At 41.3% G+C, this 144179-nt stretch overlaps 3 protein-coding genes across 3 annotated transcripts; 2 read left to right on the top strand and 1 right to left on the bottom strand.

The window, feature by feature from the left end:
• Nucleotides 1-31009: 31009 nt before the first annotated feature.
• Nucleotides 31010-38891, top strand: TMEM33 (transmembrane protein 33; the record flags this gene model as incomplete). The annotated part of the gene is made up of 7 exons (XM_081999131.1): nt 31010-31066; nt 32195-32289; nt 32728-32915; nt 33874-33941; nt 34717-34850; nt 36797-36880; nt 38266-38891. 7 exons carry the CDS (start codon nt 31010-31012, stop codon nt 38393-38395), a joined length of 756 nt encoding a protein of 251 aa, XP_081855257.1. The 3' UTR covers nt 38396-38891.
• A 12013-nt stretch (nt 38892-50904) lies between these two features.
• On the top strand, nt 50905-86080 carry SLC30A9 (solute carrier family 30 member 9; the record flags this gene model as incomplete). Its single annotated transcript, XM_081999574.1, has 18 exons — nt 50905-51037; nt 52942-53118; nt 56611-56673; nt 58939-59038; nt 60398-60490; nt 60870-60952; nt 62341-62399; nt 63139-63206; nt 68614-68716; nt 72110-72165; nt 73496-73631; nt 74045-74084; nt 74525-74596; nt 75056-75163; nt 76442-76607; nt 82082-82211; nt 84416-84529; nt 86036-86080. The coding sequence occupies exons 1-18, from the start codon at nt 50941-50943 to the stop codon at nt 86078-86080; spliced, it is 1710 nt and encodes a 569-aa protein (XP_081855700.1). The 5' UTR covers nt 50905-50940.
• Nucleotides 86081-102815: 16735 nt separating this feature from the next.
• Nucleotides 102816-132257, bottom strand: BEND4 (BEN domain containing 4; the record flags this gene model as incomplete). Its single annotated transcript, XM_081999235.1, has 5 exons — nt 131784-132257; nt 123457-124023; nt 110526-110617; nt 106244-106484; nt 102816-103033 (listed from the first exon to the last, which is right to left on the bottom strand). Exons 1-5 carry the CDS (start codon nt 132148-132150, stop codon nt 102816-102818), a joined length of 1485 nt encoding a protein of 494 aa, XP_081855361.1. The 5' UTR covers nt 132151-132257.
• Between the last annotated feature and the right edge of the window lie 11922 nt (nt 132258-144179).

Raw genomic sequence — 144179 nt, 5'->3', positions numbered from 1 at the left:
AAGGGGGACTGAAGAGAGTTTGTATAGGTCTAGAATGCCTGTACACTCCTTCTCGCTATCTCAGATAGCCCGGATGGCGGGGGTGGGGGGCAAAGAATCAATTAAAAGGAATTTCACTGCTCTGTCCGCTCCCTCCGCACATCGGCCTGGCCGGGCGGCCCTTCCCGACCGCGGCCGGAGGAGCCCTTTCACAGCCCTCCCGGGCCTGCGGCTCCACGCTGGGGCACCCAGCAGTCCCGCCGGACCCACAGAACAGCCCCGAGGTGTGAAGGTCTGTCCCCGCCCCCCCTGTGCCCGTCTGCAGGCGAGAGGGGAGGACAGACCCCTGCCCAAGCCCCGCGGGTGGACGAGCCGGAGTTGCCATTGGGTCCCGCCCCCGTCTTTTTTAAAATAAACGTGTTATTTTACCCACTGGGAGACAAAGACAAACCAGCTCCGGCAAAACGGTGCTGGCTGATATTTATTGTTATGTTTTTCTTCTGACAACGTCAATAGCCAAAACGTTGGTTCCTTGCCACCCACACAACCCCCAACACCCCCCTCCCCCCCACGGGTGGCGGTGCGCTGCTGGCTGGGGCTGCGGCGGGGATGGGCGCTCCGTCGGGGCCGCGCTTCAGTCCCCGCCCGGCGCCGGGCCCCGGAGCTCGACTCCAAAATGCTGACATTTGCATTTAAAACAACAAAGAGGGGCGGCTGCATTATCGCCGATCTCTTCTGATATTAATAGTCATAAAATCTGGAATGATTACTGAAAGGGAAAGTGTTAAATGCCAGGAGCCTGGGTAGGGTTGGGTCTAAAGAAAAAAAAAAAAAGGAAGAAAAGAAAGAAACAAACAAAAAAACCCAAACAAAAAAAAGGCAACGCACTGAATCCAAGTCTGTATTTTAACTTTTTTAATAACGATTTTTCCTGTGCTGTAAGCTTGCACCGAATCCTGGAGGAATTGCTAAATCAGATTAAGGTTATATTTTGCAACAGACTGGATGGAGCAATAAAGGAGAAAGCGCGGAAATGGGACTTCACCCATCAATTAGATCTCTATTAGCAGCCAATGCAGGCTTCACCACAGGAAATGTCACGTCCCGGCAGAAGCAGAGCCTTTCGCTTTCCCCTGAAATTAAACAATTCTTCATGCTCGCAGACCCCGGGCGAGCCGAGCCTTTGTTCGCCCGGGCGCGGAGGCTGCGCGTCCCGCCAGCACCTGCTCGCTGCCTGCGCCGGGAGCCGCGGCCGGGCCACCGCCTGCACAGGTTGCCCCAACACCTGCGCTGCTCGCCCGCCTGCCCAGCGCCCAGGAAACCGCCGCCTTAAAAGGCTCTATTAATATTAAAGGGGTTATTCCAGTCATAAACGGGCCATTACCAACACAATGGGTAATATTTTGAATAGCATGTCGGCTCATCTGCCTCCATAGATCATATCTGCCAAAGCCGGGCCCCTCGCCCCCCGTCCCCCGCTCCTTGGGGTTTGTGGGGCCAAAAGTGGCTCTTCGCATCGAGACTCGGCGGTGGCACCGTGACGGGGTTTAGGGCCGTGTTAGGCTAAAGCAAGCCGGAGCGGGCCGCTCTCCGGGATGGAGAACGAGGCTCCGTGTCCCCGATGTGGAGCCGAGTGCCGGGGGGGGCCGGCTCTGCCTGGCAGGGCGCGGCTGGTGCCACCCCCCCTCACTCCGCTCCGGCACCGCAACCAGACGTGCCAGCGGCTCCGGGGAGCATCCTGCGGGGAGGCGGGCAGGGAAGGGCACGGGGCCTTTCCCGCACACGTCCCCCCTGCCACTCCTTCCCGCTCGGAGAAAAGAAAGAAGAAAAGAGAAGAAGAAAAGCCCTTGAATTTGCCCATAAGCGAGGAAGGTGCAACAGGAAAGGAATGGCCAAGCAGGGGGAAGTTGCAGGAGGGATAAAGGGAGCTCTGTTGCCCCGGTCCTTGTTGTTCTTGCTGCTGCTCCATTCAGCCACCGAATTCAAATGGATATTTTACAGCTCAGCCCAGCTGAACAGGGGCTCAATGCCTGAAAGCTGCCGAGCTGCCTCCGCGGACATGCTCTGGGCCCGATATTATAATTTTCATAATGCTCTTTTATGTAGCTCCAGCCTCCTCCGGTGAGGAGCCCGCAGAGCGGCTGAAAGGGGCTTTGAGAGACTGGGGAGCGGGGCTGCAGCGAGCTACCAGCCCCCCGCCGGCCTGAGCGGCACGGCCTGCCCCGGCCCAGGGCACCTCCCCCGGCTCCGCCACGCTTCCTCGGTCGCCCGGCTGCCGTCCGCCGGCCCGGTCCGGCCCGGCCCCGCCCGGCCCCAAGGTTGCTCTGGCCTGATGTGTCTGGGCCGGCGCGCCTCGTCCGTCCCCGCTAACCAGCCCAGGGGCACCGGGACAAAGCTCTGTTCCCAGCCCGGGCCGCTTAGAGCTTAGAGACGTCCTGCCCCGACGGAGAGTCCGGCTGCTCCGGCCCCACGCGGGAAAAAGGCAAGGAAAGGAGGATTCTCCCTCCGAGACAGGCCGTGGGGCTCCAGTGAGCCCGAAAACCACGCTTGCACCCGGCCGGAGCTAAACAGTAAGGAACCAGGAGGGTTATGTCTATCGCTAAAAGTAGGGTCGACTGAAAAATCCGTAGCTGTGTATTTATCATCCGCTGCCGAAGAGGATGCCCGGCCGAATCGTTAAACCGGCTGGTGCCAGCGGCTGGGAATGACATTCAAAAGGTTATTGATTTCCCTTGAGGGCAAAGCGACACAGCTCGCCATCGCCCGCACGCCTCCGCCCCGCTCAGCAGGTGCGTGAGCCGCGCTCTTCGTGTGAAAACATCCCAGGTGCCCCCTTCGAGATGCTCTGCCGGCCCCTTCCCTCTTGGGAGGCACCGTAGTTGAAGAGAGAGTCACCGACAAAGGGCCTAAGTAGGTGTTTCACAGGTCGATTTTAGCTTCAAGTGTGTCCTTAAAGATTTGCCTGATGGAAGGAAGGGAAATTTTGAAAAGGAAAAAAATGAAGAAACAAAATCTAAAATATTAAAAAGCAAGCAACAACAAAACGGAGAGAGCAGGGGCCGCGGAGGGGGCGGCACAGGGCCGCGGGGAAGCCCCGGCGCCGCCCGCCTCTGCGCGCCCGCGGCCGGGAGCGGGCCGGGCAGCGGCACCGCGGTCCCGCGGGGCTTCGCTGAGGCAAGCCAGGAGGCAAGGAAGAAATCCTTTTACCTGGTTATAGCGTGACTTTGGATGATTAGCGCGGAGCGGAAGGCTCTCTGAGAATCAAATTAGTATTTTTATCCCCCTACTTATAACTGCAACCCAAATGTGAGCGGCTTGCTCCCAAAATCTTTGTGTAACTACTGCCGCTTGTCTCTAGCCAAGCTCCTGCTGCGGAGTTACAACCACACAGAGGCACTTTTTTAAGGAGCTCAAGTCCGAAGACGTGTTTTCTCTCTGCTGAGGTGTCCCAAAGATGCGAGGGGCTGCCGGGGGAGGGCGGGGAGGGGCAGCCCCCCCTTTGCTGTCGTGCCGGTACGGTTCCCACCCACCCCCGTCGCCGCACAAGGCTCGGCTGAGCCCCGGTGCCCGGAGCCGGGCGGCACGGCGGGCTCCGCTCCCCCTCGCCGGGCAAGAGCCCCCGCTCAGCTTCGCGGCCGCTCCGGGCACGACGGTGGAGCATCGTCCCCCCCTGCCTCCCTGCCTCCCTCCGGGCCTGAAGAAGAGGTGGAAGGAGAGCGGACAACAAACACGTCTTCGCTTAAGAAAAAGAAAACAAAACAAACAAATAAACAAAAAGACTTGTCTCGCTCAGGTGGAATTTCACGCAAGATCCGCCTCGGGGAGGGGAACTTGTGTTCGCAGACCCTAAATTTGCACGGCGTGGATTGCTCTGCTTCACACCCACGGGGCCCGTGGGAAACCACGAGTGGCCACGAGCTGCTTTAACCCTTTCCCTCCGCCTTTCCACGTGGTCCTTTGCAAAGAGGCCGAAAGGTGGTCGGGCAGCTGGGCCACCTCCTCCCCCCGGTTTTCCCCCAAAAAGGGCCAGCGAGGGGCCGGGGACCCCGCCTGCGCTCTGCAGAAGGGTCCGGGTGCCCCACGAGGGTGGCTGTGCCCGCCGCAACGTGGATGCTGGCGTTTCTGGGTTGTTTCGGTTTGTAACATGCTCTCATGTTACAAATGCAATTAATAGTAAAAGCAGTCTTTATCTGAGGGGTAGGAGGCAGCTGCACACCGCAGGTCATTATCCATTAGCGGGGAGTGTTCAGCACTTAGCAGGGCTGTCGTGTTCAAGGGAGCGGGGAGGAAAAGCAAAAGCTAATGCCTTATCCCCGGTCCTCCTCCCTCCGCCACCTTCCTGCTCCCCCTGCCCGGCGCTGGGGCCGGTTTGCGGCAGCCTGCCCGGGGGACAGGGAGGGCTGGGCGCCGGCAGAGCGTGGGGACCCCGTGGGCCGCCCCGCCGTGGGAGCAATCCCCGGGAAACTGGGAGAGTTCAAGCCTCCGACTATATATCCTTCTCGCCGGGCAGCCGTGGGAAAGCGGCTCCGTGCCTCAGTTTCCCCACCCTGCAGCCCCAGGACAATGCCCTTAGCGATGCTCTGTGCTGGTGATGCTAAATGTGTTTGCACTCCTCAGCGGGCCACCCTTACGAAATGAGCTGCCCTTCCCAATCCCGCCCGGGTGCGTGCAGCATCGGACCGGCTGGCCCGAGCACAGACTGTCCCCTGCGAGGTATTCCTTCCTTCCTCCGGCCGGGAGCTGTGGGACTGATTCCGGGAACGGCCAGAAACCCGGGAGGCAGAAACTCTTCCCTTGGCCCCACGGCAGGGCTCTGCCAGCTTGGGGCAGGTTGGCAGGATCCACCGAGCTCTCCGCCCGAGACTTTTAGGGCTGTTCTCTCCCTCCACCTTAGATGACAGACCATTCTCCAAGTTCAAGAATACACTGGGCAAATCCAACAGGTCTGGCTAAAACCTCTCTCGGGCCGCTCGCTCATCGCGGCACGGAGCAAAAATACTTCCTCGGCGGAAGACTGAGTTGGAGCGAACCACCTACCATCTGCTTAAACCTCGGTATAAGAAGAAATAACCTATTGATTTCGTCGCGAAAAGAAAGAGAGGGAGAGGAGGGGGAAGAAAAAAAAAAACCCACAAAAACCCACACAACCCAAAACAACCCTTTTCTGTACTCTGGAAGAAGAAGAAGAGAAAAAAAAAGCACCTCTTCGAAGCTCAGTGGGGAAAAAGGTCAAGTTACTATTGACAAGTATGTAAAGACATCTTCTAACCATGGGAAAACATGTATAAATTGTTTCGACTCACTGCATTCAAACCCAATGGAAGTGAATTACAAAACTGCACTTCTTGCATTGTTGGACTGAAAGGATATCTATTTATCATCTTATAAGACAGCTCGAACGATCTTTATCTGCTTTGCCCACTTTCTGACCCAAATTCAGGGTTTTTATGGAAAATTGCAGTCAGTTTGATTGATGAAATCCAAAGATGTCTAAAATGGCACCAAAGATCTCCAACTGTGCAGACTCCAACCGAGGGCTTCAATGTTGGCATTGTTCCTACGAAAAAAGTTGAGAAAATGAGCAAAAGTTAGGGAATTTCTGTTTAAAAACTTCAAATTTCAATGAGGATCCCGAACCTATTATCCCTATTCATGGGGCAAACTGTGTGAACATAAAAGTATTTCCCACACATTGCAAAACAACAACCACAAAAAAAAACCCCTTAGTTTTAAGCCGCGCCATAAACCTTCTTTGTAAAACGCTGAATAACCCTGTGCAGAAAATAAACCCAGCCGTTCCCGTTTAGAAATCAGATAAGTTTAAATGGTATAAACGGGAAGCTCAAGAGAAGAAGCGTTTAAAGGGGGGGACACACACCAAACATATTTCATCTGTGCATCCGAAATGAAAGACAGCCTTAATTTAAAATTCGGAGACGCAACGGAGGATGATTTTTGAACCCGGTGTGTGTTTTCAGAGGGTTGAATCCAGGGCGCAGGGGAGGCAGCTCGACGGGAGAAGCTCTTTCCCAGCCCTCCTCGCAAGAGGAGGGTAAACCGGTGCCTGCCAGGATTTCAGCTGGCATCACACACGAGCTGCGGGCCGGGGGCTCCGCAGGCAGACGAGCTCTCGCTGCCCCCCTGGACCAGCCCGCACCCACCCGGGACGTGGCTGCGGCACAGAGCCCCGGCGCTGCTCTGCCGCGGGTCTGTTTGTTACCGGCTCCCCCCACCCGTCTCGTTTAGGGGCCACGCATTATTGTGGAATACTGTCACCTGCCTAATTGTGCTAAATGGCCACCTCCTATTATTAATAATAGCTGGAAGGTGGCTCCTAGACACGTTACCACGGCTGGGAAGCTGATGAATGAAACCCCTACTAGGGAAAATCTTGGTAGCTGTCTTCTGCCGCATTACCCACGGGGGCCGACTATAAATCTTCCTTCATTTTAACCACGTTTACCCTCATACTCCTCCAGGCTAGGGATGCTGTGTTAAGATTGCACTGATGTGCCAATGCTTTGGACCAGCTGCTCCTAAATACAGACAAGTCCTTGTCAATTAAGCCATTGAGGAGCAGGGCCTGGGAGCTCTGGGGCATTTTAGCAGGCAGCAGTGTGCAGCCCCAACAATTAGCATCCATTTTGAAGGGACCTCCAGGGCACAACTGCACAGGCAGGGAAGAATCAAAACACCAGGCAACTTCAATTCTGAAAACCGGTCACATAATGATACTGAACAGACCGGCCTAGGAGGAGTGAGCCAATCTTTCTCGGGAAGGAGGTTTACCCGCTCCCCCAGGCAAGCTGTAGGGCCGAGGCACGCCGCGAACCGCCGAGTCAGAGGAGATAAATGAACACATTCATTGGCCTTGTGTGAGCCGAAGTTTCCTTTTTGGCGGTTCTTCTTTGTAACTCGGTGTCACCTCAAGCAGCTGGTGGCATGCAATGCTCCCATGATCCTGGCCTTTGGCCCAGGCGGAGCTGGACAAGGCAGCCCGCTCCAAGGAGAAGAGCTGCGATGCCTCAGGTCAGAGAGGCCACGCTACCAGTGGGACAGGCAGAGCACTCGGAGTTCAGCGAAACAAAACCCCGAGGGGACGAGGGAGCCTGGGGGATCATTAGCGAAGGTGTTTGCTCAAGTCATTAGGTAGCTAAGGGGAAAAAAGGCTTGTTCCACAAGGCACCTCCCCAGAATCGCAGGGCTGGAAATGCGGAGGATATCACAGCACAAGACTATGTGACCCTACCAAGTTCAACAGCAGAACAAACAGCACATGCCGTTAGGGACGGCAGTCAACCGGGAGGAAACAAAGAGGGGAGGGCACCGGCAAAAATGTTCCTGTATTAAATATGGAAAAGTATGGGGACAAGGGCAGGGGTCAATGAAAGTCAACAAGAGTGCAGGCTTAATGATAGAAAGAATTTAATATCAAAAATACATAAATCTGCGTGTGAGGCAGCCCCAGAATAGGCAGAAAGGAAGGCAGCCTTGGAGTCAACATTCACTTGGTAATGGAGCCGGGATGGATAGCGCCAGGTTGTTAACATTTAACACAAAAGTTAGCGCGGAATAAAGGACGGAGGACCGGCTCCTTTAATTGTGGGTCCGCCGGGAGATTTCCATATGTCACACTAAATGGATAACACCAGCCCAGCTCCGCGAGGCTTCTGCCGGGGACTCCCTTCCCCCCAGCCCGTTACTTTCGTTCCCAGTTATTTTATTTTCCCTCCGTCCCTCTCCGCACGCCCCGGCGGAGCTCCCGACCCCAGCCCTGCGCACCGGCGGGGAGGCAGTGCGGGATCGGACCGGAGGGCAGAAGGGGGCGGGAGCCGAGGCTTTCAGGGAGCCCATGACTCCCCCGGCTGTCGCGGCTCGCGGCTGGCTGTCGCGACCTGAAATTTAACTCCTACTAGGTTTGGTTTTGTTTGGGTTTTTTCTTTATAATGTTATGGAAGAGCCCTGAAGGAAAACGGTGTCTCTCCTGGTTCAGCATCTGCGCGGGGAAGCGGCCGGATCCTGCTGCCGCCCCACTGCGACCACCGAGCCGGGGCCGGCTCGGAGGAGCGCACGGACCGGGGGACGGCGTGAGCGGGTCTTCACGGACCAAAAAGAAAAAAAAAAAAAAAAAAAAAAAGAACCGCGCCCCTGATCAATACGGCAGTGTTTCCGCGCTGGTTCAGGAGGTCAGGCGGGCGTAGACACAGCATGGAGAGTTATTTATGTCAAGTCGGGTTATTGTAAACGAAATCCAGCAAATTGCACATAAGCTCCTCGGGGCCGCCAGTGGGCTCGTGGGCAGAGGTCAGTGTCAGTCAGTCTGTCCATCCCTCTGGAGACAGTAATTGTCCGGGGGCTGACACGGCGTCGAGGGCGATAGGCGGCTCCATCCATCTCCGTCCAGTTACCCCGGCGCCGGGGCCGGGCCGCCCGTTGCTCCGCGGGTGCGTGGCACCGAGCCACGGCCGGGCCCACGCCACGGCGGGAATCCCACGGCTCCCACGGGCCGTGGCCGTGTCGTGCCGGGCGGAGCTCCCCCCGCGCACCCCGCGCCTCGCCAGCCTCCAGCACCCAGCTCCATCGCTCCCCCATAATTCCTTTATTAATAGGGGAAATTCTTTCTTTCTGACAATTTAATAGTCCAAAGTAATCATCTGCGTGACATTGCCCATCCGTCTTCTCAAAAGAGAAAACAAAGGGGATGTTTTTTTCTCTGGGCCTCTCCAGATCCTTTTCTATTTTGAGAGGGGCTCCCCACAATGGGGTCCTTATGAACCATAATGGTTATGTTTATGAAGCCAGCGATACCAGTGTATGAAGACAATTTTATGCCTAATTAGAAAATGATGTAAGCGAGGGGGGAGACAAAGAGGGCTTGTTTGCCGTGGCTGGGTCCCCGGCCGTCACTCCTGGGCGAATATATCGCCTCTTCTGTGCCTTACGTCCACTATTTTTATAACATCTCGTCCATTAGCTCCTCAAACTGTTTATGGTATCGTGGACAGTTAGTAAAACAGCTCAATTTAGCGGTGGATTAAAGCAATTTTGAAACATGTTCCGAAGGGAATCGCACGGGAGGCGAAGAGCGGCCCTCCCCGCTCCTATCCAAGGGGACTTCACCTCTGGGAAGACTCCAATAACTGCAACCCCAGCCCCACTCGATTAAGGGATAATTTTTAATATATATGCAATAAATGTTCACTTTGTTAGATTGAATGACAGACAATAATATCGGCAAATCTTCATATCCATCCATTACCGGCAAATGAGCCGCACAAAGAACATATTTGCTTTTGATTAATTTATTTGCAGACTCTGTTTGATAAAGCAATAACAATTTGGTTAAACTTGACACTCGGTCTTCGGGGGGTTATCAGACCAATTCCCTCTCGTTCGCGGGTGATAATAAAGCTGTTTAAACGGGATTAATTATTAATTGGTTGCAATTAATTTCCTCTCCTCTCCGCGTCGACAAACAATGAGGATCACTCACTCCCAAACAAAAGACTGCCGTAGGAGCATCCTCGCCCCATCCGTATCTGTCTGTCTGTCTGTCCGTCCGTCCCTCCCCATCCCTCCTGCTTCCTCTACACGGCACCTCAGATTTCCTCTCCGAAGCCTTACATCCATCCTGTGGCAGGCAGATCTATCTTCCCCTCGGGGGGTGGGGAGAGGGTCGCCGGGACCCACCCTGCGTGCCTGCGCTCCCCGGCCCACGGGCGACCAGCCCCGCGGCCGCGGTGATGGCCGTCCCTCCCCGGGCACGGGGCGGGGGGGGGCGGGCAGCCCCGGCCCTTCCGCGGGGCTGGTCTGGGCCGAAGCTGACCGAGCAGGATCCCGGGACGGCGGCCAGGGGAGCGGGTCGCTGGAGGACAAAAACTCCTCGATTCAGCCGCAGTGATGAATTGCCGCTCTCCCCCTCTCCCTGCCTCTGATGAATGGGCCCAGAGGATGGATAGTCCGAGAGTGTGTTATATCTTCATCAAACTGTGAAACCCCTCCCTTTACTAATAATCTGTCACAACTTTACAGAACACACACTGAGACCAAAGGGAAGCCCCTGCCCTGCAGCCTGCCCCTTCCCTCCCCTGTCAGGACGGGCTTTTATCCGGGCAGGGAGGCTCTCAGCGCGGAAAGCCTTCCTCAGCCGCTGCCCGGCCTCTTCTTCCCCCTTGGCCGCCCCAGGAGCCCCCGCCCGAAGGGCCCGGTCGCCCCGGCCAGAGACTCCCTGGCCGCTGAGCCCGGTCCCTCCCCGCCGGTCGCGGGAGGCGAGGCGGGCTGTTCCAAGGCAGTCGGCGTAGGGCGAGCCGAAAAGCACCCCAGGAAATCCGCGGCTTCCTCGGCAAGACTTTTAGTGGCGGAAAGGCACCCCTTTTCCCTGGGCAAATAAGTTAAGGCGGGAGCCAGCATCCTCCTCCAGCAGCAGATCTGGCTTTTTCCACCGGTGTTTCACTACGGCACAGCAAACCTCCGGTGTTCACTAGGGCACAGACAAACCTCCCTTTTCTGTGGGGTATTTACATTTCGAGCAAATGCATCTTCCAGCAGCCATGTCCGCCCATTACTCTATACAGTTAAAAACAACCATCAAAACCAGTTGCTTAACAGTCGGGAGACCAGCGGGAGATGCTGTGGGTGACAGGCGGCGAATATCCACCGGCACCCGCGTGCCCCGGCCCCGCAGCCCCGAGCCCCCCGCCCGCAGCCCCGGGGCGCTGCCTGCCGCTCTCGCCGGCCCTCTACCTCGGGAAAGGGTCGTTCCGGATTATTCTACTGTTAGCAGTAGACATTGCTCTGTCCGGGAATAGTTTAAGGCGTAAAACCGAGGCAGTGAAAGACATTAGTCTAATGGGGTTTTTCGTGTAGAAGCTGTTGATATTATGTTGTCATTCATCTCATTTAAAGTCCGAAGAAACGCATTCATGAGATTGTTTCTTTATTTTTTTCCCCCTCCTTTCCCCCCCTTTCTTGCTGTTTTAAAAACATCGCTTTCTTTGGCTGTTTGCTTTAGGGGCTTTTCATCTGCGTGTTTCAGATAAGAAAAGAAATCAGATTCTTTTATTTTTCGATTGGATCCGAATTCCTTTTGATGTCCCCATTTAGTGCCTTTGACTTCTCCTGTGAATGGCAGTCTTTTGTTGCCGTCCCACATGTCCTTTAAGAAATTCTCCCTTAAACGCCTGGTACCCGCTGATGGATCCGTTTTCAAATGGACCAGAAGGAAAATGCAAGGAGCGGGAGGCCCGTTTCCTTAGTAATTGCTCGCGTTTGGGTGAAAATGCAGATATTTTTGTCTGATGTGGGAGTATTGGGAGCAAGAACATCAGCAGGGGTTTAAAACAAAGATCGTCAGCTGCGATCTCGCTGCACCAGGCGAGCAGCTCGCTCGATTGCCTTTGGTGTCGAAGTTGGGGTATCCTCCGAAGTGGGGGGCAGCGACGTGCAAAACCTGCCGATGGCCATAGCGGCGGCGGCGGGGCGCGGGTAGGGTCCCAGCGCTGGCCGGTGGCCCGCGCCCCGCCGCAGCCACCCCCGGGCCACCGGCGGGCCACCGCCGGCCCTGCCCCAGCTTCCTTCCCGGTCACCGGCTCGGGCGCAGTTATTGCAGCGGCATCGCTAGGGAACGGAGCTATGTGTGACACATCTGCATATTTGTGCGTATATATTCATATACATATGAATAGTGGGTGCATGGATGGTTGCCTGTGTGTATACTCAAACATTGCTGTCGCTAAAGAAAGATTCGCGGCTCCCAAATCACACCTCGGAAGAAGCTACTGTAAAATAAATTCGCCCTCCGAGAGCGCAAACGGCCCTTGTGCTCCGAGGCTCGGCAAGCGGCGAGGACCCCGCACCCAGCCGAAGATGCGGCTCGCAAATCAAAAGCTAAAACTCACAGGCGTTCCCGAAACACGCATTTTTTTTCAATCTTAAATAAGGAACGTTCTCCCCATCCTGCCTCTCCGACCTTTAAATGTCTTAGAAACAATCGGTAAGCGTTTAGAAATCGTTTTCAAGAAACGACTTCAAGGTCCGCGGAGCGGCATCAGCCCCGTGTCCCGCAGAGATCCGCTCGCTAAGCCGGAGCCCGTTTTCTCCTCCAAGTACAGCATTTTTTCTTGTCATTCGCGAGGGCTACATCGTTGCAAAACCGTTGCCTGACCGTTTTCCTTTTTTTCCCTTTCCTTGTATAAACTCTCTTCTCTTACACCGTCATGTCTCGGGACACCGAAGGATAATTAAATGCTAACAGAAATAGCAAAAGGACGGAGACATGACTGAGAGCCATTTACTTCCACCCAGCGGAGCGCGGGATGTCGGGGTGTGATGGGAGGAGGCTGGGGTGAGCCTTTGCAGGGGCCCCGGTGAGACGGCACAGGTTGAAGGGACGGAAGGGCTAGGTCTCCCGGCAGGTAGGGAAATCTCAGCCCCCCGCTTCTCCTTTTTTTTGGCAAGACACTGCAGTGGCCGACCTGAAAGCATCCCTTTCTTCGTGGGGAGCACGCCAGGACAGATAACTTCTCCCCCCGCAAGCAGCAAGAGCTAACCAGGGTCCTCCAAGTCATCTATTCTCCAAGGGGGAAAAAAAAAAAAAAAAAAAGAAAAGAAAAAAACGCTCGCACTGCGGCAGGGGGGAGAAAAAAAAATCAAGCAAGATTTTCTTTAGAATACAAATGTGGGAGAAAAGGTTGCGTATATTTGGAAACAAATTTGTAGACAGACATAATATTTCGATTCTGCAAAGACAATGGCAATAAGAGCGGAGCGAAAGGTGCCTTACTTACGTTTTAGGCGAGCGCCTTCCCTTCCGCACTGACCTGCCTCCTGTGCTGTAGATTATTTTATACATTTCTCCCAGATACACTTATAAACAAGTGGAAATTTTGCATCCTACCCGCACCATTTTATACATGATGAGCCATCAGTAATAGGATTATTAAACAAAAACCGTCTGAGGCGCTGGCGTTAACCTTTTTTAAAATGGCTAATTAGGTTTTGCACAGAAAAATTAGATTTAACATTGCTTACATTGCCTACATTTTCAGTTGATGCTACAACAATTTGGGGGGCAGGACGGGTAAAACAATTCGAAGGCATAATAAAAAATTAACTGTTTTAACATATATTATAGGTCCCCTACACTCGGATAAGGCAAAGAATATTTTCATGATCAAATATTACATACATAAAACTAATTATCTCTCGCTGCTGCCGCCATCAATTACGCGGGAGCAGAGGGGGCGCGGAGCGCCCCCTGGTGGCTGGCCGCGGGAGCGCGCTGGGCGCAGCCTCCCCCGCCGGCTCCTGCGCGCCCCTGCCCCGCTCACTGCTGGGGGACGTATCCTTGCGAGCGGCCCCCGCAGCCAGAGCCGCACTCGCAGCAGAAAGCAGGGAAGGTGCCGATTGTTTGATCTGGGCTGTTCTCCGCAGAGACAGTTATGACAGACGGCGGGGAGTACTTATGAATGTAACGCATTCGAGGCAGAGAGATCTATCTCCCTCCCTCCCTTCCTTTCTTTTCTCCTTTCCTTCTCTCCTTCTTCCCTTCCTTCTCCCCTCCCTCCCTCCCTCCCTTCCTTCCTTCCTTCCTTCCTCTTTTCCTCCCTCCCTTCCTTCTTTCCTCTCTCTCTCCCTCCCTCCCTCCTCCCTCCCTTTTTCTCCTCCTCTCTCTCTGGAGAACCCCATCAAATTTCTCTCAGGACCTTTCCCACGGCGCGTGCTTTCGGGTACCCACAGGCCGGACACCGAGGAACGCCACGGCCCCGCCGTGCCCACGGGTTTCTCGCAAGCGCGAGGCCGCACCGGCGGCCTTTGGGACCACCGCTCGCGGGGACGGCTCTGCCCACGGAGGCGGGTGGCTCCCCCGCCCCGCGCCCACCAGTGACCTTCCGGCCACACCTGGGGGGGTTGTCGGGACCTGGATCTCCGCCGAGAGCGGCCCTGGGGCGGCTGCCGGCCCCGGCAGCGCTGCCCGGGCCGCCGGGCTCTCTTTTTTTTTTTTTTTTTTTGAGGGGAGGCGGTTTTAGGAGACCCGAGCGGCGGAGAGCATTCCAAAAGGCTCGGCGGTGCCGGGAGGGGGGGCAGGTCAGCGTCGTCCTTTTCTCCCACCGTGGTCAGGAGCAGCGTTTTCATTCACTCCTGCTTTTGACAGCGCTCCCAGGCAGCCGACATCGGCAGCGTAGCCTCAGAAGAATCTGCAGACGACGTGGGGGAAAGAAGCCCATCTTTAAGGCCTGCTCTATCCCCTCCCCTAGCTATGTACCAGACACAGCTTGCTTTCCAGCGCGGTTTAACGCACACCACCTAAAAGGGCCATCAGAGGAGGAAAAAGCTTCCAGCAGCAAGCAACGGAAAAATGCAGGCAGTTTGTCCGACACGGCGGCATTCATGGCTAACCGGTGTGCCCGCTTCTTGTCCGTACGGTGGACCGCTCGGTTTGTGGGGTCTTTGCAGGGGAAGGCAGTAAAATGGAGACATCTGCCCTATGCAACAGCAGCAGGAAGCAAAGTACATCAGAAGGCACTTGACTGAGGTTTTCTGACACAGGAAACATGAGAGAGTATCAGCCCCTTTTAAAAAAATCTTGTTTTAGCAGCATAGATAACAAGTCAGCCAGTCATAGGTGAAGGCACAATATTTAGAACAAACAGAACATTATTCAATTTAACATTTAAACTGCATCATTAAAAGTGTTCTATTGTCTTATTAAATACTCGCTAGCTAAGCCTACTCTGGAGGCACAAGAGTGTCTGTCCACTTTTACAGCTTGCTGTTCCCCTAGGAAGGCTTTACTGAGCATCATGGAACTTCCCTATGTCACTGTCCAGGCTCTCCATTGTGTCTCTGGTGTTCAGTCTCTCCAGGACCACGTTTCATGCTGCTCCTATGTTCTCCTTTTTTAGCAGGAAAGCCCCTCACTTTTGTTGTTCTGAGGCTACAGGCTGCACTCGGTGACTCCTGCACTCAGAGCAGCGTTCGGTCGAGATCTAGGTTGCATACATAAACGTTACAATACTGTGTGGAGACACCTGAGCAGGCTGTAAAGGAGCACATTTCACTTTGGCTAATTTACTCTCCTCAGAGAGCTTTACAACTTCTAATTGGAATGATCTCTTCTGCAGGTATCATTTCTGGCACTGTACTGAGCTGTGTAGACATACTCTTAGGCAGAAGAGCAATCCTCAAGACCCTTCTCTGATCTGTAAGCACCACGGTTTATAGGAAGGGAGACAGAAACACTATAGCAGCTTCCCACCTATGTCACCCAGAACATGTGCTGCCCTCCACAAAATCTGCTAAAATACCTAAAGTACGCAGATAACCGCATTTTTTCACAGGCATACCATTCTTCTTACCAGCGTTTTAGGACTTCTCCTCTGCTGGTGTGTACCTCCCAGCTAACCACTACTGGCCCTTACAAGCTTAGGTATCTCCCCATCTTATTTTCCCGAGAAGCAGGGTCTGGTGGTCGAGCGCAGAGCATGCCTTCTTCCCGCCTCCACCGTATTGTATAGCAGTCTCTTACCTGCAGGTTCCTTCCCCTAATTTCGTCTCAGGCTGTTTTCACGGTAGTAGCAGTTAAAAGCTGACAATCTAGTCATTGGTCTTCTGTAGCACCCTTCTGTGCAGAGACAGATGGTACTTAATAGACTGTTTATGCCCCAATTTGCAGACTAATATTCACTTAGACACCCAGGAAAGAAACAAACCCTTTTGTACCCAGTCATTATCAATATATCAACAATAAATGGAAAAGGTGGATCGTGCATACTTTTTATTAAAATCCAGGCCTCTCCGTCCTTCCCCACACACAGCATTTATCTCAGCCATGTTCAGTAATGTTGCAGACGGACATTTTGAATGGAAGTACGCAAATAGTTGGAACATAAGACTGAAACATCCTACCTTTCTTTACAAATTTGATGTATTATGTTGTCTGCTGCTGCTAGAACAGACTACAACTATATCGAGCGTAACAACTTTCTCTAAGGACCCCTAAATCTTGGTATATAATGCAGAAGGTTTTTTATTGAAAACAAACAATTGAAATGGCCCATTAGGACAGTTAGCCCAGAACCCTGCCTTGCCAGGTTCACTGCTTACAGTCAGGACCAGCACAATAATGCAATTACGTGGCTGTGTACTGTGCGGCATCTTAGGAAAATATATCTGCTCATACGTCTGTTTTTCTCTGGTAAAAAGAGCTTGTGGACAGCTTGATGGCAGGATATGGCTGGTCTTTGTGTGCGGCGATAGCCAGACTGATGGTTAAGGATTAAAGACTAAACACTGTAATTGCCTGTGGTTTTATTTGGTTTTGAGTAACATTTTGAATAATTTTTATTTCTAAGTGGCCTGTATTTGCCCATACCTATTTAATTGTTTTACAGTGTTTGTTGGCAGGGTTTTGGCCCATACCCAGATATGCCAGGCATAATTTGGGAGGAAAATATATACCTGGGACTGTTCCCAGTAAGTAGTCCTGGCACAGTATACAGGCAGGGGCTGTATATTTTATCCACACACCCAGAGAACAGTGGCCCATTTTATTTACTTATGTTGACAGTCATTTTCTCATATAGTCTTTTATAAACACCTGAAAGAAGGAGTAAGTTCTCCTTATCCTGATTGTCTCGTTTTGAGTGGATCTTGAAAGGTTATTAGGTAAAAGCCTTGGATCAAATAATTCCCTACCATGCAGTCAAACATCCAGGAGAAACTAATTCCATTCTCATGGAATCAGAGTTTAGAGTATGAATAAGATTTCATTTGCTTACAGCTTTTGTAAAAAAAAAATATTGCAGCAGAAACATCTTTAATTAGTACAGTAATTATTCAGATATCAAGAGCAATTTGGATCTTGAGCAGGAAATTTCCCTTATGCTGGGAGATTTCTTTCACAACCAACAGGAGCTGCATAGAATTGATTTCCCGAGTTAAAATGCCCCATCGATAAAACCACTCTGGGGCTAGCGCGTGACATGGACATGGAGAAAAAGGCCCAGCATACAGCGTTTGCATTACCTCTACGGCTTCTTAGTTTCAGTAATGGGCAAGAACCATGTTTGCCCAGGGTAAGTCAGATGGTGCCTCTGTATTAGTGTCTCAGTGGTAACTCGCGGGCTACGTAGTGTATACGGCTAAATCAAAAATGACTAAGCAGTATGACTGAGTCCACACGACCAAACATCTTGTGTCTACACTGCTTTCTGGCTCCTTTACAGATTTGCTTTGGAGACAGTTAATGGGAGCAACCTAAAGCAGAAATGGGGAGCAAAGTAGGAGCTGGCAGTGTGGATGATCTACCAAGACTGCTCAAATTCACTTTCTGAATCTTTTTAATTAAACAGTTTAAATGCCCCCAACATCACCCTGGATTTCTGGTGCAATGAGAAATGATGGTGGGGAATCATCACATGAATCTATATGATCATATTTATACTTCCTATCCAGGTTCAAGGTGCACGTAATATCTTCAACATAACCTTATCTAGGGACTGCTGGATGACTATGTGGAATGGATTGTAGAGAGTGGCCAGGAGTCCCTGGTGTCCCTAAATATGCAGGAAAAGGATCTTTGCAGATAGGTCTTTGAATTAAGATTGTCATCACATTTTGTAAGGACGTGATTCAGCAGCCTCATTAACAGTTATGACACTAAGGCACAGGGGTGCTGTCCTTTATGCTCATCTAATGACGTAAGTCAGTAGCACAAAAGGAGTGAAATCAAGCCTCCTCATCCACGGGTTCTTGCTGTAGTTTAAAATGTGACTAAAACTCTGTTTCATCTAGAAAAATACTTGTCTCTCTTAGTCGCTTTTACTTTTAGACTGTTACACACACTGTATTCTGTGGTGATTCTGTTACCTAGACAAACGTCTACAAGGAACAAGTATGAAACCACTAAACTGATTTTCACTTACGATTTTAAAACAAGATTTCACAGTAGGTCTCCAGAGGTGAGATCTAACCAAAGATTAATCCCAAGTCACCTGACTGTTTGGTATTAGCCTTAGGAATTTTATTCTTCATAAAATAAATCTCTATTTTGATACCAGAAGTTAATGCCTCTACTCAAACTGATCTCAGCTGATAGCATTACTGAAAAAGCTTATAGCAACTGATAGAAATTGAAGCACTCTCTCTATCTGTGTATAACTATATAGATATGGTAGACATCATTTAAAGTATTTCTCAAACTAGATGGCTTGATACTCAATACTCACATAGGAAAGACAAACTATTCACACTGATTTCCAGAGCAGAATGAAATCAGACGACTAGCGAATGAACAAGCTAGGTTCATGAAAACAATCTTTGAATATTATGGGTTGAATATAAAGAATGCACAGAACAGATCAAATCCAAAATGCAATACTGTATTTCTATTCACTGGGTATCAATGTGCCCCTTTTATCGGTCTTTCAGAATCCGAGAAAGTCGTGAGTAGATGGCATGAGTGTTCCATTTTCAAAAGAATAGATAAATAGCATGAAAGTCCCCTTAAGAGTTTAAGAAGAAATCCCCCCCGCACTATTTCTGGTTCCTAGTAAACTTCGCTGTTCTTTGAGAAATACCATTCCTTCAAGATATCATGCAATTCTACATCTGCAAATGCCAGAAATACTCGGATGCCAACACCACTGAAAAAGTCCTTCAATATATTAAATACTTCTCCTAACTACCCTTCTTGTCACAAATATTATTCACTATTCATTTCTAGTGACCTTTTTTGCAGTGTTAGATTGGTTTATACTTTAAACAAGAAGAATCTTAGTGCAAGGGTCTCCAATGAAATTTTATGAGATAATTATACAATAAATGATGAACAGAACTTACCACTACTATTTTGCAATCATCATTGTTCTGCGTGTTACTGCTTTTGTTATCGCCACCTCTAAAGGCCTCAAATGAGGCTATTGAGAGTTTGCTGAATGCTGCATTTACTCAGTTGAAAAGAAATACTGTTTTTTTTTCCATCCTGGGCTTTTGCAGTCCGAGGACCTGCCTAAAGTTAAGTGGGGTCATATCAACCAAGTTAAGTGCACCTGTAAGTTTTTACTGAAAAAATACAAAAGTAGTACCCCGTTTAGTTTTCAAGAACAATGAGTAGACACAATTTAGTTTCTGGATAATCAGAAATCTGGTATATCATGAATGAACTTACTTGAAAGGCATGGTAGGAAGTTACTCTTCCAGTACACATGGAATACAAATTATCAGACCATAATGCTCTAAATCGCCATTAAATCAAACCCTGAGAAAACTGCAGAAACAGGAAATTCACCAAAGTTTTTTCACCCATTTACTATGTAAAAGGTCTTAATAACTCCACAATTCCAAAATAGGTTTCAGAAATAAATTTACTAGTGATTTGCTGTGTTTTTGAGGTTGTGCTCCCCAGTTTGCTCATTCACTGGGGTTTAGTGAGAGGAAGACTTGAACTGCACCTGATATGATGTCCTTATCACAACAGAATCAGTTGCGAGATTTTCCAGCACTGACAGGGACATAATGAAAACAGATCTGTCTTCTGGCCTAGCTACCTCTTGTAGAGCAAGAGATGGCATCTTCAGAAGAGATGGAAACTGTGGCTCATTCTTTTGGCATAATTTAATATATCTGATCATTGACCATGCCTTTCCCTTTAGCTACTATTTGGCCCTCCATTCTCATTTTTATCAGTTTTGCAGTGTTTAGTCTCTTCTCTGGGCTGTCCACTGAACACAGGATACCATCCTGATAAGAAGTTTAATATAAAATACATTTGTCTCCTCATGATGGGCATGTAATTGACCAAGTAAAGAGGACAAAAAGCTGTTTATTCTCCTATGCTAAACTTTTTTTTTCATGTATCAAACGCCTATTCTAAATTATATTCTAATTAGAAGTAAAAATACTTTAGGAATAGAAATGCATTAATCTGATGATTCACTCATAAATTTAAACGTCAATCAGAAGTTAGAGTTAGAAGACAGATCTACATATTCTTATTTATATTCTTAACTCATCCATGTTTGACTTTAGAAATATTACTTTCTGGTTTTATTGCTAAGTGATAAATCCTCTGATAAGCACTATGCAAAGCCAAGACAAATAAATATTTGATTGACACAAGTTTTATTTTATTACATGAGCTGATGTTCACAGGTGAAGATAATTAAATTTTATGCTTTATGCCTGAGGGACCTCTGGTTTAAAACTGATGTAAAATATCCTGATTGTATTTAATTGTTAGAGGTGTACACCACCACCATGGATAGTAAGGTCATTAGATTAGCAAATGTTATCAATATTCATCTTTGTTCCGGAAAAACATTTTTATTTGCTTCTTTTAAGCCAAGGTCTTCCTAAAAGCAGGTGCACTGGAAAATATTCCTGAGGACACGAGTTTGGCATAGGACTGTAGTTAGTTTGGGCAGTCAGACCTATGATGGTTACCATGTTTTGAACCCTGCAGTTCTGACAGCGTTTTCATCTCAGCCATGGACAACTCCATAAAGTTGGTCCCATGTTAATTGGGTGAATAATTAGTGTTCCAAAGTGCCACATCTTTGTTGTGGATTTCAGGAGGGGAAGCTCCATGACCTGCTGTCTGTTTATATTTCAGGCTGATGGCTTAGCTGTACCTTAGGTTCAAAGGCATCCATACGGTACTGAGGAAAAGCTGATCTTGGGATTACAGATGATGAACAAGGTTCTGACTTGCTTGGCTTGGATGGTGCTCAAAATACATCCAAAAGAGGGACAAAGACTGGGACTTGACCTTTGGAAAGATTCAATGAAGTTTGAGAGACTGGTGTTTGGAAATTCAGATGAAAGCCAAGATTTTACCTTTTGTTTGGAGACAGCACTGACAGACCTTTCTCCTGCCTGGTGTCTTGTATTCTAGACACTTCTAAGAGGCTTTTGTTTCCAGGTCCAAAGTGATGGGCAAGTTTTTAGGGAAATTTTAATCATTGGACTATGGAATCCACTATGGCATCTCGTTTCAGTCACAGAACCTCAGAGATGCTTTTTTCTGGCCATCTTGCAAAACTATTTTCCCTCAGAAATTGCAGAGTACAATTTTTTTTACACTATAAAAAAAAAATCACAATTTAATTTCCATCTGTGTGAATAAAAACTCATGATATAGAAACATTTTTGGTCTGAAAAATTAATCATCATTTAGAATGTTAATATATCAGCACTATCAGCATTTTTTTCAGGTAAAAATGAAAATGGTAGCAGATCTTAAAAGATGCACTAACCACTGAAATTTTCTCCATTTTATGGATATATTCACAGAGTCCTCTAAACCAAAACATCAGTCATGTCTGATGCTGTTACATGACACCCAACAAATGGTTATAATTAACTGAAACACTTTAAGGATGATTCAAAGAGACTTTCTCCTTAACATCACAGGAGGAACCATCTGGGTTGTCAAGCTGTATAAACTTACTAAACTCCATTTTAATAGTATTTAGATGTTTTAATTCCACTGTTCTCACTGGAAGGCTGCTACACATTCCGATTGCTTGGTTAGGAGTCTTCTTCTTTCTACTCTAAATACATGAATAGCAATTTATACCCATTTATTTTTGTATCAACTTCAACTTAACTAATTGCATGCCTGTCCTGTTGCTACTTAACTAATACCGAGCAATTCTCTTCTACTGTCCTCTCATAAAATCAGCTATTCCCCTGAAGAATACAACTGTCTATAGCGCTGTTTCAGTTCCTTATTCTTGAACTTATGTTGCCAGAACCGTACAGTGTGTTCCAGATGAGGTTTCATCTGTGGCCACATACAACAGCAATAATATTTCCCCATTCTTATTGCCCACAGGATCACGTTTATCCCTCACGTTGCCTATTGTTTTGGCAGCTCATATTTGTGCTTTGGTAGTCCGGTACCTTCAGCTCCACCTAAGTCAATTCCAGATGATGCTTCTTTCCATTAGCAGTTTTCTCGAGACCACATGGTTATGATTTTGCATTTAGTGCTACTGAATTTGATCTTCCTTCTATTTCTCAAGCCCTTGAAGCCATCCAGATTTTTTCTGCATGATAAAGCAATCTATTTGTCTTGAAGATGCCTTCTGTCTTTGCAACACTGCAGATAACCCTATCTCCATACTAATACCTATGCCATTATGCAATTACGAGCATAATGAACAAGAATGGTCTTGTAATTTATCTTTAAGGAACTACATTAGTAAATACCCATCACTCTTCCCCTTTTAATCTTTGCCATCTTTGCCAGAGCCAGTTCCTTCCTTTCCTGTGGTTCCTCTACTACCCTTCTTCTCCATTTCCACTAGCAGTGCCATGCAGCATCATGCCATTTTTTTAAACTGATGAGATGATAGCTGAAATCTATGACATTTTCCTTTTTATAGTAAAACACCTTTCATAAACTTATATTGACTTTTAGCTGATTTACAATTTAATTATTTTATTTTCTAATTGTTACATTAAGAAATCTCATCCATTATGTATATTTCCAATGTCTTTTCTTGAGTATGTATTTATTTAGATCTGTGTGAGGGTGGTGGCATCAGTAGCAACCTCCCTGTCTTCTCCTCCAGCAGCCTACACTACCTAAAATTGAGATTTTTTCCTCCTGGCCATTTTAAGAGACTGGGAAAGGAATTACAGACATCCTGCTATAGCAGGATGTTCTTGCAAAATACAAAAAGCTTAGATAAATATATCTTGTTTATCCTTCAATTTATTTTAAACCATATCAACTTGCAATTGCTCAGTGCAGGGTTATTTTCAATAGATAGTTATCTTAAAATATTTATATTATTTCCAAAACCAAGATTGATGTATCAGCTCAGCTTGTTGACGCAGCATTGATGAGGAAGTTTGTGAGCTGTAACACTTTGGAATTGCTGCACTGTATGGTTACAAATAACCTATATTCTTTCATCTGTATCTTAGAAATCAACATTTTTCATAATGATGGAATTCCTGAGAACATTTATTCTGTTATTAACCTTCACTATTACTCATCGCTTTAATTTCTGTGAAGTCCTTTTGAAAAGTCTAAGGACTATGAAGAGTCCTTATCCTTCAGTACCCCTTAACAACCGTGCCTGCTATTCCATCCTGTATCTCTTACCCTGACAACGGTGGATGTCACACCCATCACTACTTATTCCAGTTTCTTAATTTTTGCTGCTTAAGACCCTCACTGTTCACAGAATCATACAAATATTGATGGAAGGGGATCCCAGGGGCTAGGTGGTCCAACCTCCCCCTTGAAGTAGGACCATAGCCAACACGGCATTGAGTCACCTGTGGCTTTTTCTAGCTGAGTCTTGAAAATCTCCAAGGATACAGATTATGCTACCTCTGAGCAATATACCACTGCACAGAAATTATTATCTCATTTCTTATTGTTTATCTCTCATTTCTTATTGTTTATCTCCCATTTCCCATGCACATTCCTGTCACTAAGCTCGCTATCTGCTACAGCTTTCTTCTTACACTTCAACCTTCTCCTGACTGATGTTCCTTTATCTATTTTAATACCTCTGTTTCTCTGGGGTTTTTCTACTTGTGCTAAAATTAGGGTGCAAATTACACCTTTCCCTTTTCATCTTCTTTTCCCATTTTTCTTTTTATCCACCCTGCCAGTCTTAATCCTAAAACGCTGCTTAAAAACCTTAGCATGAATGAATCTTATTGCCCCTACATTTTCATGTCTTTCCTACCTTATCCATCATGAACTTACCTGCTGAGGACATCTTATAGCTTCTGCCTCCCCAGTGGGCTATCAGGGGAATTATACTGAGAACTGGCTGGGTACCTTTTCCTTTAAGCATCTTTCCCAGGATATTAATTACCCATCCAGTCATTACAATGTGAATTTTGTCGTGTCAGGCAAACTTCCAGAACTTTTTTCCTGCTCCTGTCAGAATTATTTTAAACTTTACATCTGCACACTGTTTCTTGCTGCAGACAAACAACTCTGAAGGAATCACATGACAAGCTTGTCACACTTTTTAATAGATCAAGGTTTTTAATAAAGGCCCTCTACTTAATGTCATCCATGAAGATTGAAATAAAGGTGCCAGACATTTTATCTTACCCAGAACTATTCGTAGTGGTCTTGGACAAACTGTAATGTAAGATAATCTTATCTATGACAATGAAGAATTTTTTAAACTCTGCCTTTTACTTTTTGATTAGGAAAATGAGATCAAGGACATTTGCTTACTTTTCAGAAGTGTGCAACTCATCAAAATTCCTATCAACAAGATTAATCATATCATCAAAATCGTATCACAAAAAGCCTCATTAAACCTCAGTGAAGAAGCTAACAGTGAATATAGGCAGTTTTCTACAGCCATTCCCTGAATTCCCCATGCGTCTCTTCCCATGCCATTGACAGATACACCATTGAATGGTCATCATATTTCAGAAGCTGCCATCCATGTCAATAATCTTGGTCTCTGTTTAATCCTTCATTTTACTTGTGAGCTTCTCTAGATTGTTTACAATTTCCTTTTTATAATGCCAGATGTCTCCCTTGAACCCTAACCCCCTGTACTTTACCTTCCTAATAAAGTAATTACTAGTGGCTATATATAAGCAACCAAAGATGCCAAAGAAGAAATGTAAGATAGATCTTTTCTGCAAAAGTCATAACACGGAAGGCTGAATTCAATAAGAAGTTATAAGCCTCAAAGAATACTCTTCCATTACCAGTAACCGTGGTCAATATATAAATCGGAAGCATTATGACTGAGTGAGAAACTTATCCTTGACTTATCAGTAGACTATCTGACTAATTGGTATCCTTGAGGATTTTTATATCTCAGTAAGAACATTTTCTGGGATATGGACAGCTTGATTTCATTCAATTTCACGCCACTTCAGCACATGATTAGATCAGATTTAAATGGATGGACTTTACCTATGACTGTTTGGAAGGACAAATCTAATTAATCTGATTGTCTTTCCATGTATTCTTTATCTTTTCTAAGTTCTAAGCTCTTATTGATTATTAGTGGCCACAAAAAAGCAGTTGGATAAAATATGCATATACTTTTTTTGGCAATGATCATAAACCTAGATTAATCTAATTAAATTATATAGAATAAAATAAAAAATAGAGGGATGAATTATATAAACTGGAACTTTTGGAGCATTTGCCTCCTATGTTTGGAACTGGATATGCTGTGAATGAATAAAAATACCCCCTCTAAAAAAAAAGCGCAACAAAATGTCTACAGAGGACATGTCAGTCTACTGTGTTTAAACAATTTAATATCAAATATTGAATGTTAAAAATATTTCCACATATCCCTGTCATGTAAGCATCCACTCAGTTTTCTGTGACTGAATTTCTGAGTCTCACAAAGAGTGCAGAAAGTTACTGATTTCAGAGTTTATCGGTACCGCAAAGTGATTTTGAAAATTCAGCACTTGGAGTATGTGGTAAAAGATGAAGAATAATTTATATAGTATAATAAATGATCCCAGTGCAACCTACCCTGGTTAGGAAGACATACCGGATTGTGTAAAAACAGTCCAAAATCAAAAGCTTCTCTCTGAAGCCTCTAATTTTGATATGGATTTCTATACCTACCTGTAAAACATTTACTTTCTAGGTACTTTTGTACTTAGGAGAACAGATGATACTGACACTGAGAAAAAATGTCTAAAGATGCTTATGGATGAAACCAGGGTCAGCTTTGGGGGTGCAGAGAACAAAAACCGTGCAGCCCCCATGTTTGCTGTAGTTGTGAGAAAAGTTTTGTATGTGAATGGGGTGGGATGGGGTGGGATTCCTCCCCCCCCCCCCCCCCCCGAGTCTGACTGGTACACTTATGTCGAGGGAAGATACTCAGTCTTTGGCTTGCATCAGCTTCAGGTAAAAGCAGAAAACTCCCTGGTGATTCGCTTTGATTCAGCTTATACAGCTTGCAACCCTAATTATTTATCTGCAAACATCTGCTTATGCTGAATGAGTGGCAGAAATGTAACCCTGTTCGTGAATACCTCTGCTGAAAAAGGCTGGACCACAGATTATAGTGTTATTAGTCTTTAGCTATTAGTGCAGCACCGTGTCAAATGTTGCTGTCACCAAATTTTGTGGGTTTTTTTCTCAGTTCATGTAACAGACAGTATTTCAGAAAGTGAGCGTTTCTTTGCATATTTCTATGTATAGATACAGCTAATATCCCTTGCATCATAAACAGAATTCTTCCTGGGAAGCTCATGGCTTTGGGTTTTGTCCCTTGTCCTCTTTTTATTCCATTGTTGTAGCCTGTGATTAGTAGGAGAAAAGGAACCTTTTACCAACTACCCAGTACTGACTTCAGCATTGATCAATACACCTCGGGATACTTCTCTAAGCTTGCAAGAGGATGCTTATCAATCTTTCCTGCTGCAGCATTTCTGATCAGGCAGTACAGGTAGTCAAAAGTTCACATCTGTAATTCACCGTGTGCCTCCACTTGTTGATATGGTCTCTTGCTGCAGAATTCCAAAATCTTCCTAACCTTCCTTGCTTTTTACTAAAAGAACACGTGACCATCTTTCTTTCCATTCCTAAGTTTCCAATACTTTTATACCCTCGGTAGGTTGGACATTGCAAATAAAAGACACTGGTAAGGCTGCTCTCTGATTCAATCACATGCCAAGCCTTATGCCATACCTCCAATCTTTAAAAAGATATATATAAATTTATCATAGTTCTTTGTACCATCTTAAGCTTATACTTGCAGCTTCTGTGTCACATATTTTAATAACACAGGGATATACCAAAGCACTGAAAGTTACAAAAATGCTGACACTGAAAGCAACTGGAAGGAATATCTTTCCATTTTGCACATCTTCAAAAAGGTTGTGGTTTCTCTTTTTCACTGATTTGGCAGGCACTGAGTGATTAAAAGGGTAATCCTTCCAGGAAGGGTGAGTAAATGGAAACTCCAGCTGTGAGGGAAGAGAAAGAAGACCATGTTTGATATTGCTACAGACCATCGAGCAAAAATCACAAAGCAATCTGCTAGAGACAGACAGAAGACTTCTGTTTCTTTTTCTGAAAAATGTAACAGGCATTGACCCGATGTCCTTTATTGTTTCTTGAGATTTGGACAGCCAGCTTGAGATAACCACAAACAAGAACCAGATTGTTCATTACAGCTTTGCATAAAAACTTATTTTAGCTTTGCGTTATACACTACTGATACAAATAATGGAGCTAATTTTGCTACGAGGAACTGCAATCCTATCGACCTTGGAGGAATGTTCTCTCTTTCATTCAAAACAAATGAAAACTGTATACAGATGTTAGCAACAGTACCTTCTTTCAAATCAAGAAGGACAAAACAGATAAATCATTATGTGAACCTCAAGTGCTCCGTGCTGCAAGGTGGTGAACACCACACAAACAATGCTGCACCAGCTTCTGTTGAAGTGATTGAGAATCGAGGCCACAGAAGACCACAAAAGATTGCATGCTTCTAATGGTGATGCTATCAAAAAGACAATAAAATGTCCAAAATTAAAACAACCTGTAATACAAAATGCTGGTTCTGTAAACTATTTTACTATGGCTGTCAAAATTTAGCTAGTAATAATTTTTGTTTATAAAATATTTACATAGTTGTTGTTTGTGTAATATTTCCATAGGACTGTAGTAAGTTTCTCAGCGATTAATTGGAAATACCAGAAAAGCCTCCTCCTTCTTCAGATATTCAAACAGGCTTCAAATGACATATGGAGTGTTGCAAATGATGTCATCTGAAAACGTGTAGCGACTACCAAGCAAAGTGGCAATGAGGACTGGAACTGTGGATTCTATTTCCAGCCCAGCTGTGCTACTGCTCGTGTGCCTACAATTACCAACTTTTTGACCAGAAGTCTTCACTGAGCATCTAACTCATAGTGACGTTGTGAGCATTAGTAAACTTGCAGTGTGTCTGAAGAGTCTCAGCTGGAGCTAAAGAAATGCACAGCATTGCACATTTTCTTTAATGTATTTCTAAAATACGTGAATTATTTTACAGACATGCTAAGGTGTGTTGGTTTTTTTTTCCTGAGACTTCAAAGTTGGTTAGTGGAAGTAGGTGTACACGTTTGGGCCCTAAAGGTCAAAATACATCTCTTTGCATCCGTATTTTTTTCAGCTAAGAGAGAGCTGATCCCAGGTATTATTACTGCAAATAATTCTCTGATAGGTTTATAAATTTACTGGGGGGAAAGAGAAAGCTGTGTTAGTTACGGTTTCGAGTATGTCTATGCTGATTGTGTTGGACTGCCACAGAGAAGAAATGGGACTCTATTGCTAATAAGGTAGGTAACACCTCAGCAATTACAATGATACTCTTCTAAATATCTGAACTATCAATCATCAATGAAAGAAAACTGGTGCCTTGATGGTCCAGAAGAATCCCCTTGCAACTGTTGGAGACCAAACCATTAATAACACAGGAATCAATTTTTGCCCCTCCTCTCTGCTCAATCAGCAATATTACAGCAGAGGAGAACTGGGAAAGAGAGAGGCCAATAGCTGAAATGTGATTTCTTCAGATATAATTTAACGTTTTCTCTCAAGTTAAAGCAAACAGTAGCATGGTCCGAATTTCTCTACAGGAGAGACTATATCGAACAAGAAGTGACAACAGATGCAGAACAAAAGTGAAGGGGAAAGTCAGGAAAAAATGTTACAAACCAAAGCGGACTTCTTGTCTGTAAAGGGACAACTATGATAATCCTTATTAAGCTTTACAAAGTATGGCACTTTTTAAGCCATTAACTGTTGGGAATAAACAGTGGTTTAACATTCTATTTAAATGAAATTAAGGCAAATCTGTGAAAGACAACTTTTGCTAAAAGAAAATACAAAATTTAGTGTTATGTCTGACAGACAGCAAATCAGACTCTAGAAACGAATGTTTTGCATGTGTGTGTATTCAATCCTTCGTAAATTACAAATGCTAAGAAATAAATAAGCACTCCTGATAGAGACATGGATTTATCATTCTAGGTCTGTTTAAGGAATACATAATCTTGAAGACTGGTCAGAAGGTTTTTTCCCTTGTGACATTTCAGTTTGGCAGCGTTAAACATCTGGTGGTCTTCAATGTGTATTTCTACATTTCAGTTGCATTTAAAGAAATCTTGGGGATATATTACTACTTTTGTAATAAAGAAGATAATTTGGTAATGGTTAAACTTAATTTACTGGGGCAATATTCAAAGCCCTAATTTTGGTTTAGCATAAGCATTTGTCAGTCTTTTTATTACACTCAGAGAACACCCAGCAGACACACTGAGAATCCTAATTTTCTAGTGCTGTTTACCTGTAGAGTCTCCTCCACCTGTGGAAAAACAGTCCCAAAATAGCAGATAGTTCTTGTGCCTACTTTGCAGACACTTTAGTGGGACGTGAGTGGCTGGGAAAAGAAGTAGAAAAACAGATTCTGCATCTTCAATTTAAAAAGAGCTAATTAGCCTCAAGCCTTAGTCTATTTGTAATTGTTACATTATTAGAATCCCTACCAGCTGACTCTTCTTTTGCTCCTTCCCCATAACGGTACCTCATTACACATTCTCCTGATGCCTTCCCAAGTCTCTTCCAGTCAATCTTCAAGTTTAATCATATGCCAGAAATAAGGCTGATAGTGTCTGTTGATTCCAACATCCTTGTTCACAAAAATATGTATTTTTTTGTTGCTAAAGAGTAACTGAAAGCAGCTGGGAATGGTTAGAAACTGGAGCAGATGGGTTGCTGTCCTGGAACCAATGCTGCCAGAAGGGGGAACCTGCTGCACATCCTTGAGGGAAACCCAGGCGTACAAACCTCATGAGGCTACAGACGCTAAAACACAAAGGTGACAGTCTTGGGGCCCTCACTTTGTTTTCTTTTATTTTGGTATGACTTCAGCCGGGTTATAGTAGATTTACAGACTTCCAGCCGAGAACAGAAACTTGTTTGCATAGTTATCTGGCACAGAGCATTTAAAAAAAAAAGAATATTAAGACAAGGGTCAGATTAATGAAGGGAGGATTAACCCTTCCCAAGACCTTGCAAATAGCATATGCTACATGTTGCCAAGTGAGCAGGCTTCTGCTTTGTGCTATCCAGCTTGGTCCTCCTGTCACCGTTGCCAATATACCTGTATTCGATCGAAGCTCTTTAAGGTTTAACGATTATTGACCAAAGATTTCATAAACTTATTTCAAAGCTGCTGCCTTTCAATTTAATATTGCTTACAGTATGAATGTTTGGGCACACACAGCTTTGAAAAGGCTTCCTGTTTTTTTTCTTTTCCTTTTCACGTTATACAGAACCAGTAACACTAAACCACATAGACACTGCCTAAGGTACCACGATACTTCGTTCACACATGGCACCATCGTTGCATGACATCACTGTGCTACGAAAGCGTGGCAGAACCGGGGGGTACCCTGTCTGGGACCTCTGACATGACGTTTCCCCCTTTACATTGCTGACGCACAGCACGAAGTCTTGTGTTTCTGCTAAACGGCTCTGGAGAGCCTGTTCGGCCCCCAGCGAGCAAGCACCCCCCGCCCCAGCGCCGCGGCGTGAGCACCGCTGCTGCTCCTGTCACAAGCCAGCCGTACCGCGCACAGGCCCTGGTGGGCCGGCCGGGCGCCGCACCGCACGGGCTGCGGCGGAGGAAGGGGCGATCTTCCTCCCCCACGGCCTCGCCCTGGCAGACGCGTTCCCGCACTCGAGGGGGAGCCACTCCCGGGAGGGGCCGGGGCAGCCCCGCGTCATTTCCCAAACAAGGCCTTGTAATGTCAGAGGAGCGGTCCGAGGAGTCACGTCGCCGAGCCTACATTGCCCGGCAAGCCCCGCGGCCCGCTGGAAGTGACGTCCGGCCGTATCCGGGGAGCGTGCGGCGGTGGCAGCGGCGGTTGCGTGGTGCTTTGCCGGTTGTGGCGCTTGCGGTGGGTAGCGGGCGGCCGGGCCAGGAAGGCCGGGGGCTCACGAGGCGGCGGTGGCCGCGGTCCCGGCCCCAGCTGAGGCGCTTCTCTCCCCGCAGGTGTGGCCATGGCGGACTCCACGCAGAACGGGCCCATGCAAGGCGGAGCCGGCGGCGGAGCCGTGGTAAGGAGCCCCCGGCCGTGGCGAGACGGAGCAGGCCGCGGCGCCTCCCCACTCTTGGCGGGGGCGTGAGGGTCCTGGGCCGGACGCCCGTGGTGCTGCTGGTGAGGGTCCTGCTGGAATGGCAGCATGGCCGGCGGCTCGCCGGAGTACGGGGAGGAGGAAGCTGGGCTTTCACTTTCCTATTGAAAACGTGCTGTTGCTGCGCCGCCGTTCTTGAAAATGTCTCAATCAAAACTATTTCCTTGTGATTATAATTGTACGTCTGTGGCCATATTGTGCAAGTAAGTCGGTAGGTAACGATACGAAGATGTTCGCAGGTTGTTTCGGTTACTATCAGGTGACTTTCATATAGAAAGGGTCTAGGAACACAGAGGAAAAGAACAGTCTTCAAAAGCTGGTTCAAATTCGTAAAAAAAAAAAATTGAGCCCTTTCAGTTTAAAGGAAGCTGCTGTTTTGACTCTTTGGCACCTACTGGCCAAAAGCATGCTGTGTTTGATTAAAGCCTTTCTGGTACGAGGACTGTCAGGAGTGAAGAGGACTGTGGCTAAGGAGAGCTCAACAATAGGAGAGGTGCTAGATTACCATTAAAAACCTTTTTCTTTTCTGAGGCCAAGAATATGTAGGCCAAAACGATGCCACTTTCCTTATGATGTAGCTATGCTAAATTTACCTGACCCCTTCTTTTTTTCCTCTCCACAAGAAGTGTGGAGATTTAGCCCCAGGTGTGTGAATTGTATTCTTAAAAGGAACCTTAAAGCAATAGATGCATAAGTCAGGTCTAAAGACCTTGCCTGATACATTTTTTTGAAGCTGGCTGTCTTGTGAGGTTGGTTTATTTAGAAAAGTTACCTCTGCACAAGATCTTACCACTATATTACCTTGTAATGTACAGAGGAGCCTTTTGATGCTGAGACAGCCAAGTTATTTTTGATCTGGTTAGTAATATTGTATGAGTCAAGTTTCATACAGAACAAAAAGGTGCTCTTTGCTTCAAGCTATAGTTTGATTCTCTTCAAGATTGGAGAAAGACTTGCAATTTAATATAGAAGGGAAGAATGATCATTGTATACAAATATTAAGATACCAACTTCTGTGGGGGTTGGGTTTTTTCTTTTCTTCTAATGTAGCAATTTCTGATGGCTAACAAGCTGGATACAGCAATGTGGATTTCCCGCTTGTTCACAGTTTACTGCTCAGCTTTATTTGTCCTGCCTCTTCTAGGGTATGTATTGTGATATTGTAAAATAGCATTAAAAATCTACAAAGTAACTACACTCCCTTTTTATAGAGTTGATTTTCATGTAAGGGTAAATATCTATCGTTCAGCTTACTTGGATGCTTTTTGTCAGAACAATTTACAGATTTTTAGATTGGTTTAAAACACTTTTCAGTGTGTTTGGAAGATGCGTTGAGTGACTGTAAAGTAGTGGGAAATGCATGTTTTATGTGTAGTTATGAAGTAATATATTGAGTTGTTTTGCCTTTGGCACCTGCAGTAAGTCTGAGTTACCAGTTTTTGAGTTGTATTTTGGTAATAGTGCATATGTACAATAACAGAAATACTTCAGGTATTGTGCAATTGTGATGCAATTCTCAGGGGTGGAAGACTTCTGAGCAGGGGCTTGGTTCATATGGTAACATCTCCTCTGATGATTTGCAGGTTGCATGAAGCAGCAAGCTTTTATCAGCGTGCCTTGCTGGCAAATGCTCTTACTAGTGCCCTCCGACTACACCAAAGGCTACCGCACTTTCAGCTTAGCAGGGCGTTTCTGGCCCAGGCTTTGCTGGAGGACAGCTGCCACTACCTGTTGTATTCTCTTATCTTTGTGAATTCCTACCCTGTTACAAGTATCCTTTATTTGTGTCACCCTGGTAGTGTTTCTAAATATCTTAAAAACTTGATTCTTTTCATCACCTGTGCCATGATTTGAAAAGCTAGTTTAGACTAGAATACGTTTGCTATTCATAGAGCATACTGTATGTTAAATAGGAGAGGCTTATGTTCATTGATCCATATTCAGGTTAATAATCTCTATAACTAGTACATTGCAGTCTCTGGCTACTTACATTTTCTTTTCCAGAGACTTAAGTTCAGTGGATTTTATGACTAGCCTCATCTGGTACTTTGAGAAGTTCCTAACTTTCATTTATTACCAGTACAGGGTTTGTATATGACTCCACACTGTAAGTAGAGCATATATCATGTAGAGAGACATTCATTCAGTAGCAGATTTTTTTTCAGATAAGTTATTAAACAGATAAAGTCTGCAAAAAAGACTTGCTCCTGTGGCATATCAAAGGTAACATGTAAGAACTGACTTTTTTCTTTGTGCCACTCTGTATGTACACTTAATGTCCTACTCTTAAAATGTCTCTGGCAGAGGAATGTCTTTGTTCTTGCTCTCTAAAATCTGAATGGCGTTCTTTGGTGAAGATTGGTACATTTTTTAGCATCTCTTAGTAAATATGACTACATGTATATGGTAGATTTTAAGAAGTAACCTCACGTGTCTTTCATGCAGAAAGAATGCATTTCAGTAGCGATGTGCTGGTGCGTAATGGTGTATGTTGTACTTTTGCATACCTGCTTACATGCACGTTTTGAAGTTACAGAGAAGAGAAGGTGTAAGAAGCAAAGGGAAGACCTATAAATATAGTTAAGACATATACTTGTCTTAATCCAGTATAGGTCATTCCAGCCAACCTGTTGCAAAGAGCCATCAGGCTATGACTTCTGTGTTAGTATAACATCATGGAGAAATGAAGCACTTCTGTAGCCTATGGTTTTCCTTAACACTTGTTTCAGTGAGTATTTTTCCAGTTCTGCTATTCTCTTTGCTTCATGCTGCCACATATACAAAGAAGGTTCTTGATGTAAGTATGATATGATGTATAATATGATTAATACTGTTGGTATTCTTGGGATTTATAAACAGGCTTGAGTTGCAGCTATGGTTTCCTTTAGCTACACTAGAGGAGTTAGAGTAAAATTGTAGTATGGAATCTCAGCACAGAGAATCTGAGAAGTCTTTTTTTGGGGTTGGTTCCCCCCTTCCCCTTCTTTTATAACTCAATGATATGTTGGAGTTGACATTAATTATTTTTCTTCAAATGCTATCCTTTGAAGGAAGCAAATGTTGTGTTAACAGTTAAGTTGAAACTTAAGACATGTCTTTTCAAACTAAACCATAGCCTGTGAAATGTAATGTTATATTCCAGTAGCAAAATAAGGAATTGCAGGGTGAGGCTAGGAAACAAAATACTTGCGAGTTGGACCTGTTGCTCAGTGAACTGTCTTGTGCATCTTAATATAACTCCAACCTTTGGTGTTCCTAACTAGACTATCTTGCTACCATAAGGACTTTGTCCTAGCAGACAGAATGAGGCACATCTCTGTGCAGTTGAACCCAAAATGGGTGGGTGAGGGAATTGCAACACCTCATGTTTTTAATTGAACTCTATGTAATTACGTAGTTCCAAGCTTCTGTTAGTTTTCTTTGAGACACCAGTCTCAATACCTTTAAAGAATCTAGTCTTAAAATGCTGAAATGAGTTGTGAATTATAATTGTTAGTACTTTGATTTCTTTGTGCTAGAGAAAACAGGCGTAACTTGTATGTTTTCTGGTGATCTTCTTTTCTTCTTTAAAGGCACGAAGTTCAAATAGTCTACCCTTTCTGAGAAATCTTCTAGAGAAATTGAATGCTAATCAACAGAATATTCTAAAATTCATTGCTTGCAATGAAATTTTCCTGATGCCAGCTACGGTTTTTATGCTTTTCAGGTAAGAATTACCATAAATATTTTCAGAATTGGTAACTTTCTACACAAGATTACTTTTTGCAGTTGAGTTCTTTGTGGGTCATAGATCTCCACTTGTATGATTCTGGCTGACCCAGGCTTGAACTTGGAGTTAAATTTATTTGATTCTTAGACGTCTCAAGTTGGTGCATCATGAAGCATTCACTCTGATATAACTGAGCATCAAAGAACCCTTCCCTTTCATAGCATGGGTGACACTGTTGGGTCAAATCAAAATTTTTCAGGCCTGTGACTTGTGTTCTCCTACATTGTTCAGTTAAGTTTATTTTTGGTCAGTGTACTAGAATATTAAGATCTTCAGCTTCACTGAAAGTGAACTCTCTTTTTTTACTGTTAGATTCCAGAAATTTAAGTGGCGTGGAATTTCATTGTGCTAGAAGTGTGCAAACAGGAGTAGGTTATGTCCTCTCCTGTGTTACTTCTGACCAGTGACCCTTGTCTCTTTTTTTTTTTTTTTGATGATTCCATTTGGTTTTGCCTGCTGTGCAGCCTGTTGAATTAATTTTAGGGATCTTGAGCATATGCATGTTGGAATCCTACTGAAGTCATGTGGGCTTAATGACCTGCCAGTCATTGAAGTTTGGGTCGTTGCCTTTTAATATTTGGAGGGGGAATAACACCCTTTGTTCTATACAAGTTATAGCATGGTGAGAGCTTTTGTCATGAGTAGCCTCACAGGCAGCAGAAGGGAGGCTTTATCTTTCTGGAAGTTGATAGAATGCATAATTTTCTTTATGTTTTGATATGTCAGCAGAACACTTCAATGCTTCAGTCCTGAAGGATTCCATTTCATTTAAGGCCACTTCTCAACTGACAGATACACTCTGTATCCAGTATCTGAAACATTCAATTGCTTCAAACTTCTCTTTAGGAGAACTTATTTTTCTCTCTGGAGAACTGAATATGTGAAGTGTTGCTACTTGAGAAGTCATCTAGTAGATACTGAAACTTGTAAAAGATCATATACCACATTTTAAAATAGTACAATGGTTAAATGCAGCTGTTGTGATAATTTGTTCTTTAAACTGTTTTAGCATATTAAATTGCTTGTAAATACTGTACAGGTGCAAGATTTAATCTTTTCCCCCTCCTGTAGCTCACTTTCTTTTCCATTTTATATTTTTTTCTTCTGGGTAAAGATATTGCTCATATTTGAATGAGCTCTAGTTACTGAAACTGTCATGTTCATCTTCAAACAGAGCTTTTTAATATTGTCTTATATACAGAAGCTTCAGTCATTAAAATTACACCCATGATATTTCTATGCTTTGCTACGTGTGGTTTGTATGCTGCCCTTTCACTATTTTACAGCACTGTCATGTGAAATAGCAGCCTTGTAAAGTATCAAAACCTAATTTCAGTGTAACTGAAATAGTTGGGTATTGGCTTGGCATTAATATCTCAATACATCTATAATAGTCTCCAGAGTGTTTTGAGAAGTTTTGCAAAAGGTACTGGAAATATGGTCCAGATACTCAAAGTGCCACGATTAAAGCTGAAAAAGCTCACTGTAATGGGACTATTCATGTCAGACAATTTCTGTGCTTAACCCCAATTTCTGTACTTAACCAGGAAGCTCTGTCTTAATACTGAATAGGCATCCACCATCACTTCTGTGATTCTTTGCCCACTGACAGAAAAACTTCATAAATATAAAATCAATACAAGAACAGCACTTCTTTAGCTGCTTCACTGAGCAGTTTTATTCTATAATGTAAGTTTCTGCTTTCATAAGTGTTACATTCTTTTTCTTGTCAGATCTAGATTATCTGAACCAATGTGACCCCAATTAGCTTTTTTTGAGCCTAAGCAGTTTGGCAGTTTGTTTGCTTTTGTTAGGAAAAGTCCTGTTTCGTTTTTTTTTTTTTTTTGGTCAGTATTAAGCATTACTTCTCTATTCTCTTTCAGTGGGCAAGGGAGTCTGCTCCAGCCATTCATTTACTATAGGTTTCTTACATTACGCTACTCCTCTCGGCGAAATCCATACTGTCGGTAAGCACTAAATTGATTTCAGAAGTTAATGTTTAACTGCATAGTGTTTAGGCATTCAGAAATTTTTCATTCTAAAATGAATGCATAACTCATAATGCTAAATCTGCAAATGGTAATTATAGAACATGGAATACACCTGGATGCTAAAAAAAAAAGAACAGCTGGTTCAAGGTTACATTTATTTCATGTAGCTGAAGTTTTATGAAATGTACCACCATCCTTGAGTGGGAGCTTTCAGAATATGCTTGCATAACTACATCTGTTCTTTGGGAGAAGAAAGTCTTTGAATTGTTCTGCAACCATTCACCAGAAGGACACCCTTATTTTTAGATTCCGGGCCTACCTGAGGCTAAGTCTATACATGAACAGGCACTTATGAACTTACGTAATGTTGACAGAGAAGAAAAAAATCTGTGGATAATATTAAACATGTTCATTACCTCCTTTAGTTAAATTCATAAGTCATGTTAATTATAATTGAAATAGGGCCTTATTGATCTTGTTTGAAAATTGTTCAAGCCAATACTATTGCTTTAAACTTTGAAACCATAAATCTATAAGGATTTGTTCGGGTCAGTGCTTTCTCAGAACTCTTCTTATGACGAGCATTGCACGGTGTAAGATTTTGTGAACATACTTTCTGGTCTGATCGCTACCTGATTAGAAAATGGTTTGCTAAAGTAAGAAGTAAGTGGCTTTGGCTGCCATGGTGTGCAAAGACAGATCTGAGAATCATAAACTTAAATCGCCTCCTATTTTGTAAGAAATCAATTGTTCTCTCTTAGGACATGTGTAGTGGTGGGTTTTTTTTTTTTTTTTGTTAACAACAACAAAATCTCTGATGGTACTTTACTACTTTGGTATCTGAAATAATTTCAGTTGTGCAATACTAAAACTAACTTTCAAGAGAACTAGTTTATCCAAGATTTTCTGCTGATATTTATGTAGTTTTAAGGGAAACTGGTGATGTGAGGTCTATTTCTCAGGTCTGTCTTTTAATAGATGCTTCTGGAGCGCAGAGTTCTTGCATTCTGGCAAGAAGCAGTGCAAACACACAATTACCTCCCAACTCCTTACTCTATTTCTGATAAAACATTACTACTTTTTTAATAGGAGGAGGGGTTTCTTGAAGGTGGAATTTTTTTACTGTCTTTATATCTGTCAGCTGGAAGCCGCTGAACTAAAGTTAATTAAAATGTTAATGTTTAAAGGACAAGAATTCTGAACTTCTTGCAAGATAACTGCAACACTGAGTTGATCTAAAGAACTTGCTAACTAGAGTGTGTGAGGGGTGAGAAAAGAAGCAAATGAAAAAGATAGGTTTAGATGATACTTCTGATAAGTGCTGTAGGATTTTAAAACTCTCTTTAAATCTGTTTTTTCAGGACTCTCTTCACCGAGCTGAGGATTGTTGTTGAACACTTAATAATGAAGCCCTCATGCCCTGTTTTTGTAAGAAGACTATGCCTCAGCAGCATTTCCTTTATAAGCAGATTGGCACCAACTGTTGCATAGCCAAATTTCAGGCACTTGTGTTTTCTGAACATTATGAGCAGCTGGCACTTCTGCTGATGATTATAAATTCCTGGTTTTACACTGATCTCACTCCAGGCTGTGTAAAAATGTGTATGTGCTTTTCTTGGAGATAATATGAAATTCAGCATATCAAAAGCAAGTCATGGAAACTTAAAATTACTGTGCTGTATTGCTAATTGGTAAAAAAAAAAAAAGTAGCTGCATCCTATCTAAAACATGCCCAGTCATACAGAATTGTCTTTTTAGGAATCAAGGATTGTTTGAGGTTGATTAAAACTTTAAGAAGTCTGTGCTCAGTAGGTTTATGTTAGTTGGAACTATAGCTACTGTAGGATGCCTCCAGTGGGTAGCAGTTGGTACACATACCTATGCAGTACACTTTGGACAGTATTCTTCCACTTGCTAAATGTACCTGTAGAACCATTTTGTCTAGATCACTATACTCAATGTAAAAATATGGCCCACTTTGAATTTAACAAAAGGGATTAAAATCTATCAAGCTGACTGAAGGAGAGGCGGTTTTTATTGATACTACTTAAAAAGAACTCTTCCAAGTTCCTACCTTGTGACATAGTCTTCTATTACATTGTTGGAAGAAATCTCCAGACTCTGGTCATGGGGCAACTCTGTGCAGTTATCTCATCATAACAAGATGTTTTACCAAGCCAAATTGCTGACCTGTAGGCTTTTCAGACAAAGATGCAATGCTTAAACTTGTAACCACCTCTTAAGTGAACTAATCAATGTAAACGAAGTAACTTTTGCAGAATCATTGCAGATTTGTTCTTGTGTCTACACAAATGTGAGACTGCAGTAATTCAAGCATGTCAGCTTTTTAGAAAATTAATCTGTAGCTAGCTCTATATAAATTGTTCTTCCAGTTTCTGAGACTCATTATGATGGGAAATTTGCATAAAGGTTGCACCTGTTTAGGCAGCTTCTGAAACTAATGGGTGTAGGATTTTTTGGCATAAATCTATCTGACTGGTCTGCAGCCAGCGTCATGACTACAGAAGTGAATATTAAATTGAGTGCTGATTATGCATTCACCCAGCAGTTGACAGGTAGGTCGTGGGAAAAGAATATTATCTGTCTGAACACAACTTCCATAAATGCAAGGCAAAGTATTTGCCTAATCTTCTGTAGTTAATGTTAGTATTCTAATTGCATAAAATTAAATGGGGTTCATTGGCCTTTTGTAAACTTCTGTAGCACTGTACTTAACTTTCTTCCTTGGTCAGAGAAATCTTTTGTGAAACACTTTTGAAAACAGTCTTGAAGCGATATTGAGTTATCTTGTTTGTGATGTGGATATTATTCAGACTTTCCAGTTGTATTAGTTTGTTAGATAAAAGCCATATATTTATAAGCTTACTTCATTTTTTGCTCAATCTCTTGGTACTCATGAACCAATTGGTAACTGAATATTGATATTCTTTGACTACTTGTCTTGCTCTCTGAACATGATTAGCTATTTATAGAACACTTGCACACTGCAGAAGCAAATGCATGCAGTAATGCTCTACAGCTGCTAAAGACTTGCAACGAGATTCTCTAAATGTATATCCTGTAGTTTGAGGATTTTATAGAAACTAAAATTTCTACTGCAATAAAAGGAGTGTTAAATGTAACTTGCTAGGCTCTTCAAGCTTATTTTCTCTCTAACAGAACATACTGATGCTTGAACCTGGAAATTGAGCGGAATGCTGTCCTGTGTGTATGTGTGCATGTTCTTATAGTCTCACTGCTGCTTCTGAATTGGGACATAATGTCTTGTGCTTTTCTAAATTATTTTATAGGGAATTTTTGCGTTCTAAAGTGCAAAAATTTATGACCCTTTTCTTCAAAATTTAACCCAAGAATAAGCACTGCAACGATGGTATCTAATCAGAGCAGAAATCTAGACCTATTTATTACCATTTCAATTCTTCAGCACTATTTTAGACCCTCTTTCATATTACACAGTATATTTTTTGAGCGGTAACATCAGACTCTGTTCAGCTCTTTGCATCACTGTGATTTAAAAATTAATTTGGTCATGCAAGTTGGCCCCACATACTCTGAGTGGAAGCAAATAAATACTTTTGGAATTACTGTAAGCAAAATAACATGTTACTTCTGAGCAAATTTTTGTGGTCTAGGACTGCTGTTACGGGTGCAGTCTACTGTTCCTTTAATTGCATGCTGTTATTAAATTAGAGAGGAGTCTAAATTGGATCTGATGTATTGTAACTGAAGGATGCTAAGTCTTGAGATCCAACTCTGAATGGATGAGGAAGATAAAAAGGCATAAGTGAATGAGATGTGCCATGAAGTAGACTTTATATGTGGGTACTGAATTTCTTGTTAACTCTTTCTATTATGTCTTAAAAATGAATCGAGAGGAGGAAGATGTTTAATAAATGGAATTTGATTAGATTCAGCTACTAGTATGTTCTTGGCTTTGCAAGGAATTTCTTGACATGGCCTGGATTTTACTTGTGGCCTGGTAAGACTTACTTCTCTGATGTGCCAAGCAAACATGGAACAATGGGGTAAGAGTAACTTCCAAGCAAAATAAATAGGGCAGCTGACTGCACTTTGCATCAGCTTTGATTTTTTTACTGCAGCTTTTAGGCTGCCTAAGTGATAACACCAAGTTTCCTCAACGCTGGCAAAAACATTCTGTCCTTGTGCCTGCTTCCTTAACTGCAGTTTGTGACCATTTCTATACTAATAATTAAATTAAACACATGAAATGTTGGTTGTGTCCTGATAGCTTGAGATTTTTCTGGTGAAATGTTCGTGCTGCTGTGCTGTCAACAGCTAGCTGTGATGCAGAGGCTGTAACAGAAGTCTGTGGCGGTAGAGAAATTTTGCAGCTGACCATAAAATGCCTGCCAACCCCAAATGCGAAGCAGAGGAGGTTTTGTTCTACTGAAAGGTTATCTACCTAATGCGGTCATTGGTTTCTGCTGGTGTAAATCACTCTGGTGATCGTTTTTATCATCTTAGCTTTTGTAAGTTAAAGAGCTGTTGCATAGATTCTGTGGGTGGACCTACCGCTTGCTGTGCACAAGCTTGCTCTAGAGGTGACACTCCAGTGTAAGACTTGTCTGTTCTCACCTGTAGATAAATAAAGCATAAGGACCCACTGGGTCTGTTGGAGTAGCTAATGCCAGCTGAGATTTCTTACACACAAAGTAATTCACTAATGCATCCATCCTTGCCTTTATTGTCTTTTATTTAATTTAATACTTTTATTGTAATTTTTCTGCTGTTGGTTTTGCTTTGCTCCCTTTGATGGATGTTCAAGGGGAGCAATATCCATCACTATTTTAAGTTACACATTTTGAGGATTTTTTAAAATATATTATAATCCTGAGCCACTATTTGTTCCAACAGTTTTCGAGCTGCTAACTATGTGTAATAGTACTGTCCAAAGAAATAACATGGCTGGTTGTTTTGTACTTGGACCTTTTTATCATTAGGCACCGATATTGCAACATCTGCTGTACAGATCCCTTGATAATTAAGAAGTACCTATTGTGAGTAAGTTCTTGCCCATTTTACAGACAGGAACTGAGGCACGGAAGGAAAGACCACTTGCCTGAGGCGATGTAAGAGCTCTGGCAGAGCAGGAAATGGGGGTGTGTGTGTGGAAAAAAGAGCTTGACAAGTGTCCAGGGGGAATTGTGATTTGTTTCTATACCACATATGACTTCTTGGTCCTGTTTCCAAAATGATTCTAACTGCTGCTTGAACAATTTTGGAAAGTACTGTATTTCATGGTGCTCAGATTAAGGATAGCAAAGACGATTGAGCTAGAACAGATAGCTTTTCTTTTAAACCAGTGTCAAAAATTGATTCCCATGTACAAGAGCTAGGTATGGTATCCTCATCTTTCTGGTGAGGAAAAGTAACACATCAGAGTAAGATCGCAAGCACTTACATGCTAGGTGTTAGTACGGTATGCTGATCTGTTGTAATTGTCTATAACTTTTAATTGCTGCAGTGCAAATATTTGTGGTTAAACTATATATACACTGAAACTGGTTAGTGTATGTTTGTACTGTACCTTTTTTCTTAAAATCACAGGAAGAGCTGGGCCTTGCTGTTTTAAATCGCCTTTTAAGGCTAGAACTTTAAGCAATCCTTTATTTTAAAGATGAATTATCAGTATGGATAATGTAATTGAATTTAATCTTAAATGTGGATTCAAAAATATCTTTTTCATAAAATGTCAGCATTACTTATTAACTTTTCTGCAGAAGCTAGCTCTGTGATAATAGCGGATATTGTGCAGGTAAGGGAGTTTCATTGCTTAGTTCTGTGCCATCCAGATGGTACAAACTTCTAAAATGAATTGAAAAATTCATCTTTTACTTGTATTCAAGGACTGAGGCACAAAATGCTAATGTAAGGGCTCAGAGGGGAAATATAGTTCTCCTGCATATTTGAGAAAATGTGAAGCCCTTTCAAGAAAATCTAATAAACATAATAATCACAGGCTGCTGACACTAAGGAAAAAGCACCTCATTCGCTCTTTCTTTTATGCAGCGATTTACTGGTCCCTACTGATTTTCAAATTGGATCACTGCAGTAAATTATCCATGCCAGTACCTGTGAAAGAAAGCACTGGGATCCATATTTGTTTAGTGCTGTGCTTAAATCAGCAAGAATGATAAATTTGATGGTATGAAATTGGAAATATCAAGGGCTTTTCTCAGTGAACGAGCAAGTATCTCCATTTGTAATTTATTGTGACCCTTTTTCACTGTATGTGCTTTGTATGTCAAATATTTATTTCAAAGTAAATTAAATTGTTTTCTGTATTGATACAGCTATGGCTTTGTTGACGTTCTTGAAAACAAATTGTATAGGGTTTTTTCTGGATTTAAAATATTACCAGTGTTGTGTTGCAAACCAGCACTTGCTGTTTAAGTTCAAATCTCTGCATTTGAGTTACTGACCAACAGCTTTCCATGCTAAATGTTCTAGGTCTCTGTTGGGTGTTGTCTTTTTTTGTTTTGTTATTTTGTGTGTTTAGAATAGTGCAGGATGCAGTAAGCTCCTGTGGCTTCTCATTTGCTTTTTCTAGAGGAAAAAGGAAGATTAAGCTGTATATCAAAACCAGAAAAAGCTGATCGTGTCTTTAAGTCATTGGAGTTGTTCTGCTTTACACCTGGCATAGGTAATGCCAAATCCTGTGAAAAAAAAATTATCTACATGTTCAGTTTACTGCCATATTTTCAGTGCAGGTGTTAGTAGAGAAAGTTGACTGTACGCCTGTGTTTTGGCAGGAGTCCTGTCCCTTTAATTGTAAAATAGGTTATGTTGTGACTATGATTACACCCCACTAAATAAGTGCCATTGCTGAACTGAAAACGAGTCGTAGCTAGCGCTTGATTACTTGGAATTTAGATCAGTATAATAGTTTGGGTTTTTTTTCAATTAGTAAGCAAAATTGTAAACTGGTGTTAATAAGGTGACCCTATGTCACCCTCTTCTTGAGGGCTAGGCTTGGCTCATTTGTGATGGCATGTTAAATAACTGACTTGTGTGGAACCCCAGTGTCAGCCAGATGGGCTTTATTCTGCCACAGCTGGCGACCACCATAGAGCCGTGGTTTTGTAGAAGCAGTAGTGTGGATTGTATTCTGCGGAGACGCAAAAGGCTTTGCTCTTAAAAGAAAGCAATGGTTAATTTGAGTTCATCTCCCTTTATCCTGGTTTCCGTGTGCCTGACCGTGGTATCTTGCTTGTGCGGCGACTAAAGCGATGCGGCAGCCCAGACTCCTGCCTGGGGTGAGGAAACTGGTTTCCTTGAGAACAAGTGCAGATCATGGTATTTTCATTTGCTGTGTGTGTTCCTATGAATGTTCACTCATACACCTTTGCCGGCGTGCAGACCATGTTGGGTGAAGGTGGTGTATCAGTTGGTTGAGATATTTCACAGGAAAATGAAGCTGAAAATCAGAAATTATAAAGGTGCAGGGCTAGATTATCTTTAAGGGTAAAGCAACATAAACTATAGCTTTCACAAAAGTAGAAAGGGAACAGAAGGAGGAAGAAGAATGGGGAGAAAAATAATGAGAATGCAGAAGAGTTCAGCTCTACATGATAAAAAGAGGTATGGAAATCCTACTGCATGCCCTGTTTCTTTCACAACCCCCAATTCACCATTCATGGTTTTATGCCATCAGTATCCTCTGGGTAGTACTTAAGTTTCCTAGCTGTAAATTATTTTTAATTTGATCTCTATTAAAATACTATTGGAAAAGCATGTTCAGATGCTGCCACATTGTACAAGAGCTGACAGGCTGGTCTTGGTTTACTTAAAATGGAAAACAACTGCAGTGGAATTATGTGTTCTCGTCCATCGTGGTTAAAGCTCCTTTAGTGGAAAATAGAGAAATAAAACACTTACTGTGGTCTATATTGCTACTGGGCTTCTTGGCTTTTTTATTAAGCTTTTCTCTTTCCAGGTTTGCTTCACTACATTTTTATATTGGCAATCTAGGGAAAGGTATCTTATGTGCAACTGCATGGTATTTTGTCCTGATGTATGTTTGCTTCTGTGTGCAAAGACACATATCCAACATGATATTTGTAACTTAACATTTTAACATTTTTTGATTTAGTTTTTTAATCTAGAAAATCTGGCCAAACAGTGTTTTGAGATGACAGATGTTTGCCTATTACAATCCCTTTCAACATACTTTTCTGCTATAGCAACTTCAGTTAGGTTCTGACCAAAGCACATCAAAAATCAGTATGAATTCTTTCAGTGATAAAGTTTAAATCAAAGCCCTTGTTAGCAAGGTTTTTTTTGTAATGGCAGATAGAAATCTGAAGTTGACTTTCTGAATTCTCATGTGTCTGCTGCCATTTTGTCGGTTGTGTAACTGTATAATACAGAGAAATAGTGAAACCTTATAAACTACAGTTATAGCATCAAGCATTAGTTCAGTGTGCGTTTGAGCATCCAGCAGTCCTATTCACATTTTTAGTTGTCAGATTTTTTAACATCGCTGTGGGGCAGAGGTAAGCAAGATGTTTAGTTGCATCAATGTATATGTGCTGTGGATCGATGGTATGTGTATGTACAGCAGCAGACAAATGACTAAATAAAACACGTAATATTTTGAGGGTTTTTTCCCTTTGAATATGTTAATACACTTTGCTCCTTGTGATTATAAAGCCTTTTCCTGCCCTCTGCCAGCCTTCTCTGTTTGCGGAGTGTTACACATTTGCAAGGGAAATAGTTTTTAAAAAAAGATTCTTGCACGGCATAGGTGCTTCTAATATCCTGCCTTCATACACTTCAAAAGTACTAGTCAAGCTTGTTTCATGTTCTTGTAATCAATTTTTTTTGTTTGTTTTTCTTACAAGGAAAAGAATCAAGCTGCTTTTAAGCTGGCCCTTGATTTGTTTGTGTAAGAGATTGTAGGACAGGTGGAAGGAGACTAGACCTGGTGATGCAGGAAGCTTCGTCTAGTCCTGTGTTCCTCTGCATGTCTGTGTATTACTGTAGAGAATAAGAGTATGATGTACCTAGTATTGTTTTAAAGAATTTTAAACTAGCTTTCTGCTTTGGGATGAAGATAAGTGCTGCTAACCCTGAGTTCTTTTTCCTTGCTCAAAGGCTGGAAATTTTATTTGGTTATATGATTTGATCATTTGAAATGAAATGGAATTCTTCGATGTGCTAATTTTATTCCAAACCACTGACCTCTAGTGGCTGGTTTGCAACTACGAAGCAAAACATTTTAGTAATTTAAAGTGCTGCTAGTGTATTGGCTACAGGAGAGTCCTTTTCCCTTTAAATTTCTCAGGAGAATAATGTCTCTTCATGATTTCTTGTACTTTGGCTTTTGCAAGTATCTATCTGCCTTATGCATTAGAAAGAGGATCAAAAGAAAACCAGATTTATGGTTAAGGTTTCTTCAGAGAAGTAACTACTCACAAGCCCAAATGTTTGTTGTGATTGTTGGGAAGCTAGAAGCCCCTATGATCTGTGAGAGCATCCCATAATAAAGATCTTAAAACACTTCTTGTCAAATCCTTGCAGTCATAAAGCACAGTAATTATATTAGCAGAATCCTGATTCCTTTTGCTTAGGGTGTTGCTGCTTTACAGTTGAAGTCTTCCCTACGTGTGTGGATGTGGGATTATTGATCCAGGAATAGTAATATTTTCATCTTTTTCCTGCATAACCATGAAGCACACATTTCTGGATATACGTTGTATCTTTCCCTTTTCCCTAATTTGATTGTAGCTGCATATGTCCCAGTATAACTCCCCTTGATTTTTCTTGAAATAGGCAAGAGACTCCCCATTCCCCAGTGGAAGAGCAGATTCTTTAGAAGTGTAATGCTTCCCTTTAGGAAAACAGAGTATGGGGTAGCTAAAAGGAGTGCCTGCATTGGAATGTTAAATCGGAGCTGTACTGGGTTTTTTAAGCAAATCCCCTGGTTGGTCTCATTTACCATGAAACCAAACTGGAACGTCTGCTCGAGGCTCCCTCCTAATGAGCTCTAGTCTCTGTCAGGGATGCAGGACCTGACGGGTGTGGGGGGCTGCGTTACTGCCAAGTTCTCCTGTGTGTACCAAGTGCGTGTGGCAACGAGGGCTTCCAAGCCAGGGAGACAACACGTGGTGTCCTGAGGTCCCCTAAATAGAGGGCCAAATGGTATGTCTGCCTCCATGTCTGCTGCCAATATCTAGCCCTCAAAGTTCATCCCATCTTTCTCCTAATATTCCTTCCCTTCTTCACCTGTCCTATCTCCCACTGTCTACTCTTGTGAAACCTTTTCTCTCTTCTGGAATCCCCCCCCCCCTTTATTGTGCTCCCACTTCAACCAGTTCTGATGTCAGCTTAGTCTCCCAGAAGGTCTGGCACGCGTCACCTGGGTCCCCGAGGAGGGGACGCGGTTTCCAGCCTGCGTGGCGCGAGGCCGGCAAGCCACTGCCGCAGCAGGAGGTCACTGGCCGCCTGCCTGCTCCCGGGGTCAAGCCGGCTGGTTGAGCACTGCTGCGGGCAGCTCGGGAGGCTGAAGATGACTCTGCGGGCGTTCGGGTGAACGAACTGCATGTGAATCATTGAAAATGCTTACCCACGTGCTGGAAATGAAAGATACCTACTGCTAGTTTATGTTGATCTTCGACCCAGTGACCGTGAAATAACTTTACAGAGCTACATGACTCGGAGTGGTGTTACGCAGATTTCTGTAGGTTCACCGTTTTGTGCTTTGGAAGAGTCATTCCCCTCAGCACCAGCCCCCCCCGAAATATCTTTTTCTGTTAATTTAAATATTTCACCTGATAAAACTTAAAGGCAGTTTGAGATCACTGGACACTTTATGTATTCATACTTTTTTTTTTGAACTATCAGTATGTATTTGCTTGGTGTCGACAATATATGTGTAGGATCACAAAAGTACAAAATTAAAATGGTTTCCCCTTTTAAAAACCTTGCTATGCTGTATGAAAGACACACAAGGCAGGATGTTATAGGAATCCCAAAGGGTAATTTAAAGTGTATTAAGTCATTACCTCAGCTCTTGCTGCTGATCTGGGGACATTGCAAGTCTCATCCACTGTATGAACTTGGAATCTTTAATGAATTTTAGATTAAAAAATATTCAACTTGGCTTTATATTACATCATTTTTCGTATAAGGAACACTAAAATCCTTCACTGTATGTTGGCCTTTACATAGCACAGATTTCTTGCTAGGCAGTAACACCGGAGAATTTCATCATGATGTACTGTTGTAGCTTGAGTAATCCAGTCAGTTACTTACTTCTTTCTTTTAAACAAACAGGAATGAGGAAAAAAGTTTCCAAAGGTCTATATGTCAAGCCAGTCACCTGTCTTTACTTAGAACTGCTTACAGATCAAGAAACTTTTCAAGTGCCTCCATAAAGCAGGTTCTAGATCTTAAAAGGCTGTACCCACAGAGTCCCTGTTCTTCTGGAAGACCTTTATAACGTGGTAAAGCAACTTAACCTTACAAGTTTTTACTGGCAGTGTAATATGCTTTTTACAACAAGGTTCTAGAGTTTTTGCAAAAGGATGCCTGAGGAAATGACCCCAATATGGTAGCCAGCTTCCCTCTTATGAGCAATATATCAAGATCTTCACGTGATGGGTATATGAGCAACCTCTGTCCACTAGCCAGAGGTTCAGATGGCACAGAAGCCCCTGTACAAGCACGGCATATATAAATAATGATTTTTAATCAGGTAAGAGTTTAGCAACTTGAATAAGATTTTAAAAACTTTTCTTTAAACTGGCTTGATTTCATCAACTATAGGGTTAAAAATAGCTACTGAATAACCATTATTCACAATTAAACCTTAGGATCCAATTCCAACTGTATTGAATGAAAATGTTGTCACCTGGTGAGAAACAAGATCTCACCTATTCACTGTGGCTATATATAGCAGTCTTTGCCATAGGAAAAAAGTTGTTTAATACAGTTTGGATGTGCTGAAATACGTAAATTGGTCCCTGTCATTTAGGCTGTTTCTCCATCCAGTGCTAGTGGCTGATAACTAATGGTTGTGATGCTCACAAATAAGGATTTGAGATTTTTGTCTTAGGATGCTGCAGCTACGTGCCATGAGGCATGGTAACTTGTTATCAATTGCTTTATGCACTTGGCTTTCCCATGCTGAACAGGCGGTTATTGAAGTTCTTTTGCTTGTTCTTGGTCTCCTTCCTCAGGTTTCAGTGTTTGTCAATAGAAAGGTTCACGCAGAGCCCTGGGTCATGTAAATCCTGGTTGACTGCCACACTGGTAGTATCTATTAATCTGCCTATGGTATTCTAGCTTTATTATTTTCCTTCCTGTTTCATATTTACAACAACAAAACGAAACAAGGCAAATTCAGTTATTTAGACGGATAAAAGAACATGAAATAGTTTAGTAATTCCGTTTGGTTTTGGATAGGAAATGATAAACCTAAAGGAAAACATTTTTAGAAGTAGTGCAACAGTTAGCATCTCTTCTAGAGTATATCAGAGACTCTTCAGGAATTACAAATGTTTCAAGAATTTCTATATTTTTTCAAAATATCTTTATGTAGGGAAAAGAAAGGCACCTCTGTTAACCTCACGTGTCTTTTTTTTACTGCTAGGCTCTTGCCAAAATAACAAGCAGCCAGCAAAACATACACCAGCTGCATGTTAGACCCCAACTAAAATTGGTGAATTGATCCCACCTCTGCTACTTTACAGCTTGCAGTGAATTTAGGATTTAACTCCATTGCTGTACATCTGGTACATAATGATACAGCATCTGTTGCAGTACTCCTGATTCACCCGGTGTGGCTGTGATCGGACTACTGGGAAGATGGGTGTTAATTATTTTATGCAAGTATTTTACTTCAATCTGCCTCCATCAGGCTTCTAGGAAAACTTGTATTGGCAATGCTAATCACTAGCTGGCTGGTAAAGAAGTTACGTGCCAGCAAACCTTGTTCAAAATCTAATTGGGTATGTTAAAGACAGGCACCGTAATAATTCTCCTCAGTGATCAAATGCTTTGTGGATTATCAAGTACATTAATTATCCAAATTCCCTGCCAAGCTAACTTCTGGTGAGCGCCTGTGTTCCTCCCAGCATGCATATGAAGACAAGGAAGCCAGAGACATTTTGCCAGAGTCACGTAAACTAACATCAAAGCTATCCTGGAAAAACTTCACATTGCCCAAATGCTTTTTTTTTTTTTTTTTTTAAATCAAAGAAGGGTGTCATCTGATGCCAGGGCGACTAAGGACATGCACAGTCCTGAGCCAGGCTGTAGGTGAGGAGAGCAGGAGAAGGTGTCATGGCAGCACTGGAACAGGTACAAGAAGACATCACAACCCTCTGCCTGCAGGATCATCCCCAAGGCATTCTGAAGAAAGAAATAGTTTGTTGTTTTTTGTTTTTTCTTTTTTTAAATTAGATTTTATCAGCCCTGACCCGGGAAGTACGTTTTAGGGGAGACCTAAGGAAGAGCATTTTCACATAACCATCTCGCTGATTTCGCATACGTGTTTTCGTGTTGTTATCTACAGAAGCACACAGTTACGTGTTTTTTCACCTGTGCTGACATATTTGGCATACAGAGTTTCACACACGTATACATTAGCTCTTTGTTGGGCGCAGTAAATGAGCAGTTCCTGCGCAGAAGGCGCTCCCGACGCCTCCTTCACATGCCGCAGGGAAGTCCGGGGGTAACCGGGGCTGTGCCCCTCCCCGTCGCTCCCGGGTCGGACATCGCTCCGCCCCGCGGGTTCTGAGCTGTGGCGCGGCGGCCGCGCCGCGCAGGCGCGACGGGTGAGTCAGCGGCGGCCGCTGGGCGTCGCGCCCGCCCGGCGGCCCCGCGGTCCCTCCGCACATCCGGGTGCCGCGGCGCCGCCCACCGCCGGCCTGCCGGCTGCCGCCGCCGCCGCCCGGGGCCCGCGGGGGCCGCGCCGCAGCCGCGCCGGGTTTCTCCCATGCGAGTCGCGTGCGGCGGGGAGCGGCCGGGCTTCGCCTGCGGTCGCCGCCATGATGCCGGCCCTGGCCGCCCAGCGGCGGGGCTGCCGCGGCCTCTACCGCCTGTACCTGCGGTGCCAGGCGGCGCCGCTCCCCCGCGCCTGCCACGGTGAGTCCCTCAGGGCCGGCGGGCTGCCGGAGCACCCCCGGGGCGGGCCGAGCCGGGCCGGTGGACCCTCGCCTTGCCCGGGCGAGTCTCGTAGGAAGCTGTAATCAAGCTGGGTGCCGGCGCTGGCAGGCGCCCAGTGCCAGGCAGGCTCGGGGCGGGAAGGGCTGCCACTTGTGGCCGTGACACTGCCCGCGGCCGTGGGGCCTCTCCGGGCCGGGAGCCGCCCGAGAGCCCCGGCTGCCTTCCGAGTATCGACTTTAGAAAGAAGGAAAATGTTCAAGTCACAGCTGCCTGGGTAGGCGAGGCGTATCCTGACGAGGGGAATGCCTAATCGCGGGTGTTTTCACACGCCCTTTGTGGGCCCGCTTGCCCTCTCAGTCCCCGTCCTGCGTAAAACTGATACGTCATGCCCGTACTGGAGTTGAAGTTTGCAGTAATTGCATAAAATGAAACGAGGTCTTGCAGGATTTGTATTGGTCTGAGGAGTGAGCCCTGGCTTTTCCTTTAGGCCACAGATCCCATAAAATTTCCATTCTGATCAGTTTTGTCATGTAATCACTTGGGGTTGAATTGCAGCAAATACGCTTTTTCTTTAATGGTTTCTTATGTGTCTTGGATTAGTAGGAAGAACGTCCTCTAAGCATGCTGATTAACTTTCCCTTTTCCAACTGCTCCTGTATCACCAAAGCTTAGGAACAAACACTGCTTATCTTGTGCCATGTGTTTATTGTAGCGTTCCAGGAGTTGTAATCATAAGTTCACTGAGCTGTGCTGAGTTGATTTTTTTGGGCTTTTGTGCCATTGGCACAACTAGTAGTCGGGAAGAACTTATCAGACTTTTTTGGTGAAGGTGTTCTTCTGTAAGGTTCAGACCAGTGCGTGCACACGTGCAGATGCTTTGGTACTGTAGAAGACTAAAATACAAGGAAAGCTGTTGAGACTTATGGAATAAACAGTTTTATAAAATATTATTTTGTGAGAGATGTATTATTCATAGATGATTAGTCATACTTTGTATGACTTGATTTACCAGCACTGCTGATTTTTTTTTTTAAATTTATTTATTCTTTCAATGAGTGCTTCCAAAGCAGCTGATTTGCCTGTTGCATTTCTGGTTGGAGGTGTTATATACCTTTTCTACAGAAGTGTTTGTGCTGCCTAAAAGAAACTGGTTGCTAATACAGGTTGGCCTGTACTGCATACAACTTTCATTTTGGTTAGGCTTTTGAAATTGAAAATTGCCCACCCAGGGTGGTGTTTCAGTAGGGTTTTTACATATTTATTGTGTAATTTGTCAGTTGTAAATGTTGCAAAATTTAAGGTTCTTCTGTATAAAAAGTTTTATATGATGTTGTGTGCTTTTCTGTATAATTTCTTTAGCAAGTTGCTCTTAATGTGTAATGCACACAGTTCAGTTTTTCTTAATTGGTAGACTGTGGTTTGTACAGCATGTACGTGGAGTGAAATGAAGTGGCAATGGTGCCTGATAGTTTTGTAGTGGTCTTTTGTTCTGTAGTGTATTTGTTCTCGTATCAATACTTGTTTTTTAAAGATTTTGAGGCAGTATGACTAGCACAGGAATTAATGTATTAATAAGTCAATCTTATCAAATAGCTTTTTTTTTTTATATACTCTCTGCAGATCATCAAGACATCTTTGGGAAAAGTGTATGGGGAAAAAACCCTAACGTTAGAATGAAGTTTAAAAGTGGATGTCTGAAGGGAGGCAGTGGAAGCGTGCTGTGTACTCCTATTTTGTAATTCCTAAACATGGGTAAAATAAACACAGATCAGTACTTAAAAGCTAACTTTCCATAACTCTGTGCTGGTATAGCTGCACCACTTTCTCTTCTTTTCCTTCCAAAATGATTGCCTGAAACATCTTTTTTTCCCTCCCCCTGTTAGGATGGCAAGCTTCAATGAAAAGTGGGGGTCTGTCTTACATTCTACCATGCAATCGTCTGCCTGTGCAGTTGATGAGTCAAGTGAGAGTTTATACCTCCAATGGTCAGAAAAAAGATCTTGGATCAGAACATACAAGTGGATCAATCCCTGAAGAAACCCTGCATAAAGTTGGAACAGGTAGTACTAAGATAAAAAGAAGAGTATTTATATGAATGTGAAAATTTTATGTATTTAACAATTGATAACTTTTTTTTTTCAATTGTGTGCTATTATGGTTGCAGAATTCTTAGTGTTTGTTGCTTGTGGGCATCTATATATAAATTTCAAATGCATAAGCAGGGAGGAATGCTGAAATTTATTTCTTTGTCATTCCAGTATTTAAAGGATTTAAGTTTACAGTAGTCAAACTTAAAGTGGTAATGATAAAATGCGGATGTCAGAAGGGATTAGGTAATTTAAGGGATAAGAAATGGAATGTATTACTTGTCTTTCACCACTTTGCTTGCTTACCTGAATTCTTTTTGTAGTATTTCTGTTTTTTTGTGTGAAATGAACTAATGTTAAAGACTGAATGAGTGTGAATACCTAGCAGTGTGACTTCTTTAAGTCAGGCTGTGGGTGACTGGTAAAGAAGGTTGAGCTGTTTCATCTGCTAGAGCTTTCTAATCTGACAGTCGTCAGAACTGCAGTATTCACATTAAACACCTGATACAATGGATATAACCTGACCCTCCTTGCTGTTCAATTTGATTGTCAATCTTGTGCTAGTTCGGTGCTTGTGAAATTCAGAACAGTCTTGTCCTTGCTTCATCGTAGCATCCTCTGTTTTTTTTCTGCTTATTAAGTGTAGGCCTGCACAGATACATGTTTGGAAGACGACTGTGCATAAGAGAAAACAAATGCTTTTTAAAATGAAAGCTGTCTTTCTGTGTGCTTTTATCTAAAACTAAGTGGTCTACTAAAGAAAATTTATTTCTCTTCATTTTCAGGTTAGCAGGTATTCGTTCTCTCTTTAACTTGTAAATTCCTGAGGCTTGCAAGAGTCTTTAAAAGGTAGTAACTACAGCCAGCTAAGAGTATTACTTTTCTGATGTTTGGAAGTACAAAAGTGGATTTCAAATGTTGTTCTAAGTGTAACAATTAGATACTATTTCTTAAGTTTGTGATTGGATTTTAGAAGAGGATAATACTTAAGACCGTTTGTGTTTATTGGAAAGTCTTGAGCTGAACATGTTGCTAGAGGGACAGATTTTTCAGAAGACCGTCTGCCTGAATACAGGGAAAGACTGTAGAGCCAGTTGTAGTTGTTGGTATTTTCTGGGTTCTTAATGTGCACTTATGGGTGTTAAAAATCGGACATGTGAAAACAGTCTAGCACTATTGCTTTCATAATTGCCTTCAGTTTATATAATTGTTGACTGTCATCAGAAGAGGCGTCCCCACCTTCTGCCATCCCTATCTGATTATTCCCTCTCTTGTGCTGGCATTAATGACATTTAGGCCTGTTCTGTGAAAAATTAATTGCTTGTTTTGCAGAGCTAGGGTAGAGGTAGGATGGATCAGTCAGCTGATCTTGCTCACTGTCTCTAAAACGGCTGGAGGAGAGATGCTGACCTTTGTGGCAGCACAGCCTTGAGTCACAGTAAGCCTTGAGAGGAGCTGCGCCACGTGAGACTTACCTGTTGTTGAGAGTGGGGGCTGACATATGCAAGTGTGTATGAAACTGCAGCCTAGAGATATTGTGCATAGATAAACAGTTGCTTTGAAGTTTGTTTTGGAATGCATATTGTTATATGCACACTTTATATAGGGGTTGTTTTGTGGACCCTAGTGGATAGAACGTTCTTATGCATTATGGACACGTTACTCTTGTTTATTTAAAGAAATATGATATTTCGATAGAATTCTGTAAAGGTAAATGTACTATTTGCAAAGATTGCCATACTTGTCCCGTTACTTTTCCAGTAACTAAATATTTAGCAACTAATGGATCTCTTTTGGACCTCCATTTCTTTATCAGTAAACTTGCAAAATGCTTTTCCTGTTAATGAGATACTGAAAATATTAATGTATTCATCCTGAAAGTTCTATCATATCAACTTCTGCTTGTGAATTGAAGTACTCCATATTTTTTTTTCCCCTCATCGATGCACTGTGATTTTTCCAGTCTCTAGGCCGAGGTAATAAACTTCAGAAGGGGTACTTGATGTACACAGATGTCTGTGCATAGGTCTCTGTGCATAGATATAAATCTTGATATTTTTGTGCCTTTTTTTTGTTCCCCTCTGAAATCTTACGACTCAATTTTCTGTTAAATAGTGTTGGTGATATTTCTTTCAATGGCATAAATGGTTGCATGCAGTTTGTGAAAATAAGCTACTACTCGGTTTTTGCTAAGCAATCTTAGCTGAAGTTTTTTATCATGAATATTGATAGATTGGCTGGTGTTTAAAGCCAGATGAGAAACGAAAGGAAAGGAGCAGCACAGGGTGTTTTGCTTTTGTTTTAAAGTCAAACAATAACTGATAGGGATGACTGTTCTAGGAATGCTAGTTATTTATGGTCCAGCCTTATTTGTTGTATAATAAGATCAGGTTCATAAATTATAAGTGTTACTTTTCCAAGACAGTATACTTGGATTGTTACTAGCCTTAGTCTGCAGTTGCTGTTGGGGCAATAACTAATTGCCTAATGGAAAGGTAGTTATGTAGTCCAAACTTCTGACCTTTGAGTAATTTGATAGCTTGTTAAGCTAGTAGTATCTCATTAATTAACACAAACCTGCTTGAAAAGTCTTTTTTTCTTATATATCACTTTCAATAAGGTCACTTTTAATTTTGTTAATGACTGTGGATGCATGGCAAACCTCTAATGTTAGAGTGTGTTAGGGCACGAAAGAGTGGGTATGTTAGTTTGACGTGTTAGAATCGTAAGGTTTTTGTTCTGAAAGCTATGTTGATATGTATGAGATAAGGATGCAATATTAGTATTTTCAAGTAGTACTTCTGATTTCTGAGGAGAAATCTCTCTGAAATTATTGGAATTCATTATTTTCCAAATATTAAGATTCACTTAATTGAATTTTAAAACTATATTTTACTGGCTTTTTATTGTGTCGTATCCTCAAATTTCAAAACCAGCTAAAGTGCTTTGTTGTCATTCTAGCTCCAGGCTAGGTTTTAGTTTAAATATTCCGTATGTTAAGGAGCTAGCTTTTTGTGAGTGAAAAAGCTTCAGTCCCTTAAAATTGAATTACAGCTTGAAAGCTCTCTGAGACTCAGGTGATCAGCAGCCATAAACTATATAGAATTCATTACTTTTACTAATCTAAAACTTTGCATAAAACTTGCTCCAAACTATAAGTACGCTGTTAAAATATTTTTTAAAAATTCAGGATACTTTCTGAAGTACGTTGCACGTTGGTGCTCTTCTGCAGGCTGATAGGAATTTACTGATCAATGCTCTATTAAATGTCTTATTTTGTTGTTTATGTTTTTTACTATTTCTTTTATTTTCAGAGTTTTAAATGTTGAAAATCTGGCAGAAATGTAATTGTGAGGGTGGAAAGCAATATTAAAATATATTCTTTCTTTATGTCAACCAAACTCTTGACTAAAAAGGAAAGTAGGTACTTCCATATTTACAGTGAGCTTTATTTTTATTTTACAGGACAAGATATGACCAATGCAGGTCAAAAGCAGTCTTTCCTTAAAGAACCGATCCAAGTAAAAGGTAAAGAAATACTTCCTGTATTGAAACTTCATTGCTGTCTGCCAGTTGTCAAAAAAGATGTGTGTAAGGAAACTGTGGTTTCTCTTCAGTTGTGCAACAAGTTATGTAAATAACATTTTAAAACACACTTTTATGTCAGCTTTGGTACATAGTTGTTGGAAAAGGACTCACAAAAAATCAAATATAGCAGTATTCCTTCTAATCACTCTTCTGTGTCTGTCTTTGTTTCATTTAAGCTGATGAGTTTGGCAGGAAAAGACTAATTTGTTTTCTCACCTGTTATCACAGTCTGTCTTCCTTGCATGTTTTTAGGCATGTCCATTCGCCATCTCAGATTTAATGTGGTTAAGCTGAATACTTCATCTTGCCCTCCTCCTTGTTCTAAGTCTTCCTCGGTTCCTTCTTATTGCTGAGTTAATCTAATCAGTGTTGCTTCTAAATATATTTTGACCACATGAACTACCTAATCTGAATCCTGTAATGTTCCCATTTGTGCCTGTAGTAAATACATGCTTTTACCTTTAGTTACATTGTTTAAAAACATAAGCAGATAAACACCATACCTTTTTTCATGTTTTTAATTTATCGTGATTGATGTCACTCTATCTTCACTCCGATAATTTCTATTATGTTATTGTGAGAACTATGTTATTAAAAACTCCTGTGCTTTTGATTACTCCTAGCCTTCTACGTATGGAAAGAACTTTATCAAAATAGAAATTGCCATTTCTCTTTAAACTCTGTCAAAAAAAAAAGCCAAACTCTCTCTGGAGTGAAAGTGACTCAGCAAGCTATAAACTGTATCAAAATTACTTCTTTCCCCAAATCTAAAGAAACATCAAATCATAATACTTTTTAGTAAAAAGGTGAGATCAGTGTCTCTCGAAGTATGTTTTCTGTACTTTTTTGTCCACATCCTTTATGTCAATTTCTTTGGGTCCGTTGTCATGTCGTGTGTGCATGCAGGGGGAACATACAAGGTATGATAGGAGAAATTAGATAGACTGTGAAATAACTGTAAAAATAGATACATCTTTCAGTGAGAAGAGTTTTGCCTCTGTAGGTTATAGATTAATTTTTGTGTCATCTTCGCTCAGGAGCATTGTGGGATGAATATGATCACTCAAGTACTTAAAAAATTGTTTAAGTTCAAACTGGATGACAGAAACAGATTATTATGGTAAATATTGGTATCTGTAGTGTGAGCGCATTGTTGAGTGTCAAGCAATATATTTTGCCTTTAAGGTTTCAAAACTCGGAAATAAGACAATATAGAGCTCTGGGGAAATTTTTCTCAAAGTCTTTAAATGCAGTATCTTTCTGTAAGTATCCTGTGACTTAAGGAGAAGTTCTCAACTAACTGTAGAAATTATATCAGTCCTGTGATGCACATGAAGTTTGTGTGTGTTCCTAAGTCTTCTCTCCTGCAGAATTTGAGCTTTTTGTTTTCAGTTGTGTTCTTTAATGTTATGTCCTTCAGCAACTGGAATTCTTCCAATAAGCATAACGTTTTTAACGGAAGTGAGCATATAGTGACTTACATTTGAAAATAAGATGAAGTTGTGTATGTATAGACAAGCAGGAAACAATGGCATAAACTTAAAATTCCATTTATCCTTTTTCTGAATATGTATGGTATTCTTTTCCTTGTGCGTGAAAATCTGATGTGATGAGAGTACATCTTCTAGACATACAAAACATAAAAAAAGAATGTATATTTTTAATTATTATAAATGCCCAATGTTAAGTATGCTGATTTTGAAAGTAATAGTTGAGAAAAACAACATATACAGTCTCAGTCCTCTGTATGGTCTGCAAAGGTCAAAAAACTTATCTGCAGAAGGTAGAATTGGTTAAGTATTGTAAAAAAAGGAGATGGAGCTCTGTGTTGCCATTTCAGTTGCTAGAGCGAGGGTTTCTAAATTGCCATAATTGAATGAGATCTTAGTATCCAAACACCATCTTTGATGTTAAAGTTGGAGAAGTAGCTGACAGTGGCAGTTAAGTGAGTGGGATGTTTGAGATCCCTGAACTACAACTTAGCAAGTAGTGTTTTTGGAGGTAAATCATTCTAGTTTTACTCATTTCCACAATGAAGAACATTCCTGTCTCTTCACTGTGAGTTTTCTGTTTCACTGACAAGCATTGTTTTTCAGATCTCTCCTTGGAGGTGTCATGATATGACACTAGATTGAATTATCTTTTGAAGTTTCTGCTATAGTCTCCATGAGTGACTTAACTTGCTTATTTATTTCTGTTTTTAAGTGAAAGCAGTCCTTAAAAAAAGAGAGTATGGACCAAAATACACACAGAATAACTTCATCACTGGAGTCAGAGCAATAAATGAGTTTTGTCTTAAATCCAGGTATGATGGGTTTGAGTTGAAATTTAAATTGTGAATATTTGTTCATACGTGCTTCAAAAGTAGTTGTGATTGTAGAGTGATTTTTGCACAGCAACGTTTTCTAAATGCTTTTGTAGTATACATAATCTTAAGTGGCTGAAGTTAGTTGTTGTTTACTTAGTGTTACAGTGGATTAGGAACTTGCATTAAGTTTGCATGTTTCCCTAGTTGCTTCTTAAAGTAATTTATTTGTAGTTTATATGACCATAAATCTAGTTTGGGGGGAGTCCACCTCTAGAGCCGCTAGTTATAGGGGTGAATGACAAATAATTCTTGTTTCAGCATTTTGGGGTCATGATAGTTTGATGTGAACATCTCTAAAAGATCAGTGGAAACTTATTTTACTTGAGGTCTGTAATTTGGAATAAAATACAATCTCATTCGCTGCAACCTAACTATTGTTACTTGATTCATATTTACTGCCTTTTACTATGTGCCATACCTACCAGCAGGTCTTACTGAGTATCGCTGTAGTTGAGGTGTCTGTCAGATTTCATGCATGTTGTGTGTGACCCATATTAAACCGAAGGGCTTCGCAGCTTTGTTTATAGCTTCTTATGCTGCCACTGTTCCTCCTCAGTTTTTACATGTAGTGTATGTCACTAGACTCGGTCTTTGATGAAAATTCAGTGACAAATTATGCTTAGTCCTCTGCCATATTTTTATCATAACTGGCTGTTTGTGCAGAGAAATAACTAGCTAAAGTTTTGCTGGGTTCACCAAAAGGGCAGGAAAAAAAGAAAAAAGGACTAAATAATTGGCTGGGCTAAAAATGAAATGGTCTGTTGTATTTAAAAAAAAAAAAAAAAAATCCCTGATGCTTCTCAGTGTAGATGCCCTAATGTGTAGCTCAGCACAGGAAATTTATCTGTTCCCTCAAGCAGTTTTGTTATCTCCAAACTTTTGCAGCTTGTACAAAACCTCAAGGCTTTGAGGTTAAATGTCTTAACTTCTCATGTTACGTGACTTCTGATTTCCATTTAGAGATGTTAAGCCATGAACTCTCTTGTTTAGCACTTGTGCACATGATCAAATACATGAATCCAGTGAATGATCTGCAATTTTTTTATTACTTTGTCTTCTATGTGTAGTATTTCATAGTGTGAGGACATGATTTGGACTTTTGAGTGTGGAAAATGCAGTGGTAGCATCCTAGAGATCACTTGCTTCATGTTCCATATCTGTTCCATATGGCTCAAGTAAACAACTTCAGGGTTTTTTTTTTGTACTGCAAATTAGTAATATCAAAACTGTAGAAGATCACGTGGTAAAATTAGACTAATATGAACTTGCAGTAAACTGTTTGTCCACTTTCCTTAGTGATTTAGACCAGCTGAGGAAAATTAAACGACGAAGCCCCCATGATGACACAGAGACTTTCACTGTGTACCTGAGATCGGATGTAGAGGCAAAGTAAGAACGTTTTTATGAAGGAAAATGTTTGGGTCATTTAAAATGGGTTATATGAGAGAGAGAGAGAGAACTTTTAAAAGTCAGATGTGCAATGCGAAATGTTTTCCATTTTCTATCTGAATACACTTTATATCCTCATTATTGTAATAATTACATAGTGTATATAAAATTGGAGGGTATGTTTCGTGTGTCCAAAGATTAAATGCTTGTCCTCAATACCTTCTTGCCCAGCTTTTTATTCTGTAAAGTAGTCTGTGGGGCTTCTTACCAGAAAGAATGATGTGATGTTGTGCTTTTAGGAAAGCCATTTATAATGTAGTCAAACTCAAAAGAAGTTGCATAAATAGAACCATTACTAAGTTACTTTTACTTTGTGTAGGTCTCTTGAAGTTTGGGGTAGTCCAGAGGCTCTTGCTAGAGAAAGGAAACGACGTAAAGAGGCAGAGATCAAGTACAGAGAAAGTGAGTATGGAGTTTTCAAACAATTTCAATTGTAAACAGCAAGGTATGATTGTTAGAAATCCACTAGATGGTGTGTTAGTTCATTGAGAACATAGAAATTCAGAATTAGCAATTACTGATAAGGTTTTGTAGCATAGTGTTAGAGTAACACATTACCATTTATACAGATATAGTCTGTTACTGTCTTACAATTTATCATCTATGTGATACAGCAAGAATATACATTTGATTGAGCTCTATAGTCATAGTTGGTTTTTTTTGGAGGGCTTTCAGTTTTTAGATTATAATCAATAGCTTCAATGGTTTTGGATTTTTTTTTAGTTGAGAATTTTGAAAAGACTTAAAACCAATCCAAATCTTGATACCATACCGTCACTCATTTATTTTTCCTCTGAAATGAATTCAGCTTACCTTTGTGCTTCAGAAGTGGGGGAAACACTCCCAAATCATCGTTTTGCTTAAAATTGTTGTTGTCATCGTTTCTGGTATTATCAATAACAAGTACAGTCAAATCAGTAGTTTGTAATGGATTTTATTCTGTCTAGTCAGTTCAAGTCACAGAAGAGGCAATATTGCTTCAAGGTACTTATTCCAGTTATGCACCTTAAAATTAGAAGTCTTTTCTAAGTTTTTTTAAAAAAGTTGTGCCACTGGAACACCTTTCTAGTAAAAAGGCTAGAGCTGCAGGCTCTTGTTAAGGTAGTTGTAAATGTACTGAGAGTGCAGTCAGTAGCTTCAAAATTTTTAGTGACCAGCAGAATAATTCTTGAACATAATCCAAAAAGTTAGATTAAAAAAAATAGTCATAATAGCATACTGAAATATTGTATACTTGAAGTGGTAACTCCCTTTTTTTACAGTCTGTCCTTGTATTCCACTGGCTGGTTTAATCTATTTAAATTATTGTGTTCAGTGTATTTTGTATGACTTTGTAGGGGAGAATCTAGCACTACAGCTTCTAGATGTTGTAGTATCCCAGTGTGGGTTTTGAAGTTAATGAACATCATTAGTGGATGGAAAAGTACTGATGTGAAGAGACTTACTTTGAAACATCCTTCCCCTTCTCCTTCATGGTTAAAGGGCAGGAGGGGGGTAGTAGAATGCCTGGATTTGGTGCAGTGTATTTTGAGTTCTTCCCTCTGTTGGTAGGTAGAAATGGCAACCATGTATAGGATCGTAACAGATTGATTGGCATCTTGCGTGAATGTATAACAATATATGTTTCTGATTAACAATACCAGGAGACGAGTTTTTCACAAAGATAGACCATGTAGCTCTTACTAGAAGCTGTCTGCTGCATAAAACAAATAGACTTCAATCCCTGACACTACTGGTTACTAGTAAGTATTCATGAAGAATTTATGTATGTATTTACTTTTGTATTGCAGATCTATTTAGAAACCAAAGGCTGTTGAGGGAATACAAGGAGTTCTTTGGAAATACTAAGGTAAGAGATGTTTTAAAGTTTTTTGGCTAGAAAAATGCCACGAGATATAGTATGACACCTTTTGAAGGAAAAAGTTGTGAAATGCTTGCATAAGCTTAACTAACAGTATTATTGGAAGATTTGTCTGCCCTGTAATATACCAGAGCTATCTCTGATTGTAATGTGGTGGTAAATGTTACAATGCCAGTTTAAATGGGTTCCTGCTGTGGCAGTGTAATCCACCAGTAAGGTTTTTTGTTAATTGCTGCCTTATTAACAAAATTGCAGCTGTATTTGTGATTTCATCTATAGACAAACAAGAAAATACATTGTTAATTTAAAGAAATAAAATATGTTTCTTAAGGAAAAAACCCCAAAGCATTATCGTTTTGCTCTATGCCCTACTGGGCCGCCTCCTTTGCTTAAGCAGACCCATTCCCTAGATCTATGTGCTCTGTTACAGTAGAATGATTTCTTAATAGCTCTGCTGCACAGCTGGTTCCTGTCCTTATGGTTGCAGTGGCCCCTAGTGGAGGCTTTCTTGGTTGTTTATCCTTTTTATAGCCATTCATTTGTGGAAATGTGTAAGACCCAACTGCAGTTTGGGTGAGCATTCAGTAGTAAATTAGTAGGCTTCAATGACTTCACATTTGCAATACTGGGCAATGCAAAGTTTTTATATAATAATTTGTATGGCAGGTCCCTCATGAGGTCAAGATTTCCTTATTTTATTTTAATAATCTCTTATTTCTTTATCTAGCCACGCTCCAGTGCAGCCGCTATGTTTTTCAAGGGACCAGGGAAGGTGGTAATGGTAGCTATTTGCATGTAAGTTTTTAAAAAAAAGTTTTATTTATGCAAGTATAAAACTATTTATTTTTATTATCCTGGAAATGAGAACAGTCTGTGTATTCAATCTAAAGGTACCTGTGTTTCTAATGGAAGTTAATAGATTGGTGTATTCATTATTGATGGGAGAGAATTCAGGTAAATACATTCATCAATGTATAGAGATCAGGGATAGAATATATCTCTGATCAGAGAAGACCAAATTTTTTTGATCAGACTAAACACTTTATTAAAGTAAAAACCAAAATTTTGAAGGACATGGAGAGGCAGGCATTTAAAGTTGTCCTTTTTTTCTTGCTTCTTCTTGAGATGAAAATTTTCATATGTTTGGAACAATCTTCCATATAACCAACAGCAAAGAATTTAGTTTTCTGTTTCTGCTGTTATTCAACTCTTTCTCTCTAATTGATAAGGTGATATTTTATGAGGTTTCTGCCTTTCACATGTCTTAGAAGTTTGGATGAAACAAAACTAATCTAATGATCCTGACTTAAAGCAAATGAACACAGAGACTATTGGGCACGAAATAAACAGAAATGTGTTAAGTTTATCAGGAAATGATGGCTAAAATTTACTTGTCAGAAAACCTGTGAATTTTTAAAATAAATTTGATTTTATAAAAGGTAATTATTTGCTAAGACACTATCAGTATAAAGGAACAAAATAGAAACATAGGGAAAATCCTTTTTTGGCACAGGAAAAAACATTTTGAGCAGGTAATAACTTGTTTGGAAGTTTTCCTGTGAAACTCTATGCTTTTTGCTTGGGGAAAGAAGCACAAAGCTCGTTTGACTGAAAATCTCCCTCTTCCTTTATTGACTATTCTACTAGTAACTATTCAGAGCTTTCACAGTTAAAAACATCTAAGAACTGCTCGTATGGATGTTTCTAATGGGGGCAAAAAAAGGTGGGGAGGAGGATTGTATGGTCAGTTCCACCTCCTTCACTTTCTTTTACAGTGATCTACAGAAAACAGACCTTTCCTCCTGCTTTGTAAATAGGGCATTGCTATAAACATTGCACTCTTTTCATGTCATAAATACCTTTTGGATGATTAGGCACCTTTATAGATGAATGCCTTGCAGCCAGGCCAGAAGTTTGTAAAGCCTGTTGTATGGCTCAGTCATTTTTTTGTGGAGCTTTTTTAGAAGTTAAGGGATCTCTTGTGGCCCTCAAATACCTGATGACTTTTCAGAGATTTAAGTCAAGGCTACCATCCGTGCTTCTTTTTTCATGGTCTTGATTCTCTTGACATGAGGATGATTTTTAATGGCTTCTGGTTTTGGGTCAAGAAGGGCTAATCTGTCTTAACTTCTCCCATTGGAATGATTTGGTAGGCTTTTCACAGATTTCAGGCTTCCCCAGTGAGGTTGAAGAGCGGTTCAGTCAAAAGCAGAGTTCTTCTCTATGAATCCATGTGTGAGGGTATAAACCAGCTACACTGGCACACTATGTTGTTAATAGACTTCTGTGTGCAAGGAAGAACTTTAAAGTTCTGTTAAGAGAAATACAGGAAGGCAATGTTTTGGGTTTTTTTTATCAAAAAAGGAATGTTATTAGCAAAACATTCTTCAGAGTCTGTCACTGTTGAAGTGATTTCATTGTTGTGCTAATGCTTTACCTTTTAAACAATACAAAGGTTGCATGGTATATAATATTTTTAAAAAAAATACTAGTGGTCAAGGATATTAGTAATGTTATGGCTTCTTTGGAAGTAGATGTGATGAAATTTGTTTAGTTCTCAAATCTAGAGCCTAAATAGAAGTTTTTTTCCCCTAGATTGATAATGGATCTTAATATTTTCAATTTTTTTTTTTTTTTTAATTTGGACATTTATTTTTTTACTGCACTTTCTTCAAAAGCCTAAATATTTTATGAACGTGGACAGGGATGGTTGTGTAAATCAGTCCAGATCCTTCTAGACCATTATTTTGTGCTGTAAGGTAGAGCATAGAAAGTGGGCAATTGCATGAAGGTACAATTCCCCATATATATTTGTCAATTCCCCATAATTCCTGTTCCACATATACATCTTGGGGTTTTGAGGTGACTACTTTGACACAAATTTGGAATGATAAATATGTAAAAGCAAGTATTAATGCCCTGTAATTTTTCCAAGTTTACAGTTCAGTCAGGATAGATATATTTGGATTTGTTTTAATTGTAACTAAATTGTTAAGTTAGGAACCTTGATTTGACTAATTGATTTTGATCTACCTTTGCATTTGTGATTTTTTTTTTTTCCAAAGAAAGGCTGATTCTGTTCATGTATCAGTACCTCTTAAAGTTACCAATTACATTTCATCTTTACACTAAAATTGACAAGACTTCTGACAGCAAGGAAGATGTATACCTATTTCAACATTTCCCCCCGCGCCCCCAATTTTGTTGGTGAATGTATGCCTCCTATGTGGACTTTGGAACACAGTTATAAACAGTTGTGTTGAAGGAAACTGCTTATTTTCTAGGTGCAGAAGAGAGGCTTATTAGAAAATGCTGTATAGTAGTAGGTTTAATAAGCAATAGAATTGTGCCTAGTGAATCATGGCTGGTTTGGTTTTTTTTTTTTGTTATTTCTTGGCATGATGTCCAAATCATTATAATAAATGTTTTTCAGAGTCTACCTAGCTTTGGTCTAAGTTCTGTTAATATTTCCTACTCTTTCAGGTCCATGCAGATAGAAATGAGGTAGCTAAATCAGTCAGTTCAGGTCATTTCAATACTTTCTGAATTGGTGGTCACTGATGTAAAAGATAAAATACTCTGAATCCGTTTGAAAAAGTTAGCTGCCTTCCCAGAATCTGCTGGATTTGGATTTTTTTTTTCCTCTGCTGTTTAAAATCTTTGTAGTATTTATTCAACAGAATTTAGGCTTTCATAGGGCTTATTTTCAAATGCAGTGGTGAATTTGTTTTTTAAAACAGTGCATAATTTACTTGCAGTTGTTGTTTTCCCCAAAACTGACTTTTTTTTCTAGTGTCTTATATTGATGTGAACATCTAGTCAGACAGGAAACACGAAATAGCCTTGATGGCTCTGTAGACTCACCAGGTTTTTTGTAGTTATTTCCCATGTAGCACTCTTCATCTTTCTCTCCTATGTCTCCAGCTTACTGGACATAATTATCATAGAATCATAGAATGGTTTGGGTTGGAAGGGATCTTAAAGATCATCTAGTTCCAACCCCCATGCCATGGGCAGGGACACCTTCCACTAGACCAGGTTGCTCGAAGCCCCATCCAACCTGGCCTTCAACACTTCCAGGGATGGGGCATCCACAGCTTATCTGGCAACTTGTTCCAGTGCCTCACCACCCTCTTAGTGAGTAATTTCTTCCTTATATCTACTCTGACTCTACCCTCGTTCAGTTTAAAGCCATTACCCCTTGTCCTATCCCTACATGCCCTTGTTAAAAAGTCCCTCTTCATCTTTCTTGTAGATACCTCTCAGGTACTGGAAGGCTGCTATAAGGTCTCGCCAGAGCCTTCTCTTCTCCAGGCTGAACAACCCCAACTCTCTCAGCCTTTCCTCATAGGAGAGGTGTTCCATCCCTCTGATCATCTTCTTGGCCCTACTCTGGACCCTCTCCAACAGGTCCATGTCCTCCTTATGTTGGGGGGCCGCAGAGGTGGATGCAGTACTCCAGGTGGAGGCTCACGAAAGCAGAGTGGAGGGGCAGAATCCCCTCCCTTGACCTGCTGGCCATGCTTCTTTTCATGCGACCCAGGATATGGTTGGCTTTCTGGGCTGGAAGCGCACATTGCCGGGTCATGCCAAGTTTCTCATCAACCATCACCCCCAAGCCCTCCTCCTCAGGGCTCCTCTCAATCCATTCTCCTCCCAGCCTGTATTTGGGCTTGGGATTGATCATTAACCTGTTCATTTTGCTGGGCCTGATATTTGAAAATCTTAGTGTGGTTTCTTTTTAGATTTCTAGGGTGTCAAATCCCCCACAAATTTCAAATTTGTAGGGGTGAAATAAAGTATCAGCTGAGTGCCTCTTGTGTCATCTGAACAGGTGGGGGCCCCACAACTGAATTGTACCTTTAGATAAGCTGTCAACTCCATTAATACAACATTGAGAAGAACAATACAAAAGTCAAGAGACTGTACTCATGAATCCCGCTGTAATTTATTTCATTTTCTTTCTATGCTAAAGATGCACTATGCTGTGAGTTGGAAGAACTTGTAATTAACACAGGGATTTTAAATTATGGTGTAGTGTTACAACAGCCCTCTTTTCTTCTTGGACTGTCTGCTAACTTACGCTTTTTTTTTACTTCCTGCCTATAAATTACAGTGATGCCTCATCTCATGAGGTAATGAGACTAAATTAAAAATTATAAAGCACTTTCAGGTCCTTGGGTGGAAGGAGGTATAGAAAACAGTGCTATCTCTTCCTTGAAGAAGTGGATATACTCTCATAGAGATTCTTTAAGGATGTCCTTGGAAATAGATGTTGTTTAATCAACTGTATAATTTGGTGTATGGCAAGGGACTGGACTTGTGCTTCCTCAACTTAAGTATAATATCTTGGCATGTGGTTGTTCAAAAATGCAACTACAACATCTTGTTAATACTTATTTATAACACTTAATTTCATTTGAATACTTGAAAAAATTAACACTAAGTTAAATATATTAAAACAGAGGAGAACATTATAAGCCTGTAGTCTGATTTTCTTTGTAGTATGAATCTAACAGTTAACCTACTGATTCTGATAGTGAATGTTTGAACTGAGAATGTAGACTCAGATATTAGTGCTGTTAGTTTTCTGGCTCTGTACAACATAACATGATGCTTACTCCAGTGAGCTTGTAACTTAAAAGACTTGAGAAGTCACACTGGACATCTTAATGGAAAAGTTCTGTAGATAATTTTTACAGTGTATTCTAAAGCCAGCCTTGTCTTCTTGTCTGCTGTCTCACGTTTGTATCCTGTTGGGAATTGCCCAAGCTAAAACTGAAGTGGGGAACCTTGCACTCCAGTATTAGGAGGGGATGTATAAGAGACAAAGTGTTGAAGAAAGAGAAAAAGAGGTCATTAAGGCTTGTATTCTCCCACTAATAGACAACTAGTTGTTCTGCGTAGTGAATGTGATGGTAGTTTTCAGGAAGTGTAACTTATTCAGGACTGTTTAGAAGTCAATAATTTTGGAAAAATAAATTGTATAGCTTTACGTATCAAGTTTAGCTGGAAGGGCTTTTTAACAGTAACGATGCAGAAAATGTATATGCCTTATCTGCCTGTACAGGTCTCTAATGAACTGATATTTGGTTTTCACCACTTGTTGGCAGGTGATTATACAGCACTTGTGGTTTTGCTGAAAATATTGAAGACCAAATATTCAGTTGTTCTTTAGCTTATTTCTTCTCTTTGTTTTCAGAAATGGATTGAATTTTTTCTTTAAGCTGCTTGCTTGGGTTTACACGGGTTCTGCAAGTATGTTTTCAGAAGCCATACATTCTTTAGCAGACACATGCAACCAGGTGAGTATTTTTTCCATTCTGCTTAAGTTAGCACTTGTAATAATTTTTCAGGAATAAAGGCAGATACTTACAGTAGTTGTATTAGACTTTAAAGCAATAATTAAATCTACTGGTGTTCCTTAGTTTTGCCTATACTGTCTAAATAGTAAATACCAGAGAAATGAAACCAGTGTTTTATTTAGGAGGACTAGAGTGCATGGCAAAATACTTTATCTGTGAGCAAACTTTGTAAAGTAAAACATTGGCGTTGTACAGAAGCTTAGAAATTCCAAGTTTATTAGCCACAACTCTTATTAAAAATGACTTTCAGATTCTGCTGTGGTGTGTACAGTGCTCTTTCTGTTCAATACCTGTGATGATTTTTGTACTGTTTTGTATGGTATACATGCTTCTTAGAATTAATAGTAATACTTTGTAGGAGGAAAAAAGCTAGTATTTAATCTAATAACCATTTAAATAATTTTGAGGCAAAACAGTCTTTAAGATTTTTTTTTAAATAGTTTCATCTGGGAGAGGGTGTTTTTGTGTTTTATTTCATTATTAAATAATTTCTGGTTTCAGTCATTCAGATTACAAAGCCTGCCCAGAGTGTGACAAGCTCTGTGTGTATGCAGTGGGAGGAGGATGTGCGCTCTTCTGTGTGTGCATAGAAGTATGAATGGGTATTTGCATAGTATAGGTAGGAAGTATGCTTAGAAGAATGCATATTATTTAACTTCCCAGAGACAAAAGCGCATCTCATTTACAAAGTAATGTTATTATTATATACAGTTTTTATCAAACTGTAGGCAGATGAAGGCATATTTTGTCAGAAATTCACATTACTTGAGAAATATTGCTAAGTCCAGAGCTCTTTCTGCTGTTCCCCAATCTGAGTGCAAAGCTGTTGTTACTCTATTGCAAATTTCCTTGCCCAAACTAGTGGTTTCTACCAGTGGTTTCTATAGGTTAATTTAGCTGCTCTTTTATTTTTTTATACTGATGCCAGTAATTTGATGGAGGGTTTATAAGTGAACAGTAAAATAACTGACTTGGTCTAGAAGCCTTAAATGCAGAAGGAATCTAGAGTCACCTGTAATTATAAATAAAATGTATTTGAATGGTGTTAGGACCAGTATTTTTGCTAATATAATACTATTTGTAATACATCTACATGATTTCAAAACACCTGCCCCAATTACTTCTGTTCTTCTTTTCTAAACTATTATTTTTTCATATAATTGATTGTTCCATACTTCAGTTGGAGTTTATTTTACCTATAACTATCAAGATGAAAGTGTACCAAAAAAGGTTAAATGGGTTATAATATTAGTCAAATATACAAACATTAGGAAGTAAGTCCCAGGACAGGCTTAATTTTGTTGGTCACATTATGCATATGCTTTGTGACAAGCCTTATCTTTCCTGAGATTTTCTAACTAGGGTTACATGCTCACTCATCTCCTCCTTGCTCCCTGCCATTCCTGGACAAGAATGTTGTATCGATCATCTTAAAGTATTATTGAGTGTTGTCCAGATAATAAAAAAAATTAAAACTGGGTGTTTTTTAATTTGTATTAATGTAAGAGTGAGACAAGTCAGAATGTAGATTCTTAAGTTTTTTTTAGAAATTGGAAAGAGAGGAGTTGTAGTAAGTAGAACTATACTCAACTACTTCTTGGATCGTAAGTGGGACTTGAAACTAAGGTGATGTACAAAGTATACCTCTTTATTATTTTGATTAAATGTTAACTCGAAATACTTTTCCTGTCAGGTATTGTAATAGAATGACAGACCTTATTGCTTAGTCATCTCTTGGTAGAATAATGATGAGAACGTGAACATCTTGGTTTCTTTTTCTATTCCTAGACTGTCTTAGCAGCCACGCACAGCATAAGTAGCCACTTACCTGGCACGCTTACTTTAATAGGTGGTGTGGCCAACTCGGAGCTGGGCACATAATATTAGTGTGCAGGGACAAAATTAATGTTTTTTCCACTGTTGTCTTTACTATGCTTGAGTCACACATTACGAGACCTGGAAATCTTACCTTCTCCCAGCGTCGAAAGAGTCTTTCTTGTGGCAGTTTTTGATATAGCAAGGCTTTGGAAACAAAAAAAGGCCTTAAAGATGACTGGCTGAAACCTTACTGCATCTCAAGCAAAAGGAGTCCTTGGATGGCTTGTGACCCTCATAAAATGCAAGAGTCTTGTGCTGTCCAGGTTTGAGGAATGTATGGAACCTTAGAGCAGACTTAACATCTTAAAGCATTTTTACACAATTTTGGCTACCTTTTTGCTTTAGTTGTACCTGTATGCTACTCTGTCCAGGAAGACTGAGTTGAGGGCTCATATTTTGTTTTCTATTTTTCTCTAAATGGTTTTACACAACCTTTCAGCTGTTTCAGCTGCACAGTGAAGACAGCGTTGCTACTAACTCAACAGATACTTAAAGAAATTTATGGGGAGGCAGCCTCAATGTGTGTGACTTTCACTTGGCCAAGTGTGTCAATTTATAGGTGAATCAATGGTACCACCAATGATAGTGGTATTATCTACCACTTATACGTGGAAGAGCTAGTCTGGTTTTCAAACATGAAGGTTAAATGTTCTACTGGAAATGTGTGTGTGGGTGTTTTGGTAAAATATTTGAGTATGTGGTTTTGGGGAAAACACAGGAGAAACCTTACTGCCTCAAAGGAGCTTGCTGCTGTGAAGACCAAAGTATCTAAATTTTAATACCTGGTATTATGTTTGAGTAATTCATAGGCCTAAAACAAAGGACATGCTTTGCAAAATTGAGGTCTAGATTTATAACTTACTGCATCAATAGTTTTATACATGCCTAATTAAATATATCCCAAATAGGCTATTTAGATAGCAAGAGGTTTTTATTTCTTCCTTCAAAATGATTTTTTTTTTTTTTTTCCAGTTTGGAGAATACTACTGAAAGAAGCTGCAGTGTAAAATGATTGCTCTAAATGTAGTATGCCATTACCATAGTCTCCATATAATTTCTCTTCAAGAGGGATTTATTTAAATAGCTTTGTTCCCTGAACAACTTCATTCCTTCACATGGAAGCAGAGCAAAAACATTTGTGATTGCATGTAGTGTTCACTTTTGGTTGCAGTTCTAAAATTATAATTAACAGTAATTGTGTATATATACACACACTATATATAATTACCTATATATAGATATATAGGTATAATTAACAATTTTTTGTGGCTGGTAGATTTAGGTGATAGATTTTGAGGATTATATTCTAGCTCTAATAAAATATCAGTAACAAAGCATATGTACAGATCAGCAAATTGCACCTGCCTTTAAATCAATTGAACTTGAAAGATAGAATGTTTCTAAATTTTTAATTTTGTTTTTTTAACAAAGGTTTTTTCCTTTTGTCCTAAATAGGCATTGCTAGCTTTGGGCATCAGTCAGTCTGCAAGGACACCTGACCCTAGTCATCCGTAAGCTTTTTGAGTAAATAATGATTTTGGTAATTATATATAGGAATAAGATCAGTTCTTGTTTGTATGTCACCTTGTTCTATTTAATCTGCTGTTTCGTATCAGTTCTGAAATGCATTGTTTCTAATTTTACAATAGACAAAATAAGAAAAGGGATTTCTTCCAAACTGCAGTTTTAGCTTCAGTGGCTTGATGCATGTTATATTTAATGATTTTTTTGGTATGCTTTTTGATGTGTATTATTTTAATTGGCATTATTTCTTTAAGTTATTCTGGGGTCGTCTACCTCTTCTAATGGATAGATTTACTTTGTTTTTAAACACTGTTCGTGTGAATGACAAGATTTTTTTAAAAAGAAAACATACTGTCCTCTTCCACTTTTCAACAAAGTGCTTTTCTGCAAGGCAGCTACTTGTATCATAAGGAGATGTGTTTGACTTAAAATACTCTTTGTTTTTATCTGAGTAATAGGGATATTATTGATAAGGTCTTACAGCTTCATGAAAGTTAGAAGCCATACTCTCCATTTTCTTGGTGTTGACCTGCTTTACAGTTCACATGTTTGGGCAAGTCATTCATACTGTAAGCACTAGTTCAAAATACATCCAGTTTACAGAATTAGTTAAGCTTTTCTTCATTAAGAGCATCAGGTAATTCGAAAAGTGTTTTAATCTTAAATTTGTCTAAATATTCATTGTATCTCCTTCCCCCTTCTCACGTTTTTCCCTTCTTCCTCAATATTTTTGTACTATTGGTTTTTAAATGTTGCTAAAGGAATGTACTGTTTGTAGTAGCAGTTAATACAAAAAAAAGAAAGAGTAAAGGTGCACTTTTCATATTGCTTTTGCTCTTCCCACTGTTCTTAAAAATTACAAGTGCTGAATGTCTGCAGTTAGCTGAACTACTTAAAGATGTCACAAATTTTATTCCCTTTAAATTAGCATTATGAAATACGTAGACTGGCTGCCTGTAAGGCTAGAGTTTTCATTTAGAAGTAGCATTTCAATAAAATGTAAAAGTGACATGTTTGGGTTTTTACAGTAGTAAAATCCTCAGTCTGCACAACTAATACAGCTACGTAATAGCTTGTTGAAAAATTAATTTGAAAAAATCTGTGATTGATGTCCTTGTATGTACTAGATAACCTTTTCCAGGTGGCTTTTTTCCCCCCCTTGGATTAGGTTGGATTTACCAACATTGTCTTAAGCAGATGCCCAGTCATATGGTGACAATTTAAGTCATGTAAAAATTAATGGAAAAACCCTTGTAGATATGTTTGCCAAACATACGAATCTTATTTTCCTAAATCACTTCCTTTGTTTTCATCTAGGTATGGTTTCACAAACATGCGCTATATTGCCTCCCTGATAAGTGGGGTGGGCATTTTCATGATGGGTGCAGGACTTTCTTGGTATCATGGGATCATAGGTTTACTCCACCCTCATCCTATAGAATCTCTTCTCTGGGTAAGCTAATCTTGTTTGATATTGTATCTAACACTGGTGACTTAATAGAAAATAATGGCACAGTCTGAAATTCACTTCCTGAGTCATTTTGAATCCCAATACAATGAACTCAAACCATCCTTAATGAGAATGTGTTTAAGAAAAAAATCATGTTAAACTATAGCTGATCTTATAGAAAAATGAGCTGTTCTTTAAACTCTGCATCTTTCCTTCACACTTCCCAAAAGATCCTCCTTTCCTATTTTTCAATATATTGCATAATTCAAATATTGTTGGTTGCCTTCTGTTTAGGGACAACTGCGCAGTACAGTGGGTAATGGCGTTCTGGAATGCTGTGTTTGGATAGTTTATGGTGAAGAGATCTGTACAAATATGTGTATAACATAATAATTGAGCCTTTTTTTTCCATACAGGCATACTGCATTTTAGCAGGGTCATTGGTATCTGAAGGAGGTATGCAGTTTCAAGAAATATTTCATAACCTCTAAGAGTACAGTGTCAGTAATTACAGTAATAATTGGTCCTTGCTTACACAGTAAAGTTTTGAGCTCTGCAAATACTTGTCTTGTGAGCAAACAAAAAAAAAAAGCAGGAAAACTTTTTTTTCTTACCTGTCTGTATAATAATAAGTTGAAGAACACTTCCTTTGGAAAGTATACGTAGAATGCCTTTTTGATATTAAACTGTTAGTGAATATAACTGTTTTGATTTGTATGAGACATGCATGTAGACAAAAAAGTAACTTCATGCTTTGTCATTATTCAAAGTATTAATAATCAGAGCTTTGCTGATGATCTGTTACTATGATAGGTAGAAAAGTTCCCTCTTTACAAAATGGAAACAAGTCTTTTTGCCTCTAACCATTTTCAGCAACTACTTTGGTGTTGTTTCAGCTACCCTTCTTGTTGCTATAAATGAAATTCGCAGGAGTGCTCGAGCCAAGGGTCTGTCGTTTTATCAATATGGTATGTGTCGTTATAGCAGTAAGGTATGTGGTTATTTAAAACAGAATCTATTTACCTGTATTTGCATAATGATAGAAACAATTTCGCCTGTTTTCCCTTTCCTCTTGCTTTATTGATCTGTTTTTGAGTAATAAATACATTTTACAAATTAGGTGAAAACCTGTTGATTTAAGTAACACTACTTAGATATGTTTACTAAACTATTTGCATTTTTCAGGATAAATGCCCTGTTACATTTTTCAAACATTTTGGAGAGGCTTTCATAATTGGCACAGGGCTTGTTCTGTGTGTTTATGAATGCTTTCAGAAGTGTGTGCATGTGCAAAAATTCAGTTTACACCTATATACTTAGGGAAATTTTTCTCTTAAATCTCTGGTGTTAGTATAGTTTAAGTACTGTGCATAATTTAGTAAAGCTAAGCTTTCCAAAGCAATGTAATTCTTTTGTTGCATACGCAGTTGTGCAGAGTCGTGATCCTAGTACAAATGTGGTGTTACTGGAGGATGCTGCAGCAGTTCTGAGTGTGGCCGTAGCTGCTACGTGTATGGGTCTGACTTCTTTAACAGGTAAAATTCTGCCTCAAACTGATGCAAGCAGGGTGTGAATTTCCTTCTGTGCATGACATGAACACAAAGCATTTAGTTTATATTGCCTGACTTACATACATCTCTAATATTTTTCTGATACTTTTACTGTGTAAGCTTCTGGAGGTTTATACTGTTCTCTGATTTCTAGTAGTTTGAGTTGAATATATTTAAAATAAAAGTTTGTGGTTTTTATGTGTCTATTATTGGTGAAGTTATGCTTGAAAGAGTACATGCGGATGGGTCTAACTTTCTTTTAAGCTATTTTGTCATACAAACTAAGGTATATTTTACTAAAGGTATATTTATGTAGCCAGTTATGTAAATCACTGTGCCATGGTGGAATTATGTAATTTGAGCTTCCTTATTCAATGGTGTGCAGCTCCATGTGCATGTGGGGAGGACTTAAGGAAGCAGTTCTTTCCTTCTTTTTGATACATAGTGGTATTAGTGTTATCTTCAGATTGTAGCTGCTCCTGAACAGTGTGGGAAATCTAATTCATGCAGGTAGGACAATCTGTATGGCAACTGATTATAAGTCTGTCTTTGCACAGTTACGTTTCCTAAAGAGGAAAGTTTATTTATGTGTCCTTTTTTAAGTATTGGCTTTGACTTTTCAATTGTTTAAGAAAAAAATAAATATTGTAATTTTGTGGCTTCTAATGAGTTAATAGCAAGTTTATTTTTTATGTAGAAGTCAGTTTTTTATTCCATCTCTAGTTTCCCTCATAAAGTTAAAAATACATAAAAAAAAAATAACATAAAGTTAAAAAACATTACTGTTTCTACAAATCTGAATATGAATGAATACAGGTTTAAAACTTATTATATAGGTACTGTATTCCAGAAATGGTTAATACTTGCATGTTATTGAGTTATTGATAAAAGAACACAGACTTCTATGCTACTACCTGTGTTTAGGTGCATATAATTTTATATTAATAAAGGTAAATCTATACACAGAAACCCCAATAGCCAACACAACTTTACTCGTTTATTAGTCCTGCAGGAGATAGGAGTGGCTGAGGATCAGGAGGGACCTGAGACTTCATCTTCAGATAACTTGCTTTCTTCCAGCTTCATCCTGTTCCTCAGTAGGAAAGAATTGCCAGTGCATTGAAAAACAAACAAACCACCCCAAAACAAAAAAAAATCCCACCAAAACCCCCAAACTATGTACTCATTTTATTATGAAATCTCAATTATCTTCTGTGTTTTAGAAATGCTCTGTGAAACTAATTTGACATGTGTCTTGTTTAGGAAACCCATATTATGACAGTGTGGGGTCTCTAGGTGTTGGAACCTTGTTAGGAACTGTGTCAGCATTTCTGATCTACACTAACACCGAAGCCCTGCTGGGACGATCCATTCAACCTGAACAACTGCAGCGCCTCACTGAGTTACTGGAAAGTGATCCTGTAGTAAGGTAAGAATCTTTACAGCTCAAGCTCTACTAAGAAAAACATAAAGCAGGAAAATAACATCTGGAAAAAATAGTTCAAACACTTTAAATGAGAGAGGTTATTTTTAGGGTGGATTCCTCTGTATTGAGATTTTAGAATCTTAATTTACTAACTTCTATGCTAAAAATTTCAGTAAGTGAATACTCACACGTCTCAGATGTTCCACAGCTGAAATAAAATTGCAGATATGTTCTAACAGTTACATTAATTATAGGAGTTGACAAGGACTTAATGAGAAAGCCATCACAAACTTAAAACTATTTTCAAATGCATGAAGTGCAAGCACTTAAATGGTACTGTATTGTTGCTTTTATAGCTTATTAGCACTTAAGCATTTAAATTCTGTTAATGTTAATATTCAGTGTCTGGAATTCTGTAGCTGTTAGCAGTGAAGTGCTGCAGTAGTGTTATGATGTAATAGATTCTGCATGTTAGATATTTCCAGAATGAACTCAGTGCTAATTTCTCTTTCTTTGGAAGTCTGCAATTTGCAGTGAAATAAACTTACAGCTCATTGTAATTCTGAAATCTTGCTTAAATGCTTTTTAAGGAGCTATTTTAGTTTACTTTAACCCTACTACCTGTGATTTAGAAGCAAAACCCTTTTTGTTTTCTTAATCTTTATTCAGGTGTATATTTTGGTCTAAATCAGCTGGAATATTTCAGAGCGCTTTTAATTTGTAGTCATTACTGAGCTCAGGGACGGGGGGGGAAGCCCATTAGTTTATTATAAGTATTCCAGTGTTAACTGAGTGCTGCATCATCTCAGTTGCAAGCAACAGGTCTGAATGCTATACCATTCATTCCAGAAACTAAACAAGATTCCTGTCTTGGAATAGGATTGTGTTAGAATTTCTGCATGTCAGTAACTAAACTCTGTTAAAGTATTTGTGATGGCCCAGATTAGTCTGAATAGTGGAGCCTGTGTCAACAGTGCTGTGTTAGAGTAGGTGAGTTCACATGGTTATTTGTACATGACTTCTGTAGTTCTTCTTTCAAAATGCACAGGTGGCTTTTGCTTGTCCCAGGCTGGAATCATAAAAATTTCTCCCATCCCAAGCACCATTTTATATTCAGTTTTGTAGATGGCTATAATTTCTCAACGGAGCAGACTTATTTCATCTCCTCAATGTAGCTGTTTTTTAAAAGAAAAAGTAACTTAATTTTTAAAAAGCATGAAGGATTAAAAAAGCGAAGACTTAGTGAGAAACTATGTGTTTCTCTTAAGGTTAGAAGCTGAAACATGTTTAGGTACTTCTCATAACACTGTTTGGAGGACATTCTGTATGCACTCTGTCTTGAGTGATCTTTCCTGGATCCATTACATTATCTGCTTTGATTTCTTTTAGCACACACTTTGTCTTTCACCAGGTTCTTCTTGTAACAACTCTAATATCTTGGGTGTGATTAACTTATATCTTCTAATGAGACATCCGATCTTGATCTCAGAATTCTGAGATGTATTTTTTGGGGAAAAGCTACTCTAATTCTTTTACTTCAGCCTTTGGTTAGTTAAGTGTTTTGTTTTCAACTTTTTACTGCAAAATGAGGAAGTCTTTTAGCATTATGTGTTTCTTCAGAAGGCTGCTTGTACATTTTCATCAACATAGCTTGTAGGAGTTTCATCATTTTCTTGAATGTTCACATTCTCCCATTTTCTTAAATGGGGTTGTATAGTAATATGCCCTACTCTTAGGTTTTTTTTTTTTTTTTTTTTTTTTTTCCCTGCTGACACCAAATGTAAAAGAAAAAGCTCCTGAGTACTGGTCTGCTTCTACAACTTGTTCTTTTTATTTCAACCTTTCTGGGTCTTCAACTGTCAGACTGTACCTGAGTTTTCAATGCAATCTTTTTGCAGTTGCTGCTTCCCAGAACAGTCCTCCCTTGTTCCTTCAGGGAGGGTTTGCAATCTTTATTTTCAGATGTCGTCTTTAAATATTAAGGGATACATTAGGGAATCATTTAATTTTAATCAGAAGATTTTAAATCCAAATTGACCAAAGGATCCAGAGGTTCTGATTCCTCTCCGTCACCACCACAACCACTTAACTTGCTATTCCGATGGTAGCTTGACTGAACATCATGTTCCACTGCTAATTATAAAGTATTTGATTTATCAGACAATGCTAACTGCTATACTACTAAAATAAATAATCTGTGGTGTTGATAATTTTTTTTTTTAGCTAAATCTTGAATTTTTTTTACATGATGGTTTGACAACTTACAATCCCCAAAACCTTAATGACTGGAATTGATGCTCTTAATATATTATTTTTTTCCCCACCTTTTTCACTATTTTTCCGTGGGTTGTCAGGTGAAGTTAAATGGATTGCCTCATTTGCCATTCCTTAATTTTGACATGGTGGTGTTAATCTCTTTTTTTTTTTTTTTTTTTATTCTCATCAGTATTGCAGGATGAAAAATAAATTGGCCTTCACAGTTTTCTTAGTTCTCTTTACTCTTGAATATAGGTTATGGAGCCTGCTGAATTAGAAGCATTTTTTTTCTTTAATATCCAGTAGATAAATGCTTTGTTGTACTAATATATTGTGCTTTTTAGTTCGAGAAAACAACGCTTGTTGCTTGTTTCTGCCTATTCCGTATCATTAGTAATTTCATGATTTCCATCTAGTAGCAGCCTTTTTTGCAGGTTATCCTTTGTTTTTGCTGTACTTTAAAAATGTTGGTTTGTATCACAGGCAGTGCCTTTTTTAATGCTTCTCCTATCAGTTTGCTGGACTTCATGTCTTTTTTAGGCTCATGGCTATTTGTTTCCCCTTTCTTTCCATTTTGCTTGGTAATTTCTAGTTGTAGCTCTGATTTCATTTGTGATCCAGAATGGGCTTTCAGTCAGAGTTGTTCTCAGCTGGAAAATGACTAGATTTTATTTTTTGCTACACAAACATTCCATTCTTAACTCTTACTCACACCTTTGGTGCCTAAATCTTTCTTGTGTTCAGCTTAACTGAAATGTAGGAAATTAAGCTTTCAGAACTGTGAAATAAAATATATGTGGGACAGACTGTCCTGATTCTGTTCTTACAGAATGAAATCATGGATCCCTAGGCATAAACTATTCTTAGTGACAATTTCATCTCTAATTTTTACTTCATTGTAACATTTATTGGCTGTTGTGCTGGCAAAGCTGTCATTCTGGTTCAGGGGGTGGAGGAGAAAGTACTACAACTGATGGTTCAAAACCAATACCTTGATGTCCTCTGACAGCTTTTTTTTTTTTCCTTTAATGTGAAACTTGCTCTTTTTTCTTTGCCTAGCTTGAATTGATGGTGTCTACTAGCCATACAGAAGCTTCCGTAAGCAAGCTTTGTAACTCAAGTTTTAGCATTCACATTTGTATTTTTGAATTACTAGTGATTTTTCTCTCCCCTAACTCACTGTCTTATCTTTCCTGGACAGATTTTAAGTGGTAAGGTAGACTTTTTTCCCTTCACATTTACAGAATATGCATCATTTTACTGAATTTTATCAGGTTACTGCTGAGTGAGAATCTCAAATATCTCTTGTTATATTCTTGCTTATATCGTGCCCATCAGAGCTATCTTCAACATTTTTCATTCATTTGGATTCAAATTCTCTTCAATAACCCTCATTGAACCACATCCATTATCTTAAATACCCTCTTGTGTGAGGAGGTAGTTTTGATGCCAGTTAGGTTATTCCAGTTAATACTGTTTTGATTTGGTAGCTTCCCACAGAATAGCTGTGTAAACGTGATTGGAGCTGGAAATTCTTTATTGCTACCAGTAAGCTGATGGTTCTTTTAATCTGCTTAAATGTTTACTAAGAAGTATTTTTTGGTGTCTCTATATTTAGTTCATGTTCTATTTCTTTTTTAATGTGCTTAACACTACCCCTCCTCCACCTTGAGTATTACAAGAAATATTCCATAAACATTTCCTGTGATTGTTTGTCTTAAATATTTTGCCTCCTGTTCTTTGTAGGCTGTTCCCTGTAGCAGGCAGCTTCCAAAGTATATCTGCCTTCCACTTTCTTCCTGTACCCCCTGTGAAGTTAGTTTTAATTTATAAACATTGAGAAGAAACATTTCTAGTTGGGAAAAATAAATTTGCTTAAGACAAAGGGCATGCTAATTTTAAAGATGCTGTGAAATTGCTTAACTTAGTAAAAAGTGTAGTTCTTTCCATCAAGTAATCTTTTTTGCTGAATCTAAATTTTGTGTTAGAATTTAAAAAAATTGTCAAGATTGCATTTTTCTGTTAATAAACCCAAAGTCTTTGAAATATTTTATAGTTGACCTCAGATACTTTTGCTGTTTTGCCTTGGAAATGTCTGAATAAAGAATTTAAACTACTTTTGAGATTTATGTCCCATATTTTAGTCTTCGCTTTTTTTCTGGCCTTGGTGGAAAAATGTGGAAACTTACTCTGGAGTGGCAATTTTAAATTCTGCTTGGCTTTTAAAGATAAACTAAGTTTGTGTTGATCTAATTAAGGAAAAAAAGAGTATTTTATTATTTTATATTTATTCCACTGTTGAAATGCATCACAGTATGTCAAGGTCCTAACTTTGCTTCATATCTTATTAGCCTTGAAAAAGAGGGCTTTTTGTTTATTACCTGTATCATGGAGTTTGTCTAACAAACTGGAGCAAAACTGTACTATAGAAAACCAGAAGTCTTCAAATGTCCAAAATATAAACATATTGCAACATTCAGGTGCTAGCATCTGTTAGAAACCTTTAAATAAATAACGTTTTCAGCATTTACAAACAGCTGTATTGTGACTAGTCATGATCAATAATTCAGTATCATCAAAAATGAGTTCCACACGCAATATCCACAACTTTTTTTATATCAAGTGTATCTTTGAATAGAAGATTCTCCAAAAGGAGAATTTGGTGAATCTCCTTTACCAAAGTAAATTTTCCTAGTTACCTAGGAAAGGACACTTCTATAACTGCAATGTGTGCTTTCAGTAATTGGGAACAGATAGTATTCTTTACCTCAGAATTGAGGGTATTTAAAGATTTTTAAATAGTTGCATGTATATGTACATGCACAAAAAATTCAGTGCAGTAGCAAGTAAGTTGAACTTAAAAGTTTAACTCAGAATAGGGAAGTTCTCACTTCTATGGTGGGAGTTTTTTTAAAAAATATAGTCTAGTTTTAAATCTGTGATGCTTCTTGTAGTCTGTCTTTTATTATAGCAAGCCCCTTATAGATGCAGGTTACTTGTGTTGGTGTAGCAGATACCCATGGAAGTGGTATAACTGGTTAAATATGAATCAGTATTTGATGGAAGTCTGTGGTGACAAAATGAGGAAATGTTAGTCAAAGGCACTGGCCTTTTAAAATTACACGATCATTTTACTGTGATATTGTTAACATCAGAAGTCAAACTAGCTAGTTGTTTGTTTTATGTTATTCTACATTTTCTTTAAAAATTATATGTTTCAGAGCAATTCATGATGTTAAAGCCACAGACATGGGAATGAGCAAAGTGAGATTCAAGGCAGAAGTAGACTTTGATGGACGGGTTGTTACTCGTTCTTACCTGGAAAAACAAGACATTGAACAGCTGCTACAAGTATGTTTAAAATGATTTTGTAACTTCCCAGTATATTTACTTTCCAATTTCAAGTATGTCTAAACCCAAGATTTTTCAAGCAGGTGAGAAATATTCTACTTCAGTTTGAAGGATTGCAGATGTTTTTACTTTGTGTTAGTGTGTTAAATATCTGTACACAGAATTGTATTATGTGCTGCTGAAGTAGAGCCACTTCTGGAAGGAGTAGGGCCTGGGTAGGAGGAGGGCAGTTTTTTAAAACTCAGGTTTTTGTTAGAAAATGCAGATTTGTCCAAAATAATTTTGATGAGAACATAATTCTTCCAATAAATTTTTATTGAATTACAAGGTCTCCAGTTAAAACTGGAAGCCTGTCACCTGAGAATAAGCATCTGTTCTTGGCAGAGTCATTTGCTTTGGGTGCTGAAGATGCAGTGTTACGTTTTACGGATCCTGCCAGTCAGACTAGGCTTGAATATGGATTGCTTGCATCACATGACTTAGCATTTTGACAGTGTTTAACAATTAACCACCCTTAAGTAAGTGTCTGATTTTAGTGTAGTTCAGAGCAGCTTTTGTTAGGCCCTCTCTTCAATATAGAAATGCAAAACATTCGTCTGATTCTACATGGCAAAGCTATGACATATGAAGTAAAGAATAATTTATCTAACTTTACAAGAAGAGTTTTAAGTGGGTAACATGTTTTGCTTGCTTACCCATTTTCACCAGTAACTTCCTTGTATACATTTGCTTGTGTACCTACAACGTTTCTTTCTTTGCTATCCTTTCAAAATGAAAAGTAGATGTCAGATGCATTTTACATATGGCCGTTAAATGTGACTTATCTGAGTTTACATTTGAATTACTGCAATTTTTTAAACCATTAGTCAGTGTCCCTGTTTTTAAAAAGTACTGCCCCTTAATGTGAAAATAAGATGTATGTACATTTTATATATCTAGTGCAATAAGTGATCTGTTCATGTATTGAATTTCAGTTTAATACATTTTTGAGAGGAAGAGTGCTGTCAGCTTTGTACAACTGAGGCAGTGCAGTTTTGCTTGGTTTTATGTTGCCAAGTCTCAGTTGTTTTGCTGTTGCAGCTCTTTAGTTGGCTACTTTTCTTTTCAAAGGCTTTGTTAGCTTTTGTTCTTTACCTGCTATTCCCTTTTGGCGACTGCACACAACCTTCGCTGGTTCTTCCAGCAAGAATTGTTGGAAAGGTTCTTCCTGATTGATTCTAGGTTGGCAACAGTTTGTCATACCAGATTATTGTATTTTTATGTAGTAACCTCGTGTCAGCTAGGTTTTGAAGGATAGCCGCTTTCAGCAGGGCTCTGCCTGCCGCCCAAAGTCAAGGGCAGATGTAGTGCTTGCCTTTTGATCTATAGTTTTTCAAATAACTAGCTCATTCAACTAGCATAGTTATCAGCATTAATCTTTTTAAAATCGTGAAATATTTGTTGAAGTCCTGTCATTCAGATGAATCGCGTTTCTTTTTTCATGTTAGACTTACCCTGATTCTAGTCATAGGTTATTGTGGTTGGGATATCTTTTAAGCTCACTGAATTACATTTTTCCTCTTCAGTTTTAGAGGTGTGGAAAAAGTGGTTTTAGGGGTGGAGAAAGAAATCAATGTTGTGTTGTAGTTGTATACACAAGAATTAGCTATTTAATAATTATTTTGTCTGTTAGCAGTAACCTATTTGTCCTAAACATACTGCAGCTGTCTTGCCTAAACTGTGGTTGAGATCCTGCAGGGCAAATGGCTTCTGGCCAACTCTGTTCTTACTGTGAGAACTCTAAGGAAAGCTCATGACAATGCTTTGGTGCTCCTGATGTCTGGTTTGTTGGAGGGAGGAGCATAGCATCCTGTCTTCCTTAACCTCATTCCTGCAGTCTCATATGCTATGGGTCTCCAAGTCTGAGTTCTTATCAACTATCTTTGAGTTTTTTGATATTATGGAGGAGCCATATTTACAGCAGCATTCATAGTAATCCTTGTGGATTTTCAGATGAGTTGGTAATGTGATGCCCAGAGTAGGCAGTGTAATGGAATAGCAAGAATGTATGAAAATGAGGAAAGAATACACAGGGGTACCCTGCTCTGCCTTGCTGGAAATGGCAAAAGCTGAAAAGTGTTTGGTTTTGTTTTTTTTCCCCACTTGAAATATGTCAGGACTTTTCCTTCTGTCATCTCAACCTCTTAAATTTGATCTGTTCGTAGGAAATTCAACAAGTGAAAACCCTTGAAGAATTAGAAGCCTTCATGCTTAAGCATGGTGAGAATATCATTGACACACTGGGAGCTGAAGTAGACAGACTTGAGAAGGACCTAAAGGTAAAATTTAGCTGCTTATTGGGGAGGGCTTATTCTGTGATACATTTTAAACAATATCACTGCTGCTGCTTTTTGGGATTTTGTTTGTAAACATGAGAGAGGGGAAGAGTTTGATAATCCTAATGCAAATTGTCTTGCTATAGTATCATTAACTAAGTTCTGAGCAGCAGCAAACCCTTACTTTGCCATTGATCCATTTGTTATGTATTTTGTTCAGTTTTGTACCACTGTAGAACAATATTTTTGTGAAATGAGACCTGATTATTTCTTTGTTACTGTATCCTCAGAATTCTATGTTATTTGCAGGCTGATGAATTCTGTTCTGGTTTTAAAGGAGCAAATTTGAATTTTATTATTTTTTATTTAAATCTGGTATTTAGCATTGTATCAAATATATCAGTGTGTAATGAGGGCTTTACTCAACGCTTTTTGCTCTTGTTGGAGCAGTACAGTGTTTGCTTCTTTTATAGGCCTGTCATAATTTTCTTACTACTTTTTTATTATTATGTGATTTAAATATCCTTTGGTCAATGCAACAAAGGATTGTTTCCATTTTTAATTTTAGAATTATCTTGTGGCTGTTAATCTTACCATTTCTGGCATGACTACTGAACTATATACTGACTGCCAGCCAAATACAGTCCTGTCATGACTGCCTTTTTTGGTCAGGAGACACTGCTCAAGAGCATGCCTGTCCTTGCTTACTCTATTTGATACATATTCTAGTTTTAGTTTCTGTCCCTAGAGTGGTGCTTTTTAACAACAAAAATACTATTTTTGAGTTTAATTGCACCAGCAGATCCAGTTCTTCATGGTTTTTGAGGAGCAGGATCATGACTAATTGTTTTATAAACATGAATACTGTTTTTTTGTATAGGCAGGGATTTAGGTGATAGTGTTGCTCTTGAATATGCTTTACTGAATACACTAGTCAGATTCACATACTGGATGACTTTGAAGTTGGTGACTTTCAGTAAACTTCTCATGGGTTATGCAATCCATGTAATGACAATAACATATTTCTACAATATCAGAAAATGCATATTTCTTAATAGAAACAGCATTTTGAATCTTTATAAATAGGTTCAATGTCATAGAATAAATTATTTCAGCAATCTTATCAATTATTCAGGAAAATATATGTTAAACATATATCTCACTTTAAGATAGTTTTATTTGGACAGTTTTATATAAAAAGAAACTGCCTTTTAAAAATCAAAATAGCTGCCTCATATTTCATAAAGCATAAGAACTAATTTATCTGTGGTGTTGAAAAGTATTTGTCAAATAAAAAGATGACAGCCTTCAAAAATTGCTTATAGTATGGGCATTCCTCATTTTAAATGGGTATTCCTCATTTTAAATTAGTCCCTATGTTACCAGAAAAGGGGATTTGTTATCCAGTTGCCAACATCATACCAGAAATACATTATTTGTATCCATGTGCAAAAATGTCTTTGAATATTTTCAATAAAAATGTATTTTTTTTTTTAAATTCTATTTCAGCAACGAAATCCTGATGTTCGTCATGTGGATTTGGAGATACTATAGACTTGGCAGGAGAAATCTTCAGGTTGCTACCATTTTAGAAAGAAGTCATGTAAAGGGCTGAAAAGCTTCTGAAATTGCAGTGACCTCAGCACCATACCTCGCTTACTTTTGCTGTAGGCTTCCTGGACTGTTAACACTGCTTCTGTTTCTGGAAGAGTGCTAGACTCGCAGACAAAAATTTCCATGGCAAAATCTATTTTAAAAAGCTACTTGACTTAAATTCCACAGAAGAATCTGTCAGAGTATATTTACTGCAATTCAGAATTTAAGACTGCAGGTTTAGTTAGGCAAATATAGCTGCCTGAAAATACACAGCACACTTAGTTTTTCCATTTGTGTCCCTTTGCAGTCAGTTTGCACTTCTTTAGTTTCTTTCAAGATATCATTAAAGGTTCTTGGGAGATATTAAGATTAGCTAGGAAGAGTTTGTTCCAGTGGAACCTGCCAACCTTAAACTAATTGTAGGATTTCAACTGTGTGATTGTTTCACAGTTTTTCTTTTCTATAAGAGAAATTCTTCCAAACAGGCACTGGCCTTCTCAAGTACCATGACCTGGAAACCTGATTTTTGCCACTGTTGTGATTACCAACTGCACTTCAGAAAAATAAGGTTTTTCTCCTCAGTGGAGTCAGCTGTATGTTGTTAGCCAGAGTATGTGAAGTTACTGTGAAGAAATTACTGTGTAGAGATTTCAGTGAACTTCCTCTGTTTAAATTTTGGTATTTTTTCCCTACTTTGACACTTGTTCTCTTATTTGTAAATATCTTCAGATGTAATCTGGGAGATTATTTATGGTAGTGCTTATTAAAAGTTACCTGTCATTTTTGGCTTTTTATACTTTTAATAGGCTGTATTGCCAGACATGGTCTTTGCTAGCAGGTATAAGAGATGTATTTGGAAGTTACAATAGTAAAAAATGTATTAGAACTATTTATAACTAGACAAATGAATACATTGTATTTTTAATTTATTTAGCTCTAGACATCTGTTATTTGAATTCTAAACCACTTTGTGTTTTTTTTTAAGAATTTACATTGCTTGTTTGGGAAAGTAAAGTAATTCTATCAGTGGTCCTCAACAATCCTGAGTTAAGTGCTTAAAGTCTATGACTTTGAAATACGCAATTCAAGCATTGTATATAATGAGCCTCAAGGTTTTCTGCATTAGGCACCCAAGTTGTACCAGATTCTTTGAGAGCCAGTCTTTATTAATAAAGACCTGAGTACAATAAGATCATGCAAGTTGAAATATAAGTGAAATAACTGCACATAAATAACTCTGAGGAAAATCCTTTATGCACTTTAACACATTTCGGTAAAATGAGAATTGCTCATGGGTGAGAGGTAGTAATAAGACCCTCCTCATGACTCAGTTGCTGAGTAATGACTGACTTGCTGAAAGAAGAAATGTTGATATGAAACACAAGTCTTCAAAAATAAATTTAAGATTAAATTATAAGCATTGCAGCAGATAATTGTGGAGACCAATATGTCCAGATTTGACTAAAAGCTTTTTAGAATGTTTTTTTTTGATACTAAGTGTCACTTACCAGTGAATTGAGAATTTAAAATAGCATGCCTTTTGACAACTGCAAAGCACTTTGCATGCTGATCATTTTAAGTAGAAAAACATTCCAGAGTTTAGTTAGACTAAATTGTGTAATTGTGGGTGAAGGGATCTCTTTAGTACCCTTGTCCATAGTCCCTATTTACTGGTGGCTTCTTTTATAGCATATTAGCTTGTTATGGCTAGTCCAAAAGAAGGCTTTATCTGATTTTCTCCTACTGTAGAACAGAACTAGTTACTATATTTAAGCCTGATGATTTGAATTGCAGTTTAAAGGTAATTTGGAAGTGTACTGTATAAAGTAAATAAGGCATATTTTAGCACGTTATAAATAATTTACCTTTCTCCTCGCCCTTCCGTGTAAACTTCATCTCACTATGCACTCTGCTGATCTTAGTCTTATTCATGAAGAGCACTGGAATCTGATAATGCATAACCTCTTTCCTTCTTCCTAGAATATTTACATGGATTTTGAATTTGAATAAACACTTTCATAAACCTGTTATTCTAGAAAGATTAAAAACATGGAGAAGCAAAACTGGGAAAGTGCTCTAACTGGGGAGGTTAGTGAAGACAGCCATTGTGATCGAAGTGGTTTGTATGCTGGAGTTACTGATGAGTGAGTAGTGTTAGCATGCACTTCGCAGGGCAGAAATTTCACTGAGAGGTTAGTAAATGTTACCTCAATACTGATGTGTTCCCATATGTTGTTTAAGAAGCAGCATGAGTTATATTCTTATAGGGCATCTGCTTCAAAAGTCTATAAAAATGTTTTCTTATTCATCAGAGATGTAATTCATATGAATTCTGATCTCGATTTCCTTATCTGAGTCAGAAGCATACCCAACCACATGCCTTTGGTATTCCGAGATAAAATTCAGATCCTTGTCTCCCAGTTATGTTATTGATTATAGCATCGCAATATGTTAAATTTAAGACAAAACTGGAATGTTTTTGGATACATAACAGTTGCATAGTTTGAGGACCCAGTTCCGTTTTTAAAAACGACCTGGATGGTGATGTACCACAAAAAAGCAGGCAGACTGGTTATGGCAGTACCTTGTAAGCCTGCATGTCTTGGAGTTGCATGAAAATATCGATTCATTGAGCCTGTCAGGTTGGAAAGGAAAAGTAATTCCAAGCAGTTAAGTTTTTATATAGATTATAATTTGCAGATTGTTTTTAATAGTTTTGATGTTTTTACTGCTTTTTTCTTAACTGTCATTGTGGTCTAATACTTGAGGTGATGTGGGCCCACTACTTAGTTCACTTTTGGTTTAGTGGTTTTGGGGAGAATGTTTAGCTAATACATTTACATGATAGGATCCTCAGAATTAAAGAAAACTTACAAAATGTGGAGGAGTGAATTTTTTTTTTTATCACAAATGCAGTTACGTAATGTTTCTTTTAGACTGATTTTAAGTAAAAGGATTTTAAAGAAGAGAATTGAGGATTTAGCTAACAATTATATTCTAGGATTTTTTCAATTAAGGTGTAGTCTTTTAAAATAATATATTTTTGTAGACTGGCCTTGCAGGTTCTATTTTTTCAAATTGTGTTTGAAGTACTAATGCCCTCTGCTTTGTGAAAGATTGCTTACATGTTGCACAATATCTTATAAATCTGTAAAACTTGCAATCTTTGAAAAAATTGTCTTAGTGTTCCAATATACTGAGTGATCTTAATGTATTTGAAGTCAAAGTTGGCTGGACGCCAATAACATGTGTTTTCCTTTATAACGTATTTTTCGAGAACATAAAATTCTGAGGTGATTATCTTTCCCCCATGAATCAATTTCAAGTCCAAATTGTCTCCTTTATACAGAATTCAGGGTTCGATGTGGCTGCCCTCTACCCCTCCACTTTCTAAAGCGTTTATTAAGCATGTTGTAGTAGTAAATACTTCAGTGGACTGCTGTATTACAAGACTGCTTACTGTGTGTTCTCGTCTAGGAGTAGCACGGACTCGGGGAACAGGGGAACATATTTTTTATAAGGACAAGTTGCATCCTTTATCCTCTGTGACTCATACTGAAGCTGAAGGTTTTTTAGCCTCTGCTTTTCTCTTTCCTTGAATTCCCACACAGATTTTAGTATTATTTTTTTAAATAACTCTTGGAGGAGGAAGCCATTATGAGGTTCTTATGTTTTTAATAGCAGGGCTAGATGCTACTCTTGGTCTCTGGATTTTGTACTGTACTTCCTCTTCATAGATAGTTGACAATAGTGGTTGCTGTTCTGAAAGCTACAAATCATGTTAGCCAAAACTACCAAGAGTGTTCTGATTCTGGCAGGTGCAGTTTTTTCAGCTATATCGGGAGACTCAGGTTTTATTGGGAGAAATTTTTTTTTAATACCTTTGATAAGGGCGAGTAAGGGGAAGAGTTTTAGGTATGTTTTGTCTAAGTAATACACTGACTGCAATTCTGTGTTGTTCTTACTTGTTATCATTTTAGCTGACTTGTCTTTTTTCAGTAACAAAGAAAAAAATTATGCATTGTGGAAGTATCTCTACTAATGATGAGTGCATCGAATACAGGCTTCCCTGCAGAATTTTTAGGCTTTTGTGTATTGAAAGTGTGGCAATTTTTGAAAGTTCTCAGTTCAGTAATCCTTTTTCTAAAGTTGATTTAGATGTGTTTCTTACAAAAGAATCCACAGAAGTGTGTTGTTTAGGATTTGAAAGACAAGTATTTCATTTTATGGTCATGTGTTCATAAGGCATTTTGGCTTGGTGGAATAGAACAATTTATTAATATTGACTCCTGTACAAAACCAAACTTCTGTGGATGCCTAAGAGCTTACATTGCAGAAGTGAATATAAAATGACAATGTGCTTTTTTTTCTTTTAGCTTAAGTATTGTGCTGCTTCTATTCTTATTGTTAGCTCTGAATAGAGAGTACAGCTAACATCTTTTACAGTTTACGTGCTTAATGTAAATGAGAAGTAAAGGTGATACCAAAAGGATATTTTTGTAGAGGGAGTTGCATAGCTTAAATAAGTAATTTTTCCTTTCTTGTTAGTGAGACACAATTAAGATCAAAAGTAGACTATATCTTTATTACCTATAAAAAGAAATAGGAATCCAGGCTTTAAAGCACAATAGTCATATTTTTGTCCTTTGAGGAAAATAAAATGTGCCAGGAGCTCTAAGTGGTTGTATGGACTGTAGAAACTGTAGTCAATCAGGCTTTGCTGAAGCAAAAGAAAAGGAACTGTAACAAAGTGTGTGGTAAAAAGAAAAGAATACAAGGAAGAAAAAAAAGCTAAGGTGTTGATCGCTTGGGAATAAGAGAAGATGGACACAGTCTAGAAAATGTGTCCAGAAATAAGAGATGATGATTGGAGAGGAAAAGAACAGTAAGAAACTATATTTACTAGAATGCATAAAACAATGTAGTTTGGCATTCTTTTAGCAATATCAAGATAGTTGGGTGATTCTTCCCTTCCACCCCGGCAAAAACTAACCATTTTTTTTTTCCTTTAATGAAAACCGGTTCCTCCATTCAACTGTTTCTGAATCTGGTGTTCAGTCTTGAAAGTATAAACCTATTTGCCCTCTGAAAACTTAGTCTATTGCTAAGGCTGATGGTGTAATCTCAGTTTGGAGCTTTGTTGGTGAGGTATGTATTTGGTAAGTGGAGGTTGAGTCATTTTAGTTGTGGAAATGGGAGCTCGAGTGAATGAAAGAGGAAAAATGAATTGATGCTTTCAGCCAGGAAATCACTGAAGCACCCTACTGAAGATGTTATGGAAAAAACCCTGGTGCGGTGTTCTAAGGTCTACAAAACTGTTGCAATGGACTGCAACCATTGGCGAATATGTTAGTCCATATGTTTCAGGTTGCTTTAATGTCTGTGGATAAGTGAGATTTCTAGTTAAATCACACATTCTGAACAGGAGTTAAAACGTTCAAAACGTAATGTGAAAAGGATGTACATTTTCTAAATACCACAGACAGATACTATAACAGATTATAGTAGATAGGCAGAAAATTGTCATTCTGTCCTATATTATGTGAGGCTCTTGAGGACAGTTTCTTTTTTCTGTGTAAATCAAAGCCACCAATTAAAATAAAAGGTCTTGGTTACTTTCTAGAAGTGCTACCCTAACAGTAAGCCTGGTCAAATTTTTGTATTGCCAGCATTCATAGTGCTGTTATGGGGAGAAGGTGTCAGTTACAGCTCCACACTCTAGGATATATTTGTTTGGTTTTTTTGTAAGCTAAATTTAGACTGTATTCAAAGCTTTTGAGGTTGTGATCAGCTGCTTCAAATTTGCAGACAGAAGAAAAAATATGCAATGCTGTATAAATGATGTAATATAAAGGTTTTTTGTATGTTTCGCTTCAAGTTAAAGGCGCCGAAGAACTGTGTGAGAATAAGCGTTTGAAAAATGCCAGAGGCATTTTGAGTGCATTTTGGCTATTGCCAAAAATTATATTAAATCTAAAAGTCAACAGTGAGGATTTTCACTGGTGGTAGAACTTCCAGAGGGCAATCTCAAAGTTGAAACATGTTTTTCCATGTAGCCTTTTAATTGGATGTATTCTCTTCCCCTCCTGCCCCATTCTGATGCTTTTTGGTGTATTGACTTTTTTCATTCTGTGTCTTGGTTACTTCATACTAGTATGGGGAAGTAATTTTGATTTGTGAGGTGTAGGCATTTAAATATTTCTCTGCATATGTCCTTTCTTCTGTAATTTACTTGAATTCGGTACATCCTGTAAAATGTCTGGAAGTTGTAATTATTCAGTAAAATGTTACATAGCCGGTAAAGGTTGTGTTCTGTTAATTCAGGCAATTTTGTATGTGTTGTAAAGGTAAGCCATAACACTGGCTTTAGGCAGTTGATGATTTGCTACGTTTCTGAATTCAAAATGCACATAACAGTATTTTATGGATGCAAAACAAGGATTATACCCCATCTATTTGTACTAGCTCTTCAATTTGCCTTTGTTGACAGCGTACGCTCTGTTAAATAGCTCAGTATGTGAGCAACCTGCCTAGGATATCTAAGCTATATTTATTAATACTCTGTACTTCACTGGCACCTGTGCCTTTCATCCTATTCACCCCCAAAGAGTGCACTTGCTTCCCTGGCACAGAGTAAGCTCTTTCTGCCTGGCTCAGAAGTCCGACTGGCACTGTCTCCAGTTTGGACTACCAGTCCTGATCCAGATCCAAGAATGACGTGAAGGAAGGTAGTAAGAGACATGGCTTGCATGCCTCTGTATAGTCAACGGTATGGAGCATTGCTTGAAGAGGTTGGGTATATTTATGAGACTTACGTAATGACTGTAATTTGACAATCCCAGCAAAGCTGAATGATAGCAGCAGGTAACATTCACTTGAAATTAGCCAGTTTAGAAAGGATTTAACATGCTGTCTGGTTCATTAAAGTGCCTCTTTTTATCACTAATACTGATGAAAACTGGTGATCTTTCCAGTTACGGAAAAAACTACTTTGGGGCTAAAAAAAAAAAATAATCTATATGTGGCTGTAAAGAAGAAACAAAAAATGTAAGAAGCCTGGGCGATAAACTGGAGAAACTTGAAAAACTGGAGTTTTTGTCTGTTTGGTGTCAGCTATGAGAAATAAGGTGGTCAAGCAATGTACTTGAGGGAAGATGAGGAGGTTGTGCTTCCTCTGAGCCTTAATGAGTGGTCAAGTTCAGATTGCTACAAGACTTGGATTCATCAGCACGCACAGACAATGCTTCAGATACTAGTTTTCTGCATTCAAAACTAAATTGGGATAACGTATGGCTTCTGGAAGATGAAATGGTCAGTAACCAGATTTCGGACATGCAGCATGTGTCTTGATTGCTGAAGACATTTCATGTCGTAGGACCTTGTGTCTCAAAAGAGACTCCCTTTCTCAAGGGGTTTTCTTGCAGGAACACACCAGATGTTAATCTGTGGTGCTCAGGTTGTTAAAGGCTGCATGTCACAAACTCATCTCCCACATTAAGCAACATTGTTTTTGGGTGGTGATACCATTACCAACAGGGCACAAAATCTGCCTGAGCAGGTAAGTAACAGCCTTCAGGACCTTGTCTGTTTGAGATCAAGTCCAAGTAATTGGACTCCGTCTTTTGGGCTGGCTGAATAACCAGGCAGATGGTTATATATAAGTCTCGGGCACTTTGAAAGAGGGAGGGAGCTGTGTCTTTTCCCATAATGTGAACTGGAATACTTTGAAATCCTTTGTTTGCCATTTGTGGCATTTGAAGGGCGCTTCCTAAATAGTTGTGTTAAATGGTTGGTAAGGGGTTGAAGTGGGACCTTGCCATCAGCTGTTTGGAGATGCTTGTAACAGTTCTGTTCAAGAACCAATTTTGTCTCTCTTTCCTAATCTTCTATGGGGGTCTTCATTAAAAGATTGTGGAAAGTAAACCTTCCTTTCTACCATTTGAATTAAACTTTTTGAAAACCTTAGGAAAGGGACATACTTTCTGCCTTGCCCAGGCAGCTCGGCCACTAGTAAATTCCCTGTATTGACTCACCCAAGTTCTCTAGTGATATTTTTTTATTTAGACTCCTTAGTTGTTTGGGTGCTGAACTGGGGTAGCTTCTAATAGTTCGGATCTTTTCTAGGCCCTCTTACCTACAAACGAGGTGACTTAAATGTTATTCAGTGCTCTGCTGTAAATTGCTATCCAGTGCTTTAAAGAAAATTATTTTTTTTCACAGAAAAACTGATTGAACAGCAGTTTACCATTGAAATGATACCACGCCACTCTGGATACAACAAAGCATTAAGTTAATGGTAGAATTTTTTTTTTTCCCCCCAAAGCAAGCTGTGGTAATAAAGAAAATCGATCTTGGATTTGATGCACATACGAATACATCATATGTGAACTTAGGTGTCTCTGCATGTTACAATTTTATGTAGGTATCTTTTGGTTGCAAATTTGTACCTCCTCATTGATTGCGTTTCTCATGAAAGAACTGATATCTTGGCAAAAGTAAAAATCTAAATACTGGGAAAGAAGGTTCTAATGAATTTGGACAATTTGGAAACCCTGCTGAAAGGGAGAAGTTTCAGTGAGGCTGTGGCTTTGAGAAGACCCAATTGTGGTGATGTGCCCTATGTTTTCATCTGGCTGCTATCAAGAGACAGCACAGAGGGGTTTAACCTGTGGTTGAACCCTGCGTGGCTGCTCTCATGTTTTCAGCCACTCGGGAAGAAGGCAGGGAGAACTGAGCAATGAAATTGTTAACTTCATTGAGTATGGATACCTGAGCTGTACCACTGTGTGTTGCAGTGCAAGCTGTGGAAGTTACGAGAAATAGAAGAGATGCTTCTTCACAACAGGGAGAAGTTTGAGTCGTGTTATGACAGAGGAGTTGCGTTGAGATTCTCAATTTCCAATGAACAGGAAAGAAACAATTTTCAGGTGACTTGGATAGAGATGGGGATGCATGATTTTTCACTGTTCTCTGCTTGCTTTTGTTCTGCTAGGGATGCACGATTTTCACCTCTTTACACTAAGGGTAAATTAAAGGTATGTCAGTGCTAGTCTGTACCAAAAGCTGATGCCTAGGCAAGACACCCAGGGCCGAGCCCAGATGAATTCCTTGGTGTGAGAATTTTCTTGGCAGCTCTCGATTTCTCCTGACAGCCCATTTTCTAGCCTTGCTCCACCTGGAGAAGGGGTCGAAAGGATGTATCCCCAGCAGAACAAAAGCGAGCAGAGAACAAGGAAAATCATATACCTGCCTCTCGTGTGGTGGTCTTTCAGCCCTAGCCTTAGGCTGAGACCGAGGCATTGCCAAGGCACCCCAGGTCTAGTCCTGGGGCTGAGTTTCTCAGGGAAGTCTTTTTCTAGCCCTTAATTTCCTCAACAGGTATTGGTCTATTAAATGCAAGAGAGAAGGAAAAACTAGGAATGATAGAGAAGGAGCCACATTTGTGGTGGTTTTTCTTGTTTTGGTTTTTAATGTTAAGATTTGGTCCTGCGGTGATAGATGTGAAATAATGTTCACTTTGGTAATTGCTGAATTTGAATGAGGAAATGTTCCTTTTGCAAGTCATGGTTGTGCAAAATTTCCATGATATGCCTACTTAATGACGCCAAATGCTTACATCTACTGCTGGCGCGAAACTCCTAAATAGATACACATTTCTTAATTTTCTCAGCATAAATATGATGGCATCTGTTCGTTCTTCTGCCAGCAAAGCATGCCACGCTGTAGCCTAGAACCTGATTGTCCCCAGCTTTTCTAAACAGTGCAGGTCTGTTGATTCCACTAAGAGCTTAGGTTTTAATCCAAGGAAATAGGTAAATATTCGTACCATCTTGTAGTCCTTTTTATTTGAGGGAATGAGAGGAGCAGATAACAGTATTCAGGAAGATGTCGTCTAATAAAGCTAAAGAAAAGGATATGTTGCTCATGTGCATCTTCCATCAGTTTTGAAGATGGTCAGATGTTGACTGGGAAAACCCATGTAAAGCTCAAAATATGAAGTGTAGGGTGAAGCCTTTGGAAGGTTCGCTATTTACATTAACTGGGAACTGAAATTATGCTTTTCACTTCTGCGTGGAACTCCTGAAATGCATGTTTAGTACCAGCGAGAAGGAGCATGGGATCAGAGTTCCTCTGTCTTAGAGGAGTTACAGTAGGGTGTTGTGCAGCACATGGATACCACCGAAAGGCTGTTGTAAGGTAAAATACTGTATTACATGACAATGTCCTTTGATTTGCTATCTTTTCCTACGCTGTCTTGTAGATGTTCACTTTAGCAGTAAATATGAAGCAATGCTTAAATGAACATGTATGTTGTATAATTTTAAAATGTTTTATACCAAATCTAACTTTTCACATGTGTAAGGACAAAGAAGGAGGCACTTGAGAAATCTTTCCTTTCAAGTTTACACTTTAAAAAGGGAATCCTCAGTAAGGTTTACCCCTCCCTTTTAGCTCCTCTTGGACCTTTGGGCCGACAAAGCAATTTGCCACCCACAGAGAACTTAGCAAAGGACATCACTGCTGCCTTTAGCTAGGCCTCTGTGATCCCTGTGGACTTCGACCTGTTCTCCTCCTTCCCCTTTATGCTTTGCATTGATTTCCTTGGTTCTGACCATCAGTATATAGCTTCAGTCTCCAGGTGGTTCAAAATAAGTGTTTTAGGTGGAGGTGACTAATTCTGAAATCTGTTCCAAAAGCTCCATCTGCTCAGTAGGCAACTGGACACTTCTGGATCATCGGGGCAGATGATTTATGAACCTGCCAAGGCTGTGGGTTTGTTTTTTTTTTCTTGGAGATTAGTCTTTTCCCTGGAACTGTCTTCCTCATGCTGCAGACAGGAAAGGTAGCCTGGGTGTTTCTCTCTTTCCTTTGGTCAAGAGGCTGTGTTAGAACTGCTTGCTGCTGTGCTTCTTGTTTTGGATTATCCTTTAGAATCCTTTGGATTATCCTTTTAGAAAAAAAAAACCCAAATAACCCTATTTCCATCAGTTCAGTAAGTAGTTCAGTTGTTGGCTCTTTCAGGTTCACGTCCTTTCACAAGAAGACTCTTCAGTTTCTCACTCACGTTATGGCAAGGCATTTTTGAAAGATTTAATTAGACCTTTGCTGTACTACTGACCCTGTTCCTAAATGGGAACTAAATTTAATATTAACTTTTCTAATGGGAAACTACTTTGGGTCATTAGCAAACCTGTTTCTTTCCATTTTTCTACAAAGATTGCCTTAGTACTGGCAATTACAGCTGCCAGATGAGTGGGAGAGTTTAAAGTTTGGTCTGTGGGCTGGTTTTACATACTGCACGCACTCAAACTCCTCTGCACACAGGCTTGTTACCTTCTTCAAGGGCTTTTCTATTTTGCTAATTGCTGTAGCCTTGTGTTCTCAAGCACTAATCTTCACAAAACCCCTGTGAAGAGAGGTAGAACTATCGCAGTTCCCCAGTTTTGGGCACAGCAGGCTGAAGGTTGTGAACATGCCACCTCATGCTGTGTTCCTGGGGACTCTGATGTTTCAGCGTGATGGAAGCACGTCCTATTCTGACATTCCTCCTTCCACTGGCTTCAGTCACAGAGGTGCCTCAGCAGAGGGAAGGTGGCAGAGAAAACAGCAATTCCTGCCTAACTGCACTGTCTTGAGCGCTAGATTTTGCGACTGGAGTAGTCTTATTAAAGTAGGATTACAAAGACTTTTGTAACATGAGCCTGCACATGAGCTTGTTCTAAGCAAATGAGGTAAAACTGAATTCCTTCATACGCCTAAGATTCGATGGCTGATTTGGACCTTGAAGGTCATCTTCAGGGACATCTTAGTCCTTGAGCAAAGGCATAACTGCCAGCAGCAGCGGGCCACGCTTCTCCGGACACACCAGCACCGAGGCAGAGGAGCGCAGTCTGGCTATTGCCTTGCCAGTACATTTAACAGGTATTTAGTGGAAGAGTGATAAAATGTGACTTTACTGAACTACAGCCCCCACAGCTGTGCTGCCCGTTCCCCTTGAGTTGTTTCCCAGGCCTGGGTCTCCCCCACCCCAAGGACCTCTTCCTTACCCGCCTCTCTGCCTCTCCAGCCCCAGTCGCTACTTCTCACACTTACCAGTTGCTTATATAGACTCTGCCGTTAGACCCAATCTCTCTGGGGATCTTCCCAAGCTTCAAAAACCCAACTGTTGCTTCTGGTTCCTTACCTACGTGCTCTCCTTCCCTGCCAGCTTTCCCTGCCGCTTTCCTGCCTGTAGTGCCCCATCACCCCCTCGGTGTCCCCATAGCCCATCCCTGTCCACTCCTGCCTCTGGATCCTACCCTCTGACACTTCAAGTCGTTGCCCGAAAGGCTGGGATGTTACAGCTTTCCAAAGAGAAGTTAATTATATAGATTTTTTTTTTTTTTTTCAGAGGGGTTAACAGAAATCTTTTACCTACATTTCTCAGAATCACCTGGAATTATTTTGGTGAGAGTTTCTCTAGTAAGAGTTTTCATGAACGAGGATTTTTCACAAAAAAAGACCGGAGGCTGAAGCCCCTGAGCTAGAAAATACCAGCCCGACCCCAGTTAGTTTTGCAACATCACAAGCACCCCAAAGCGTGTGTTGTAGAATGGAAATCCTTGGCAACCATTTCTAATGGATGGCACCAGCCCGCAGTCAGGCCTGTCTTGCTTCAGGGCTCAGCAGAAGGAGTTTGCCGTGGTGAGTGTTTGTCACTGTAATTCCTCTACAAATTACCTGGAGTCGGGATTTTCTAAAGCGTTTAAGAGAACAGGCGACATTCAGCCATCGCTGAGTTTTGAATTAAAATGGGATTTAAACTCCACTGCTTGAAAATCCAGGTCTTAGGATTGCAGATGGGTACTTTGAACGGTCTTTCCAACCACCCAGCGCATAAATGTATGTGGTTATATTTTGAGGTGAAAAATGATTTATATTGTATCCATAGTTGAATTCTTCATAATCTTTCACTGCGCTTGCTGGTGCTTCATACTGATCAAGGATTTACTGCAAAAGAAGACCCTCTAGCCTTTTATATAAATATAGTCTAAAATTGTGTGTGTGTGTGCGTATATTTTTATAGTGAGAGTCCCAGTGACACAACACCTATAGAGAGAGGGAGAGACAGGTTAACCAGAGACTAACTTTTATTGTGCATTTTTATGCAACAGAACAAATGGAACTGGAGGTATGTAGTAATAAAACCAATATTCAAATTAGAATTGACACCTGAAATAGTAAACTGTAGGTAACAAATGTCTTTATAATTAAAAAATATTGACTGTTTAAAAAATTCTCTAAGATTTTATATTCTTTAAAAGAAATGTGTGTTGCCACATAGAAAACAATTCACACATCCTATAGAAATTGTCACAAAAACCTTACTAGTCTATATTACACTATGCACTTTGTTTGTACAATATCTGGCAAAGGTCTATCCCTAACCTGTACTTACTCTACACAGTACAATCATCATTAGAAAGTATTCATAGAATTAACTACACCATAACAATAAAAATATCAGGATTAATGGTTCTTTAATCACAGTTTCTCCACAAATATTTGTCATAGAAAATATAGCGAAGGCATGTTGGCACAGATGGGCGTGCGGTACTGCTACACAAAGTTCGAGAGAAGGCAGATACATAAATGACAGAAAGATTAAAGAGTGCAGAAGGATAAGACAAGAATCTCTATCCTCCTGGGACTTTCTGGAGTGACATGATAGATAGCGGTTTCCTTCTGTCGCCAGCCTGCTGTCTCCACCCAGCACTGGGAAGGGATGTGCTGACGTGGCGACGCGTGCTCCGCACGGGCTTACGTGCTACCTAGTCTTCCAGGTCCCCTAGCATTATACCTAACCTCTTGTGGGTATATAGACACTTCAGGGTGTATGGATTTATAATGCCTCATGAACAAATTAATGGAAAGAAGCGGTTGTGAAAGGTTTGGGGTTTTGTTTTGTTTTGTTTTAACAAAATGGGTGGGTCAAGTGGCCATGAGCCATAATGGCAACTAAAAATACAGACAACTGATAAAAGTTGTTGTACTCTGTTATTTTAAAACCAAACGTGAACAAAAAAAGATGGTCTGGTGTCTGCTAATGCCTGTCTGTGACTACAATTCATGTCACTGGCCAGTGCACGCAAGCAACTGAGGGCAAAATTTTGTTTGTAAAGAAAGGTCCAAACCTGCAAAGCCATTTCTAGTGCCAAAGTGGCTTTCAGGATGGAACTATACATTTGGTTACTTTGCACAACATGAGAGCAGAGGGTTGTGAGTGGTTCCAGGAGGCTGGCTACACTTTTTACACTAAAAATAAAGCTAGGCTTACTAGTTAGTTCAGCAAATCTTTAGGTTATTAGTTAGAGAGGTCTGTCCAGTCCAGTAATTCTGTTCTGTGACTGTTAAAAATGAAGCGTTCATATTTTTAACCTCATACGATTAAACATCTGAAAGGAAACCATCACTATGTTTACAAAAATACAGCATGATACATATTGCCATGGACAAATTTACAGTATAATGTTGACTCACACGTTCTGACATGTTTTACCAAGTAGTTCTGGCAAGTGTCACCACATTAAACATAGACCAGCAAGACTTACACCATCTGAGCAATGTAACATCTTCTATTATAGTTCTTTTAAAAAAAGTGTAAGTTCAACACTGAAAAGCTACTATAGGATTATCTGTACTGTGACATTTCTATACAGCGAGTTTCTCCTCTGGAGGCCACCCCGTGCCATTGACTGTTCAAAGCAAGTCACCTCCTGGCTCTAGTGAGGGATGCTGCCCCAAACCCCTCGCCCTGGTGAGGTCCAGTGTGACTAAACTGCTCATTCACTTTTAGAAAATAAATGAGTTATTCTGAGTCAAGCGAGTGCTTTTCAATCTCCTTTTAAAAATCACCAAAAATAAAATGAATTGAGAGGTATTGGACATTTAAGGGCCTAAAGCATAACCTGGCTGAGCGCGGTCCCGTCTACAGGGCTGCAGTGTGGAGCCCGTGTCCCGAGATGCCCCGTGCGCCGGCTGCGAGAGACCGGTCACAACCGCAGGCGAAGAGGAGGCAGATGGTGAGAAGAAACTATCGCGTGGGCAAGCTGACCTTTGAGAGACTGCCTCAGTCCTCCAACTGTGGTCATGCCGGACCTAGAGGAGCACTTCATCCCAGAGGGCCCTTCCTGATCTTTGCAGAAGGGGTTGGGTGTCTCCTGCTCTGCCTGGCGCATGGGGAGAAGGTCAGGAAGGAGAGGAGAATGATGAAAGGAGCAATTAGTAGCTTCTCTCGTGGCTTGCAGAAGGCGGTTAGGAAAGCTGGGGAGTATGAGATATGCGTTCAGGAGAGTCAACGCTGATGAGGTAGCACTAAGGATGGTCAAAAGTGGAGTGAACTTTGTTTCCAAAAACCGGTTCCCTGTACCTGCCAGTGGGGAAAGTTTGCCTCAAGGAGAGCTGATTCAGGCTCTGAAGAAGCTCGGGCCTGAGCAACTGGACAAGGGTAAGGAGATGGAAACACCCTGACACGGAAAGGAAAGGGTATTGTTTCTTTGGCATTGCGTATTTCTGGAATGCATCAATTTGGAGGGACAATGGATTCCTAAGCCTTTAAAATTAAACGTTTTCAGTGGACTGATTTTTTTTCTTTTAAGCTGCCATCTGCTCCCAGTGTTGTACGCCATCATGAATTGGCTTCTGCTCTAGCACAGATCTTTTTTACAGCTCTTAGTTAGTCTGGACCCCATGTTTACTTAGAACAGAAGGTTAAATTAGGCTCTTCTTACCCAGCCCTTCCCTGAATGCACCACTGACTGTTAAGACCAGCACACTGCCTCATCTATTTCAAGGAATGGATATAAAACACAAATGAAAACAAAACCGAGAAAAACCAATTTAAAGCCTCTAAAGCTACATAGTACGGCTGCAGAATAGGAACAGACAAAGCAAAACCTGTCTTCCGAAATGGGTATTTGTTTTTAGCAATCTTGTTTTAATGAAAACTGTCATGATCAGCTCTAATCCCCTAGAAATCTAGATAAATATAGTGTCTATCTGATATACAAAGCAATTTTTATCTATTAGAAGTGCCTGTTATTGTTCTGGGTCTTTGAAGGATTCTGCTGTTGACGAGCGCTGCTGTTTTACCCGGGAAGATTAATTTCCTGGCAGAATTGGCTAAAGGAAGTCCCTGAATTTTCCACCTTGTGCAGTATTTTAAGGTAGCATTTAAAATTATGTTATTTTGTGTTAGGAAATGGGAGAGCACTTCTTTTTTTTGTTATAAGTGTGCAGACTTGTTCTTACGTCTCCTACTCAGGGAAAGCAAATAGCACCCAGCTGTTCCGAGTCCAGACCTGGGCTTGTTATCAATAGGCAGATGAGATGGTAGCTGCTGATTCTTTTGACATTTTTGTAGTTTTTAAATGACCTTTCCTCTAGAACTAGATGAAACGAACTGCAATTTCCCTTTGAGGGTGCTATGAAGGATTTGCAAATAATAGGCACTGAGAAGTCCCATAGAGCAGGTCTTTGAAATGGATTTCTTTCTGTTAAGTGGGACATGGTAGGATGGAGAAGCTGAAATGTATGCAGTATGTGTTCAAACATGCTTTGGACTCTTAAATGACAGCAGGGTAAGTATGTTTAACAAATAGTCTCTCCTAAATTAAGTGGTTGCTACTGCTGCATGAGGTTCCCCTCACTGCCATCAATCGCCAGATCCGTCTTGCATACCTCTATTGAAGACTTCATCCTGTGATCCTGGATGGTCAGTCCCTTCGTAATACGAGTTCCCGTTGTGCAGGAAAGTCCCCACGGCACGCCCTTGACGAGCGTGTCCTACTGCGTCGCTGAATACCTTGTTTATTTGCTCTTCGGATGGCATCCACCAGTCCGGGTTGGAAGTACAATGCATCCTAATGAACTCTGCGGGAAAACACGCAAGGATAAAAAACAACTTGTCTTTGCGGCATCTGTTATGGCCCGGGCATCAAAAGCTCATGGGAAATAAGAAAGGGGGCATTACTGCTCTACTTAAGTAAAAGTAAAGCCTTATGGGGGATGCCGTGATAATGCCACTTGGACCTATTTTATTTCTGTACAAGCGTGTTTCTCCACATGCAGCGTATGTGGTTATACCTGAGCTAACTATGTGATTCACAGGACTTGGAGATAAAATCCCTTCTTGTGGAAACAAAAAGAACTAATTCGAAGTGACGGTTGTGATTCAGCGTGTGCAATACATTTGAAAGGTAACATGAACCGGGATGTATTTAATTTGAAATCTGGTGTGCTTTTATACCTGAAGGTGATTACTCTCGTGGACCTTTATGATCTCCCTCTGCTGGCTGCTTCAACATCTGCAGGCTGCAGTGGCCCACAACCTGCTTGAAAATGTCACTACCATTATTTCAGTTCGGTGCTCCTTTCTGTTTGGAGTATCTTTCATTTTAAGTCCCACTCCTCCCATCTTCCTGAACCTGACACCTATTTTTCAGAGACTAAATTGGCCTTAGAAATAGCTAAATGAGATGATAGGGCTAATTTGGGGAGCCTTGCAATAGTTTTCAATGCAGGAGAAAATGAATTGTCCTGCATGTAATTTGGCTATTTAAGTAGCTGCTGCTTCCACATACAGCTATTTGTATGTGATGATTAAATTTTTTATAATTTCTTTTTCAGGTTCTTTGACATGCAATATGCTAAAGTTGCAGAAAGCACCGTACCAATTCTGGAGTTGTAACTGCTAGACACAGCTCAAATAGGTGTATTTGGACTTTGAAATGTCCAAGTAAGATTTTAAATGTGAGGGCACCTTATTAGATATATTGGATATGCTGTACCTCATATGGAAACTGAGCTTCCTATTTATTCTGTAACATTAGTTATTCCCTCATGCGGTATTGTGTGTCCCAGGATATTTATAAATTCTATTTTCTACTGTTGACAAGCCAACAGCACAATAAGTGGCGTAAGGTAACTTCATTACTGTCACCACATCTCAAGACCAGGGAATGCTCTGCTTTTACATGAGTTCCCATGCCTGCAAGGTATCTCATCTGTTGGACAATTAGGACGTGATTTTTGCATAGCTCCTCCAGCAGTGTGTCTGCAAAAGTGATTGCTATCTCGGTTTTAAATTCATTTCCCTGGAAATCCACACAGGCAACGGTAATTCCTACCTAGTTATGCTCACGTGGGGCTCCACAGACTGGTGTTTTTTTCAGAGAAATGGTTACCATGTAAAGGAGTAATGCTATAATTTAAGCATGCCAGGCTGTTTTAAAGCTGGTTCCAGACACCAGTCAGTTGTAGGAATATATTAAAAATGTTTATAGATGTTGAAACTACTCTGAGCGCAGAGAGAGAAGCACCTTGTACTCCCTGCTCTGGTGGGAAGGCGTAATTGGACATGCTGAGAATTAGACACTTGTTACCTTGGCTTGCAAATGGGTAGGAGCCAGTGGCTAACTCTTGGTGCCAGAGGAAGTTCTCATGTTCCCACCCACGCACGAAAGCCCAAAGGGAGAGCTGCCTACTCTGCTTTCTTAACTGGTCCTTAGACACTAAACGTTTTGGCTTCCTGTTCCAGCTTCTGGAAATTAAGGAAATTGGCCTTTCTCTTTCTCCCAAGGAGCGCTCCAAACATTCTGTATGTCCAGGACCCCAGAAAGGAGAGTGGCCATAAGTAAAAGTCCATCGACAGGTGGAGTTACTTTTAGTCTTGGTGGGAGGCAGGGGAAAGAAAGGGGAGGAAAAGGGTATTAACTCTCTGCTTGTGCATAAATTATTAGGTGAAATCAAAAGTCATTTAGTAAATGGCTAATACACTCATATTCAGCCTTCAGTTTCCAGGAGACCTTCTGGGACCCTGAATCTCGCTCCAGACCTCTGTGCAGCACGGTGTGCAATGGACTTGCCCTTCTCTTAAGCTCTCATAGAGTATAAGGTCTGATAGAGTATCACATAACAGGTTAACAGGTTCCTTTGTGGTAAAAAAAGAGCACCTTTGCCTCATTTGGCTGTATGTAAAATCTGAGTTCATTACCTGGTTACATCAGTGTACCCCAGCCTAAAAGTCTGATCTGCTTGGCCTTGTTGAATTCTTCTACCCTAGATGGGAAGAAGCTCCATCTGATGTATATAAATACTTTGGGCTCCCGTTGAATGACTAAAAATGTTTTTATCACTGACCAAAGTTCAGCTTTTTACATTGCATTGATTAGTCAGTTCAACCTAAATTTCAAGCACGTGCTCATAAAATACTATAAATTGAGTTAATTAAAGAAATGATAAGCATATGCATTTACAAAATGCAGACGTTGATACCACAAACACATTTTTAACCAGGCTTTAAAAAGTCCTACTTTGTACGTGTCATTATAAAGCCTAGTAATAGGCCTTTCTAACAATTTCAGGAAACAAAGTATGAACTACCATAATAGATAATTCTTCTCAATCTAGATCCTTTCTCTGTACTGTCCAACATCCTCAATCTCTTGACACGGCGAAGTGCTTGCAAAACTCTCCCTCCTTTTGAGGCTAAACATGGGGGAAAGTTGTTCCCTAACTTTTTCAGTCAATGTTGTGTCAGTGCTCCAGAAAAGAAGTCCTGGACAACACATTTGTGTTCGCTTTGTATCTAATCAACCTGTAGATGTTCTTGGCCCCACAAAATGTTCAAGCTTTGGTTAGCTTTCAACTCCAATGAGGCACTGTGGCCTTATGCTTAATACACATTAGGCTGTAAATATTCCTTTGGTTAACTTTGCTATATAGCAGTGTTAAAGAATGACCTGTTGGTTTATTATAAAAGAGTGTAATCAGGATTGTCTGTTTTTCCTCCTTTGCTTTTTCAAGTGTATCAGTGTCACGGGCCCTTGTATTTGTCTCCTCTCTTAAATAAGCAGCCCTGGTTTTTCCCATCCAAAAAAATAATATATACACATGTATAATACATACATACATATAAATACATGTATGTATAAAAAAAGTGGAGGGTTTCTGGCTGCTTGTCACCTGCCTCTGAAACCCCTTCTAGTTCTGCAACTGTCAGCCCAATGCTGCTACTGAGCCAGAGCCAATGTGGTGAAATGAGATCACATATGGTGGACACTGAGCGAAAAGATGCAGTACCTCTGAGACATGTTACTTTTACTGGATCCAGAGGACGTCTTTCAGGACCTGTCTCTCCTGACTGCACTGACCTTTTCCTTTTTCCAAGGCCGCATGAGTACTTAAGCTCATCGGTTGTGAAAACAAATCTGATGAGATAGCGAAGCAGCCGTCGTCCATCTTTCTTGGAAGAATTTACAGCCTCATCCCACTGTTTACTAGTGATGTAGACAGGGTAGTTGTTCAGCAACTGCTTGCTCCCCTGAAAAAGTGAAATATTTCCGTTGCTTATTTTACAAGGCAAATAAGTAAAGATGTCAGTTGCATTAAAAAAATACGCTTTCTAACTAGCTGCGATACTGACAGCGAAACACATCCCGAAGTGAACGCGTAATTGCTCTTACTGAGAATGAGTACTTTTAAAATTACATTTCCTTTTCCTAGAACTCAAATTTGGCGAGGTACAAGGAATATGTTTTGGGAGGTGGCTATTGATAATTTCCACTTCAACAAGCAGGTTAAAAAGAGTTAAGAACCAGTGTCTGGGTATGCTATTTGAGTATTATAACCTTTCCTCTTAATCTGTTAAAATGCGTAAAAAGGGTCTTTGAAGAACGTGATCAAATGGATCATTTCATCACAGCTGACAGTTTACTTCAGAGGTGACTCTTTTGGTCTATTTTTGTAATAAATTTATTACTTCTGTAGAACACACTTGAAACTTGACAGCAGTTATGTTACTGTGAAAAATATAAAGAAAATAAGTAAAAGAACTATGAAAACGAAAAGCTTCATTATTATTAATGAATGCCATATTAACTTAAATTACAGCTTTACAGAAATGCCACCATGTCAGCTGGAAAGAAATTTTGCTTTTAACCTTCATAATTTGTGTGCTTCGATAGTCCAACATTAAATGAATAACGTGGGACTAATTATGGGAATTCCTGTAATGCACACACATTTAGAAGCCCTCTTTACTCAACTGCACCTAAATTGTATTTAATTCTTGTTGCCCATAAAATGCTATACCTCAGGATTACCCAATTAACATAAGATGGTCCTGTTAACATACTTGAAATAACTGAAGTACACAAAACCCCCAACCCTTAACCCACACCCACCTCGAGGCTCATTCACTTCTACAGCTACACTGCTTTATTAAAACACATAAACCTGAGGTCCCAATTAGTTAAAGCTTCGTAGACCCCCCAGCTTTGATGGGAATTCACAGTGAACAAGAAAAACAAGGGTCCGATGCTCAACAGAGGCAATCACCTGTACGCCGCACTTGTGGGCCACTGTTGCAAAGTTCTCCTCACTTCCAGATCTTTGGTATCTGAAAACTATTTTAAGGACTACCTTTGCCTCCTTTCATATCTGTATTATAGCATCCTGGGAGACAGCTTGGGAGCATCTTCAAAGTTTTTCCTCATGTATTTGCTTTTAATTTTTTTTTTGCAAGTTTGATACGTGGAAGGTTGAATTTAGTGAAGACTGTAATGGGGGGTCCTTGGAGAATCTGTTTGTACGACTGACTTAGAGTACCACCAGCTCCCAGGGGGGTTAGCATCACTGGGAGCTGAGACTGTGTGACTTTCTGCTACTTGTTTGCCTTGGTGCAATCCTGGCTGGATTGGTGCAAACCGCTGGCAACGGCAGCTACAAGCAAATCCAGAACGCTGCAAAGGAAGTCAAAATAGAAAGGAGGAGACAGGCTTTGTCTGTCTGATGGGCCCCTATCCTTTCCCCCAAACATCTCAACCCTTCAGCTTGTAAATCCAAGCTTGTAATCCCTAGGAGAAAGACCCTTCACCTACAGTCCCACTCTTGTCCATAATCCGAGACTTTCTCTTTGCGCTTCACCTGTCTGCTCCCACCATGGCAAAAGGGCCAGGGCCAGTTCCTCCCCATCCGCTCATGGTGCAAGGAGCTGCTTTAATTTTTGCCAGATACATGTGCCCCTGGGATGCCAATAATACATCTGAGCAGCTTTGCCCTGGAAAGAGCATCACCCTCCATCCAGCCCAGCTCCTCATGCTCTGCCAGCGTGGCAAAGGGGCTGGGGAAGGAGGAAGAGCAGGGAGGCCGCATGGAAAGCTCTTATGCTGAAGCAACTGTGACCACTCTGTCTCGGTGGGAGCTGACACTAGTATTTCCTTGGCGTGTTCCATCACGGAGGTAATACACACCACCATCTGATCCCCACATTGGTACTAATTTTTTTTCAGCAGCTAGCTCAGCACTCCTTTTATATAAAACTACTTATTTTCCTACCTTAGATTCCTGAAACCTACTTTTTTCCCTATTTAAAAAAAAAACACCCTCTAGTGAAGCAAGGACCTTTCTTACCAACACCGGTGCAAAGTACAAGCTGCAGCTAGCTCCGTAGGCACTGCCTTGCTTTTGAGCCCTGGAAGGCAGGAGCAATGCGATGCAAGTCAGTACCGGCACAGGGTAAGGCTCCAGGCTTGCTCATGTGTGTTAGGGATGGATGCTCATGTGTGGCTTTGCTAAGTAGCAAACTATCCTAAAAGCCACCTCCGTGTTTAAATGTATTGCACTGATGGAAATAAGGTGCAGAAAGGCCCGATATCTAAATTTCCTGAGAACTCACATTACTATTAACTGAGGAAAAGGCAATAAATTTTGCGTAATTTCCTCAGCCCCAATTTTATTATATTTCTCTCTTATTCCCCCTGAAATTTAGGATATTTTTCCTCGTTCTTCTCCAAAGGCATGAGATGATAGTGTTATGCTACTCTGTTAAACAATTAGTGGGCTCCTGCTACAGATACACTTTAATTACTTCCTCTGAAAGTAAAGCACTTCTGGGCAAAAGATTCTCAGCAAATATATGATGCACTTTGGTGTGTCCAGCAGTCATTAAACTAAAACAAACAGAAAACCTTCCAGAAATGAAATAAGCAGACCCTGAAGGAAGAACCAAAGTACAAACGCATTCATGCTTGTATTTGTACATGATTAAGCTTATGAATAAAAGATTAGCATCTCTGTGTTTAATTAAATAAAAAATTCTGTCACACCATGACAACCTATTCCATGTGGGACGTTAGAGAACAGCCTCAGTTTTCACAGTGCTTGAAAATTTTAGTTAAGCAAAAGAGCATTAAAAAAAGGAAAATGAATCCTTGGAATATATTTGAGTGATAACAGCTAATGATACACATAAATACAAATACATACATGTATATATCAATTTGCACGTGGTAAAACTGCATGGAGGAGCACAGTGACACACATCCTGAACTGCTGCAAAGCATCCTCATCGAAACTATGGCGAGTTGGACTACGTGAGGCTTGCACTATGTATCATTTACACGCAAGGGGAGGTCAGACTCGACCTAAGTCTTCCCTCTTCTGATTTTGTTTGTGGGAATACTGGGTAATGACATGTATACACTACATACACTAAAACATGCATAGCAAGAGCCTCAGATACAGTCAGTCTGAACTAGGGAAGTCTCAACAAAACCATTTCATTTGAGGCATTTTTACAAGCCTGGATAGAAACACACTGGAGCAAAATTAATGTGAGTTACACTAGAACTGATAGATAAATCTATACATCTACATTCTAGAGAAGGGGAGGACTTAAATTTCCTGCTTTTTCACTGCAGCGCTTCTAAACAGAACATAATTACACAAATCCTCAAACTCCGTATCAAGTATAAAATTGTCAACACTCAACATTTTGTTTGGGATGCTTTCTGAAAAGCAAGAGCACTCCAAAGACTTGCAGAAGTCTATATTTGGGTCCGTCTGCAAAATGAAGAAAACTTCTATTTTAGTGTTAACCACCTCGGGGCTGCATTAGAGCTATACTGACTTCGTACACGTGTGTGCCTGTGTCCATACGCATGACATGTCGGTACCCCCCACGCACGGGCTGCAGCCCCTGAGCACCAGCAGCCGCTGCATGCAGCCACCATCAATCACCCAGCTACAGTTCTCACCGTGCTAGCCCCAGCCTAAAGTCCACCCACAAAAGTGATGTTTCTGAGGAAAGGTGGGAGAAAAATTACCCAAAGCAAGGCAAGTGCAGCCAGTACTGATGGAGGCAGTTACGCGCTGCTCAGCAAAGTCATTCTAGATTATACTAGTGGTAAGCCGCCTCCATCATCTGGGGGATCACTGTACCTAAGAACAACAGTTTAATAATAGATTTTACATATTTCTAGTACTAAATATATTCTTCCAGCGCCTACTGATTTATTTGCCTACATGTTTTCAACGTATTGTCAAACATAAAGAGATGTAGCTTGTCTTCACTGTATACTACCTCAGTCGGATGGTCTGTTGGCTGTGGTACCATAAGCTGGTTGTGATGCTGAAGTACAGTCTTCAAATAATCTAAAACAGTCTGGCAGGGCACTGCATGAAACAAATTGCAATTACTGTATATTAGCTATCTAGCACAAAATAGAACAACAATATTAAATCAAGCAGCGTTCTTCAGGATCTGTTCTGTACGTCTGTGAGATTTATTTCAAATAGGAAATACTTCTCATTTTGATTTGTGCAGTCATTTCATTCAATAAATATACGACGGATGTTGTATTTCCTATGTCGAGATCTCTGACATCATTCCTTTTATTTTCTGCCCACTAGTTCTCCAAGTTTTTTTTTTTCTAGTTTGAAATTATAATTATTGCGAATACAAATTAGGTCAGCAGTTATGATAATAAGGAAAAAACCTGTAAATACTGTAAACAGCCCAAACCATGCAAAGGAGAAAACATTTCTTGGACCCAAGTCATGCACTGATTAACATGTAAACATGCTCAAATGTTGTTGAAACTACAGACTGATTAACTATACTGAACAGATTTAATGATTCATATACTGTAATTTCCCCCCCTCCTCGCAAACTTGTTATAAAACTAGGTGTTAGGCAAATTGCTTTATTTCTCTTTCCTTCATCCTCCCTCCTTCCCATTCCCATCACTCTCATCCATTTCAGTAGTGGTACCAACATCCTCTTCCCTTCTGCTGAGGTGATAGGTTAATTAGGGATGATTCAATTACGGGTCTCTCTTAAGCAGATGCTGCCACATCCCTGATTAACTCTGGAGTATTTTTGAGATACAGTGCTTTTCTCCTGAGCCTGGAACACCATAGGAGAATTAAACAGATATTAACCCAACGTTACGACTGACTTGTGCAAGACTAAATAAGCATCGTCTTTAAGGTACCTTATTGCGCTCACATTTTGCATGGGTTGTTTTTGTAAAATAGTCAGAGAGAATCTTAGCTTCAGCTATAAAATCCAGCAAAAATATTTCAGTGTTCCTTCTTTTTTTTTTTTATTTCTTGGCGTTTTGCCTTTACACCTGGAGAAACGTGGGTTTTGGGAGGCTTTGTCTTAAGCTGGCAACCTGAAAGCAAGCACTGAAATCACCAAGAACGTCTCAAGGTAGGATTTACAGACGTTTTGCACCCTTTCCTGGGCATTCACACTGTGCAGTAACTATGCCCCTGGCTAGGCAGACGGTGCAAGACACCTTTACTCTGCGCAAAACAGACCCTTTACTACAGGCTAAGCAGTGTTACACCCAGTAGTCTGCATACAGAAGTCATGCAAAGTGCCTAGCATGGGTAATAAATTCCTATATCCTTTCACCCCACACTGACTTCTCCGTAAAGATGAGCCATCCGTGTATTAACTCCTGTTCCGTGTGATATATCACACTTTGCCATAGGAGGTTAGGAGGTGATGCGTTAGGCAAAAGTCAGGATTTCAAGTGACTTGTACCTGTTTAATTTCTACAGTGATTTCACTGCTTATTGCCAGACCAGGGCACTGTCTCGGTAGTGTAGCTACGACACAGTCACGCTGCCAAAGTGTGTGAGCAGGAGAGCATGGATTCTTTTTTTCTGTAGGAAAAAACCCCACTTTTAAGTGTCGCCAGGTGGTTTTAGAAAATGTTTCAATTCTGAAAAACTCAGAAGGGCAATCAAGTTTAATAGTCCCACCAACATGTTCTGTGGCCTTCCTGTAATGAGAGCTGTGTATTTAGCATATAGCAGCAATCAAAAAATTAAAGTTCCTACATGGAAGAACAGAGAAAAATAACCATGGGTAACATCTTAGTACACTGGATATTCGTAAGAAGGTGTGGCAAAAAAAGGGTTTGGCTTTTTTCCCCATTTTTATACAGAGGAAAGTGTACGTGGGGAAAAAGAAAAATTATTTTTTTTCCGTGTGGATGGGCTGAAGGATAGGATTGTATTTTGAGACCCTTTTCCTTCACTCTGTGTGTGTTTGCTGTCTGGCAAAACAGATTAAACCACGATTAAACTAGGAACACCCTTGCACAGGTTACTCTCCGATTAAGCAGGTGTCCAAGAAAGAGGATGGCGAAGGCGGATCACGAGCAGCGTCAGAAACTCTGTGCCCAGGTCAGCAAAAACTCCCGCTCGGGTGGCAGTTACTGCGGTTAACCAGCATCTCCTGTGCGACCCTGGATCTCCTGCGAGGGGACAGCAAGGATGGAAGGGGCTATAGTGGGCGGCTGTACTACTGCCTGAAAGACGCCCGATACCTGGATTTGGAGGAAAGTTGAGTGATACTTGGGAAACCTGAGATACTTGTGAAGTATCCTTTCCCCGCCCCGTCTAAATGTGTTGCTTTTTGTTCAGCAAGCTCACTGAGGACATAGCTGCTGAAGCATCAGCGGTACCCGGGAGCTTTAGACTTCTTTGGTCCCCATGAAGCTGGGCTCAAAGCAGTCTATGAAGTTTGCACTTGCTGTTTTGATTCTATTAGCAAAAATCACTGTTGATGACCTGATGGCTCTCAGTCATACTTGGTACTATTACCTGTAATTATGTGGAACAATGTGGGGCCTGAAAGGGAACAGAATATTATGCATCAAAAAACTCTAATTTTTTGGACCTGATCTCACGGCAGGGTGGTATTTTACCCACAGTAAGTAATTTCACTAAAGGTTATCCAAAGACGTATTTACCTATGTTCTTCCAAAGGGATGCGGCACAGCTAGAGGACAACAGGAAACTGTTTAACCTGTTGTGTCCCCAGCAGATGAAGTACAGCTCTACTTTAACTGTATTCTGCTGATAAAATGCTTTCTCATTACCAGTGAGAAATATGAAGATACTAAAACCTGTCTGAAGCTTGTAAATACTTCTATCTTCATAAAAGCAGTAATGTTTTGAGCACACAATTCTATGATTTTGTTATCGTTCTAGTGACTGGAGGACTCTGAGCACTCGGAAAGCCATCGTACATCAGTTTGCTGCTGGTACAAATAATATCAGCCTTTCAAACACCAGATGGTACTTGCAAAGCCAGGCTTCTTGGGCTGCTGCATTAACCAAAGCCTAAAGGAAGCCACAAAGAGGGCAGCACGAGGCAGAGACTCAAGGCTTCGGTTTTGTTTCTGTGTTCCTCTTATGGCTCTGCAAATATTCTCTTTGTCAAGAGATAAGAGGAACTGTTTCCCTCAAATCCTGCAGCAAACGTAACTTTGTAAGAGCCTGTGGCTCCCGACTGCGAGTACGAAAAATCATTTAAACCTACTAGCTTATTTGCTTTGTGTTTCTTTGACTTTGATGTGGTCTCGAGAGAGTTAACAAGATCCTAGAAACCAACAGCGGATTCTTTGCATGCTTATGCACGTATCCACTGACAACACCGACAGGGATCTGTGCCTACTGCAACCAATGGGAAAGACGCCAATGTCAAAGTAACGCTTGTTATGATTTAGCAGAAAGCCGTAATGCTCCTGCCCATTAGGAAGAAGTTTCCACAGCCTTTACTTTCTGCAAGTGCCAGCGACTCAGAAAAGACACTGGACGTGGCAAAGTTAACCTGGCCTGCAGCGAGTGAAAGAAGAGTGAGATCTCTGAGGGGGCTAAAGGGCGAGGCGGGGGTGCTACAGGGGACTTGGCATGCTGGGGAAGGCTGGTCTTGCTAAGATGCTAAGCAGTGACTGAGCAGGACACACGTAAGAGGTGGCAGGTCTTTGTTTATCGATCCAAGCTTTAAGACTTCGTCGTTATTCTGGGCATCAGTACGTTGTAACAAGTGCTTCCTTGGCGTAGCTTGTCACAGCTCTCTCTGCGGAGCACCCCGATTTCTAATAAATAGTTGAACGGCATGGTGGCCACCGGCTGTGCTGATGACAAAAGCCAGGATCCGATCTCTCGGTCTGACCTGCCGCACGGCGCAGCACCTCCCCAGACTAAATCCTCCTCGCACCAGACAGCATCAGCGGGTGAAACACAGTACAACTCGTCGTCATCTCCCGGTGAAGCAGCTTCTACCCTTGGCTCGTGACAGCACGTCAACATACAGAAACATACACCTTATTTCAAGTCTGCATTTCGACTTCCTTTGACTCGGTTTTATAAAATCTTTGGAAAAGAAATGGTAAATGCTTGTCACTTGTTACGTACTTATAAGTCAGTGGTGAAGTCATTTCTCCGTCTTCTCTTTGCTAAGCTCAACACCGACCCTCCCGAGATGCCGGGCTCATGCTAAAAGCAGAGTCTCTACACCCACCTATGCATCTGTACATCCAAAGACCACGCCAGCCCTTTTGGGCATGCTGTGCACCAGCACTCAGCTGGAAAGCCACCGCGTCCTCCAAAAGCCTTCCTCAGTGTCCGTTCCCCAGTGGCTGAAACCAAGTAGAGCCGATGTTCTCTGTGCCTCAACACACGGTAATGCTGCACTGCCTTCAGCGGAGTCTGTCGCCTCTCATCTTCCTCACTCACTGCTACCTCTGCACCGCTCGCAAGCTGTGAGCAATGACTGTATGCTTTCTTTCACCGATAAAAGTATTAAAAACATAGGCTGTGAACAGTTTCACAAAGCATCCCTCCAGAAATTCAGCTGCATCATGACAATTTCCTCAGTACAAATATACTTGCATTTTTTAAATCACTCTTTGCAATATAATGTTGTGTAACGCCCTGAATATCTGCAATATCCTCATCAACCAAACTTTTCATCTCATCAAAACCATAATTTGGCAAGGTGTTGCCTGGTAATAACTCCATGATTCTCTTTTAGTACTCTATCAATTGAAACTGGCATCAGCTGTGCAATTAGTTTGTCTGGGATCAGTATCAGGCCAAAGAGCCTACAATCAACTGGGACATCATCTCATGCACCCTTTTAAAAAAATCATACAGTATTTGCATCTTTCAATCCTCTGGAGCATCCCAAATATTCCAAAACATAAAGAAAATCATAGTTCTAAGTCTTCTTTGTCCACCCTCATTTTTGTTTTAGCTCGTAAAGTGAGTTGTCCAAATGTCATGATTTTGAAAACATCACGCTTTGGTAGCAGCTGCCTAATGCTTTTGGTAATAACCTGATGTGCACTTGGGTATAAAAAGCTGGTGTGCCCAAGGAGTTACTGCTCCTGGAGGCCCATGCTGTGGCTCTCCAGGAGATGCCAGTCTGAAAGTCCACTCTTCAACTGCTCTTACAACCTGGGCTGGAATCAGCATCTCTTCATCATTTCTCAAAAGGCCAGCAGTTCTGGTGCTGACTAACAAACTCTTCAGTTGTCCCCAAGGCGTTGCGGCAGACAGCTGAGGTTGCAGTCCCACCTGAAGCCGCTACTGAATGCATGCTCATACTCAGAGTTATGGTGGAAATGGAAAATATTTTTACATGCTTACCATCATCATTGTATGGTGGTGTGACTGCATCATTTTACCCCTCATGAGTACGAGAACAAAAATACTCAACGAACAGTTCCATATTATTGCCAAAACCTACTACCTCTATCTGATAATGGACTGACACTGTTATTAGGACTCAATATTTTTTCTTTAATTTGCCAGGGAAAGAATGCCTCTTCCACAGAGTGCTCCAGATCCTCTGGAAAATTATTAATCTTCCACAGATCCTAACCTCTGCTTTTTACTCATCACCACCAACTTCCTCTTTACTCCACTTGTATGTTGCTCACTGTTCCTTTGCTTTTCCTCTAAGCTGGTTGTTTCTGGTTGTTCTGGTTGTAACCAGCATGAAACGTTACCTCCCAGATAGTCTTCTGGGGCCTTCAACAACATGGTTTTAGTGTATCCCAACTATTACCCACTTTTTTTTTTTTCCTTTAACTTTTGGCTCTGCTAATTGTTTCCAACTTTTCATGAAGTGGCAAGAACACCTCTATTATTGGTTTGGGCCGAGTTTTTGCTCATTATAAATGTTATTGAGCCACAATCACTTGTGCTGGTATCTGTCAAAAGGAGGACTCTCATTCAGCCTCCCCAAAACGAGGCCTCCAGTGTAACAGACTCCAAGGCTGTTTACATTGCCAAAGCACAACGCTATGAAGAGCTGCCTGGCCTTGCTGTAAATAAGGTGTATCCACCTCCAATCCTTTACTACGGTATATGTCCAACCTCTCCCGCGGCATCAGACAGCCCTCGTGAGAAGGGATGGCTCATCCCCAGCTCAGCTGCAGATCTCCCCGCAGTGGCCTCAGCCCCCATAAGCAGACAGTAAGAAATCAGGTTATTCACATCATTAATGAGATTTTGCACTCTGTAGCCGACACTGGCTAGTATTTCTCCTGGTGTTTTGCACAACAGAAGACGAATCCCTTAGCACTCAAGACCATTTACTTCTGACTTGCCAGCGAGGAGGAGAATTGGGAAGGGTCTACATCTACATCCACCCTGCTCAGATCGGCAGCTGTTCGTTAAGACTGGCTCAGCACTGCAACGCGTCCTCCTTCGCTTGACCTTGAGTGATGCTTCACTCCGAGTTCATTGCAGGGCATTTCTAAATTGATGCTCAACTGTCAAAAAGACGTAACAAATGATAGGGAATCTGCTGGCGAACTGGATGGCAGTGTGAATTTCTTATAACAGTAATGGAGATGCCTTCTCTGCCTGAGATTTGGACAAGTGTGCAGTGTAACACGACTTGGATCATTTTATCTCATATGCTCATTTATTTCAATAGCCAGCTGAAAGCTAGTGAAAGCTGCATGGACGGGCCATGAAGACAAGTTGTTGGGGTGCGGTCAGCTGGAAAAAGAGCGAGGGGCAAGGAGAGACGGGGTTAGTAAAGAGGAACTGATCTCGGTGTCCAAGACCCTACAAATTTGGATGTTTGTACCTGGATGGTAAAATAAAGCCAGCAGCCATTTTGTAGTGAGAGCAGCCAGCAGAAAGCAGAAGAATCAATGTTCCATGCAGAAGGGTGTTAAAGATTGGCTAAAGTGACCTCTCACGCCTGCCAAAAGCAGGGAAGGGACAAAAAATGATAGCAAATATCCCGTTACTTTTCAAATCCCTCTTGGTTGTGTTTTCCAGGTGGAGTGGAAAACCATTTTACTTCTGCTGATCTGCATCTGAAAAGCCATTGTATTTCTTTTAATTTTCTTTTGCAAAAATACTTCCTCCAGAAAGAAGAAAGAATGTGCCCCTTGCATACGCCCCTTGGATGTACACCTCTGCCTAAACAATAGACAAAAGAAGAGATAAAACAAGGCAGCTGCGCATCTCTCTCATTTAAGTGATGCTCCTGTGGCTTTTATTTTTGTCTGTGCTCCCTCACTTTCCTTCTACTTAATAGAAGGTATCTCTTGTCCTCCCTTTCAGCTGTGAGGTCTTCAGGACAAGGACCTCCCCTGTAAGCCCCTCTACACATTTATACTGCTGATAACTAACAGGGAAACCAAGGACCCCCCGGTGAGGGGGTCTGTGTCACTAAAATGCCAAATGCTGATCTGCAAAACACAAACTGAAGTTGAGACCAGGGAGTCCAGCCTCTCCAGGCTGAGCCACAGCTGAACCCCACAAAACTCCCACCAGCTCTTGCTCCCTGATGTCGGCTAAGAAACCTGCCCCCCCCCAATTCTCATGGGTTTTTACCCAAAAGCATGGAGAAAACAGATTAATAAAGTCCTGGTCTGTTGCAGTTATGTGTTGCAGTAAGTTTTTGTACTCGGGCTGGTTTAGCAAACTAAGCCAGCACCTGCAAGCTGCCAGCAAAGCCGTGCTGCAAATTCAAAGGGGTTCTCCTGCCAAATCCTGGGCGGCTGCGCTCGAGGCTCTCTCCTCCCGAAGTAACCTCACACTTTGAAGCTGAACAGCAGAACAAGGCCAGGGATCAGACCAAAACATCCAGAACATCAAGGGAAACCAAAGAAGCGGTTAAATGTGAACATCAAGAAAAAGGACCAAAAAAAAAAAAAAAAAAGGAGGACATGAAAAAGTGCTCATCGCAACCCTTGATGGCTGCTTTATCTACGCTGCGGCTGTGGTAGGCTCTTTGGAAATGCGATGCTCTGAAAGTATAAAGGAGACAGGATTTGTAGGGAAAAGTAATATCTTTTATTAGATCATCCGATATAGTCAGGAAAAAGAGTCAAGCCTTGGGCACGCAAAACCTCCTGGAAAACTTGTCTGACTCTTTCAACTACATTGATATTAACTCTACCTGCAAATCCTGCTTTGCTTTGGCTACTCCCAGCCACCATGACCGTCGTCTCTGTAGGCGATTGCCTCTCTGTATTTGAGGGGGTCTTCCACCCCCATTCTTCTGCTGTTTGCTGGAGCACTTTTTGCTGCTGGGGCTAACAAGGTTAAGAATAATTACTGTATTTATCACACACTGTTTCATCTTATTTATACTTTTTCACTGCTTTCAGGCTGGTTTGTCCAAAACCATGCAGCAAAGCTGGGAGCACCTGGAGGCAAAGCCTCACTCACCACTCCTGGCCTTTGCTGTAACCACCTGGAAATATTTTCTCCCTTTTAGGCCAAAAGCTGTGAGAAAATCCTGCTGACTATAGCAAAGGAGAACTGCTTAATATCCTTATATATTAGAGGGTCTAAATCCAGGCCTTGCACACAGTCTCACAAATAAGTCTTTAATTTTACTATTGGGAATGTATCACAGCCCTAGTAATTTTTATAGAGGAAAGAGATGAGGAGACTTTTTTTTCCTTATGTAGATGGATCATTTTGCTCTCTTTTTGACAGTCTCAAAACCTTGAAGAGTCAATGACAAGTTTGCCAAACTCCTTCCAGGAATTATCTAATCTTTAATTATTTTCAAAACAACAGAAAAGAACACACTGAATAAATATGTTTCTCTTTTTTTCAGTTTAACTGAAAACGTTCAGTTAATGTCTTTTCCTAAAAAACCCCAGTTATTGGAGAAAACCGCACAAATTGTAAGATACCACATTGCTCCAAAATCGAAGCACTGAAATAGTAATTTTTCTTCATTTATTCCACAGCTGAAACAAGATTTCACACAAATTTAAGTATTGTTTCAGTCAAATCAAATGGGTATTTTTTGAGGAAAAACCCCATCCCAACAACCAAAAGATATGCAATATTTCACCCACGTAATTGCTCTTCTCCAGTGGTGAGCTGCCAAAGAGTGATGCTAGACTATGGACAAAAAGATCCTACAGGACTGGAGGGTTTCTACAGCAGCAGGGCAGAGTCCTGAAAACAGAAAAATCTTATGGTGTCCAAAAGCTACAGGAGGATATGTTTTGTGTAATATTTGTTAAAAAAAAAAAAGATGTTGCCTTTACATCTGCTGAGAAAACACTCTTCTTCCCGGTAGTCTCTTCGGGAGCCATGCAAATGGTGCTTTGCAGAGCTAGAGGCAGAGATGCACAGCGATAACTATTTTTAGACTGCAAACTCTCATGGATTTTAAAAGGGCTTTTGCATATGGAAAGTAAAAAAAGAAATAAATGCAAAGTATTTCAGGAAAAGGATAAAACGATTCATAGATGGTTACAGAGCAGAAGGGAGGGGTTGGTGCTTTTATCTTCGGTTGACAGGGTTGCCAGTGGGAGCCTCAGCACCCATGGGGAGGGCATGTTGCACGCCGCCCACCGCCCCGCGGGGTCCCTGGCCAGCCTCACCCAGCAGCTCTGGCCCAGCTCCCTCAAGGATGAGTGGGAAAACCACCACTGTCAAAAACTCCTGCTCGTTCAGCAGCCTGATGGCACAGTATGGCAGCCCCCACGCTCACCTAGCTTTCACGGTCGCTCTTCCCCTGCACTAACCGCCTTGCCCGGCCCATTGGACGTCCAGCGTGAGGCATATGAATGGGCGAGGAAGAAACGTCGTGCTCCAAGATGACTCTGATGTGATAGATGGTGGCAAACCACATGGACACCCTCTGCAGGGGGCTTTCTGGCTCCCTCCTGAGGCACACGTCTTGACTGGCAAAAAAACCCTGCTCAGACAATGAGCGTTGCGCCTGTTTGCACCCAGAGTTGGGTGTCTCAAGTCCCACTAAAATTTCTGCCAGTTTCTTTGGTAGCAGAAGCTCCTTGGAGCAAAATCAGCACTGGAGACAGACACTGCATTTAGCCAATTTTTGATTAACCTTGCTCAGTGGTGGCTGTGGGACTGCCCAGGGAGCTCAGACCTCTGACCTCTGTCCTACCACGTAGCAAAATCAGAGGGCACCTTCTGTGGCTTCCCCAAACACATGGGTCACTTTAGACCTATCTGTATATGTCACCCAGACAGCAGCAGATGCATCTGATGATGATTTCATGTTGGCTGATGAAGTCACACATCCTTGCACATTTATTTTATGTTTGCTTCCTTTGATACACCACTAACAAGGTGTTCCATTAATCCTGGGGGGTGAAAAAGGACTATGTTTATGCATGCTTCTCTCTCTTTTAGAGTGGGATGAAGGGTAACTGTGATGACCCAGGTAAACACGGGCTGCTTAGCCTGGCATTAATCCTAGCAAAATACAGGCAATCGCAATGGGATTCAATTGACTAAGAACTAAAGAATACGAATATAATTAACGCCAGCCAAAATGGTCTTATGGAAAGTGGATCTTGTCAGACTAACCTGATTGTCATTCTTTGATGAGATTACAGGTTCGCTTGAAAAAGTTGGGTTGAGCAGATGTAATATACGTAGACTCCTGAAGGGCATTTTAACTTACTACCATGAGTTAACTGATTGCAAAAGCAGCAACACACAACATCAGTAGACTAGAGCATACATGGATTAATAACGTGCTACCGACACCTCAAGTATCTGTCACTGGGGGAATCATCATGAATAGATGTGTTTCTAGCAGGGCTCAACAGGGACTGATATCATTCAACATTTCTAACCAGAACCACAAAGTTAATTTAAAAACAATTAAAAAAAATAATTCTGGATGATGCAGAAATTGGTGAACCAGCAAACAGTGGGAAAACAGGGCAGCCAAAGCAATCTGGATCACTTAACACATGGACACAGCCAAATACAAAGTGTGTATGTTTATGAAGAAATGTGCACAGAATGCTGGCCAAATGACCACGGCAACCGCGGGTGGGAACAAAGAGATTATTCACCTTTGCTCAAGCAGATACGAAGATATTGCACATATTCATAGTGCCCAAATTTTAAAGAAACGAGTCGAGGTGAGAAAAGAGCTACAAAGAAGGATCCAACTCATTTGGGGAGTTTTAAACAGCTCTGTTTGCTTAGTTTATCTAAGATGAAAATTAAATCAGCTTTCAATTTGTAGGTACCTTCACCCAGAAAAAGCACCCAGTCCTATAGAGCACTTAATTTAGTGGAGCAAAGCATAAAAGTCAATGACTAGAAGCTGATTTCAGATAGTCAGGCAGGGAATTTGGCACACATTTTCAGCAGTGTAATTAACCACTGGAGTCAAGTGGCAGGGTAAGAGGTACAGCCACTGCTTACCAGAGTCTCCAACTCAGGACTGGAGGCCTTCTGAGGTATTACTTGACTCAAATGCAAACTGTGCTTTAGTCAAAGAAAGAAAGATTACTGGGTTCGATACGAGGGACTGAATGAAAGCTGCAGGTCAGATTATAGACCTTAATGATCATTTTTGGTCTTATACACCTGAAACTAGGACTCAACAGGACTTGAAGTCCACATGATTCCCATCGTAACACAGTGTTTCCACATAATGTACGAACCACTACTGAATCCGGTGAGAGCGTACGAGTTATGGTGACTCCAGATTTTGGGAGGGGTGGCAGAAATAAGTCTAAATTTTGGGCCTTCTCTGCAATGAACAACGTTAGTTATGGGATTTGCTGGTACCCCTAGGGACCAATGCACAAAAGGAAGACACAACGTAATGCAAATAATTCATACTACATCATCGATAGATGGGGACAAGAATTAGGAATACTGCTGCTTGCTTTTTGCTCAGATTTTGCAGCTGCACCTACATATTAGGGCAGTAGTTGGTCACTGCCTTTTTCCTTACTTTTACTTTTTCCTTAGCAGCTATGGAGTATTTTATCTCTTGTAGCCCATGCTAAATTACCTGCTCTTTTCTGCTATTTAGGGATTAGTTCAATTAACTTTGCATGAATGTACCCTAAGCACCTCAAACTTTAGCTAGCAAAGGTGCAGCTCCCTAGCATTTATAGATGTGTCAGAAGTGTGTTGTATACTTATTTTCCTTGCTAAATTCCAGTTTGCTTTTAGTATTATCATTTGAGGTGCATTTTTGCCTGTGCTTAAAGTTTAGAGGGTATGGGTCCAAGATACTTTGTTCTCATCTGATATCACTCTTCAAGTATGTCAGCGAGAAGTCCTAAGTTTAAAGGGGCAAGAGAAGTTTTTCACAGAGAGGGTTTCTATTAGATGGGGTTCTTCTGTCTACTTTCTCTCCCACAGTGGCAGCTTGGTATTGCTGAACTGGAGAACTTGTTGCCAAGCTTTTTTTTGGGTATTATTTGAAGATGAATGGGCAGAGATGTATTTATGCTTCTCACTAAGCTATCAGCAATTAAAGAGATACTGTTCAAGGTAAAAGCCAAATCTATTATGGTTAAAAGTATGGACCTAACTTTGAATAGTTCCTTTAAGTAACCAAAAAAGGAGCCCCAAAAGGGAATTAAGTTTATAAGCTGCAATATCCCTTAAAAACCAATACAGATAATTAGGTATATAAAAGCATATGTTTGAAATTACCAAGACAAATCACCGGATGTTTGGAATTTGGGATGACAAGTACATCCCATCCTGAACACAGCTTATTAGTCTAGAGCTCACAATTCGTATGGATGAGTATCAGCAGGTAACTTTCCAGCGGGCACAGCTATAGGAATTTTGGATGGAGGCAAATTCCAGTGTTTGATTACTATGACTACAACCTTAAAAGACAACCAGAACTTAAACTATTGCCCAAACTGTTTTTATCACTGACTAGCAATATTATATGGCAGGTGATTATTTACCTGGAATGCTCTCCAATTTTCTACGAAGTTCCTCATTTTCTTGTTGCAATGAAATTACCTCCTGCTCTAGCTCTTGACACCGAGGGCAGTAACCTTCTTCCTCTTCCTCCTCTTCCTCCTCTGGAAGTGTAGAAGATGATGGGTGACCATGAGATTCAGATGTTGCTGGAGACGTCCATCCACCTAAAGTGTGCACTGGAGAGGTTGAAAGTGGATCCACATCTGCCAAATGGCTAAAATCATTTACTGATGAGGTGTTCTGAGAAGGGAAGCTCCCAGAAAGCAAATAGTTCTGAAGGGAATCAGTAAAAACTCTCAGAAAAGCTGAGGTTTGCTGTTTCTTTTGCATATACTGCATCTCTATGTCTAAAATGTCTGACGTCTGACTATGGACCATTTTCCCAAGCTGACATTGCTCTTGTCTTTCACTATAAGTTGGGTTCTCCTGCTTTATACAAGAAATCATGGACTGAGAGTGATTGTTGTCCAGTAGTTTTCCACCACAATTTAAGAGACTTAGAACACGGCTGCATTGTTGGGCAAAGGCATCCAGAATCATTCGACTCTCTGAAACAAAAGAAAAGATGAATCACAGAAACCTAATGCAAAAGGTTATGCCAGGCAGTAGCAGCTAGATGAATGTACACAATGGTTTACAGTCGCATGCATTTTATTTCTGAACACATCAGAATTACGGCTTCTGCTTTAATACTTCTGCAACACTGTGATTTAAAACAATCCCGACTTTGCTTCTATTTTGAGAGTGCCCTTGTGCCCTTGCTGTTAATCAGAAGTGCATTGTGATGATAGTCACTGCTTACTGCCATCTTCTTTCAGATGCATTAAGACAGGAAAATGGGGAAGAAAATACAAATTCCATCCAATTTGCTATAAGTAAAAGTTCAAGTAAGTGCTTCTCCAGAAGGCTATTTCAAGCTGCTGGTGGGCATTGCCTGTACATATTTGCAGGACTTCGCACTATTCCTTTGTCCTATGCACTGCTCCTCTCCAACAAGGCTTCCAAGCCTTGTTTTTCCTCCCTTTCATCTTTGCTACACTTGATATTGAGCATGGGACACTTCAAGTGACACCCCACCCCCAATTTTATGGACTTTGCTTCTGTTCCAAGGATGCCTTGCCTCTAATGACAGGAGATGTCATGTCTCAGGGAGCAAAAAGCAGCTACATCCTACACCTCCATAGCAGGATGGTTCATTTCTGAACGTCTATGTATGTAAGAGTCAAGGTGCTGTAACAGTTCTTAGACCCAGATGGAAAACAACCAAGATGCTTGCCTCTGATTTATGGTATGGCCTGTTAGGTTCCCTGGTAAAAACAGTGCAAAAATAATGCCTTTTAACAAAAATGTAGCTTATTCATAGCTGAGTTCCTCTAGGTGCCTAAAAAGATGTAACTAACATTTTGCATGGGATAAAAAAAAAAAAAGAGTGGTAGATCTAAGCACTGCCAATTTTGGAGAGCTCTTCTCAAGCAGGCTTGACTTTTAGAAAGTGACAAATGCATTTGCTTTTGAAAAGACAACCTGCTACAGATGCATGAGACTAAGCACCCCAGACCTTCGTCTATCTCAGCTTCATCACTAGAGACGAAAATATAGCCTCAGCACACTGGTAATACGTAAAGAACAGAAATGTTCAGAATTCAGTCCTTTAAGAGGTGGCACTTCTCACGGTACTTCTCCGTGATCCAGAAGACACGCCTTCTGGTGGACACTGTACTTCATAGCGAGGTTAGTGCAGCTGGCCTGAAGACTATTTGAAACAACGCTGATCTGCATTTTTACCACCCTCCAGACCTCTGCAAACGAGGGCAGGGCTGAAGCAGCATACAAATGCTTTCAGCCTCGAACGCAGCCCGAGTGTTCGACACAACACAAAACACGCTCTTCCCGGCACAAGCCCCCAGGATGCGATCTCCCGAGGACTCAGCCGTGAGAACGGCGACGCGAAGGGGACGGAGTAAGCGAAGGCGCCGTACTGGGCTACGAGGCTGCCCGGGGCCACGCGGGGCGAGCCTGCCGGCACGCGAAGGGCTGGCCTGGCCCCAAGAGCACTTCCAGCACCCTTGCCGTCAGCCTCCTGCGCCAACGAGTCGCACCACATCCTGGCTTTGTAGATGGGCTCAGACGAACCGGGGCAGGTTTCTCCGACGCATCTTTGACCCAAAACGTCAAGCGACACCCTCCGCCCACACTATAAGCTCAAAAGGGCAGAAACGCCCGGACGCTGCCGGCCTCTTCGCACGCGGGTGCTGGTGGCAGACGCTCTGCAGCCTCCCGACCTGCTGTCCCTCCGTCCCTTCTACTGCATCACCTAAGGCCAGCGGTCTTCAACCCTGACAATGCACGCGCAGAGTCACCCAGCGCAACAGACGTAAGAGAAACGAAAAGATCGGACACTGCAGCTTTCTCGCTGGGACCTACCGACAAACCAAAAGAAAACCGAGAAACTCAAGGTTCACTAACAACTTCAAGTTGTGCTTTCTCCGCCTTATTTCTTTCCTTCCCACATTTTTCCCTTTAAAATTATTACAGGATGATATTGATTGGAACTTTGCGATCCTACTACAGAGCAGTTTTTTCATTCATTTTAATCCTATAATCCGATTCCAGACCTGAAGTCATATTTACCGTTTGTATTTTAATCATTATGGTCCCTGTTGACAAAACAGTTACTCATTCTTTCCGTATCCTTGTTGCAAAGGGACAAAATATGAATGAAACAACTGAAAAGGGATTAGATTAGTATAAGAGATGTTATTCTAATATTATGGTTTCTCCTAAAATACAGAAAAAAAGTAACCTGACATTTCAAATACCAGTTTTGAAGAATGCTATAATACACACTAACATCAGTAAAGATAAAATTAATGATTAGTTTTGTTGCAAAATTGAATACATTAGGCACATTGACTGTGATAATGGCTTAAAACGTAACTGAAATTTTATACAGAAATGACAGTATTGATTTAATCTTCAGTTCAGTATCAGATCTATTACAAAGACACAATAACAGCAATTACTGTTTTTTTCTTAACTTTAACCCATATTCAAAGATACACAAATGAAAGTCATGACAAAGCAGAGCTATTTTGAATATGCTAGCAGAAAAATTTGCAAATGTTTTTTTTTTTGTGGGTACCTTTGGGCAGCAATAGCAATGGATGCTCTCAGCACACATTCTGGAAACATCTGGCTCTGTGCTGAAGCGGGTACCACTTTGACGCCACTTCTACAGCAGTAATGGTACACGTACCCAGAGCCTGAACAACCCTCAATGAGAACGATAACAACTACAGCAATTTCTTGTGATGAAGAGAAAAAATAAAAACAGACACTGCCCATTTACCATGTATCACAGACATTGGGATTTCAGCTTTTATGACTGTAATTAGAAATGCAAGCACTGCGCAATGCCTAATCACTAAGACATGACAAAAAGTTGTTTTTATGTGAACACTACTGAATAATCACTGATCAGTGATTCTTAATTCATTTAATGTAATGTATATATTTTCTAGGAAAGGAAGATTGTTGAAATGACTTCACTGGACTAAACCAGTGTAAACAGTTTTTGAAAGTCTTATTGTGATATTCCTTTTCCTTATTACGATGCTCACCATCATATAATTCTAATGTCTCAGACCCGGCAGTCTTTAGTTGTACAGAACTTCTATCAACTTTGACTAGACTTTTGCCTGGAGGTGGACTTGCCAGATCAGGCCCATAGAGTGCTAATAGGGCAGGATTACACTGCCAAAAGTATAAGTATCCCTAACTAGATTATTTAAGAGCACAAGCAACCAGAAGATAGGATCATATGGCAAATCAGGTACCAACTCCCAGATACAGCATTCATCTTTACATCTTTTCTCATCGATGCTGAACCACGAGGCTTCTTAGCTATCCAACTGCCAGACTAAAAGCAGGTCTTTAGTAAGAGGAAACTTCTGAAACCCAACCCAATGACTTACACCGATGCATCAGAAAAGATGTCTGGAAAGATTGGCAGGCATAACATCAGCTTTTCCTACACCTGAAGATCTTTTCAATAGTTAGACCAGACAGCTTTATTAATAAAGCATTGTGTTGGGTCTCAATGGCTCTGGATTCGGGTCATGGCTTTTCCATAGTTTCCTTTGTAATCTTGGGCAGGTGGCTTAAAAAGTCTTTTAAACTGTTGAGCAGGTCTGAATACCATACATTCTCCCCTGCAGGGAATGTATTCACTGGTATTTAATTTTCAGCAAGATGCGGAAGTCCAGGTCCCTTAGCAATTTCAATCATCTCACTCTTCACCTTGCAGCGTTTCAGTCTTCTCACCTGCTGATTTCTATTTCTTGATTTGTTGGATTATTATCATATTATTATTACTTCAGATCCTGGGGCAGCAGCTCCGTACCCCACAAATGGCTTTGTCCATGCATACAGACTATGTCATTATGTTTTTAGATATGAACACTGCTGCAAACACCTATGCCTGAGTCACAAAAATTGAGAGCATTTGACACCTCCCATCCTGACTAAGCAATGCTTTCTTGGGCATTTTACACAAAGATCACCGAGACAGTGATACAAGTGTTTGTCCATTTCTGTACTGATCTGATAGATCTACGTCCAGATGAGGGTTTCCAACTTCTCAGTTAAGGCCAAAATGATGATCTTCACCTTCTCTGTTCACTTAAAAACCTTCCTCTGGACATGATAGAGCTTGATTAACTGGCTGTGTTAAACATGCCAGGTTGTTGGCAGTGGAATAACACCTCTAAGACAGCTCTGCTCTTCTTTCTCTCCTTTCCATGAAAGCCTCTCTTAAATTTTAAGGCACACTGTAAGGTCTGCATCATGCTTTCCTAAGGAAAAAGAGTTTCTTTGTTGGACTACTATACTGTTTAAGGTAAATGCTACCAAAGATAAACATTCTTTTCACACCAGGAAAATCTGAATAGACTCATAAAGAACTAATATTTTACAGGAGAAAATGGGTATCTGCTGGTGCTTTGAATGCATCCATTTGTGTGGCTTGCTCTGCAGTAGCAGTGGTCAGAGTAACTACTATTTAGTAGAGGAGAGAGAAGGCTCGTGCTGCAGTGCAACTCCACACTTCTTGTCGTAAGATGACATTTCTCATGCAGGATCTTTCCCCTACAAGATGGGATCTCGAGCTAGATCTTTCCTCACCATGGCACAGGGTAGAGAACACCCGCTTCTCCTCCTTCCCGTAACCCTTCTTCCCGCAATTCTTCTGGAGACCGGGGGCCACGGTGGTCTCTTAGAAAGGGACTGAGGAAAAAACAATTCAATTTTGGCAAGAGCTCTAACCATTATGAAAAGCTTCAAAAACATGAAAGCATCCTTACTTGTGGTTGTGTTTTAGGTGCCTGTTCTCAAAAGCAAACTTGGTGCTCCAAATCCCAAGGGGCCAGAAATGTTGTGCCTGAAGTTTAAGAATCAACTGCATTAAGTGTTTAAGTTGCTAGTGCAGTTAGATATCCCAGGAACGGTGTTTTACCAGCCAGCTTGCTCACTGCTCCACACAAGTGAAGAGGCACCAACAAAAAGGGAGGGATCTCTGAAACTTGTGAAACGGGCATCCCTACAAAACTGTGATCTGCAGCCCTCCACCTCTTTACTCAACTAAGCACCCGCCAAGTGGTATGGCTAAGCCGAGTAGGAAAACTGCAAGTCATGGATGGCGACTGTCTGCCTTGAGGAGAACAACCCAGTGGCCCTGCAGCAGGGGAAGAATCCTTCTCCTTCTACAACACCCACCACTCGGGATATGAACCTCTGGCTAAAAGGTGTTCTGGAAAGGGCCCAGCCTGTGCCCCTTGCTGCTGGTGGGAACGCAGGAGCCGGGCAGCCAGAGAGCCGGTGGGTGCTGGGCACAGCGCAGAGCGACCACGCATGGAGCACACGCAAATGCTCCCACTCCCCAGGGGCAAAACCCCAGCTCTGCTTCCCCAGCGGCAGCCTGAGCTATTAAATTGTCTCACGCATTTGTTAACAGGATTTCAGGGCTCTGGATGAGGGAATGGAAGTACTCCACATACACACAGCCTTGAGGTCCCAACTAGCTCACCCTCGACAACTCCCCGCTCAGCTTACCCGTGCTATGGCTCCTCCAGCGCAAGGCGCCCGGTGTTTCTCCATCACCGAGCAGGAAGGACAGGCGCATAGCTCAGCACAACACTCCTACCTCAGGGATTACAATACCCAGGAGGTCTAAACCTTGCCCCTTGCTTTATCAGCCTCTGGTAACAACTTGCACAAAATCCCACTTCAGCACAATATAGCAGGTTTTGGGTTTGTTTTGTCCTGTTCTGTCTTGCTTGGTACTCAAAAGTCTTAGCTGAGAGAAGGGTATGTTGGGACCCATATAGGAACCGAAAGTAAAAGTAAAGCCTGGATGTGCAGGTGACAGGACAGCGACTTCACAGAACTTCAGTGCATGAACAGCAGTTCCTTAGCTATCTTTTTTAGCAGAGGACTGAAATCAATAAGAAACTTTAAAGTCTGCTCTAGTTCCTGGTTAGTTCAGTCTACAGGAGCAGGAGACAGTCCAAACTTCTGCTCATCAAAGCCCAGAGAGCTCTGCTGTGAGTATGGCCTCGTATATCATCTACCAGACAGCTGAGTGTTTTCCATGGCGTAATCTGCTTCTGTAAAGAAATGTGTCACATTTATCAGCAGTGTTTTGCTTGTGGGCCACAAAAAATCCTGAAATACCACCGTTTGGGTATTTAAAATAAGAAGTAATTTCAAGAAAATAGAAAGCATGGCCTTCTGCCACAGATTGCAGGACTATGCGTCAGAGCCGTGAACGTTCAGGCTAATTTATTCAAGTATTAAACTTTTTTGGTAAAGTACTTGTATTATTTGTAACAAGACATGATAAATTCATCCAGTACATGTCTGCTTCTGAGCGAAAATAGGCATTAAAACATAGCCATATATCCTATTAACTAGCATATCTCCCTGTTTAGTAAGGAAATGTCATCACATTTGTTACAAAGGCAAACAGCAACATACCAAAACAGGATCCAATTTTTCTAAATAAATAAATCAATGATGTGTCAAAAATTAACAGATGAGTTAATATACCCGATGTTATCAAAACCAGATGGTGCTTCATAATATTCATCCTGTTCAGTCAAACCCTGAATATATTCTGGACCATCAGTATATAAAATAGGATGCTGCTATTTGTGATGGCAAACAAAAGCAATCATGCCTGCCAAGCACATACTATAACAGGCAGCATTTCAGCTCTGCTAGACAGAAAGTAATTAGAATGCTTTTAATGTCCAAAAGAATGATGCTGATAGGCTGCCACAGATGTGTAGATTTATGAATATTTATATGGTGGTTTATAGCTGACACTTTTATCAGTTGAAGAAGATAAAATATCTGCCTGACTCAAAAGCTTGACAGTCAGGTTAATAAAATCTCATTAAAGAGAATGACCTATGCAATTATATAGGATTTATTGTAATTCATTTTTGATTGTACTCTGCTTAAAGATGCAATTTCCCATTTCCTGATGCCAAATTTAGGTTGCATATCAAGATCTACGTGGTTTTTAACTCCAAGCCATCACTAGAAGAAAGACAGGCGTTCGGCATCTCGGTTATCTTACACCTTTAAAGAAAAAAAAAAAAAAATAACCTGATCTCCTCTTCCTCGCTGCATCTTACGAGAACGGTGCAGGCGAGCAGCCGATCTATTTTCTTTCTGTTAAAATCACCACCTCTCGCACAGCAGCCTCTCCATCACCGGCAGCTCCCCTCGGCAGCCAGCCCCGGCCTGCCGCCCACCCCGCCCGTCACCGCGGCGGAGCGGCCGGACCGGGGCTCCCCCCTATCCCTTGCCCCGCAGACGGCGGCGCCGCTCCCGCAGGTGCGAACGGCCCGGCGGGCTCCTGCCCCGCCGAGTCGCGAGAGGCCGGCGGCACAGCCCCGACGGCGGCCGCGATCCGCGCCCCCCCCGCCGCCCCTGGGGTGACACCGGCCGGGCAGCGGCCCCGTCTGCGGCCCCGCCCGCCCCCAGGAACTTTAGCGATGCCCAACCGACGGGCCGCCCCAGCCGCTCGCCCCGCGTCCCCGTCCCCCCCCTCCGCGCCCAGTCCCAGGGCGCCCGGCGCCGCCAGCCCCGATGGGGCGGACCCCGCGGGGGGAGGCCGAGCCCGCCGCCAGCCCCCCGCGAGAGGGGCGTGTGTGTGTGTGCGGGGCGAGCCCGCAGCCCCCATCCCGCTCCCGCTTGCTGCAAAGTGCCCCGCGAAGTTGCGCGGCGGAGGAGTTGCGGGTACCTGCGCTCAGCTCCGCGCCGCCGGCCCCCGCCGCCGCCGGGCAGGGGCCGTAGCGGCCCGAGGAGCTCGGGGCTGGCGGCGGCGGCGGGCGAGGGTGGCCTTGGGCAGCGCCGGGGGCGGCGGCGGGGCGGGCGGCCCCGTTGGGGAAGGGGCCGTGCGGCGCGTAGGGCAGCGGCTCGGCGGCGTGCGGGAAGGGCTGCCCCGCTCCGCGCCCGCGGGGCACCTCCACCATGGTGGGTCTCTCGTAGCGCTTGGCCAGCGCCGCCCGCTTCCCGGGGAAGGTCTTCAGGACGCTGTAGGGGCCCCGCTGCTTGTAGATTTTGGGGGTGCTGGGCCCCTCCTCCGCCGGCTGCATCTCCTCCTCCATCCTCCGCCGCCGCCCCGGCCCGGCGCGGCCCCGCTCCGGGCTGTGTCTGCCGCCGCCGCGGCTCGTCTCTGTGGCACGGCGGAGCCCCGGCGCGGCGGGGCGCCGGACTGATTGACAGGCGGCCGCGCCAATGCCTGGAGGGAGACGGGCGGCGACCGGCAAGTGTTTAGGGTAATCTCTGCTAATGGCAGCGGGGCGGGGAGGCGGGCCCTGGCGCGGCCGCCGCCGCCCCCGGCACCCCCCCGCGGGGGCAGGTGAGCCGCCGGGCGCCTCCGCGGGGGGCGAGCGGCCGCGGAGACACCCCCCCTCTCCCAACTCCGGGCTCGGCAGGGCCCGCCGGGGCCGCGGGGTACCGCCCCGCGCTGCGCGGAGCGCGGAGCCGCCGCAAAACTTTGTGGCCCCTCCGCCGGGCGCGCAGCCCCGCCGCGGGTGCCCCGCCGGCCGTCCGGCCCTCCCCTCCCTCCCCGCACGGCGCGAGCCGCCGGCCCGCCTCCCCGGTTATTAGGGGTGAAATAAATAATGCCATAAATAAAAGTATTTGGGAGTCCAGGACCTGTCAGAGTTGATTAGGGCACAGAGGACATTTTCCTTCTCATTATGCAAAATCATTTCATGGCGAAATAAAAGAGGTTTCGCTGTAACTCATGCATGTCAGATTTTCAAGAATCCGGGAGATTAATCACATTTAACACTATTTGAAACGTCGTGTGTGTCTCCCCGTCCCCCCCCTCCTTCCCCCCGCCCGTTTTTTGCAAACTGCTTAAATGAGGCGGACACACGGGGCGAAGCCTCGTCCCTCTCCCCTCCGCCTCCCTCTCCCCTCCGCCTCCTGCCCAGACCCTTTCAGGGACAGTTAAGAAATGATGAAACGCGGGTGAAAGACAGGAAGAGAATGAGATGCCATCGAGAGACGTTTCTGAGAAATGGTGGAGATCTGGGTGAGATGGGAGACAGCTGAAAGCTGAATGATATGTTGAAGAAAAATAAACGATAACAAACCGCTCGCTCTCCCCATTCTTTTCTGCGAGGCAATTTTATATTTTGCATTAACATTTCCTTTCTTCTGTCCCACTTCTCTCCTGCTTCTGCTGCTATAATTTATCAGGATTACAATAAGCCCTCTGGCTTTTGGAAGTAAAATTACAGAACACCTTAGTTATATTTAAGCGGTGGCGGTGGGAAATCATTCCTCTGTCATCACGTGGAGTTTCGGCTACTTATTGTGGTCATCGCTCTCCCATTCAGCTTTATTTATTTAGTCGGAGTCGGGCTCGCTGGAAATGAAAAGCGACCCTTCTCTACTGATGTAATTAACTCCTGCGGTCTTCGGCCCCTCTCCTGCAGGCAAGTTGAGCTAACTTCTAGAAGCCGTGCATTTCTTTCATGCAGGGCTACAAGGAGCTGGGCTGTTTCTGATTTTGATTTTTTTGACAAGTAGTATAAATCGATTCCTTGTAGCAGCCAAAAGCCTCTAAGTAAAGGCTAGTGTAATAGAAATCAGTATTTTACTTAAGCAAAATCAATTGTAAGTCTTTTTGTTTTCTGACTGACTCTTTGATCGCCTGCATTTTGAAAAAAATATTGTAATGCAAAAAAGAGACTGGAAATAAGTGAGAGAGAAACTCTACTTCCACTCAGAAATGAAATGTTTGTGTGATAAGCTCCCATACTTCAGTGTCAGCAAGCTGTTGAAGAAAGGACGCAAAGGCCATCGTTTGGTCAAGAGTCGGCCTGGTCCATGTCCTCCACCTTGTCTCATCTGGCTGGCCTCTGCCACAGCTGTGGCCAGCAGCTGTCTGAGGTCAGTATGGTAATAAAGTTGTAAAAACTTAATATTAGGCCCTTAATAGTTAGATTCAAATGAGTTCAAATAAACATCCCAAAATTACCTGCTCAGGTGTCAACACCATTATGAGCTCATTACTGTTTGGTGTTGACGCCTACCCCTCTGCTCCTGGTGGTGGAAACAACCCTTGCCTACCACGAGCCTCGTACAAACCAAGAGATAAAACTGGGGTCAGCATGTCATGTCCTCCAAGCTGCCTTCTTTACCCAGGCTCCTTGCAGCTCATCAGGCAGATGCTGGGTCTCTATGGACATGAAGAGAGACGCAGATTTGGGGATAACGGGGTGCAAAGCCACTGAAATGAGGCAGGAACCTCAGCCGGCAGGAAAATGGGATGTATACTTTATGCACTGAATTCCTTTTAGTTGAGGTTCTTGACAGTGCCCATCACTGGACTACCAAAATGCCCCTTCAGTTGCCTTCAGGAAGTCTTGGCTTTTCCTCTGCTCTGCCCTGTGTGATTCTTCTGGGTATGTAGAGCTAAAAAAGGATTTTATTTCCTCCCACTTTCCTTCTATAAGTCTTTCCGTGAGTTTTAGATGAAGGACTCCGGTGCCGTGGCCCAAAGGCTGTGTGTTGTGCCTAACCCGAAGGGCTCCTGCAGCCCAGTGCTGTGATGCAAAAGTGTTTAAGCCCACTGGCCCCACCTTTGGCTTTGTGGGATACTTCATTTTAGGGGAACACCATTTTACTCATAACCTCCATACAGGTATGCAGTCGCTCTTGCAGGAGGACTAACGTGACTTTGCAGTTGAGGAGCGTGGCCCTAGACTGAGGCAGGCTGGGTGAAGTGGTGGTCTCAAAGTGTGGGGAGATGCTGCTGTACCCGCTGCAAGCGGCTGTGGGCTGTCCCTTCCACGGCTGCTCCCTGCGGCACATCCAACAGCACCCGAGTGGTATCGTGAGTAACAGCATGTAGTCATGAAATTATTATCAACCAAACATTTATCTCTGAATTACAGTCCCTTTTTGGTTGGACACTGGATTAAAACAGTTAACACATAGTCCTTGCCTTGATCAAATAAAATAAAAAAAAAAAGCCTTAGCTGATACCAGCAGCTCATTTCAAGAAAGCCAAACACCTTCATTTCCCTTCGACTGTGCCACCACTTGGGATTTGACCCTGAAGTGAAGGTTGCGTTTTTCCCTACCTGTTTACTGATGCAACTTTCCACTGTTTTACTGATGCTAAGGGCTGGAGATCTGTAACAGGATTATTTCAGAGCACTCTGAGCAGAAAAAGGATGGGAAGTAACTGACCCTTGGAAAAAAACCTAATCAAAACAAAGACAAAGGCCACAATGAAAAATAAGAAACACAACATCGCTGCAGCATATACTCCTCTGCTCCTAGAAATCACTGCGAAGAGAATATTTGTCAGTATATAGAAAAATACCCAATCTAGACACAGGCTATCAATCACTAACATGCCTGTTTTGAAGGTACTGTGAGGTACTCAAAGAATAAAAGTGTTATTCATCTCTATCTCCTGAGCAGGGGCTAAATCTTGCTCCACTTATTCATGGGAGCAGTGCTCCTGTGACAACTAAAGCATGCAGGATTTGGCCGTGAACTGCCAATATTGCTCTGCACATTTGGAGTGCATGATGAGAGCTAAGATTGGCACCTCTCCCCTGTAATCTAAACCACTCTGCAAGTAGGCTAGCCGTAATTTGCTGCCCTAAACATTTAACCCCAGCTAGTTAATTTAAGCTTAGCTCAGTTGCTCATGTTTATGGATAAAGAAACAAAAGGGAGAGCATCAAGAGGAAAAGATGACTGTGGAATTCAATATTTCAGCAGCTGTTGATAGGTAAATGTTATTGAAGTGTGGCATACAAAACCAAAGGCCTGCATTTATGATAATGAGCCTAACAAGGAAATGAGATTGACACAGCAATTCTCTGTTTTTGTTGTCCCCTGAGGTTAGAGATTATGCAGCGCATGGTGCTGTTTTTAGCCTCTTTGGTGATTCCAACTGTGAGAGACAACGCTGTGCATATTTGTCAAGGTTGCACTTTAATCAGGTGACTCAGGAGCTTTTTGAGGGAGAACATGAACTGCTGGTCTCACTTAAACCTTAATCCACGTCCTATGTCAGAGATTCATCAGCCAAGCGATGCAGCTTTAGTCCCTGCTTTTCCCTTATGCTTCCTCAGTGCTCTGTGAAAATGCTTTGAAATAATTGAAATTTATCTATCGTGGTGACATTGTATTTTGAGAATTACCGAAATGTTTCTCAGTGACATTAATTGGTTTTAAAATATTTTTGTCTTTCTAATTAGTGCAAGATTGATGAGCAGTGGAAAGGGCATTTATACACAGGCAGACACATATTTCCATGCTACATTTGTGTCTTAATAAAATGGTAGCTAACTGGATTCTTGCGCTCAGTAAACACTGTCAAGAAAGAAAATATCCTATAACTTTAGGAGGAGGAAATATCCTATGTTTTAAATGGGATCACACTGTGTAAAAACAAAAGCGGTCTCCCTGGGGCTGGAAAATGGATAAATGAATTATTTAAATATAGTTAAAGGGCACGCAGGAAAAAGTAATGGCTTTGATACCCAATGTAGGGAAAATTATAATATTTTAAGGAATTGATTGTGGACACATGGAAAAGCGTGTTTTAATTAAAGATAGCTTACATAAAGGAGTTTTAAGAAAGGAGAAATAGTATAGGGTACTTGTTGCCGAGAATTTTTTAGAAATACGTCATGTATAAAACAGATGACATAACATAGTCCAAACTTCTGTCTGCCCTGAAAAAACTTCACTGTCTATATTGGAGTGGTTTTGAACAGCTTCTCCTCCCTGGAACATTAGCTCTTGCCCTAGACCTTGCCCAAGCTTGGTGACCTCGTCTCGTCCAGGACCATGTAACATACAGTTGCTCCATAAGGTTTAATTGCTCTTTGTAAGCAATTAATGTTTAGATCTTGTGGCACTTAACATTTTGAGAGCAGCACCTCAAAAGGTCTGCTGGCTATGTGCTGAAAGGGAGGGCTGATGCTCCACAGGTTGGATCCAGCTGCTTTGCCAAACCTGTGTGGCTCTCACCACTTCTCCTTATTTCTTGCCCTTCATATACTTGCCAACCTTCGTTATCCAGGCTTGCAAAAAGGTGGTTCTTGCGGGGCAGGAGAACTCACACTGAGCTAGGACTCAACTAGAGCAGAAAACGTTGGTTTCCCCAAGTAGAGCCGTTATTGATATTTTGCACTGAACTGTTATGTTCAGGCCCAGCACCTACAGAGCATGGCGGCTGTTCAGAAATACTGTCAAATTTTGTCAAGCAAGCTGTGCGTATCAGTTGCAGTTAAAACACAGATGGGATGGACAGGGGAAAACAGCTGGAAGCAGAATCATCCTTAAACTCATCTAGATGGGGAACCTGACTGCGGTCCAAACACAACAGGATATACATGGTCAGCCATGCAGCGTCTACCAAGCAGAGAGTCAACTAGGACTACTCAACTTGACTAGTCAACTAGTCAAATAGAGTCAATATTAATCTGATGAAAAACACAGATGCCTGAAGATACCACCAGTGCTGAAAGCATGGGGAGGACACCTGAATCTTTGCTGAAGATAGGCTTCACCCAGATGAGGTGCCTTTCCCAGCATTAAAGAGGGCCTATTAGGAATGGAAAGGGTGTAAAATCTTCCCCGCGTTTGCGTCCATCACTCTTCCATTCTCAAACAACCCCTAAACCTTACACAAAATCATGATAATCATTCCTAAATGCTGAGTTCAACCACTTCACGGAGAAATGAAGGGCTTCCTCTACGTTAATAATCTTGTAGAAGTTAACACTGGCAATCCTGTGGGAAACCCTAAAAAGCTGTCCTCAGAAGTAAAACAATTACTTACAGTCCAGAAAAGAGGAAAACAATGGACAAAACCTGGAGTGTCCTGAGACCTTGATGGCACACCGGGTAGCGCAGCACGAAATGGCTCAGTCAGGAGAGGTGCTAAGATCTTTGGAACACAAACTGGACTGAATGCCACATGAAAAGAAATGAAAAAAAAAAGTCAACAGTACGTAAAGGCAAAATTCTGTGGGAGCAGGACCGGGAGACTGCTGTGGTTTCAAGTAAGAAGAAATTCCATCACCCTGCAAGTCTTTGTGTCTGGGAATGTGTCCATCACAAGCTGCATCTGCTTAGAAAAAAATAAATAGGTGGAACTGTGTTTGCTCAATGGTAAATGTACAGATGTTGTGTTTGCAGAGGCTGAAATTCACCTGATGCACCACCCGCCTCTGGCCCTCCACACATAGATAAGTTGCACCCAAAAGACATCCAGAAGTGATCTCAGAACAGCACTTCAAATAAATGACAGTCTATAAAAATGTATGCTTTTACTTGTTTAAATGCAAAGGATCTGAAAAAAAATTAATGAGATGTGTGTGGTTGCCTCAGACAATCACATGGTAACACCGTGAACATCTATCAGCTTTACTTTTGTGATTGCTGTATCATGAGAATCTCTTTATGTCCTGGCCATTATTCAGCATCCTGGTTATTATATTCTTGTTTCTTTGCTATGTGACAACGGGTTTATGTCTTAGAACAGGAGAGGGACTTGCCCATCAATAGCAGCAGAGAGGTGAGAGTTAACTTTAGCTGATGCTGTGTCCCTGGATCTCTTAATTTATAACTGAGGAAATCTTGTATCATCTACCATCCTTGGAAATTTCTACTGGGTTTGGTGCTGATTCTGCCACCCTTAGTTAAAGGAGATTAGAATTTAGGTAATTTGCATTATTTTAATCTGAACTAACATTAAAAAATTTATGAAAATCTTCTTCCCAGCTGGTAGGAAAGTGTCTCTTCAAGGAAGACAGTATTTGTGTCTCTCCCTCCACAAGCATCCATTTCACTTATGTAGGATTTAGCTTGTTAAGAAAAAAAAGGTTGTGGGTTTTTGGTTTTTTTTTGGTCTCTGTAATTCTCCACCTCCTTTTATTTTTTAATACTATGGTTATTGTAATTTTTGCTGGGATAAAAAACCTTTCTAATCAGCTCTATTAATGATGTGGTGCTTAGTTGCTGGCTACGGTTAAACCATGACAGGAGGAAACCATGCTTTCCAAAGAATGGGCGTTAGCTCTCCTAATTGTTGTTTTCAGACCATGTATATGTATGAAAGCAAGAGACTGTGGCTCCTGAAAAAGCCAAGTACCAAGAAAGATAGCTGTCCATGTTTGAAAGAAAATACACTGCCCAAATACATCTGGCCGAAGCATGCGCACAGACATAGCCTTCCTGTCTTTTCACTGTCTTGCAGACACGCTATCTGCAAGACACGTATCTGCAACCACACACACAGAGTTTTCTATCCAGAAAACTGGAAAACTAAATATTAAAATCTGACACTTGCAAAGTTAAGATTTTACATGTTCACTTATATAGACATCTGATTAAAAATGCAAATGAGGCCGGCTTTGCTGAAATGCTGACCTGAGATCGAGCTTTCTGAAGACAGGTTATTTCCACCTTCCTCACAAGAAAGACAGAAAGAGTCATGAGATTTTATTCACCTGGATGAAACAAAAAAATGTGTAAGAACTATTTATGAATACGTATGAATAAATATTTAATTACATATATACCGAATGGTTTAACTGTTGTTCAGCAAATACATAATTTGTTAATTTTGCCTGCTTTCACTGAATAATTTATTCATCAGATCAGCTTTTTTAGTATTCACTAGATGATCGACTGATCAAATCCTGTTAGCTGAATGTTATTTGATTTTTTTTGCCCTTTTCAAAAACCACTTAGTCTATTGGAAGAACATTGCTCTGATTTATTAGTGGTATATTCTGTCTAGTCCATGGTTACATTCTTCAAGAGTAACCTCTGAAGACAGTAGATTTCTTGCTCCTGTCATATGATATTAACCTTTTGTAATCCTGACATGTATTAGATGTCTTTGAGCAGGGAAATAAAACCCCATGTCCAACAACACCCTTTTGTGTCATTCATTCATGACAACACATGTATGATGTGTTTTATTTTTCATTTGATGCCTGAATATTGAATTATTTACATTAGCTACATCAATCAACCTTATATTCTGGTTCATCCAAGTGTCTTCGCTGCAGCTTTTTCAGCAATATGTCTCTGCAAAGGATTTCTTCGAACCCCTAAAATTGTCATGTAGCTATAGAGATACGGTGACATTACAGTGCAGAACAAGATGCAGAAAGGACAGTGTCTAATCCTTTACAAGTCAGCCTTGAAGTCAATCATCATATAGCCCTTCATAGCTAGAAAAGGACTTCTTACTCTTACCACTTGAAAAGGGAGAGTCTTAGCCTTTGATTGTACTGTCTTCATACCCAGGGAGGTCTGCAGAGATCAGGAAGTAAAGCTACGGTATCATTGTGTTTGGAAAATTATTTTATGGTTTTATAGTATCCTTTTACATTTTCACAATTTTTAAAGCTTCCGAGGACATACTTTTTCTCTTAAGTTACTGAAGCCTAAATATTTGAATAAGGCTATCTTTTTAAGAAGAAGGTTGTAAAAATCAGCATCAATTAAATTAAAAAAAAATATTCTCAAGCTAATTCTCTGCAACACTGCTCTATAAGACTTGTAGCATACAGAGAATAAACAACAGGGCAGTGACACTCAAAAGCATTGAGAGCACCACTCTGAAATGACCTGTGTAACTTTGTGCCAGTGCCAGTCAAGGCTAATGCCGGCATCTAGTACTCAGATGCGTGTGCCACAATCTGTGTGCTACAGCCTAATGTATTCCATATTTCAATATGCATGCATATGTAATAGGCTATATAATATTCCATACAAAAATTGCATTAAGAAAATGTTAAAGTTGCCTAATTCGGCATTTAAAAGTCAGGAAATAAAATTAAGGTTGTACATGCAACATTAACTCTGTTCCCTAGTGCATTTGACTATGATACAGTCTAATTACATGATCAAATATTATTTCTCAGATTATACAGTGTAATATCTACATTTTTTTCATCTTGAAAAGTGTGAGGTGAATTAGGCAGGACCTAGCTAGATTTCTATAAACTTCCATATGAAAAGACTCCAAATAAACGTGGACTCGTCAGTCTGGAGAAGGGATAACTGAAAGGGGTTGCAACAAGGGATTATAAAACCATGAGTGGTGTGGAAAAAGGTGAATAAAGAATGATAATTACTATTCCTTCCACTGTAAAAGCTGGGGGACATTCACTCAAGCAAGTTTAAACAAGCTTGTTTTACATGGCTGTCGTGGTTTAGCCCCAGCCGGCAACTAAGCCCCACGCAGCCGCTCGCTCACTCCCCCACGGTGGGACGGGGGAGAGAATCAGAAGAGTAAAAGTGAGGAAACTCATGGGTTGAGATAAAGACAGTTTAATAGGCACGTAAGCAGACCAGAACAAGGAATCTATTCACCACTGCCCATGGGCAGGCAGGTGCTCAGCCATCTCCAGGGAAGCAGGGCTGCATCACCCGCAATGGTTTCTTGCGAAGACAGACGCCATCACTCTGAACGTCCCTCCACCCCTTCCTTCTTCTTCATCCCAGCTTTATATACCGAGCATGATGTAACGTGGTATGGAATATCCCTTTGGCCAACCTGGGTCAGCTGTCCTGGCTGTGTCCCCTCCCAGCTCCCCGTGCACCCCCAGCCTTCTTGCTGGCAGGCCAGCACGAGAAGCTGGACTGTCCTTGACTACTTAGCAACAACTCAAAACATCAGCATGTTATCAACACTTTCTCATCCCAAATCCAAAGCATAGCCTCACACTAGCTTCTATGAAGAAAATTAACTCTACCCTGGCTGAAACCAGGACAATGGCACACACATGAACTTACCACCATAGACTATTGAGGAGGTCCAAAGTATAATGCATCCAAAAGACATCAGAGAAATGTGTAGAGGATAAAGCCGTTACTGACTATTACAGTTATGGGTACAATGCTCATGCCAAGAAATCACTAAATTGTTGGTGGCTAGGAGTTGGGAGGATCTACCTGGAAAAGGCTCATTGCATTTTTCTTCTATTCTTCCTCCAACCAACCACTGCTACCCATGGTTTCAAAAAGTAGCAGTTGCAGTGTTTCCGTAAAAAGTAATGATGATGATGACGATGACAGTAGTACCCTGTATTTGGGATCCCTGTCACAAGGAAAGGAGAGGTGAGTGTGACCCCTTCATCATGAGAAGATGTGGGCCCTGTTTACCGGTTGAGAACCCCATCCTCTGAACCATTTCTGTGCACATAAATAACCCAGTGATACCACCCTAAAAACTTTGCAGGACTGTCCCTGTAAGACGCCATTCCTGCTCACTGCTCCACACTCTAGCAGGATTTTATCTTAGACCTGTAGACCTGGGTGTTAAAATCATAGAATCATAGAATAGTTTGGGTTGGAAGGGACCTCTGAAAGTCATCTAGTCCAACCTCCCTGCAGTGAGCAGGGACATCTTCAGCTAGATCAAGTTGCTCAGAGCCCCATCCAACCTGACCTGGAATGTTTCCAGGGATGGGGCATCTACCACCTCTCTGGGCAACCTGTGCCAGGGTTTTAAGCACTGAGTGGAGGATAACTGGATCCTTCTTCATGTTTCCCTGCAGTTTGAAGCACATGTACCTATACCTCAGTGGCCTCTCTCCCTGACTCACGTGCCAGAGGTGTTGGTTATGAGATTGTTGCAATCCACTGCTTGGCTGGCATGGGGTAACCTCGGTGGCCCAGCCAGTGATGGTGAGTGTCCCTGGGAGCTCTGGACCAAAGGTGTCCAAAGGGGCATAGGAGATGACGCACCCTCCAGGTACAGGCTCTGTTCCCCCATGGAGTGGGAAACTTAAGTGGGACTGTTTTCCTGTGACATGAGACTGTATGTCAGAAAAAAAGCAGGTGGAGATGACAGCCATGTGATAGACCATATTCACAATAAATTCCATTTACCTTGCATATATTATCTGCCTGCTTCACCTGCACTGTGACTGCTAATTCATTTCTACCAAGAGTCTTTTTCTTATGATAATGAGGTTCTTTAAACAATTGTTGCTAAAAACTCACTGAGTTGCTAAAGAAATGGTCCTTTCTTTTCCCAAAATGCAGAACAGTCCTTCCTTCACTCCCTGACAGGCCTGAAATGACAGTGTTGTTCCACTGGCAGTTTTAAGGTCTGTTATTTCACTCTTCGTTGGGTCTAGAAGCCAGTATTTTGCATAGTTAAAGATCAAGAAATATTAGTTCAGGGAATTAGATTTTGAGGAAGTCTTGACAGATAGCAAGGTATTATGTATAATTAACACCAAATAATCTACAGTTAAAAGATTATGCATATACAAAGGTTATTTGGGGGAAATTAATGATATTTTTGAAAATATGTAAGTGATGATTTTTACTCCCTCTGGAGTCTTCTTCATACCTTTGCAGGTAGCACAACATAAAAACTGTGTCAGTTTTCATTTTAAAAGACCTGAATTCTTAATTTTGTATTCTGTAAAACGTCTGCAACCATCTGTAATGCTGATCTGTCTGTAACATCTCAAGATTACATCTGGGTGAGGTACCACATAAAAAAGCCAGTCTGTCTTTATCGAGGGAGGAGTTAATTTTCTGTACGTGGGGAAAAGCAAGCTTGATGCTTACATCTGCCATGCTACAGTGGCTCATACAATAGGATTTTCAAGCAGGGAGGGGACAAGTAAATGTGAGAGGAATTACAATCTTGTGGTAAGGGCACAAACTTGAAGTGCTGAATGCATGTAGCTTTCCCATTACTTACCTGTATGGTAAAAAAGAGGTCGTTAGTAATTTGCAGGGTTTCCTTCCCTTTTGTTTTGCCATTTACGTGGGGTATAAAATATAAGCGTTGTAGAAACACTTTGCACTGGAGCAAATCACTGCACAACACCCCCAGCACTGGGGAATGTATCTCTGCATCCCGTCGCACATCTTTAATGTGGAGATCGTAAACAACCGTTTTGTCTTTCTGTTTTATTTTTCAACAATATTTCTTTTCATTCCCAAATTGGACACTAATCATTCCAGTAATGGATAGACCAGAGACTGACAATCTTTTTATCTCTGCGAGAGACCCAGCTACCAGCAGCTACTGTCCCTGGAGATCTCGGCAGCCTTGGTCTGCTCACAGTCCAGCCATGGAGACCTGTATGAGTTCTCTGTGGAC

Source organism: Phaethon aethereus (assembly GCF_964289735.1).
Source record: "Phaethon aethereus genome assembly, chromosome: 4".
Lineage (NCBI taxonomy): Eukaryota > Metazoa > Chordata > Aves > Phaethontiformes > Phaethontidae > Phaethon > Phaethon aethereus.
Note: the sequence above shows the minus strand (reverse complement) of the source record. Positions and strands in the feature narration are given on the sequence as shown.